Genomic DNA, 144,179 nt, shown 5'->3' with positions numbered 1-144,179 from the left:
GTGGCTCTTAAGGAGCCATTCACACATTTTTTGAATTGCCAAAATGGGCCCCCATCTACAGAAGGTTGGGAACGGCTGCTCTAAATACTAACATGGTGAGTTTAAAACTTACCTTTCTGCCCCCGCTCCCAGCAGGTGCATAGATCTGACTAATCCATTGTTTGACTTAAATATTAACAAAGAAGCAAAATCCCAATTTTTTTAAATTTAAAAAATAGAACCAGTCTAAAAAAAATCCCATAATAAAGCAAGAATGAAGTGATATAACCCCTCCACCCCAGTAGGTATCAGTGGTGTGTTTTTAAACACAATACACCTGAGATATTTAATATAAACCAAGCCATGAAGGTGTAACAGATATCGCATATATGCAGACAACTACCTATTTTGGCTCTACACTGTTTGCATCACGTTGTGCTTACAGCTCTTAATTTTCATCTTCTAAGTGACATGTTTGCAACAGTAGATATATAGATTCTGTGAAGTCTGCAGCGGGTGGGATGCCTTTGCTGCAGAAATTATTGCTCTTAGCAACTTAATTGAAATAACAGAGCAGAAGAGATTTGCCTGCCTTGCTAAACTCAAACTTTATCCTTGCCCCAAATTGCTAGCTCCAGCCAAGTAATAATCAGGCTGTGGTCACTTCTGCAAAATAACCTTTTGGTGTCAACTGAAGTGCACACTGTTACTCTAGCCTTTGTACATGATTTTCCTCCTACTGGCACTGCTGTAAATTAGGTCTAACTACCTGGAAATCAATGAAGCCACACCAGTTTAAAAAAAAACAAACCAAAACCAAAAGCAGTGCAAATGAGTAGAACCCAGTGCCTATGCAAAATTTTTATCCACATCTGCGGCTGTATCTGCAAAAATGAGCCACAGATGTCCTCATCCATATCGGTGGATGCAGACACAGATCCACGGATTTTCAGGGTTCTACAAATGAGATGAGAATTGGACCCAACATTTTTACAAAGCACATCACAAGTCACTAAGGGAAGTGCAACAAATTTAGAAAATCTGCAAGTTCTGAGATGTACAGAATGCATATGCTTTTAGATCTGTTTCAGAAATTATTCACATGGATGTAATGAAGGCACTTTATACAGTAGGATAGTAACTTTCTTCTAAAATGTGGAAAACAGTGACATTTCAATCTGCAGGCTGGCAGATGGGAAAGGGTCATGTACTGCAACATTGGACTTGCTGGCACTTTAGCTACAAATGAATGGTCTGGCTACAGCAAAACTCAAAGAACTAATCTTTGTGCTAGCACATGAAAACCAATTACAGTCCATTTACTCATCAAGAAACTGCTGCTGAAAAACAAACATTATGTGAAAATACTTGGTGCACAGAATGATGAGCCAGATGAATACTTCCATCAGCAGAGGTGACTCAGTTCCAGTGGGGCACACATCTTATAAAAGATTGGGGCCAAAATCCTTGAAGATACTTAAGCACCTAACTCCAATTAATGGTATTTAGGCATCTAAATACCTCTGTGGATCTATCAGCAACATTTAAATAGTAGCTGCAAAGAAGTGTTTTTATCCGTTTATTATAGGAGGATTGAGAAACGCTCCACAGTAAATGAACTAATCCACTTTGCTAATAATGTTTCTTTAATAAAAACAGGCTTGGCAAGCCAAGTGATCTGACTGGCTTGTGCTTGCCATGCTATAAGAGCTTGTTAGTGCAAGTTCTGTATGATAAACCCCTATTTAAGGCTGCCATGGAATGCCTTCTGCAGCCATTCATCTCCCAGTCTGCCTTTTCAGCAGAAGTTTTCTATTCTTTGACTCAGGCCATGTGGGAAAATGGATCATTTCTTTATATATTTGGAAAGTTTGAAAACATTATTTTTGGCCACTGTTTGGTAACCATATTGCTGGGTGGGGAGGAAGCGGAGCTATACTTACTTTGCTTGAGAAGTGTTAAGGCTTTTATGCATGAACAACTAACCCTCCCTTGTTTGCAAAGCAAACCAAAAAAAACACTGACTACATTTTAAAACTCCACCTGGGAGTGACTTGACCAGGAGTACAGAAGGATTGGAATGTCTTACTTTGAGGTCTATGCCCAACTCATTAGACCAGTGGTCACCAACCAATAGATTAGGATGTACCAGTAGATCTTGGAGCCTCTGACTAGTTTGGCCAGGAAGCTATCAAGCACTGGCACTTCAGTTGCCACTCCACACATTGTCATGCTGCTGCCTTGGAGCTGCCCCCCTGGGAGCCTCCTGCTTGCTATGCAAGGTGTGGGAAGGAGAAGGGAGGGTGCTGATGTCAGGGTGTCCCTTCTCCCTCCACACCTGTGCCCTATCTCCACACAGAATGGGATGGAGGGAGTTTGGCAATGCAAATCTCTGTTACTATCACACATGCACAAGTAGCAGCTTGGTCTAGTTGCCTGTGTACAAACTCAATTGGACTCTTCTCCCCCCCACCCCACACACACACTGGTTCTTACTCGGACAATTAGCCTAGACACAGCCATGCTATGTCCTGCTACATTTGCTCCTATTAGTGCATTAGCTCTGCTCCAGCACACTCACAACTGCAGTATAGACATATCCTCAGGGTATGTCTAGACTACATCCCTCTGTCTCCAGAGGGATGTAAATTAGACATGCCGACATTGCAAATGAAGCAGGGATTTAAATCTCCCTCGCTTCATTTGATTAAAAATGACTCCCACGTTTTGCAGAGTCAGCAGTTTGTCGGCAAAAAGATGCTGTCAAGATGGGGATCGGGCGACAAAGAAAGCCTTTGTCACCCGATCCTGTAAACCTCGTTTTACAAGGCATAAGGGATCGTCCGACAAAGTCTTTCTTTGTCGCCCGATCCCCATCTTGACAACCACTTTTTATCGACAAACTGCTGACTCGGAAAAACACGGTGGCCATTTTTATTCAAATGAAGCGAGGGAGATTTAAATCCCCTCTTCATTTGCAATGTCGGCATGTCTAATTTACATCTCTCTGGTGACAGAGGGATGTAGTCTAGACATACCCTAAGGGTACGTCTATACTGCAGTTGTGAGTATGCTGGAGCTGAGCTAATGCACTAATAGGAGCAAATGTAGCAGGACATAGCATGGCTGTGTCTAGGCTAATTGTCCGAGTAAGAACCAGTGTGTGTGTGGGGTGGGGAAGAGTCCAATTGGGTTTGTACACAGGCAACTAGACCAAGCTGCTACTTCATAGAATCATAGAATCATAGAATAATAGGACTGGAAGGGACCTCAAGAGGTCATCGAGTCCAGCCCCCCGCCCTCAAGGCAGGACCAAGCTCCACCTACACCATCCCTGACAGATGTCTATCTAACCTGTTCTTAAATATCTCCAGAGAGGGAGATTCCACCACCTCCCTTGGCAATTTATTCCAATATTTGACCACCCTGACAGTTAGGAATTTTTTCCTAATGTCCAATCTAAACCTCCCCTGCTGCACTTTAAGCCCATTACTCCTTGTCCTGTCCTCAGAAACCAAGAGGAACAAATTTTCTCCTTCCTCCTTGTGACACCCTTTTAGATATTTGAAAACCGCTATCATGTCCCCCCTTAATCTTCTTTTTTCCAAACTAAACAAGCCCAGTTCATGAAGCCTGGCTTCATAGGTCATGAATACTTGTACTATTCCCAGCTACATTGCTACTTTGAGTGTGCAAGTGCCACCCGTACTAGTGCCTTTCTGCCTACACACACTGGGAAGTATGTGCCCCACTGCACTGTGTAGTGGTACTTTTAAGAGAGGCTTGTGTGGCAATAAGAACTCACTTGAATTCTCCCAGGTTAACCCCTTTGAGGGAAACCACTGTACAGTCAGAGATAGATTCAAACAAACTGAGACCTTGATGGCTAAATTCTCTACCCTGCTAGAATGATCTGATTCTTGACTCTGGAATTATGTTTCTGTCAGGGGCCAAGAAAGTGCCTCAAACTAGCATCTGGTCCAGAGCAGTGAAAAGGTTCAACCATTCTACACTGGACTATGCCATCTCCCTGTTTGGTACCAAAGAGGTTGCATCTAGAATACTGCCAACAGCTCAGTGCACCTTTTGAAAACAAGGTTCTTCTGGGAAGAATCTATTTTAGCAAAAGTGTCAATGGCCCCAGAAACCTTACAAATGCGGAAAATGGAAAGAACCATGTTCATCCATGTTTAAGGGTTTCTCCCTCTTCAAATGGCTTTTCCATCATGCCTGAATCCCTGTTTTCAATCATCCCAACCATTTCAGTTCCTGAGTCGTTCACTTTAGGACTCTTTCTCGCATAGTCCATTGGTTTGTTCATGCTCTCTCTGTGAGAGAGAGAGAGAGAGAGAGAGAGAGAGATGCAGGATTGACGTGTGTGTGAAGTGGATTAAAATGAAAGCATTGTTGAACTGGGAGAAACCCATTGCTGAAGCTTAGTCCAGTAGAACAATGACTGTGACGACTGGAGGCTTCTTTAGCTGCAGTGGATAGCCATGACCTCTACAGTGCCCTGTCATACCTTCTGCATTCCACAATGCATTGCTGCACTGCTTTTCAAGCTGTTGGACCACTCTACAGTTTCTTCTGCCTTGGCTACCAGAACAGTCTTCTTTGTGATGTTATTTGATTAAAATACGACCATACAGATCATGGTAGCAACCACTGTTATCTTGTACAAAAGTTGTTGAGTAAGGTGTTTATGGAAAGGTTACAATTTGCTGAGTATTATGCTATTTGTATGCATATATTCCGTTTTGTATTTGAAATTTTGAGCATTGGCGCTAGATCTATATTTCAAATGTTTGTTTCTGGAGTAAGATCTGAGTTATATTTTGACCTGGGTGTGTCGTAGGTCCTTTGGATTCAGAAGAACACTTTTATTTGAGGAAATTAGTTTTAAAGAACCACGTATGTCTAAATCTAGTGTTTTTTGTAGGTAATACAAGGACTGGTATGCCTAAGGAAACTGCTTTTATGACTTCTTGATAGCCAATGTGGTGAAACAGAAGTTTACTTTTGTTGCTGGTTTAATATATCTCATGGGAGAATAACCTCCAGTTTTGAGATGTGTCTGCCCTAGTTCTCAGAAGTTTATCCTGAATTTGGTATTTTCAGTTGTGACACATGAAAGCAGGGTTACATGCTTGGGAGGACAAATCCAAATCACCATCAGTGTCCATGCTTCCGGTTACCCTCGCTTGGTTTAGCCTGCTGTCGTAATAGTTTACCAGGGTGAGGCTGCTGTTGCAAATGTACAGCTACTTGAAGCTACCTAGGAGAGCTGAGTAAATAGTGAGGGCCAGAGAGAAAAAGCAAAGAAAAGAATCTGTCAAGGAGTGCAGCAGTTTGAATCACTGAAAGGCACTACCTCTCAAGTACACTCCAGATACTCCATGACTGCTTACTGCAAGATTAAAAGGAGGGGAAAGGACCGAAGTAGCAAGCAGCCTTCTCCACCATACACTCACAAGCAGGGAGAGTAAATGCAACCCCTGAATGCCTCAACAAACTATACATGCTATGACAAGTTTCTGACCTCTCATTTCTTAATCCTCTTTCCCTCATTCCATCTGTCATTTTATGCAACAGCAGCAATGACTGTGCAACCTGAACCAAGAGATGTCTGGACTCCGCACTCTCTGTATCTCTCCCATCAGGAAGCTCTTCAAAAGCTCCATGCTAATTTTGTACAGGTTGTATGTTTGATGGAAATACGTGCCATCAGTTTACTGCAGGGAACAAAGGCCAGGAGTTCTAGCGGGACAGCAGATGGGACAATGGGGAAGTTTACTAACTGGATTGTACTCTGGAGCACAGACTAGAGTGCAGGGTGAGTTTTCTTTGTATGGATCGTACTGGGTTCACAAGCTATACACTGCAAAGAAAAGCCATTCCACTTTCTAAACCTTTCCCTGCCTGGGCACGGTTAACACTGCTCTCTCTTGTTGTAATGACACTTTTGCAAGAGAGCGAAGACCACATCTCTCTCTCCTGCTTTTTATACCCTGCTCAGCAATGTGAACTGTGAGAATTTGACACAGCTAGAGCCAGAGTAAATGGGAAAAGGCCTCAATTGATGCTGGAGTGACTGCTTCTCAATACATTGGAAGCCACTCTGCTCTGTGTGCTTATTTGCACCTTATCCTGCAAACACTTCTGAAGTGCTTAAGTTATGCATCCAGCTTTATTTACTGGAAGAATAATGGTTTTAGGATTAACAGTTAGGACTAGGAATAGGAAAATCTAGATTTGCCACTAATTTCCAGTGAGACCTTGGGAAAGGCATTTGAATGCGCCTTAGTTTTCTTATATGTAAAATAGGAGTAATAATACAATAGAACTTCAGAATTACGAACACCAGAGTTACACATGTTGCATTGCCTCAGACCTGCTGAGCAACAAATGTGGACAAAGAGAGGACAGGAGCAGTATTGCTTTTGGGGTTGTTTATTGTGTTGGTGCCGTCTCCTGAATTGGCACCGATTCCAGTGCCACGGTTGAAGTGGCTGGAATTGGTATGGAATGGCACACATAGGCGTGCGCAGGGGGTACGCCGGGTGTGCCCAGGCACACCCTAATGTCTCAAAAAAAAGTGGCTTTGCGTTTTAATTTAGTCGCATGAGATGCTCTTTTAAGTAAAGTTTAGTTGTTAATTTAAAAAAAAATTAAGTTTAGTTAAGTTTTAGTTTCTTTAGTTTGTTTGATGAATAAAAATAATGTCCTTTATGATTGAGTATTCAATAAATGTTTGCCTTTAAAAAAAAATTCCCTGGGTGCACACCCTAATGAAATGTGCTGCACTTGCCTATGATGGCACAGTTTTGCTTGAGTGTCCTTAGAGTGGAGAGGAGCAGTGCCGGATTTGCCAGGTTTATCACCAGTGTTTACCCAGCTGGGAGGTAAAGACCCTGCCAGAGAGGCCCTTCTCTTAACTGATGCACAGGGGCTGGAAGAAGCAGCTCTGTGTTTTTCGGTCCTGACAGGGTCCAAACAAGACAGTAAGAACTCTGGCTGTGAAGGCTGAAGTGCCTTGTCAAAAAGGAACATGCGGAGCCTCATTTCCCTGTCGCTCTAGCAGTTAGCTTAGAGCAATGGGGGCACTTTTGAGGGATGTGCCTTTTGCCAAAGTAGAGGATACATTGGGAGAGCCTGTCTGAGGCAGACATAGGCTCCCGGCAGGCATCACATTTTTTAAACCCAGACGAGCCTGGCATCATATATTCAAATCTTCTTCTATTCTCCTCTTTTTTTTCTTTTTAAGGCTGCAAGCTGTGAAAAGCCAGAGCGGCAGTTTTCTTGGGTTTTTTAACTATATAACAAATGAGAAAAAAACTGAACTACTACTACTACAATTACTAACTAAGGGTATGTCTACACTACCCCGCTAGTTCGAACTAGGAGGGTAATGTAGGCATACCGCACTTGCAAATGAAGCCCGGGATTTGAATTTCCCGGGCTTCATTTGCATAAGCGGGGCGCCGCCATTTTTAAAACCCCGCTCGTTCGAACCCCGTGCAGCGCAGCTACACGGGGCACGAACTAGGTAGTTCGGACTAGGATTCCTAGTTCGAACTACCGTTACTCCTCATTCCACGAGGAGTAACGGTAGTTCGAACTAGGAAGCCTAGTTCGAACTACCTAGCTCGTGCCCCGTGTAGCCGCGCTGCACGGGGTTCGAACGAGCGGGGTTTAAAAAATGGCGGCGCCCCGCTTATGCAAATGAAGCCCGGGAAATTCAAATCCCGGGCTTCATTTGCAAGTGCGGTATGCCTACATTACCCTCCTAGTTCGAACTAGGAGGGTAGTGTAGACATACCCTGTCTGACAAATTATATAATTTCTTTGTCTGACAGGATGGAAAGAGAGAAACTCACTCCATCTGTGACCGAGGGTGGTTAGGAGGAACTGGTCAGAGCCAGACAGTGTGCACGAAGAAATGGTGCGAATGGCACAAGGCGTCTAATGCGCATGTGTGGTCCGGCAGACTACTGCTAATAAATCTCCTGTCTCTGGCACCAGCTTTACTTTCTCTGGGCCAGTCCCAGGTTTCTGCTGTGATATTACATCTTGCCTGCGAGAGGGAGAGATTTTCTGGCCACTTTTCAGTTAATTTATTTGCTTGCAGGGTCTTTATTTGACTCCAAAGGTCACAGATTCTAAACTGCCTTGGATTGAGTATATCTCCTTCACACCTCACACACATTCCATAGGTTAGATACATATAAGCTGGGTTCGACAATTAAGGCAATCTACTCGCCTGTGACAAGTAGATTTTAGCCCGGTGCGGTCTGCACGTGCGTAGCAGGGCTCACTGCCGCTTGGCAAGCCCTATTCATAAGCAATATGATTGCTAGGCTAAGTTGGGCCTCATGGCCTTGAGTAACAAGAAATTGCAGTTTTTACATACTAAAGATACCATACCAAAAGTATGATAAAAAGATTAACATAAATTGTAACTCAGAGAGCCAGTGTCAGGGAAAAGGGGAAAAGCAGAGGAGTATGTCTAGTCAGCTAGATGCCAGTGGAGAGGAGGGAGAGGGGCCATGTCTGACTGGTTACAACACAGAGACCAGTTAACCATACACCTCATTTGAAACCTGGAAGTACACAAGAAGGCAGTAGCAGAGAAAAAAGAGAATACAGTTAAAGATAAACTACTAAAAAAGAGAGAATAACATTTTTCTTCTGCATAGTAAAGTTTCAAAGCTATATTAAATCAGTGTTCAGTTATAAACTTTTGAAAGAACAACCATATCATTTTGCTCAGTATTATGAACAGCCTGCATTCCTGAGCTCGTAACTCTAAGGTTCAATTGTACTTCCCTATCGCAAGGGGGTGTTGTGAGAATAAATTCACTAATGCCTATGTGATGCTGTGAAACTCCAGTGATGAGCAACATGGGAATGGCTGAAAATAAATTTCTTGCTAAGTCATCCCGTACGTACTGGAGTTAAGAAAGGAAGAACATGTGTGGGAGCTACAAGAGGGTATCTCACATTGGGTGAATATTGTCTTTATCTCAGATAATGGGGGATAGGAGGCTCAAGCCCTTAAACAACAGAACTTATTTGCAGATTACCAACTTGACATGTATTGTTCATCTGTTTTGTCAGCTACACTAGTACAGGAAAAAAAATGAGTAACACAAAGCCATTAATGGTGGGTAGAAGGTCAATGGGAGACACATACAGGACCCTTAGTAAAGGGAATTTTCAAAAATAGCTATTGCCTTTATGTATACATGGCACTTTTTCTGAAGAACTTCCCATCTCTGTAACATTGGCACAGAACAATGAGCTTTAACAAGGTAGCTGGTCAAACAAAAGCCTAATTCCCACACACACACACACCCTAGCCTGTGTTGAAGTCTATGCGGGGGTTTCAGAATGTGTTAACCAGCATGTGCACACTACTACAGCCTGATCCCAGGCACCCTTAAATCCTGGGCTAGCCAAAGCCACACTCTTGATTAGAAACCCTGCGAAATATTTCAGATATAAACCTCCTGCAGGAACCAGTTCAGTAGAGTCCAGTGGAAAACCCGCATTCTATCATGGCACTCAAGAGGTCTCTGGCTTTTTTGTTCCATAGTCTCTTGTACCATCAGAGCAGCAGCTTTGGTCAGAATTGCTTAAACTGCCCTAGGATTGAGTAATTGTACATCTCAGTCTCTATGTCTGGGGGTTACTTGTAACATTTCTAACAGCTTTTCAAGAATGTGGCTGTTTTCTCTTATGGCTGGGAGTGAGGGTGTGGAGTGAGGGTGTGTGTGTGTGTGTGTGTGTGTATAAAATAACAAATGGAAGTTCCAATTCTGGCTGGTAACTCCCAGGCCAGTCACACCATACTAGCACAATATTCAATTCTGACTGCAGGAGTGACTGTAGCATATAGAAAGCGAGGGTGGAATTTGGCCTAGAGAATTTCTGGACTTATAGCAGCAGCCTTTTTATTATAGGGAGAAGCCAATTTCTTTATCCCTCAGGTACTGCAGTGGGTGTTTGTGAGATTTTTGGAAGCTAGCTTTGGGTAAAGCAGTATATTGCACATGGCTTGTAGAGGTTATAATGAATCCTGCTCAAAAAATCAATCAAAACACCTGGAAAATTAGGTTTTTTACAAAAACCAAGTTTTTCTGCAGAAATTATTTTGTCAAAAAAGCAACTGTCAAGCCCCCAACTATTGTGAATCTGAAATGCTGCCACAGTGGCTTATGGTGGTTGTAGATTGTTTTCCTCAGATCCCCATTCTTCTCTATGGACAGGGCTCCCCAACTAAATTACATCATGTGCCATGGCCAGGGACTTCAATGATGCCTGGACCAAGAGGGAACACCCTGAGCATCTATGTAGATATATTAGGACCATGGAGCCTGGCCTGTAGAGGGAACAGGTGCATGAGGCTCCATGGCAGCAGTTCTGAACCTAAGTCTTTCAGCTTCTGGATGAAATATTTCAGTTTTTTTGTCAAAGTATTTTGGTTTTTTGGATTTTTAAAATTTTTTGCTTAAAATGTAAAATTTTCTGTCAGGGAAAAATATCCTGATCATCTCTAGTTATTTTTATGGGTGACATTTAATTTCACAAAGCTCTTTGCAAGAAAAATGTTCAGAAGGTTATTTCTAATTTATACTTACTTGGGCATAGGAGGGACTATTAGATTAAAAAACAGGAAGTGTAAAAATAATTATTTCTGTCTTGCATGTGCAGGGCATTGAAAAATTCAAATGAATTACAGATTACAACAGCCTCAAGGAGACCTTCATCTTAACAGTTTAAGTTTTGTGGACATGTCCAGACATTGTCATCTATTGAAACTAATGTTATAGACCTGGGCTACATCTACATTGGCCCCTTTTCCGGAAGGGGCATGCTAATTTTTCAGATCGTAATAGGGAAATCCGCGGGGGATTTAAATATCCCCCGCGGCATTTAAATAAAAATGTCCGCCACTTTTTTCCGGCTTTTAGAAAAGCCGGAAAAGAGCGTCTACACTAGCCCCGATCCAGCCCGATCCTCCGGAAAAAAGCCCTTTTCCGGAGGATCTCTTATTTGAAGTAGGACTTTGAAGTAGGAATAAGAGATCCTCCGGAAAAGGGCTTTTTTCCGGAGGATCGGGCTGGATCGGGGCCAGTGTAGACGCTCTTTTCCGGCTTTTCTAAAAGCCGGAAAAAAGCGGCTGACATTTTTATTTAAATGCCGCGGGGGATATTTAAATCCCCCGCGGATTTCCCTATTAAGATCTGAAAAATTAGCATGCCCCTTCCAGAAAAGGGGCCAATGTAGACGAGCCCTTAGGGTATATCTACACTACAGAGTTTTTTCAGAAAAACTAGTTTTTCCGAAAAAACTTCAATTATTTCCACACTGCAATCACGTTCTTCTGAAAGAAAATCTAAAGAACAGAGGGGTTTTTCAGACATTGGTAATCCTCACTCTATGAGGAAGAAGCCTTTTTCTGAAAGAGCTCTTTAGGAAAAAGGCATGTGTGGATGGGGAAGAGGGAGTTCTTTCGATTTTCTTTCAGAAGAATGTGATTGCAGTATGGACAAGAGGAAAAAGCACGGGTGCCTTGATGGCCACTCCGTCCATAGTAATCACAGCTGAAATGTGAGATAGTGTCCATTCAGTGTAGATGCTATCTTTCGAAAAACAGATTGCTTTTTCAATGCACTTCTGCAATGTGGACACTCTCTTTCGGAAGAAGTTTTTCCAGAAGATCTTTTCTGGAAAAGCTTCTTCCAAAAGAAGCCTGCAGTCTAGACATAGCCTAATCATTCATTATGGATCCAAGTGTTTGTATCTTGTCAACAGCAATGGACAAAAGAAGAGATCATAACAAAACGCTAACAATGTGTTGTGTATTGGTCTCAGACATTATTCCTGAGAGCCCTGTATAGCAAGTGATACTGAGACTGTAGCAGCCACTGTATGCTTGACAGACAACTTTCTTGTGGTGCATGGATCTTTCTCCTTTTATAAATCCCAGCCAAAAATGTTTGTTCTGTTGGGAGTTAAAGTTGCAAATGTCTATCAGTTATGTCAAGTAAGTTTTACTGACACCCCCCCAAAACTATTGCTATTTTGATGCAATGATGTTAGTGACAGAAAGGTTTTATATGCTTTGGATACTTCATAAGCTTAGTAGCTGTCTTGGCTCAGCCAAGCTATGTCAGTGGTTCTCAAACTTTTTGGCCCATGGCCCATCTGGCTCAATGTAAACCTTTCCATGGACCACTAGTTGCTAATGGAAACTCAACATTAATTACAGAATTACGCCTGAGCCATTTTGCTAGTGCTGTAGCTAGGGAGAATGGTTTAAATTTGAATTATTACACAGATTAAACATTTGAACTTTCTATTCTTAGTTTATCACACTTCATTTTAAATAATGTAAAATATTAATTTATGTCCAATACAAAAGGTTTCCATGTTTTCTCTATGAATGGCAAGGGTGGAGAACCTTTTTGGGTCAGGGCTACCGACCCACAGAAAAATCAGTTGGGGACCAGTGATTTGAATGAGAAGCAAAAAAAAACCTCCTCCAAAACACTCCCACCCTCACTGATGTGGCCCCCACCTGAGACACCTCATTCCCCTGGTGCTCCAGACCCATCGGGCAAGGGGAAGGGACAGGAAGGACTGAGGTTCAGGGCTTCCCATAGGCCAGATTTACTCTTCTGGGGTTCTGGAGTTAGTGGATTTTGTGGACCCCCTTAGGCTCTGGGGTGGGGACAAAAATGAAGGGTTCAGTGTGCAGGACAGAGCTGCCAGTGAATGGAATACAGATTGGGGGCAGGACCTGGGCAGGATGTGGGGTGCATAAAGGGGTGAGGGTGCATGTCATGATCATAAGGGAAAGCCAGCAGCCTAGGGACTAAGGGGTTAATTAGGTCCCTTACCTAACCAGGTAGCAGGCATCCAATAGAAATGTACGTAGGAATTTCAAACTGGGACAAAGGAATTTTTGGTTTTTCCTTCCTTTGTCCCAGGGAGTTTCTCTTCAGATACTGAGGGAGACAGGCATCATGTCTCTCTCCAGGAAAAGACTCTTCACTATCTGTGAGTAGGGTAAAGTTTAGTTAAATCAGTTAAGTTTTATTGTTTTATGGTTTGGGAATGAGAATCTGATGTCTGTGCATTTAAAAATAGGGTTTCCTCTCCTTTGTAACTAAGCTTTTGGCCCATGGAGGTCCCCCATGAGTATATTAATTGGTGACGTTTACATCTAGTCATTATACTTATAACAGAAGTATTGTGGTGATAATAAACATTCTTTCTCTTTTTAAAAAAATTATCCTGGTATTGGTTAATTTTTGTGTCCTGGCTTTACTTTAGGGCTGAGATTTCCCAAGTGATCTCTTCCCTGGTTTTCTTACCATACTTGGGTGGTGGCAGCGGATTTTTATATCCAAAATCTAGGTTTTTAAGATTTTAGAGGGAAGTTTTATACCAAAGCCTGGAAAGATAAGGTTTTGAGGTACTTTTGTGGGCCCCCACTCCTGCGTTTATCGTGCCAGAGTGGGGATTTGGCCTTGACAGTATGAGGTCTCAGTGGGAAGTAGGGTGCAGATGGAGGCTGGGAGCAGGATGTCTGGCCAGGGAAGAGAAGGCAGAAGCAAGGGAGGGTGCAGAGTCTGGCCAGGAGGGAGGGTGTCTGTCAAGGAGGAAGGGTACAGGAGCAAGGGGGAGTGCAGAATGTGGCCAGGAGGGAGGGTACAGGAGTAGGCTGAGCGTAGGGTGTCTGGCCAGGGAAAAGGAGGCAGGAGCAAGGAAGTGTGCAGAATCTGGGCTGGAGGGAGGGAGCAGGAGCAAGGGAGGGTACAGTGCATGGCCAGGAAGAAGGGCGCAGGAGCAACTGTGGATGCAGGAGTAGAGTGGAGGAAGGGTGTCTGACTAGGGGGGAGGGTGCAAGAGCAGGTGGTGGTAGGGTGTCCAGCCAGGGGAGAGGGTGCAGAAGCAAGCTGAGAGTATAGTGTCTGGCCAGGGGAAAGGAGGCAGGAGCAAGGCAGGGGGCAGAGTCTGGCCAGGAGGGAGGGTATCTGGCAAGGAGAAAAGGTGCAGGAGCAAGCTGGGGATGCAGGGTCTTGGTGGGGGTGGTAACTGAGGGGGATTGGGGTGTGGGGTTCTGGACATGAGGAGGGCCGCTTACCTGGCTTCACACCCCCATTGCTCCCACGCACAGCCTCCTACTGCTTCTATTGGCTGGCCAATGGGAGAAGCGGGGAAAGCCTCCAGACAGTAAGTCATTGCACTGCTGTTCCCCCAGTGGGGTGGGGAGGAGGGAAGCGGCAGTGCATGGAAACGCTTGCGCTGTCTCTCTACTGGAGCTGGTCTGGTGTGGAAGGTTGGGGCTTTCTTCACCCCCTGGGGCATCCTCCAGGTGGGAAGCTGTTGCTGGTGCTCCAACCTCGTGGCTGCGTGGGCTCCCTGCTGCAGGGGCAGGGGGAGGGGAAGAGGGGCTGAGCTCAAGCTGTAGACTACATGTAAGGCAGACTGCACTTTGAGAACCACTGGGCTATATATACTCTACAGTCACAAGGTATGATGGAAGTTCATGAACCCAATATAGCTAGCATGGTACTAGACTAGTGAGACCTTAGCAGTAGAGGTGCAGCTTGGGCTAACTATCCTCGTAGCTAGCCCAGGATTCAGGAGGGCTGGTATAGCCCATGCTGAAACCTGTGCAGTCACAGCTTCACTCTCAGGCACCTGAGCTAGCTAGATTAACTATAACTCATGTGTGTCTATATGAGCTGCAGTCACACTCTGGAACTACAGACATACCCTCAGAAAAAATGTGTTGGCAGCTAGTCCATCATGTCAGTCATCAACAGAACTGTTCCCCAGTTTTCAATGCTAGGACCAACAGAACACTGTCCACCTTTGCCACCTCCACTGAAGATAAAGGCGGAGGCATCGTGTGAAGGAAAAGGGGTTGCCCAGCTGTGAGGCAGAACAGCATTTGGCTTGCAGAACACTGCTTGGCAGTAAAGATGCATGAGCCAAGAAGAATACAGCTGGGCTTTCAGATCCAAGGGTGAACTTGCAATTAGAAAAAAACAAAACGCCCCCTCGCACATACACATTTTTTTTTTACCAGTACTCTGAACAATTTGATCTGGAGTCAGACACAGTCACCATGGAAACCCACAAGGCCATTTCTACATCAGAGTACAGATTTACTTCTTAAGGGCGAAATCCTCCAGATAGACACAAGCGTGAGAAAGCCTAGACTCTGCGAGTTAAGGTTACACTTGAGAAACCCAGCTCAAAGATCAGAAAGTATGAAAGTGAAAATATCACCTCACCAACCTCAACTCTTCCCAGTATCATTGCCAGCCTGCCAAAGCTGTCCGAAGGGGGCCATGGATCCTGGGGCAACCCTCTCCCAAAGCCCTAGGCATGGCGCTTGGTGAAAACCCTCCCTGCTGCAGGCCCCACCCTCACTCCAACATGGGGCTGGAGTGCTCTGCTTCTTGCTGCTGCTGAGGAGTTGCATGCGGCAGGCTGGGAGAGATGCAGGGAGAGGCAGAGTGGAGCAAAGCGGGTTGCTGGGTATTCCAGCCACATGGTGAGTGATGGGGGAGTGACTCCTGCTGTCGCCCTGGATCCCTCCCATCCATAGGATGGTTGGGGTAGCCCCCACATGGCCCTCAAAAACATGGGGCCTAGGGCAGCTGCCCCAATTTGTCCTATGACTGCCCTGCTTCTACGTCCCTGGATATTTAGGGGCTTCCAGGTTGGAGATCATTCTCTGAGGTCTGCACAGCTACAGCTCTCAAGGGGATGAAAAAGGTGTGATTGAGCTTGGCTGGTGTAGGCAGTGCTATGTGGCCAGAAGAATTCTTCCCTTGACTTAGCTATTGCTTCTTGGGGAGTTAGATTGCCTACAGTGCCAGGAGAACCACCCACCTCTCCCTGACGCACCCATCACTATGCTATATGGATACCAACAGCACCTTGCCAGTAGCACCTCGTACTAACCACGACTTGTGCATGTGATAGAGGCATGCTGATGAAGGGAGAATTAGAAAGTCTTGGTATGTTTGCACAGTATAGTCAGGCAGAATCTGAACAAAGCACTCAAACGCACGCTCTTGGGTGGCAGCCAAAAGCCAGTTCTTCGTGTATACATTCCCTTTCAATCAAAGCTGCACTGCAGAATTCTCACATGGTATTAAAAATTGCTCCCACAGGTAGTTAGCTGTGGGATTGTGCTGGCACAAAGGCTCTGTCCCTGAGTACCGCCCCATGAAGAGGTGGATTTATGTGGATTTTCTTTCAGCCCTTAATCCCCAAATCATTGTTACTTTTCTTCTCTTTCCTCCCCTTTAAACTGGTTTGGTTGGAAGGAGGCCCCAGCTCAAATCCAGTCACTGCATTTCACTGTAAGAGGCAAATTGATAATACGTTTGATTGGAAAGATCAGAAATCACACTTAGTGAGAGACAGATAGTACTGATGATAAATCTCCTACACTATTTGCATCCAGAGAGTAGACAGGGAAATATGTCATGGCTGGTGTATGGAAAGTGATCTCGTGATGCTTCCTCATGACGGTAAACTCTTTTCAGGAGTACGTGTTTAAAAAATGCAAAACCGCAGGGCTGAGCCAGTTTACTGTATGCACCAGCATGTACTTCACAGGGTATGAAAAGGGCACTGAAACTTTGTCTGTAGCTGGGGTTTGCTCTGGTGCAGCTATGTGGGCTGCTAGACACCAAAGGCTGACAATCTTTTTAATTTGTACCTGTTGAGCTTTCCTAGTAGCTGTAGTCTGGATCCTTCCATCACGTCACTGACTTATCAACTGTGTTCGCTTTTCCTTTGCCATCCACTCACTCCGCTTCAAATTAGCATCCAATTCTGCCATGCAACGAGGAAACCATATCCCAGCTTGTGTATGGGAGCTGCTGCAGAGCTTTGCGATGTTATTTTAACAGTTCCATATCTTAATGTAAAATAAGCAAGTAGATTATTTAGATATGGTACCTCAGGCATCATGCCCATGGCTTGCAGACCGTGACCTCTTCAGGGCAAAGACTTTATCTTCTATATGAAAACTCACCATACACACCTACAACACAGCAGAAATAACAATAGTTTTGTTGATTGTAACCACAAAATCATTACAAAGATCAGATTTCTGCTCTCGGCCCATTCTGGACTTGAAAGAGTTAAAGTACACTAACTAGCCAAGACAGTACTTAGATACCTAGCTCTTAACTGTCCCCATAAGTAATGTGGTATATTTGTGCTGCTCTTCTCTGAATACTTTCCCATTTGCCAATATATTCCGCAGGACCTAGAACTGAGCTCATTTTTGCAGACACTCCTGACTTGTGCACAGTGAGAAGGGGTGATTAGCATATTACCACAAACACCAGAACACACACAACTCCCCTGTTTATCCTTTCATTGCACAGAACAATCCAGTGAATCGTTCAAGGGACTGCAGAATAGTTGGTGAATACAACAGCTTTCACTGAGATTTGGTTGGAAACGCATCTGGACCCCAAAGCAAAATTTGGTGATTTGGCTGAGGTTGCATGGCCACAGTGGCAATAGGTATGCTGACCATACGGCCTGGAAAATCCGGGACAGTCCAGAATTTTAATGTCCTATCCCAGTGCCCCATGCACCTCTGAAATGTCCCGGAAAGTCCCCAGGCTCTAACCGCAGCTGGAAGTGGCTGTGCAGCTGATTCTCCTCCCCCTCCACTGACTGGGGGAATGTAAGAGTCAGGGACACTTCCCAGGCTTTCCCTGTGGCTGGGGATCCAGTCAATAGCCACAGCAGGAGGCATTGCCTGTTGGGAGCACATGGAAAACAAGTAAGTGGTTGGGCTGGGGGTCAGGGTGGACAAACAGTGCATGGCTGGGCGGGGGAGCTGAAGAGCAGACTGGTGGCCTGGCTGGGCCAGGGGTGGGGGGCAGAACGGGAGGGCATAGAGCGGCCCAGCTGGGCTGGGAGGGAGGCTGAAGAGTGGCCCACAGCCTGGCTGGGGTTTGGAGGAAAGGGGATGCCAGGAAGCCCAGTATGGCAGGCAGCAGCAGGGGGCCTGAAATGACTCCCCTTATCCAGAAAAATTTCTCATCTGGGACCAGTCAGGTCCAGAGGGTTGCCAGACCAGGGAAGTCCAACCCCTATCCCCCAAGTCTGCTCCTGCACCTTCCCTCTTGGCCAGACCCCCTACCCCCAGTCTGTTCCTGCCACCCTCCCTCTTGGCCAGACACCCTACCCCCAGTCCGTTCCTGCCACCCTCCCTCTTGGCCAGACACCCTACCCCCAGTCTGCTCCTGCATACTGCCGCTTGGCCAGACACCCTCACTCCTGGTCAGGCATCCTATCCCCAATCTGCTCCTGCATCTACCGTTGCTACTGCACCCTCCCTCCTAGCCATACACTGCATCCTACCTTGCTCTTGCTCCCTCCCCCTGGCCAGACACCCCACTCCTAGCCTGCTTCTGCACCCTACCTGCCATCCAGACTTCGCAACCTCTCCCTCTTCTGCTCCCTCCCAGATTTTGCACCCCATCCCTATCCCACTCTCTGGCAGCCCTGTCACACACTGAACCCCTCATTTTTGTCCCCACCTCAGAACCTAAGGGGGCTCCATAAAATCCACCAGAAAAGTAAATCTCACCTATAGGAAGACTTGAACCTCAGTCCTCCCTGTCCCTTCCCCTTTCCTCTTGGGACTAGAATGACAGAAGAGTGAGGGTACGTCTACACTACAGCGCTAGTTCGAACTAAGCTAGTTCGAACTAACGCATCTAGAACTAAAAACTAGTTCGAACTAGCGTTTTGCTAGTTCGAACTAGTAAGTCCACATTGAGTGGACTCTGAACAGGCCTTAAGGATGGCCTGAAGCAGTGCCGGCAGGGCATAAAAGGAGGACTTAGAGCATGGAGATGCTGTCTCAGGCTAGCCGAGGGCTGCGCTTAAAGGGTCCCGACCCCCACCCCGGACACACAGTTCTAAGGGGTGCCCCGCCTGCAAAGAAGTTCTGGCTTGGAGTGCCCTGAGTGCCCACACTGGGCACATCACACCACTCGGCCATCAGCCCGGCTGCACTTGCCGCAGGCTGCCATCTGGGGAGAGGGAGTAATTGGGGGGCTGCAGGAGAGCTTCCACCCCCAGAAGCCCGCAGAGCCAGCCCAGTCCTCCCCATTGGGGGCTCGTACCCCATTCCTCCCTCACCTCCTTCCACTTACCCTTCCTTAGCCCCCCTTCTTATTGATGTACAAAATAAAGATAACGTTTCTTCCAACATTGACTCTGTCTTAATTGAAAAAAAACTGGGGGAGACTGGGAAAAGGAGGTGGGAGAGGGGAAGAGAAAGGCTGGGAGAGGGGAGGGCAACTAACATGATCAGGGGTTGGGAACAGGTCCCAGATGAAGAAAGGCTACAGAGACTGGGACTGTTCAGCTTAGAAAAGAGGAGACGGAGGGGGGACAGGATAGAGGTCTCTAAAAGCAGGGGTTGGGTGGAGAGGGTGCATTCAGAAGAGTTCTTCATTAGTTCCCATAAAGAAGGACTAGAGGACACCAAAGGAAAGGAATGGGTAGCAGGCTTCAAACTAGTAAGAGACAGTTGTTCTTCTTGACAAAGCAAATAGTTAACCTGTGGAACTCCTTGCTGCAGGAGCCTGTGAAGGCTACAACTAGAACAGAGTTTAAAGGGAAGTGAGATCAAGTCATGGAGGTTGGGTCCATGGAGTCCTATTAGCCAGAGGGTAGGAGTGGTGTCCCTGCCCAAAGTTTGTGGAAGGCTGGAGAGGGATGGCACGAGACAAATGGCTTGGTCATTGTCTTCGGTCCATCCCCTCCAGGGTCCCTAGGGTTGGCCGCTGTTGGCAGACAGGCTACTGGGCTAGATGGACCTTTGGTCTGACCCAGGACGGCCATTGTAAGCTCAGGGCTCAGTGTCGGGGGTCTCAGTGGACCCCCTTGATTTTCATGCACACCTGGTCCTGGGTGGCCAGGCTGGCAGCTCTCCTGCCCTAGACGGCCACTTTCCTGTGCCTAGTGCGGAGATCGTGGACGAGGTCCACGATGTCCGCACTAGCCCAGGAAGGTGCCCGCCTCTTGCGGTCCAGGGCAAGCTCCCGGGAGCCACCAGCCTGGTCCCGGCAAGAGGGGGTGGGCTGGGGGGCATCGGGTGGGTGGCTCTGTGCCGTGCCAGGTGCAGGGTCTGCTAGCTGGGTGCTGGCAGGCTTGCACCTGGCACGGGCACCGTAGCCAGCCCGTGCCCCTTTAAGGGGTCCGGGGCCGGGAGGGGGGCATAGAGTTTCCCTGGTGTTGGCCAGAGTGGCCACCAGGGAAACCTGGGGAGGGCTAGCCTCCCACTAGTTCGAACTAAAGGGCTACACAGCCCTTAGTTCGAACTAGCTAGTTCGAACTAGGCATTAGTCCTCGTAAAATGAGGTTTACCTAGTTCGAACTAAGCGCTCCGCTAGTTCGATTCAAATTCGAACTAGCGGAGCGCTAGTGTAGCACCTATTAAAGTTAGTTCGAACTAACGTCCGTTAGTTCGAACTAACTTTGTAGTGTAGACATACCCTGAGATATCTCAGCTGAGGGCCACATCAGTGAGGGCTGGGGGTTGGGGGAGTTCTTTTGCTGCTCACTTGTGTGGTCCCCAACTGATTTTTCTGTGGTCCTGACCCAAAAAATGTTCCCCACCCCTGACATAAATAAAGAAAATATTGAAACCTTTTGTGTTGGACATAAACTAATATTTTATTTTATTTTAATTAAAATGAAGTTTGATAAACTAACATGAGAAAGTTAAAATGTTTAATCTGTTTAGTAATTTAAATTAAACCACTCTCCCTAGCTGCAGCACTAGAAAAATGGCTCAGGTGTAATTATGTAATTAACTGTGTGTTTCCATTAGCAACTGGTGGTCCACGGAAAGGCTTACATTGAGCCAGATGGTCCACAGGCCAACAACATTGAGAATCACTGAAACAGAAGCACCCCATGCCTCTTCCCACAAGAGACCGCCCCAGGCTCTCTTCCCTTCTTCCAGAAGAGCCCAGGGTATGTCTACACTTGCACCCTAATTTGAACTAGAGATGCAAATGCGGGCATTCGAAATAGTCAATGAAGCGGGGATTTAAATATCCCCTGCTTCATTAGCATGATTTCGCCGGCGCGTTACTCTGAATGCCAGCTGTTTCAAAAGTGAAAGTGCACGCCGTGACACGTTAGTTCGAACAACACCTCTTGGTTCGAACTAACGTTATTCTTTGAGGAGTAACATTAGTTCAAACCAAGGGATTTGGTTCAAACTAATGCGTCCCAGCATGCACTTTCACTTTCGAAACAGCTGGCATTCAGAGTAACGCGCCGGCGAGATCATGTTAATGAAGCACAGGATATTTAAATCCCTGCTTCACTGACTATTTCAAATGCCTGCATTTGCATCCCTAGTTCGAAGTAGGGTGCAAGTGTAGACATACCCCCACAGAGAGATCCGTCTGTTAGCATAGTGGTGAAATCACTGTGTCACTGCAGTATGGATGATGGACAGACTTTTTGTGAGTTTTCCTCATCCAAGTAGTTGATGATTCAAACAACGTGTTAAGATGCCACATGGAAACAGTGCATCCAGAAAGGCAGGATGTATTGTCTCTCTCCAGAGAGGGTTGTGTCTAGGTGAACAAGCCCTTTGCGAGCTCTTGGGCTACAGGTTACCTAGACTTGAATGGAGTTAGCGGTGACAACACATTTCTGAGTTATTCTGACAGACAAAGTGAAACCTGTGCTAAAGACCCCACAACCAGAGAGAGAAAGCACTGCTGTCAGAAAAAGTAAATTCAAAGTCTCACCAATTTTCTTCAAAGGTCACCTCTATCAGGCAGTGGGACTTTTACTGATTGGTCCCTTATATTTTTGAAGGGTGACTAAATATTAACTGGATCTTCTTGGGTAATATCAACAGATTGCTTTGGGCCCAATCCTAGCTTAAAATTTAAATTGGATTAGGCGCTTTGTAAGCAGGTTGGAAAGTGGTCTCATTTGGCAATTATTATTAGGTATTATTTATATAATATAGGCAATGCCGTCATGGTATTGATGTATACGTTTCTCAGTCACTTTACATTTAAAATAGCCCAACCCCATTGATCTTCATAAGAAATATACCTTGCAAGCAGTGGTGGCGAACATTAGTGGCATGATCTTCTCCACCTTATAATGGTCATGGTTAGTTCAGTATTGTCATTCTGACTTGTGGAAATGGAGGACACTTGATATTTTGCAGGAACTTCAAAAAATGCAGTTGCAATATATCTCATTAAGCATGTAAATTCCCATTCGCATTAATTGGTTAATGTTAGGTCACACATGGGCTGCCACCAGCTCCTGGCCCACTACGGACCAGCCCCTGTTCACAGACACTGGCACAGTCCCTGCCTGTGGGGCCCCCGGGTTCCCCAGAGAAAGGGACAAGAGCAACCCCTGTCTGTAGCGAGCCCTCTGCGGGGCTGGAGCAGGCCCCTTCCTGTAGCAGGTGGGGAATTGCTCCAGCCTCCTCTGGTTATCAGTTAATTGGAACTGGGAAGCATCATCCATTAAGAGGACTAAGGAAGTTGTTCCAAGAAATTGTGGGATAGTTCTGGATGATTCCCAGGCCCTGAGTCAAATGGGGCTGCATCTACACTGCAAAGTAATAGGGTCTTGGATACTGGATTTCATCTTGAATCGAGGTTGGACCATTAGCACTGCAGAGTCATAGGACTCTAGGTCTGGACCCTGGGTTAATGCAATTGCAGTATAGCTGCATGTGGGGGCTCCTATGGGGCCCAAACCCATCCCTATTGCTAGAGGATAGTGGGAAGAGTTCTTAAAGGGTCACATGACACCTTTTACTTCCAGCATGTGTTCATCTTGACCCCGCTTCCAGTGGGGCTTCCTGTGGCAGGCGTGTGGGACCTAAGGGATTAGGGGCATGGCTAGCGGTTTCTGGGGGCGTGGCTAAGGTGTCCCTATTTTTTATTCAGAAAATATGGCCACCATAGCAGTAAGTCAGAATGTTGCCCAGTGCCCACACAAGCCTAGGGCAGAGTGAGATATATACTCACACCGATCCTTTCGGGGCTTAAGGGAAGATCCCTGTTCCCTGCTGCATGCACTTATCTCAAAAATTACCATGGCAGCAGTCAGCTAACTGTGGACTCAGGTACATAACACAGGTTACCTTTACCCTGTCTCCAACATTGTAAATGATTACTCTTTTCCTAGAATGTTCCTACAGGCCTACTCCCCTTTCCTTTTTACCAAGGTTAGAGTGAAAGTGAAAGCAGCTCTCTGCACCCAGGCAAGTGAAGCAAATTGCAGAAGGGGATTTTTGCCTGGGAGACACCACTTTCTTCCTCATACAGGTTGTGTTCAGTTTCTGGAAATGCAGAGATGAAGAGGGGGAGACCCTCATCCTAGGGAAAGGAATCAGCTGCCGGGCTCTGAGGAGAGCAAGGAGCTGCTGCTGCCAGCTGAACCAGGTGAGTTTCTCTGGGAACCACTGCCAAACACCCTATGCCCTGAAGGGATCCTGACAGCAGTGAGAGCTGCCATGTTCAGTCCCCTACCTACAGAGCCCAGGAGCCATCAGATTTGCTATGCAGAGGGCCTGCTCAGACAGGTATCGCTCCTCTGGCTTTTCCTGTGCCCATTGCTGTTCTGTAGGGATTAGGGTTACCAGGTAGTCTTAAAAAAAATACTGGACACGCTTCATGGGAGAAGGGGAGGGAAGGACCGGCCGGGAGGGGAGCAGTGCTGGCCAGGGGGGGGAGGGGCAACAGGGCTGGCCAGAGAAGATGGGAGGGCTGACGGGAAGCAGGGCTGGTTGGGGGGGGGGGGGGGAGTTGGGCGGAACGGGGCTGGCCACAGGATATCGGAGTGGGAGGAGAAGCTGGCAGGGGTGGAGCTGGCCGGGGGAGCTCAGGAGGAGGAGGAGGAGGAGGAGAAGGGGAGAACTGGCTGCCAGAAACAGGGCTGGCGGGGGGTGCAGCGGGGCTGGCCGGGGAAGTTCCAGAGCAGGAACCAGCCAGCAGGAGGCAGAGCTGGCGGCAGGGGGGGGGGGGAGGGGGACTGGCCAGGGAAGACCGGGAGAAGAAGAGAAATCAACCAACCAGGTAGCTAGGAGGGGTCAGGGGAACGAATCAGCTGGCGGGGAGCAGGACTGACCCAGGCTGTGCAGATCTCAGGGCGCTCCTGTCCCGCATGAGTCAGTACAGCTGCGGCTCCACCACGTGCTTGACCAGCGCGCAGGAGCATGGACCAGGCTGCCCCTCCTTCTCCTCCTCACATGCAACCCAGGCTCCCAGTGCCGATTGCACCCCACCTCCCAGTCACTCCCCCCGCCCCCGCCAGGCTTTTGTCCAGCGCCTAGCCAGAAAACCAGGAAATACCAGACATTACATGTCTGGTATTTTCTGGATTTTTTTTACTGGGCAGAAGACCCAAAAACCGAACTGTCTGGTAGAAAACCGGACACCTGGCAACCCTAGAAGGGACTAGTCCCACTACTCTGAAATACCTTGTGAACATTTAGCCTAGTCTCCTGCATATAGCACAAGGCACTGCAATTCTCCTTAGAAATCCTGCACCACGCAGATTGCTCCAGCTTTCACTCACTGCAGCTGATCTCTTGCACTGAATAGTGGTTTGCACCAGGGATATCGTAGGGGGAGGGTCTCATCCCTTCATCTCTCCTCCCAGTCAAAAGGTCTCAAATTCTCCCTTCCATGCTGTACTTCGCCCTATCAGTCCCTGCTTCCTTCCCCAATTAAGATAGGCAGACAGCCTCAGACCTCCACACTGCTTTGGTAAGCTTGAACCTAAACAGCAAATCACACCCACATGCACCCTGTGAGGGGGTCACTCACCACCATAGCAGGGGTCTGTCATCTGTCCCCCGGAATCAGTCCATTCCACCCACACCGGCCTCCGCTTACGTGGCATTTCCCCTCTGGAATCTTCCGGTCGCATTGCTCTCTTTGCCACACTGCCCTCCGGCAGTGCCCAAGTCACTCGCTCTGAGCCCCCCTTCCGGGGGTTTGGTGTCTCTCCATCAGACCTGTCCGCAGGCCAGGCAGGCAGGCAGGCAGGCAGGCAGGCTGGCTGGCTGGCTGGCTGGCTCAGGCAGGCAGGCAGGCAGGCAGGCAGGCAGGCTGGCTGGCTGGCTGGCTGGCTGGCTGGCTGGCTGGCTGGCTGTCCGAGCGCCCTGCCCTAGCTCCAGAGAGCATCCTGCTCCCTCAGCAGCCAGGCTCACCCTGCCTTGGCTGAAGCAGCCCTTCCCTTTTATAGCCCCCAGCTGGGCCTTAATTGGCCAACGCCGCCCAGCTGTGCTGAACTCCCCGGGCCTGCTCCAGGCTGGGGTTTGACTCTTAAGGGGCCAGTACAGGGCAGCTGCCCTGTTACACACCCCTCCTATACATGCAGGGCAGGATTAAGGGGGGGCTAGCTGAGCAGCTGCCCGGGGCACCAACCTATGGGGGGGTGCTTGACGGCAGTTGTAAGGAGCGCTGCATGCCGGGGGGTGGGGCCACGCATGCGCTGTGCGCCTGGGGCAGAGCTGCACATTCGTTGCGCACCTGTTGCCCAGGGCACAGGAATGGTTCGAGCCGGCCTGTGACTCCAGGATTCCCCATCAACATGGGTTACATTCAGGTGGCTTTGAAAACATTAGAAATCTAAGCAAAGCCTGGGGACAGTTGTTATTCAGTGTTTATACTGCAGTGGCTCTCAGCCATCCTAATAAGGAATCAGATCCCCACTGTGCTAGAGACTTTACAAACATATCGGAAGGCCCAGTCCCTGCACCGAAGGACGCAATATTTACAATCTATCTAATAATGTTGTGCAAGAGGGTGAAAATGTAGCTAAACTCTGCAGTGAGGCACCAGAATAAAATAGCAGTGTTTTACTTGCAGTTTGAAGGTAAATCCAGATCACAGCATTAAAGTTACAATAAAAAAAAGAGAAGAGGTGAGATGCTATTTTTTTATTTAAAAGGAATGCTAACGGAAATAAAAGCTTTCGGATGATTTGGAATCACCAAGTTGGGCAGCAGTTTAGCTGAAGAACCATTACATCTCCCTTATATTGCAATAGCATCTATTCGCACCAGTCATGGACTCCACTATGCTAAACACTATGGCTATGACTATGTGATGGACCGGGCCGGGTCTGGGCACAGCTGAGGGCATCTGCTCGGCGTGAATTGTTCAAATTTGGGGCTCTCTCTAGCCCCCAGAGTGAAGACTTTCCCAAACAGGCCACAAACCAGTCCCACAGAGCGCTTTAGCTACCTGCCTGAAGCCTCACGAGCAAAACCCCTCCGACACCCCAGCAATATCCGTGCCCCAGATGGCCTGGGTATCATACACAGGTGGGGGGTCTTAGAACCCAATCCCACCTATCTCGAACAAGTTCTGTCCGGTTCCAAGAAACCAGCTACAGATTCCAGGCTAATTGACTCTCTGGATCTTACCCACAAACCACGCTGAGCCAATCCTTTAGAATCTACAATCTAAAGGTTTATTACTACAAGAAAGAAAAGCGTGAGAGTAAGGTTGTTAAAGAAAATACATTACATGCATAGAATCTCCCAGTTCTCGATGCAGGCTCTAGCAGAGATATTATAACTGCTGGCTTAAAAGTCCTTGTTGCACACCCTATGTCTGGATAGATCCACAGTTTTTCCCGGCTCATGATTCCCTGCGAGGCTGCATCTGGGGTCAGAAGTAGATCTGAAGACACACATGGCGTCGGCCACATGGCATATTTATACCCTCCTTCTAGGTTTCTTCCAAGCTGGCTAGAGTCACATGGCCAGTGGCCAGGTGTGTCTTTGGCTTCCAGAGATCCATTGTTCCCTGGAGACTTGCTCATTAGCATGTCAATAGGCAAACATTCCTGGCCCATTACTCAACCACATATAGAGAAATATTCAGTACTCATATAAAGTACATGCTTATAACTTCACACACAGACATTATACAATCGCATGAATAGCATATAGAGAATCAGAAGAAAGTAAGCTTCAATTTGACACCTCTCATGGCCCCCTTTGTGCCACTTTTGGGGCCAACACCTCCCCCATGGGTGCAGCAGTGATCTGGCTGCTTCTCTAAAATTCAGTAACGTGACAGTCTACACTGCTCCCTCTTGTGCAAAAAAATAAGCAAATGAGGTGAAGCATGGAATATCGCTATGCTTCATTTGTATAAATAATGAGGCTCCCTTTTTTGTGCAAAAACCCCCTCTTGCACAAGAGCTGTTCTTCCTGAAAAAACGGAAAAAGGAGCCATGTAGATGTCTCCTTTTTGCACAAAAGCCTCTTGCGCAAAAATGGAGCCTCATTAATTATGCAAATGAGATGGGGCAATATTCCACGCTTCGCCTCATTTGCAGGTTTTTTTGCACAAGAGGGGGCAGTGTAGACATAGCCTATAGGAACACAGAATAAAAAGCAGGCCCTGCCCTAAAGAGATTAACATTTAAGTATAAAATAGGAAACCATCACTGGATACAGAAAGAGGGGAAGCACAAGGGGTTTCACGTACCATGTACCGGGCAGTATATGACAGAACTCTATTGTTGTAAAATTAAACTGGCTCTTAATATATACAGAAGTGCTGTAATGCAGCTGATATTTCAGCCATAGAGATGCCAACCCTCCTAGTTTTTCCGGGAGCCTCTCAGAATCAGGCTCTATTTCCTAGAGGCTACTGAAGCCAAACGAGAGAGATTTTAGGCCACCAAAGGTGCGTTTATTCAGCAGTGTTATTTCAGAATAACTTAATCCACATCTACACAGCAGGCAGCTATTTCGAAATAATGTCAAAATAATTGAGCTGGAGGACTTCTTACGCCGACTCCTATAACCCTCAGGCTATGTCTACACTCGCGGCTTCTTGCACGAGAAATATGCAAATGAGGCTAAGCATGGAATATCGCTGCACCTCATTTGCCTACCTAATGAGCCGCCATTTTTGCAGAAGAGGCTCTTGCACCAGAAGGAGCTGTCTATACTGCCCCTTCTTGTGCAACAAAAACCTTCTTGCGTAATGCCACTACATTGATTATTTTCAGGAATAACGGCATTGAGCAAGAGGGTTTTTGTTGTGAAAGAAGGGGCAGTGTAGACAGCTCCTTCTGGCGCAAGAGCCTCTTCTGCAAAAATGGCAGCTCATTAGGTATGCAAATGAGGCTCGGCGACATTCGACACTTAGCCTCGTTTGCATATTTCTCGTGCAAGAAGCTGCGAGTGTAGACATAGCGTCATTGTATGAGGAGTAAGGGAAGTTGGAGGAAGTGTGCTCTATTTCAAAATAAGTGCTGTGTAGATGCTCCCTATTTCGAAATAAGCTATGCTAATTACATAGCTTAGTTCGAAAAAGCTTATTTCGAAATAGGCTATGCAATTAGCATAGCTCAATTTGCGTAGTTTATTTTGAGTTAAGCCCTTCTGTGTAGATGCACCTTAGAAGTCCAGTAGTGCAGCAGGGCTAAGGCAGGCTCCCTGCCTGCCCTGGCTCTTCACTACTTCCATAAATGGTTGTCACGTCCCTGCAGCCTGTGGTGAGGGTCGGGATCTCCACTCACTGTCCCACTCCCAGCACTGACTCCACAGCTCCCATTGACCTTCTCCCATTGACCTGAAACTGCAGCCAATGAGAGCTGCAGGATGCTGCCTGCAGGACGGGACAGTGTATAGAGACCTTCTGCCCCGCACCACAGGGATATGCCAGCTGTTTCTGGAAGTGGTGCAGGACCAGGGCAGGTGGGGTCCCTGCCTTAGCTTTTCTGAGCTTTTCCAAGCCACTAACCAGGAGCCACCCAAGCCACCCAGCTGGAACCCAAGTCCCCTGTGCAGCCCTGAGCCCTGGTCCAGAGCCAGCCCTGCCTACCCTCTTCCATATCACAATCTCGTGCCCCAGCTCTGAGCCCCCTTCCACAGCCAGCACCCTGCTCCTGCATCCCAAATCTATGCCCCACCCCTGAGTTCCCTTCAGCACCCAAACTTCCTCCCAGAGCATGCACCCCAACTCCTTGGCCCCAGGCTCAGCACAGAGCCTCCTCCAAACCTCTCAGCCCCAGCCCAGAGCTTGCCCCCCTCCTATACCCCAACCCCCTGCCTCTGCCTAGTGTAAGTGAGGGTGGGAGCGAGGGAGGGGGGATAAAGTGAGTGGGACCTCAGGAACAGGGTGGGGCTTGGGCAAGGGTGTTTGAGTTTGGCTAGTTGGTAACCCTGTGTTCTCACATACGAGCATCTAGGGCCTGCTCTGTACTCTTCTTTGCCCCCCGCACCTCCCCACCCACACACCTGTGCTCCTCCCCCAGGTTCCATGCAGGTTGTTATATGGGATCATCCTGCCACCTTTCACTTTCTTTCCTGCTGGACCAGTGACCCAAGCAAGAGGAACAGGCCAGGGAAGGAAACGTGATTCAGAGTTACCATTTCTCCCTGGCTCCAGAGGAGATACGATCTGCAACAGCCCTTTAATGGACACCAATAACTTACCCCTGTCCATGCCTTGGGAAAGAGCAGACTATTGGCTCTGTCTACGTGTCCATGGCAGGGAGCAGTCGCCATGCTGAGCCTGCACTCCAGCCCTGAGAACACTACGTTTGGGTTTTTTGAAGTGGAAGCTGTGAAGCTGGTGAATGAAATAACTGCCTCCTTGCAGAAAAGTGCCAGGTCCCTGAGATGGTGCAATCCAGCCCAATTCTGGCTGGCCAACGGGGCATTCATAGTATTAAATGGGTGTTGATAATCATCCAGCTACAGAAATCAAATCTCCCTTGAGAAAGCTGGCAAGGCCTTGTGCCTCTAGGGGGCATCCCTGGGACACAGTGCCCCAGGGCTTGCTCAGCACAGGACTTAACAATCACGTTGGGGCCCTTTACCATGAAGAGAAATGAGATGAAGTGGCAATGAAAAAGATGTCAGCAGCTGGCTCAATGTCTCCACTTGGGCTCCTAACATATTAGCTATGGTAGGCAACTGCTTTTAAGTGCTCCTAGTGTAGAAAAGTCCTGTGAGCCCTCCTTTCTGCCCCCACCCCCCAAAAACCCCAACAATCTGCAGACTATTCCCAGACTGGCCTTGGTTTGTTTGATTTTTAAGTGTTTTCTGACCATGTGTACTCTATAAAAGTTCATTGCATTCTGTAGCCTCTGCAGAACTGTAACCATGGCAATTCAGAGCACAGAAAATATTATGCTTTGATTTCTTATTTAAGGCACTAGAGAAAACTGAGCTTTTCAGGGTGCTGCTGGGTGCTGCATTGGGTGGCAGTGTGCTGGTGCCAGGAACAGTGTGGTTCTGGGGTGGGTGGCAGGGTGTTGGGGCCAGGGACAGGATGGTGCTGGGTGCTAGGGTGGATGGCTGGGGCTGGGGAAAGGGTCCTGGGGTGGGCAGCAGAGTGCTGGGGCCGGGGACAGGGTGCTGCTGGGTGCTGGAGACAGTGCTGGTGGGGGCAGGGGACAGGGTACTCATGGGGGGTCTGGGCAAGGGACAGGGGCAACTGGGACCAGTACCTGGCAATCCTGCAGCACCTCTGGGTTCTGGGAAGTGTGCGACTGCACTTCCCCTCCCCAAACAGCTGGTGTGCACGCTGCCTGAGCAGCAGGGGCTCTTGCACTCCAGCAACTTACTTCCACATCCTGTGGGATGGGGGAGGGGCACGGTGAGTCCCAGGGCAGAGCCTGTACAGTTGGAGCTGTGCAGACCCGGGTCTCCTGACCTACCCCCCCTACCCCTGCACTGCAGAAAGGCGGCGGAACTAAGTTGCCGGGAGCCACAGCCCCAGCTGTTCAGGCAGCGCACACTGGCTCCTTTGGGGAGGGAAAGTGCTTCCTTCCCCGCTGTGGGTCACGTGGAGTCACCCCTGTCTGGCACCTTCCTAGTGTGCCGGCCGGGGGCAACTGTTCCCCTCTGCCCCTGCCTCACTATGCCTCTGTGTCACCAGGGAGGAAACAAGCGAGCCAGCTCTCTCTCTTTCAGACAGGGCGGGGAAGTGCCAGCTCTTCACGGAAGCCCTACTTTTACTTTGAGGAGCCGCAGGGTTCTGCAGAGCACCAACTGGGAAACCCACTTCGTCAGATTTGTGAATTTGTCATGCGGGGGATACGAGTTGCTGACTAAGGGTAGCTCATGAGACACAACAATATCCCAGCAGTACATAGATCCCAGTGCTTAATTCTGCTCCTGTCTGTTTCTTTTGTTTGACCAGTTACTCCTCTTCTTTCTGAAAACCAGTTAATGCAAAGGTGAGATACCTGAGCTCTATGAGAAAATGGCATCCCCATCAGAATCAACATCCCCAGTGAAAAACATCAAGGATGAAGAAACCGATTCTGTTTCTGAACTAAACCGCTCATCTTCGAACAATCAGAGGGCAAAGAGCCTTGAAAGTTCTTTCAAAAGAATGTTAAGCTTCAAGACAAGTAAGCGGAGCTTAACCAAAGACAAAGATGAAAATAAGGAGATACCTGAGCCCAGGGAAAAAATGGCATCTCCATCGGAACTGGCATCTCCAGTAAAAAGCACTGAGGATGAAGTAACTGATTCTGTTTCTGAACTAAATAGCTCACCCTTGAATAATCAGACGGCAGAGAGCCCCGAAAATGTTCTGAAAAGAATGTTAAGTATCAGGAAAAGTAAACAAAGTTTCACCAAAGACAAAGATGAAAATAAGGCAATACCTGAACCCTGTGAGAAAATGGTGTCCCCAGCAGAATCAACATCCCCAGTGAAAAACATCCACGATGAAGAAGCCGATTCTGTTTCTGAACTAAATAGCTCACCATCGAACAATCAGGAGGCAAAGAGCCTTGAAAGTTCTTTCAAAAGAATGTTAAGCTTCAGGACAAGTAAGCGGAGCTTAACCAAAGACAAAGATGAAAATAAGGAGATACCTGAGCCCAGGGAAAAAATGGCATCTCCATCGGAACTGGCATCTCCAGTAAAAAGCATTGAGGATGAAGTAACTGATTCTGTTTCTGAACTAAATAGCTCACCCTTGAATAATCAGACGGCAGAGAGCCCCGAAAATGTTCTGAAAAGAATGTTAAGTATCAGGAAAAGTAAACAAAGTTTCACCAAAGACAAAGATGAAAATAAGGCAATACCTGAACCCTGTGAGAAAATGGTGTCCCCAGCAGAATCAACATCCCCAGTGAAAAACATCCACGATGAAGAAGCCGATTCTGTTTCTGAACTAAATAGCTCACCATCGAACAATCAGGAGGCAAAGAGCCTTGAAAGTTCTTTCAAAAGAATGTTAAGCTTCAGGACAAGTAAGCGGAGCTTAACCAAAGACAAAGATGAAAATAAGGAGATACCTGAGCCCAGGGAAAAAATGGCATCTCCATCGGAACTGGCATCTCCAGTAAAAAGCATTGAGGATGAAGTAACTGATTCTGTTTCTGAACTAAATAGCTCACCCTTGAATAATCAGGAGGCAAAGAGCCCCGAAAATACTCTGAAAAGAATGTTAAGTATCAGGAAAAGTAAACAAAGTTTCACCAAAGACAAAGATGAAAATAAGGCAATACCTGAACCCGGTGAGAAAATGGTGTCCCCAGCAGAATCAACATCCCCAGTGAAAAACATCAAGGATGAAGAAGCCAATTCTGTTTCTGAACTAAATAGTTCACCATCGAACAATCAGGAGGCAACGAGCCCTGAAAATGCTCTGAAAAGAATGTTAAGCATGAAGAAACCCAAAGACAAAGCAGGTGATGACTCTGGTACCCTGAGAAGAAGCAAACGTTTTTCACTGAGAAACTTAAAAAAAAATGAAGAGGGCAGCAGTGCTAAGAACATGACTAACACCAGTGTGACCAAGAGCGGGGAGAATATAGGGTCCATTAAAGAAGAACCTCTCTCAGGTAAGAGGTGAAAATAAAATCCACTGTAAAAACACTTGCTAGGCTTCTAATAATATTCAGACTAGACACTGCAGGGTCCCTCACACAATACAACATTGCATGAAGTGCATTTTCCTGGGTAGAGAATAACCTGATCCCTTTCCAGATCTTGGAGTCTTTAAAGGCTGAGCATGGAAGACAGGGCACCCAGACGCCAAGAGAGAGACCCATGAACAGGATGTTCTGTGATCCCCACAGATGATGTTTTATTAGCCTTGAAGGGTTTTAAGAGGGATGCTTGTCTTGAGGCAACCCTTTAATTTGCTATTTCTTACGGTAATGCTGCTGCACCTTTTTTTTTTTTTTTTTTTTTTTTTCCAGGCCAAATCACAAGGATGCTCATTCATATGGGCTTTGTCTACACTAAAAAAATGAGTCTCTGTCAACTGGCCTCTACCTAACCATATCTCTTTCCTAGAGTGGACACACTGCAATGCCTTTCAGCCTGACTGAGCCTCACTTCTAACTGCTTAGCCGAGGTAAAAGGCATCACAGTGTGTCCATACTAGGAAAAAGGTTGAGATTAATTAATACACCCTGACCTAACCTTAACCCACATTTCTAATGTAGGTGGGGCCCAAAGGCCATTGTTGATGTCATTAGATGGACTGCTTAGAAGGGCTGTGTCACAAATGAAGATCTATATCAGTGAAGATGCTTAAACTGCTTCACATTGTTACAGTGAGAGCTTTGTACAATGGATCTGAGCCCACTTGTCAGCTTTGCATACTGAGTGGCCTAAATTCACAGATCATGGCCAGAAAGCACCATTATGATAATCTGGGTCAGGGCTGGGCAAGATGTGGCCCAGGGGCTGGCCCACGGATTGCATCTGGCCGCTTTCTATTTATATCCTGCTGCCCATGCCACCGAATTTCTAGGCGGTGGCTCAGACAGCAGGATCCTACTTAAATAGCTCACGGCTCATGGTTGTGGGGCTAATCTGGCAGGGCCAGAGTTGCGAGCCTTTTAAATGGCTGCATCAACCTTGACTGGCTGCCAAGCAATGCTGCAGCAGCGGGGCCGGAAGCTGTGAGCCTTTGCTATGTTTTTAATTCAAAGCCTCCAGCCTCAGACAACTAGTTCTAGTCTGAACTAGAGCATCTCTTCTAGAAAGACAGTCCATCTTGATTTAATGATTGCAAGTGATAGAGAATATCCCACAGTCAGTGGTCAGTTGTTCCAATGGTTAATCACCCTCGTTGTTTTTAAAAAGGGGTGTTTTATTTCCAGTTTGAATTTGTCAGCCTTCTGTTTTTTCCAGCCCTTTCTCTGCTAGATTAACCAGCCATTTAGTATCAGATCTCTCTTTCTTGTGTAGGTACTTAAAATGATCAGATTGCCTCAGATTTTCTCTTTGATAACTGACTAGACTGAATTCCTTAGTGTCTCATTGTAAAGACTTGTCTGTACCAGTTTAAACAGATATAGATAAACTGAAAGTGGTATACTCCTAAATTGCATGCAGTTATATTACTATAATGGTGTCTATATCAGGATAACTACATGCACCAAAATAAGCTAAGATCGCAGAAAAAACTTGTGGACAAGCCTGGCCAGCATCTTCCAGTCCACAAATCATTCTTTTTGTTATTCCTTGAATGCTTCAATTTCTCAATATCCTTTTTAAAGGGTAGACACATAACAGGACTCCCATCTCCCTGCTTGATAGTTCCATTTCTGCATTATGCTAGCCCATAGCCACATTACCATGCCCAGAGAACCTGGTTAGAGGGCTAAAGTTCCCAGTGATCTCTAGGAGCCTGAAGGTGCCCAGGATTGAAGTCTAGCACCAGGGATGTTCTTAGGGAGATGCGGAGCACAGAGCAAATACATCACTTCCAGCACCCCCATGCTGGCCAGTTTCGCTGGACTGCAGGCCTCCCAAAAGGTCAGGGCCCAACGTGGTTGCCCCAGTTTGCCGTACCTGAGGGACGGCTCTGTCTCTCACGCAGTAGCAAAGATTTCTGTTGTCACACCGCTGCTGCATCCAGAAAGGCAGCTTTGTGCACACTCTGTTTCTGGTTAGCAAGTGAAGTAAGACTAATTAATGCAATTCTTGCCCCAAGGATGGGAAAGGAAAATTTAATAGCAGAGCTCGGGTCCAATCCTAACTCGTAGGCTACGTCTACACTGCCCCCTCTTGCGCAAAAAAATATGCAAATGAGGCAAAGTGTGGAACATCGCTGCGCCTCATTTGCATAATTAATCAGGCTCTGTTTTTGTACAAGAGGCTTCTGTGCAAAAACCCTCTCTTGTACAAGAGCCGTTCTTCCTGAAAAAAAGACGTTTAGACGGCTCCTTTTTGCGCAAAAGCCTCTTGCACAAAAACGGAGCCTCGTTAATTATGCAAATGAAGCACAGCGATATTCTACACTTTGCCTCATTTGCATATTTTTTTGCGCAAGTGGGGGCAGTAGAGACATAGCCCTAGGCTACGTCTACACTGGCACCCTTTTCTGGAAATGCTTAAAACGGAACAGTTTTCCTTTATAAGTATTTCTGGAAAAAGCGCGTCTACATTGGCAGGACGCTTTTCCGGAAAAGCACTTTTTCCGGAAAAGCGTCCATGGCCAATGTAAACGCGCTTTTCTGGAAAAAAGCCCTGATCGTCATTTTCGCGATCAGGGCTTTTTTGCAGAAAAGACTATTGTGCTGTCTACACTGGCCCTTTCCGGAACAGTTTTACGGAAAAGGACTTTTGCCCAAATGGGAGCAGCATAGTTTTTCCGGAAAAACACTGACAATTTTACAGTAGATCGTCATTGCTTTTCTGGAAAAGCAAGCGGCCAATGTAGACAGCTGGCAAGTTATTCCGGAAAAGTGACAGCTTTTCCGGAATAAGTGGCCCAGTGTAGACACAGCCCTACTAGAGTATAAGGTTCTAGGAAATCTTGCCTCTTCTGATGACTTGCTGCACTGGTTTTGTTTTCAATGTGAAACCTATGCAGACAGTCTGGTTTACAGTGAACTTTGTAAGAACAATACCATATGACATATTTGCTTTGAGATGCATGGTACAAGTTAGACATAGTTTACAACTATGGTAGGGACTTTGGAAGAAATTTGTTCTTTATTTTGGGTGAAATTCACATCACTGGCACAAAGCCCAAGACAACAGGTACATGCAGGCAAAGTGCTAGGATGATGGACAGGTGCAATCATCCCCCAGCTCAGAGCTGCACTGCAGCCTTCTCGCCACCATTGTACACCACTAAACTAGGGGGCTGGGACCATGTGATCATATCCCATTGGCATACCTCATTGCTGCTCTATGTGCTAGTCAATGGTGGGCTGGCCTGGTTGGCTCTAGGGCTTCAGCACAGCTGCCACGCCAAGACTATTATGTGGCGGTAGGAGCAGAGGGGCAGAGCCTTGGGGAGACTCATGTCATGCTGTGACCCAGACTGAGGCAATGCTTGAACATTCCTATAAGCATGCTAATTAATATGGCACATGTTTCTTGTCTCTGGTGTAAGGTGTTACTTCAAAAACCAGCTCCTTATGGTATGGCCAAGGACGAAAACCATGCAACTCTGCCTCTCAGAGTCCAGCTCTGAGTGGGAAGGTCTCAAAGCCCCGGCTCCAGCCAAACAGCTATCGTGCACTTTTGTAGTCCCAAGCCTGAGCCACTTGACCCAGGCTAGTTGTGGGCCTTTCATTGCAGTGTAGACACCCTCAGAGACACAGCTCTGATAGCTCAGGGATTTCATTTGAACAGTAGTTCTCTGTGCAGGGCTGTCTCTAGAGGGACATGGGGCCTGTGGCAATTGCCCCCGCCCTCCGGAACAGGCCCCGCCCTCACTTCTGCTCCATCCCCATTCCACCCTGCTCCATCCCTTCCCCAAGCCCACCCCTTGCTCCACCCCCCACCGTGCCCCTTTCCAACCTTGCTCCATCCCGTCACCTCCTCCCACGTGCTATGCAAGCCTGGGGATAGCTGGGGGCCTGATGCAGGATGGCAACAGGGGTCATCCCCCTCCCGCACACTTATTGTAGCAGCAGAACCTGGAGTGGTCCAGCAGCTGGCTTGCCGCATCACTCTCTCCCGGCCGGCTTTGCCTCTGTATAAAGCAGTGGTTACAGAGAGTGCCAATCTTCACACAGTAGAAAGTCAAGGGCAACTCTGCAATATTTACTCCGACACTGCTCTTTCCTGTGATCTTTGTTGGTGTTGCCAACTTTCTGACCAAACAAAACTGAACACCCTTGCCCCGCCCCTTCTCCACCCCCACCCCCAACTCACTTCCTCCCCTCTCCCTCTGTTGTGTGTCTCCCCCACCCTCACTCATTTGCTCATATTCACTAGGCTGGGGAGGGCTGAGGAGGATCCCTTTTTGCCTGCGTGTTCCATCAGAAACGGGCATCTAGTTATCATATATCTATTGTTAAAACAGGCACATTAAATAGCTTAAAGTCAGCTCATAATCTCTCTCCCTTGCCCATGTTCTCTCTGCAGTAATGCAAATAAGTGACCTTATTAAGGAGAAGCAACTTTTGAAGGCATTTGAATACATCATGTATTTGGAAAACGAAGTTATAACTGAAAAAGAGGTCAAGAAAGGTGAAGCCAATCCTACAGAATATGCACGAAAAGTCAAGGATGTGGATTTGCTCTATATCTCGCTGGCTGACTCGATCACATCCATTGTGAAGGAAATACTTGATCAGCCCAGTATAAATGAAAGTTTGTTGATGTCTATGGTGACCTTAATTTCTGAAGAAGAAGAAGCTCATGCTGATGTACAGGGCCCTGACTCTTCAGAATCAGACTGCATTGGCAGACCCAGAAAGTGGCGAGATGTGTGGAAGGAAGCTGTCAGACAGAGTGCTCAATGGAGAGTCCAGAGAGTGCCTATTTCGTTGAAGGAGGACAATGATTCTTGGCTTGCTATCCATTTAGGGTTCCTCAGAAAATACGTTAGTGAAGATTTATTGAAAATTAAGCACTCGGTGCAAAAGTGTTACCCAGATGACTATAAAGTATGTGAGACATATGTGGAGTCATTTCACAATGCCATTTCTTCACACCTTGAAGCTCTCTTGCAGAGACCCTTGGAATTCAATGAATTTTATGCATTACTTGATTGGATTGTTAACACATACTCTAGGTAAGCTACTATTCCCCATGCCAACTCTCTCCTCCACATAATAATTTGGCTCTGCAGGGCACTTCAATGCACTTCGTTATTCTTTTGTTCCCATATGAGTAAGACTGATGCACCCACTTGAACTATAAGAGAACATGTCAAATTGATAACAAATGGAGGTAAAACTTGTCTGTAAAATGCTTATCACATGAATCCACTGTACATTTGAATTGCCTTATTTCTCTTAGGCCTTGTCTACACTATGCAGTGGATCGATGCTACAGTGATCAATCCACTGGCTATCAATTTATTGCATCTATGTAGATCTATGTAGATGCAATAAATCAATTTCTAAGTGTGCTTCCGTCAATGCCTATTCTCCACCAGGATGAGAAGAGTAGCTGGCATTGACGTGAAAGCAGTCCCCACCAGCCTTACCACACACAAGACGCCGCGGTCAGTATGTCAACTTCAGCTACACTATTCGTGTAGCTGAAGTAGATCAAAGATGCTGTTAAGAGTAGACAAGGCCTAAGTCACGGACTTGCTGTGGCCACGATACCGATAAGTTCCATTTTCCAATGTTCTATTTCAGCTCAGTTTCCCTCTCCCCTCACTACTCCCCAGCCCATGGAAACATTTTGCAAAGCACAGCCTCTAAAAGGAGATCTTTGTAGAAGCAATGCATGGTGTATGGAGGAGCCCCAGGCTGCGCCTGTTTAAGTTGTGATGCAGATTGTCAGGAATCCACATTGCCACCTGTGGGCCACCACTTGAATATGGCTATGTGGAACACCTGTAGATGTCATTAGCCCAAAGAGAAGAGGAATTGGTTCAAACAAGTCACTTTGGAGTCTCAGCCAATAAGATAAGAGGCCTCTAGATAAGCAACCTCTAAAAATGTTTTCAAATACAGTAGTAACCAAAATGTGCTTCATGGTATATAGAGTACAGACATGTAAGAAAACATAGTCCCAGCCCTAAACAGCTTACTGACTCTAAAGGCTTGTCCACATGGTGCAGCAGCACACATTAGATGGGTGCAATATATAAAACTAGCCAATTAGCCCGTCATAAGACGGGATTTTCAGGTCTTCTCTCCTGAGCTCTCTCGCTCTGTCTCTCTCTCTCTCCTCCTACTGCCTCCCCCCCCCTCAGCTCTCCTCCGCCTCCTGCCTCTCTCTCCATCTTTCTTTCTCTTTTCCCCCTCCTGCCTCTCACTCTCCCTTTCTCTTCTCCTCCTCCTCCTGCATCTCTCTCCCCTTCAACTCTCCCCTTCTCCTTCCCCTTCCCCCCTGCCATGGCGCTTGGCTGAGTGTTGCCTGCTCAGCGGGCTGCCACGAGGGAAGGGGGCGGGGCGGTGAGGTACACAGCCAGAGTCTAGAAACATTCACCGCCCCCCCTTGCAGCGGCCCAGCTGAGGGGCGCACCACTCAGCACCATGGCGGGAGTAGGAAGGAGGGGCAGTGACGTACACGGCCCCGCTCCCTGGCTGTGTACATCACCGCCCTGCCCCCCTTCCTGTCCCACCGGGGCTCAGCTTAGCGGAGGGGTGCAGCACCAGCGACACTCAGCTGGGCCGCGGCCGGGGAGCAAGCGGCAGCAAGCGGCCATTTGGGGTCCAGCTGCCCCCCCCACCAGGTCTGCTTCCTGCCCCCCTCCTCCCGTCCAGCCCCACGCCCCCCGACCCACCCACCCCCAGCTCTGCTTCCCGCCGACCAGCCTCATGGCCCCCCGGAAACCTTCCTCCTCCCCTTTCTGCCAGCGCTGCTTCCCTCTCCCCTTCCTCCCGACCCCCCCATCCTCCCCTCCAGCCCCACAGCCCCCGATCCCCCCCAGCTCTGCTTCCTGTCCCCCTTCTGGCAAGCTCCACCCTTTCCTCTCCCTGCACGGCGCCTCGCCCCCCTTCCCCTCACTCTGTGGCACGTTGCCCGGGCCCAGCTGAGCGGCAGCGCTCCCACCGGGCCCAGCTGAGCAGCAGCCGCTTGCCCCCCCCCCGGGCCCAGCTGAGCGGAGGGAGGGGAAGGAGGGCGGGGCGCCACGCAGGGAGGGGAAGGGGGGCCATTCAGCTGGGCCCCGGCCAGCAAGCAGCCATTTGGGGTCCACGCTTCCCACGCGTGGGGCCCAGCTGAGTGGCGTAGCGCTTGGCCGAACCGCTATGGAGGGAGGGGAAGGGGGGGGCACTGACGTACATGGCCAGGGGGCATGGCCGTGTACATCAGCGTTACAGAGTCACAGACAATGGGCTACTATATATAGGATGCGCCAAAATGTGCAGCAAACTGGCCCACATGGACCCGGGTGGTGCATACTAAAAAACTCTCTCTCAATGTTAACATGCACCAGGGAATTTTTTGTGTGCCCCAGCAGGGTCCCTATGTCTAGTTAGCGCACACCACATTGGTGTAAGTCACACCTTTATAGTGTGCATTGCGGATCCTTATAGATAACCCTAGAAAGATCATAGAAATACATAAAGAGTGGACTTGTTTGTGGTATGCTTGTTTACACTGATTACCTACCTACACACTAGTGGCTGGTTAATTTCACAGAGGCATCACTGAAGATGTGGGTGGGTGGGTCTTAAGGGGAGGGACCTGAATGAGAAGAAGCCAGTAGACTCTGACTACCACATGCAGGGTGCTCCAAGTAAACACAAAGGCAGTTGCAAAAGAAGTGGATAGATTGGGCTACTATTAATTGAGGTGCTTTATCCATCTACCTTTGAAAACACAGATTTTGTTTACTTGAACAGATGCCATCCATTTGAAATCTAACCATAAGTCTAGAGCAGTTTCAGATACTACATCTGCCCTGGAGTCCCATTGCCAGTTTTTGTGATTTTACAATTACATTTTCTTTATTTTAAGAAATATTTTCTCTCACCATACTGTGTGTAAAACCCACGTAAACAGAGGAAACTGATTATACAAAAGTGAGATTGAAGCTGATTATACCAAACATCCTGTTAAACTAAAGCAAACAAACAGCAAAATGATTCTATTTTATGTACAGTCATCTGAGTCTTTACTTGCAACAGCACTGATAAAAAAAATCAGACAGAAAGGCACTAACTTGGGTATAGTTTTAAATGAATGACTCATTCATGCAGCACGCTGCAGTACACAGTATTTGTATAGCTAATGACATCTTCTACATTCCCATCCAACAAATCCGGCCACATGACAGAACACCAACAGCAACCCTTTCATCATAAACTCTTCTGCATTAGCCTGCCAGAATCCAGAGCTGACACTGTGTAATTTTCATTCACCTTAGATCTGATCTTGCATTTCCTACTCAGACCTAACTGGAATCTGTGGGAATTTTGAGACCAAATAAGACTCCCTATACGATGTGGTGTTTCAGATATAGCTCTAGTGAACAGTTAGCTATTTGTGTTCCACATTCCAGGAAGTTACAAACATTTTTTCTTCTTTCTTGCCCAGCATTCAGAAAACAGAGTCGTAAATTAATCATGCTTGTGCGGAGTATGGATGGATGGGTTGCGTAGCACATATGAATACCATGCAGTATTGAATCATAATGGCAACTAATAATGGAGTTTTTGCTATTGAGTAAGCAACACATCTGTTTCTACTCTAGAATGGTACTCTACCTTCCCACTAATCAGCTGTCATGTACTGTATGGGAACTCAAGGGAAAAATGAGTGGTAATTAATTCCCTTTAAAGTCAGCCTCTAGTTCCGCATCCACCCACTTCTTCCGTATGAGAGGAAATGTTCCTCATCCCCTTGTTTTCACCTTTGCACAATTTCCAGACACTGGCCTTCAGAATATCACCCAGATGAACCGAGCGGTGAGTTTTCATTGTTATCTTCACAAGGAAACAGACACTCAGTATGACCACCTAACACTAAAGTAAACAAAACTCATGTTACTGGAACAAGCTTCAGAAAAATTCCAACAATTCATTGTTAATGAATAAGCTTCATGGTTTTTGTTTAGTTTATTTTTTGAAAGTAACTTTTCGTGTCTAATCAACACAGGAGGTTCAGGCTTTCTAAACTGGACTGAAACCTACAAAAACCATTTCAATTTTGAAGAACTAGGATTTTAAATAGCGAGGAATGGTTTTCTCATAAAAGCCTGAAAGTATGCCACATAATTTAAGCTTTAAGTAAATTACATACAGTATGATAATTATGTAGCTCGTGTAATATGAATATTCCATTTACTAACTCGCCTCCAAAGCAAGCTAATGTGTTCATTTGGATTTTGTAGTGACATGCTCCTGGGACATCCTGATCTCCAAGCTGAGGTAAAGACTCTGAACCTCCCTCTGTTGTTATCATCAGAAGCTTGGACCAAACTAAAAAATGACTATGTGGATTCTCTAGCGGTAAGACTTTGGATTCCGTTGTCTGGCTTAGATAGGAGAAAATAATTCCAGACTCCTACATAGAAAATTCAGGCATCTCCAAAGGGGAAAACTCACCCCCAAGGCTGCCTAGTGGTCAAGGGGGAGTGCAGAGCCCCATTTCAGGTTATAGATCTCTCGCATGAGGCCTGTCCTTCCAGCCAGGTTATATGTCTCAGTCCAGCCCTTTCAGGGTATACCCAAAGAAAGTATGATCATAGAGAACTCTTTCAGCACCTGCATGGACTTCAGGATTTTCACCTTAGCCTGGGGACTAAGGTCTAGAAACATTCAGGGGCTTTTCTCACTGGACTTTCCACCAAAGTAAAGGCTCCTATTGTCCTCGTTTTTGGAGTTGGTAGGGGCTACCTGCAGGATGAGGCCTCTTTGCCAGCATGGGGTTTGCATCTCCGCACCATAGTCTCTCTTAAAGGGTTTGATCCTGCAATATGCTGAGTGCCCTCAACTCCTATTGACATGGGGCACTTTGCAATAGGCAAAACCTGGCCAGAAATGAACAGAAATCAACATGATTCCAATTCCTTTATCTAAGGGTGTGTCCAGACAACAGGGTTTTTTCGAAAAAAACTTCCCCTGCATCTAGACTGCGACCGTTTTCTTTGGCAAATAAATTGAAAGAACACAGCGGTTTTTTGACCGCGATAAACCTCATTTTATGAGGAAGAACGCCTTTTTTCGAAAGTGCTCTTTTGAAAAAAGGCGTTCTTGAATGCAAACAGGGCTTTTTCGAAAGAGAGCATCCAGACTGCCTGGGTGCTCTCTTTCGAAAAAGCATCTTGCTTTTTCGATAGAAGTGATTGCAGCCTAGATGCTCTCTTTCAAAAGAGGCTTGTAGTCTAGATGTACCCTAAATGTGGTGCTTCATTCCAATCTGTTATCCATACACAATTTTAGAGAACCCCATTAGACAGTATAATACAGTAGACTTCCAATAATCAGGAATCTTTGGGACCTAGGTAGTGCCGGATTATTGGATGTGCCGGACTATCAGGAGGTACTATAAACTGGTTATATATATTCTGTATACAGTACAGTAAAACTCCGATGGTCCGGCATCTGATGGTCCGGCACTCCTAATGGTCCGGCACCATCAGGAACCCGGAAGTGCTCCGGGCAGCCAGACCATTGGAGCTGCTCTGCCCCCAGCTTCCCAGATTCAGCCGCTGCTAAAGCTGATCAGGGGCTGAATCGGGGAAGCCGGGGGCAGAGCAGCTGGAGTGCTGCTGGGTAGGTCCCGTAGCGCTGCCCCCGGGGCTGCGGGACCAACCCGGCAGCACCCCAGGTGTCCCCAATTCAACCGCTGCTGAAACTGACAAGCGGCTGACTCCAGGAAGCCCGAGGCAGAGCAGCTCTGCCCTGGCTTCCTGGAATCAGCCCCTGGTCAGTTTCAGCAGCGGTTGACTTGGGGACACCTGGGGCAGAGCAGCAGGGGTGCTGCCGGGTTGGTCCAGTAGCGCAGAGGAGCGGGTCTACACTAGCCCCACTAAATCAAACACTAACAGAGCGACTTCCAGAGGGTCAATCTTCTCCGTAATGTAGACAAATCCTTCTAGTGTAGGCTAGCCCGAACGTGGAAATTCTTGAGAAGGATGCACCCATTTTGCTCAGAAAGGTATCAGGGCTGTTAGTGCTTAGGGCTCCTCAGCTGGTCAGAATGTGAAATGCTTTAGAAACTAACTTTTAAGGACCAGATTCTGGTGCCCTTACACTGAACAGGATCTCAATTGACCAGTGGGCCCCATGGACTTCCATAGGACTCGTTACAGAACAAGGCATTATACAATGCAAGTCAAGGCATTAGAATGTGACTTTTTATTATTAAAATCAGGATTTCCAACCTTTTCTCCTACAGACTGTTTTGTTTCACCACCAGCAGCAGGACATAATTACTGTTTAGGAAGCACCATCCTGGGAAGGAGCACTCACCCCGATGAGCAAAAGTGGCAAAGTCCAGTCCCCCCTCAATCATCTACTGCAGAGCTCTTCCTGAGCTTTTCCAAGCTTTCCTTGCATGAAAGCCTGTGCTTTCCCAGGATGTGCACTGTCCAGTGTGTGTTTATTCATCTTTGTTTATTTTATTAATGCTGAACCATAGATTTCCATCCCTCTCACCTCCCTCCCCTTTAACATTTAGAAGACAATAAAGTTCTATTTGGAAAACATTCTGAAGCTGGAGATCACAACCAAGTGGAAGGAGGAAAGTCAGCCAGAAAACTCACAAACCCAGTACCACTCATCGTTGTCCTTCGATATTCAAGAGGTATTTGATTGGCTTTTATAAAGTACATTGTTAAATATTACATTCTGGTACGTAGGTGCTGCCTCCTGTGATAATTTATGTTAGTCACACACTCACCGAATACATGGGGGGGGGCACACCGTTTATTACGCCTTTTAGTTCTACCACTCGCCTTTTAGCTGCAAATTAAACCTGCTGTCAATTGTGTCACAGACATAATAGGCAACTGATTTTTAAAAGTCTTTAAGTCTCTTTGATTAGAATTTTTTTTAATGCTTTGTTAGAAAAACCTCTTCGTTGAAAGAGCTACTTTGTCCCAGGGCTGCTGCAACCTGAGAAATGCTGCTGGTAGAGCGACAGCCACTTCAATTTAAGCAGTATGAAAAAACAAAAGCTCCTACTAGCTTGTGAGGGGCTGCAGAATAATAAAGCCAGGAGGGTTTTGGATTCATTTTCATGACTTTCAAAGGGTTGAATCATTTCAATTAAATAAGACCGGGGGGGGGGGGGGAGGCAGAGCAAAGATTTCTATTCTCCTGCCATGACTCATTTTCCATAGACGAATATCGCACATTTCCTATAACCAGAAAGGCCAATTTGAACTGGATTAGCAGATTTGGGTAGGATGTTAGGGAAGGCATTTGAGCAAGACAGTATCTTGTCTAACTTTTGAGACATAGCTTGGAAGTTGTGTGATTTGGAATTAGGAGGGAGCAGAGACAGATTTACAATAGTCAGTACAGGAAGCGAGTCACGTCCAAATAAGGATTCTGGAGTTAAAGGCATGGACATGGCTGGCTGATGAAGCTTCCATTTGGGGAGGCAGTAGCTTCCCAGCCTAGGCCCCACCTTCTTCCCAGCCCAGGCCGCACCCCTTTCCCACTGTCTCCTTCCTCTCTTTCCTGTGCATCCTGTATCCCTGCTCACTGCAAGCTTGTCCCTTTCCAGCAAAATTCCTGAATTCAAGCAAATTATTTTTGAAAACATCCTGCATTTTCCTGCAATTTCTTTCTCAACAGAACCAAGAAGGTAATATCCCCAGGGGTGAAGGAACCAAATCCCCACCAGGGAAACATAATCCTCCAACCACTGAAAAGAATTGAGACCTATCCTATCAATTACCTTCTCTCTTCCTTGCCACCATGTCCCTCCTTCCTCTGCCCCCCATTTCTTCCCTCCACATCCTTCTCTCCCCAGACTCCCACTGATCAAGATCACTGCCCTCCCCAACCAAGAGCTCTCCCTGCCCTGACCATCACAGAATTTGAACAGGCTAAAAAAACTCAAATTGCCCTGTCTCAGGCCACTGCTTACCTGTGGGAAAGCTCTGAAGGGCTCCTGTGGCCCAGGGAGATCCATACCTCCTGGCCCTTTATTGTTCTGCCCAGTTCCACTTAGCAAGCCAGCACAGGGTACGTGCTGCCACAAACTCTGCAGCACACACACTTACTGCAAAAGCAGCATACGGATAGCTGGCATACGTGCATTTTTTACTAGCCTTTCGAAAAGTGATGATGGGGGAAGCCAGGTGGAGCCCTGCTCTCACTACCACTGCCTCTTCTAGCAAATTGCTCCAGCATCACACAAGGGGAGGATTAGTCCTCCCATAAAGTCCCCAGTTGAAATTCTCCTGTAATCCAGGAGCAGTGGCTACTGCATGAATAATGCAGCAAGATTCTTAAATTGTAAAAAACACTTTGCAAAACTGTACTTCTCAGCACTTTCCTCCTCATGACATCAAAACACCCAACGAAAACCAAGGAATTTACACAAACTCCTGAGAGGCAGACAAGTATTACCATCTTCATCCCGTTTTTTTTTTAAATGGAGAAACTGAGGCACAGGGTAATTAAGTTCCTTATCCACTATTGGTTTGGTTTTTCTTAAATCAGTGGAAAAACTCCCCATGAGACCAAGCCTTAAATGATGGTCCCGTATGGTCCCCTGGAAGTCTATGACAGGAAGGCCATGGAGAAAACCCCTTATCTTCACATTTCTAGCAGAGGGGAGCACAGGCCACTGGCTGCATGGAGGTGGTGAGATCACCCTGAAATCCCAGCTTCCCCCAGCACAGGAACTCCACAGTGAGGCTGCACCTGACCCTAACATAGTGTAAGTAAGGGCTGGCCCTGCCTCTCTGTGCCAGGTGTACCAGGTGTGGCTGGGCAGGGTCAGCCCAGCATGAGCCAGATGTGGAGGGGGTTATTGTGAGGGGAATCTGGGTGTGAGAAGCTTAGTGGGAGATCTGGATGCACAGGGACTCAGTGAGGGTTTCTGGTGATGGGGCAATGGGTTGCTATTTGAGCTCAGTGGAGGAGTCGAGAGGAGATGGGGTTTGGTGTGGGGTCCAGGTGCTGAGGAAGTGGGAGCTCATAAGATAGGGGATCCAGGTGCAACTTGCTGGGGAGCTTGTTGGATGAGTCCAGGTTTAGGGGAGCAGGGCTTGTCAGAGTGAGGGTTAGATGGATCTGCTTAACCAGGGAGCCCCAGCTAGTGCTAAGGAGACACTGCATGCTGGACTCCTGCTCCCCCCCACTTCTTCATCCCCTTTTCTTCTCTATCGCCCTCTTCTCATTACCTCACTCCCCCTTCCTTTCCCACAGCCTCTTCCCCCCACTTGTCTCATTCCCACCCCTCACACCCAACTCCACTGCAAGGCACTGTGGGGAGAGGATAACAGGGGAAGGAGAGGGAATCGGCAGCTATCTCTGCAGGGCTTATTGGCCTAGGCAACCCCCCCCCCCCCCCCCCACACACACATACTCTCCACGCACCAGCAAGGGGGAGGAGGGACTGTGGGGAGAGCATGTCTGGAGAGGGCAAGGGGAGAAGAGCCAGCAGCAGGCTCAGTAGCAACTGGGCTGGAAAAGTGAACCCTCCCACCACACATATACACACTAGCAAGGGAGAGGGGAGCCAATCGAGAAAGGAGGAAGCCCACTTTGCTTACCTGGGCCAAAGTGTGTGTGTGGGGGGGGTTGGATTGGGTGAGGGGCCAAGTGTAGGGGGCGGGGTGGGGCCGAGCAGGAGCAGAAGCCAGCCAACAGAAGAGGCAGCAGCAGGAACACAGCAAGCTGGGTGGGGTGGTCTGCAGAGCAGGGCTAGCCATCTCCTGGAGCAGGTGAGATGAATGCAATTGAGGCTGCTGCTACAGCAGCAGGGAGAAGCCATGTGACTATAATTTGAGCCTTGTGCCTGTTCCATGCAGGTTCAGGGGCGGCGCTGAGGAGGCTCCCAGTTACTCTGCCTTCCCAGCTGCCCTGGAACCTGCCTGAACCACACTAAACATTCCACAGCAGCCCCAGGTGGCTGCTGGGGCCAGGGAGGGGCGGGGCCCGCACAGCCCCTGCTCTGGGTAGGCTGTGCCTTGCTGTGCCTTACAGACCAGGCACCCATGGGAGCGATTTTCAGTTTGTGTGAGTTGGGGTCAGGGCAGTGTCAAGCCACTTTTGCAGCACCCTGATCACTCCTCTGACTTAGCTCTGGGCTCCGAGCTCCATAGCTGCTCCACAGATAGGGAAAGAAGAAGACTCCCCTGCTCCTGCTTTCTCTGGTGTTCAGATCAGCTACTCACGGCTGGGTACTGGGCAGAGAGCTGGGCCTTAAATAAGGGCCCAGAAGAGAGTGATTTTCACCAAGGCAGTTCAGGGCTGTTTTGTTTCTTAGCCCACTGAAACAATTAGACGTCCATGTATTGTGTGGTAATTCAAGCCTCTGGGTCCATTCTGGATTATTGTTTTTAAAAGCACATGCCAAAATGTGTCTGGTAAATGTCACAGGGTTCTCCCCCTAGATACGCAGATCAGATCACTAACTTTACTGCTGACCCCAGTGATACCCAGGAAAATTTGTTCCTCTTGGTTTCTGAGGACAGGACAAGGAGTAATGGGCTTAAAGTGCAGCAGGGGAGGTTTAGATTGGACATTAGGAAAAAATTCCTAACTGTCAGGGTGGTCAAATATTGGAATAAACTGCCAAGGGAGGTGGTGGAATCTCCCTCTCTGGAGATATTTAAGAACAGGTTAAATAGACATCTGTCAGGGATGGTGTAGACGGAGCTTGATCCTGCCTTGAGGGCGGCGGGCTGGACTCGATGACCTCTCGAGGTCCCTTCCAGTCCTATTATTCTATGATTCTATGATTCTATGATACCAGTTTATTGGACAAAGGCTATTCCGCTGTTTCCGTTCCATTCACTGGATTCTCCTCTGACTCTTTTATAGCTCATTGGACAGCTCAAGAAGCAATCTGGAAACATTTTGAAAAGTCTGGAAACAGCAACTCTTGACATCAGCATGGGAGAACTGAGAGAATTCATACCAAGGTCACGAATGCCTTTGGCAACATATTCCTTCCAAAATGAGTATCCTAAAGCCAGTGCTCAATAGTAGTATCCATGCCATGGGCCAAACGCTAGCACTGGATTCCCATGTGCTTGCTTCTAGGAAAATTAGGATTCATGTGAATTTCTTGTAAGCCTGACAAACTTAACCGAGGCGCTGAGAGATTTCCAAAACAATCAACACACACAATAGTAAATAGACAGATGGGAGCATGAGTCTCCCATATATCTGATGTCAGCTCTATAAAAAGGGATGGATGAAAAGGCATTTTCTATCTGTCAGTATTTACTAGATGTCCAATACAGTTATCACTGTAGCATATACTGAACAATAAAACGTAGCACTGAGCATGCCCAAATAAGGACACAGGACACAATCTTGCAGTATTGAAGCCAATGAGATCTTTGCAATTAACTTGAATGGGCATGGGATCAGGCCCAAAATGCACAACTCATTTCTAGCTCAACTTCTAAATCTCTCATAAATTTAGTCAGTTTCAGCAGTGGAGAGAATTCTGCCACTTACGTGGAATGATGTACTTTCCAGTGAAATAGGTTTTGCCCACAAAAGCTCATGATTGATTCTGTATATTTTAGTTAGTCTCTAAAGTGCCACAGGACCATTCGTTCTCCTCAAGGGAGTAGCCATTGGGATTATGGGCTAAATACTTATATTTTAATATCTCTAACATTCAAGTCCCAGTGTCATCTTTAGTTGTCTAGATCATCACATAGATTTGGGATATTCCCTGGAAAGATTTGGGTTCTATAGATGAAAATGTTATTTTTCTCATCTTCGGAGAGATCAAAACCTTCTTGTACAGCCCATGATTTGTTGTATTTAAGTAGCACTCTGAAATTGAAAAAAGAGAGAGAGAGAGAGAGAGAGAGAGAGAGAGGGAGGGAGGGAGAAGGGTATTTCAGCATGAATCAACTGACAAATAAAAATAATTGTACATAAACCAGTGAAAGTTAACACCAAGGAATGAGGCAAATGGGTAGTTTGCTATTAAGTATTTTATAAAATGAACTGTAGAAGACACTGAAAATAGCTTTCCTAATATGTGAAATGGTTGCATTTTGTGATACATGACAGGTATTTTAAATATTTTAAAGGCAATAATTACTTCTCAAGTTTCATCTCTAATATCCCAGTTACTACTGGAAAATCCTAAGGAGTTCACACCAGCAGTTTGTCTGAGATTTCTTTAAAGAATAGTATCTTGTTCTCACCATTAAAAGTGATTAAAAAAAGAGAAGGAACTTTCTTTGCTTAATTTTTGTTAAGCTTCCTTCATATAAACCAAGTCCCAATGTGAGTCTCACACAAGGGAAGATAAGTACCTGAGGGTATGTCTACACTTGCACCCTTTTTTGAGGGAGGGATGAAAATGAAGACATTCGAAATTGCAAATGAAGCTGGGATTTAAATATCCCATGCTTAGTTTGCATAATCTCATTGTGGCACTATTTCGAAATAGCGCTATTTTGAAATACAAAACGCAGTGTAGATGAGGTTATTTTGGGAGAACACCCTTTTTCTGAAATAACTGTGAAACCTCATTTTATGAGGATTAAGGGTAATTTAGGAAGAAGGGTGTTCTCCTGAAATAACCGCATCTATACCGTGTTTTGTATTTTGAAATAGCGCCATAATGCAATTATGCAAATGAAGCATGGGATATTTAAATCCCGGCTTCATTTACAATTTCGAATGTCTTCATTTGCATCCCTCTCTCGAAAGAGGGTGCAAGTGTAGACATACCCTGACTGAATAACTCATTGCCTTGTGCTTCCTGACTCCGTGGCTGTGTCTACACTGGTGTGATCTCGCGCAAAAGCGGCCACTCTTGCGTAAAAACTTGCTGCCTGTCTACACTGGCTGCGTGTTCTTACGCAAATAAACTGACGTTCTAATTTATAAAATCAGGGCTTCTTGTGCCAGAACTCTGATGCTCCTGCTCAGGAATAAGCCCTTTTGCACAACTGTTCTTGCACAGGAGGCCAGTGTAGACCGGAAACATGAATTTCTTGCGCAAGAAAGTCCTATGGTTAAAATGGCCATCAGAGCTTTCTTGCGCAAGAGAGCATCTACACTGGCATGGATGCTCTCGTGCAAAAGCACATCTCTTGCGCAAAAGCACATGCCAGTGTAGACACTCTCTTCTGGAAGAGTTTTTGCAGAAGAACTCTTCCGCAAAGAGATTTTGCGTGAGAACGTGCCAGTGTAGAAGTAGCCCGTGTGTTTTCTTATACTAGCATACACAAATGGAAGTTGTCAGTGTAAATAAGGTACTTTTAGTTTTAGATTAATAAAAACAGGAAACAACAAAAGTAAAGTCTAATTTTCCTAAAGTCTCTTGGACTTAAGCGCAAAGTGGCTACTTGTTTCTGCAGACACCAGGGTCCTGAAAGGTGCATTATACAGGAAATACAGACCTGAATCCTCAGTATTTTGTCAGTATGGTGTAAATATAGAGATGTAGAGATTTTGCTCATATTTGGTTTCTGTTATAAAATAAGCCTTGAGCTAAAGCCAGAGAAATTACAGAAGTAGTTTGAGCCCACTTAGCAATGGTACATTTAATCACTCACAACTAAAGGTTGGAATTTTCACCTATACCCTTTCATGGGGGAAAAAAATCTAGAATCTATTCTAAGCTTTGTTGATTGCAGATTCAAGCAAGCCTATCCAGTGTTTATCTATGGCATATCTTCCTCTAATTCTCATGCACACCTCCTGTTAAGATGAAAAATGCACATATTTTGAGAACAGCAGGAGTAAGCAGTGAGTTTTTCTCTTGATCCCTGTGTACATGCAGCAAGGTCACTGCAGTTCTATTAGTTAAAGAGTTCATTAGGAACTTCACCCTGTTTTATTTTCAACCCGCTGTAATGATTTTTTCTGAAATTTCTGTTGCAGATTAAAGAAGGAATTTGTGGAGTGGTACAAAAAGAGAGAGGATTTGTTGTTTCTGCCATATTTGGTAGCCTACATTAACACCTTCTGTGATCTGATGTAAGTCTGTGTTTCCCTTATAACATATTTATGGTTGGGGGATGAAGGGATATCTGTTGGATCTTATTGCTCAGCAAAGAATTAAGGTAGAAACTATTCCCCACCAGAGTGAATGGATCAGAATAATCCTTGGTGTAACTGCAGGGAAACAATGGAGTTATGCCCAGGATACATTTGCATGAGTTATTCCTGATTTGTATAGCAGTGGTTATTTCCCAAAGTAGAATTTAGCTTAGAGTTAGGGACACAGATGAAAGCTCAGTTTGTCTGGGACATAGGGGTTGAGTAACAGAAATGTTTGGTGTTCGGAAGAGGAGATTAGAGTCTCACCCATTTGCAAATTTCAAACACACATGGTCATGATTTAAAATACTAGTTAAAATAGTATGTAAACTAGAGCTGCAATAGGATAACCGTTTACATGGTTAACTGATAAGCCTGGGCATATTGGTTACCATGCACGATCACACACAGGCTCCCATCCCACTCCCGGGGAATCAGCTGTCACTACACGCTGCTGGCTCTGTGTCAGAGGCAGCAGTGTGGGGTGCCAGACAGATGCTGGTTTGCGAGGGAAGCCAGTTTAAAAACCAGCTCCCCTTGCGGACTGGCTGCCTGTCACCCCACGCTGTTGCCTCTGATACAGTGACAGCTACAAGGGGCGGCAGCAGCCCTTGTCTGGGGAGAGTCTGAGCTCCCATACCCGGTGCCTGCCCTCCTGGCTCCTAATACACTTTAAATGGAGAGCTGCAGAAGGGATAGGTCATGGACCAAGCACGAGCTGGGACTGAGCCATGCTGATGGCCAGCCTGCTAAAAAATTTACTGGTGGAGGTGAGGGCAAATGCATGTGGTCTATAGCATTAACCTCTAAGCTTTTGCTTATTGGTTAATCGACTATACTATTTCATCCCTAATTACATGGCTACCTAATTATCCGCTTTTTAACAACCCTAACGCAAACAACAGTATAATCTGATAGCTGCTCGCTTTGATATTATAGAAAACATTTAGCTTGCAAATAACTCCACATAGTTACTGGCTGTGGTGATTTTTAGGGGGTTGAGTTCTCAAAGGTAGATTTAGAGCCAAGTTTTTAGATTAATAACAATACACATACAAGGCTGTATATCAGCAGATCTTAAAACACCTTTCAAAGGAAGTAATAGCCTCTGATGTGTGTGTTTGCCCATTAGCACAAGTCTAACTGCCAAATCAGCACACAGCAGTGTGGCTGAAATTCTCCCCACACATAGAAAGCCAGGGGGTTCAGGCTCTAAGTGGATGGAGTCATCAGAAGTGAACCACCCTCCTCCTCCCTCTCACAGCCCCAAGTCAGGGCTACCTCACAATCAGGGTCTGATACTCCAGTCTGAACAGGAATAACAGCTGTAGCCCCTCCCTGCTGCTTCCATGAGGCATTGGGACCAAGCAATCCAGAGCCTGTCCCACAGCTTGCCCCTGCCTATAGGCCAGTTGCACATCTGTAGACCATTTGCACCTTTGTAGGTGGTACAAAGGCTCTCCTGCCTGGCCATCCCCACCCACCCCACACAGTGCATAAGAACGTTTTGTACTGGCAGGGGTGAATTCCAAATTCTGCAAGCAGCTATATTGGGGGTCCTTTGAAATTGAAAACAAAAAACCCTTTCTTATATATTGCTGTGCTTATTATTTATCTGGGGGCTCAGAGAACTCAAATTCCAAAACTCTATAAAAGTGATGGCAGACACAGGTTACATCAAACACTGTGAAGTCAATTCCAATATCACCATTAGAAATCGACTCACGTTTTGTAATGAGTGAGGTCAGAATAGGCCTACAGATTCCACAAGCCTTTGCTGACACTAGAAGTCTGGGATTAACTTCACTGCTCTGGGTTAGTTCTCTCCATTCAGAGCACTATGTTCTGATCCTCGAACCAAAGAGCTAGTACAAGGTGTATTACCAGTAGCACGTCACATTCTGGGCACCATGAAAGGGTTTGGCACTGAATGTGGGAAGGATTTATTGTCCATTTGCATGCAGCTGTCCACATAGCTGAACTGGGTGAGCGGGCAGCTGTTTGTGGCACTTGCTTACATACAGTCCCTCTAAAATACAACTAATCTTCCTGGGATGATGTGGGCACAGTCCTTACTCAGCTATGCAAAGGAGAACAGGATGGAGGCCATTCCTTTGGCCTTGCACTTCTGGGTTGTTGGGGGAAGAGGAGAGCAGTGAGAGGATAGGGCAGAATAAGTTGGGAGAAGTACCCCTCTTCCATTGCTGGACACAAGGGGCAGTAACTACTGCATGACAAGACCTGAATAACTTACTGCTCTCCTCAGAGCAAAGAGGGAGTGGGGAAAGAACTGTGACAGAAGCGCAGCCCATGTGCTGCTCTACCTCTGAGGTCACAATGCTATGTGCTGCCCTTGACTCAGGAACAGATTGTGACATTACAGGCTAGCTGCAGATTAGTTTCTAGCCCGTCAGTTACACTGGAACCAATCCTGACTCTGGGCATCCTAGTCCTATCCTAACAGTGCTGAGTGGGTAGAGTCCAGGTCACGCCTCCATGCAGAGCTGGTGCATAAGCAAATTAAGGAATTGCTTAGGACTCTGAGCAGCTCAAGGGCTTCCCATCCCCAAATATTCCTGCTTACCATCACCCCTTGCTAGCACTGTCAGTGCCTGCATATGCCAGTCACACCAAGGCCAGGGACATTTGGCCCTGGGCCATTCATTCTGCTGTACATGGGATAAAGTTGTAGCAGCTTCCATTTTCTCTAGTGTATTTTTGTTAGACTCCATAGTAAGCACTAACATAAGAAAGCCTCTAGATGGCATGGTCTCTCCAGTAATTAGCCATACAACATGGTCTTTAAAGTACTGTCCTGGTTTCACAGTGACAGCTTTGTCAGTACTAGCTATTAAGCAATTCTGGGCTAAGGATTTCTTGCAAAAGTGAAGGGCAGCATTTCCAAAGCTGGGCCCCAATGCTGCAAGCACTTGCTTAATGTCATGTAGATTGAGGGGCATTGGAACAATCTGTATACTGGGCATGGTGAAAGCCATTGAACAAAACTATAACCCTGTCTGTGATGGGAGCCAGTTCAAGCCAGGGGGTGCTGCTGCTCCCCTATTTCCAACACACCTAGGTAGATGAGTTAAATCCAACAGGACAGTTCATGTATCAAGTTAAACGTGCACAGGTGTTTGCAGGACTGTAGAGCTGGGCTGCTGTGGAATTCAACGTCTCTAAAACCATCCAACACCAGGATGTGAGCAGCTGCAAATGTGCAGAACTTGCAAATATCAGGTCATTTGTCTGGGTGCCTTTAAATGTATATGCCCTGCTTTAGGCATCCAAGCATGAAACTTTTGGACTAATGACTCAGTTCCGCTCCCACCAAAGTCAATTGGAGTTTTGTCGTTGGCTTAGGTAGGAATCGGGTCCGCCCTTAATACTACAAAGCAAAAACAAAAATAAGAGTCTGACCATTCCACGTAGCCTGTGTCTTTACAAGCCTTTTCCCACTCCAAATACCCAGTGAATATAAAATATCCACACATATGTTTCTATATTGCACAATTTGAAACTTGCAGCAGATTAGTTAAGTAAGGTTCAATGCCTACATGAACACTGTTTCAGAGATTAGTTCAGTTTACCTTAAAGCTGTCTTAATCAGCTGAAATGCAACAAACAGAGTTAGGTTTCACACAGACTTGTGCACTAGTTAAGATGATTAAAAAAAATCACGGCAATTTAAATGGATATGGCTTTCTTGAAACACAGAGCTGAGATGACTAGCATTCGTTATACACAGCTGCAAGGGAACCACAATACTTTATTGCTGTTGCTTTGATTTGCCAAAGAGTGCTTTACACAATTGTTATTGTGCAATGTGGGAAATCTAAAGAGGACTTCCTTAACCCCAGAGCCTAGTTAAGCTGCTTAGGACTTCACCAAAATTTCCAACCTTCATTTTTCCTTAAACTTGTCACTCATTCCATTATGGTCATATTAATACTTTCCAAAGTTAACTGCTTATGTGCTTTAAGCAAAGTCATATGAGTTTTGTACTGATGCACCTCTTTTTACAATTTGTTGTTCAATTCTGCATTAATAATAGACACTCCATCTGGGAAATCAAATTGATTTCTGTATAATTTCTTTGTATTACCATAAATTGGTCATTGTTATCACTCTTTCCTGGGTGTCTGTTTATTTGTCTCCAGTGGGGCCAACAGCCTCACTGGCTCCTAGACAAGGTGGGATGTGAGGGTGAAAGGGGTCTGCTCTGTACCCCCAGAAAGGGCAGGGCTGAGGCTAGGCAGCCCTGAGCATTGCCCCGCCCCTTCCCGCCCTCAGTGCTGCCTCGAACAAGCCACGTGGTACTGGCAGCGATTTAAAGGGTCTACGTCTCCGACCACCATCATTATTGCAGTAACAGAGGCAGCAGCCAGGAGTTCTGGGCCCTTTTGTATCACCGGGCCCCAGGGCAGTTCCCTCCTTTGTTCCTCCCTCTCCTGTTGGCAGCCTGCTTGTTTAGGGTTGCCAGATAGTTTCAACAAAAATACCAGGCACACTTGACATTACATCACAATCTACATGACATCTTATTTAGAAAATACCGGACATTTATATTTTCTCATTTATATTTTCTCAATTTGTTTCCCGAAGAAAAATCTCAAATACTGGACTGTCTGGTTCAAAACAAGACACTTGGCAACCCTGTGCTTATTATACACTCCTTTGAGCAGGGACTGTCTCTGTGAGTGTTTGGGAAACATTTGGCATAAGAAATAATGGACCTGAATCAAAACCCTGGATTTGGACTTCTCTGTATTATAGAAATGCAGGTGGCCAATATCTAGATCCAGCTCAGAATTGCACATCTTTCTCTCACTCACCTCTACTAGTCATACTATTGTAGAGATGACAGCCTTGCTCTGAAGCTTTCAGGGACATTTACAACAACAGGGAGCTTGCTTGGACTTCTCTCTTCTCCCCCACCTTGCAGAATCCAGGTTCTCTCTCCCTCCATCTCCCCCTCATACTAAAACCAGGACTTTTCTCCCAACAACATCCCCAACCCTCATTGTCAAACAGGGAGAAGAGGAGGATCGGCTCTGAGGAAAGCTGCCTTGCTATGCTGCCCAGAGATCTTAATTACATAGGCCAGTTCCAGGCCGGGACCTACTTCCTGAAATGAACCTGTTTCCCGGGGTTCTTTCAACCCAAACCTCTCGGAAACTTTTACTCTCTGCAAGGTGGTGTCAGGAAATAATTTAGGGGAGACACGGTCGTCGGCCCAATAGATGGATAGTACAAACAGGACAACACAAGAGTGCTTTGACTTAAAGCTAAACTTTACTTAGTCTCAAGCACTGACACATGTCCGCAACAGGTTAGTAAACACCCCCATCCTCGATAGTTACTGAAGTTGAGTGTGGCTCTCAAGTGGCACCGGGCAGGCTTCCGATGGCCAGTCTTCTGTCTGCCGGTGTGGACGGAGATGCGTCCAGATGTGAAGAGTCCTCAAGGAGTCCTCGAGGCGTCCCTCCAAGTGTTCCCAAAATTGTCCCCCTAACTCAAACTTTCTTTCCCTATATATCCATTAGTATTACAATAACATGTCACTCAAAAACTTGTTAGGCAAGCACTTTTGAAAGGTTAAGCAAGAGGTTTTCTTCTGATCATCACTTTCAACAGATGTGTTTTTTCTTTTTCAGAGACTCCATGCCTGGGGACCCTGATATATATATGTCTTAGGGCATTTAGACAAACTTCCTGTTTTTCTAAATGTATAGCTCAGCGATTTCACTAGAGATTTGAGCCTCAGAAAGGACGCGGGGTCAAGCTGCCCTCTTTGTGGCACCCAAACTCCCCCTTCCTTCCCTGACTGTGGTCATGTGGAAGTCGCAGTCTAGGTCTAATTTGGGCCTATTAGTGTGGCTGCTAAAGTTTAAGCAGTAAGCAATTGTGGTTCAGGCACATTACTGGATTTGCAGAAATCACCCCATACAAACCTTCTCCCCTTCTTCCTCTTCCTCTGTCAGATTCCCTCTCTCTTTCTCTTCTGTCCCCATCTCTTCACCTCTTTGGTGTCTCCCCGGCAGGTGGTGCAGTGAGGGACTAGTAATAGGCAAGCAACAGGGGTCATCAGTGGGGCTTGGGGTGCATTCACTGCCAAGGCCACAGGTGGCGTGTTGTGCTCTAACTGCCTCATGTGGACTTTGCTGACTCTCTAAGTACCGAGAGAGATGAGTGCTTCTCAGCCGAGGCAGAGAGAGTTGCCAACTGTGACTGAAGCTATTCCAGGGGATTTTTTTCTTCCATTATGCTCTCATGTCGTTTTCTTAAAATAGCCTATTAAAATTTCCAGAATTGCTATCAATAGGCACTGTGAGATTGATACTGCTTTCAGCAAAATCACGTTGTCAAGGCTGTTCCCCACTCTGGCATGATAAATGCAGGAGTGGGGGCCCACAAAAGCACCCCAAAACCTGATCTCTGCAGGCTTTGGTACACAAACTTCCCCCAAAATCCTAATACCCGGATTTTGCAAAATAAAAACCATTGCCACATCCCAAGTATTCCAAGAAAACCATGGAAGAGATCACTTGGGAAATGTCTTCCCTAAAACACCTCAGGGGTACCTCAAGCTCTTTTCCTCAAAGAGCATGAAAAAGAAAAGAGAAAATGCAAGTTGCAGTCTGTGGTAGCTACCCCCTAGTCAGAGGCATGCAGATGCCCACAGACAGATTTTCCAGGACACAGAAATGAACCAATACCAGGTTAATAAAAAAAAGAAGCAAACTTTTATTATCAAAACAAAATCATAGTTGCCAACATAGTGACTAGCTGGGAAAAAGCCACCAATTAATCTAGATACTCCGGGGAATCCCCTGGGCTAAGGACTTAGTTACAAAGGAAAGGGAACAACCACTTTTAACAGCACAGACATCATTTCCACATTCCCACACCAGGAAAACAATAACGCCTGATGGTTGACTAATTTTACTCTGCTTACATATTGGGAAAATATTTTTCTTGGAGAGACAGACGGCCTCCCATCTCCCTGTTACCTGGAAGAAAACTGCTCTGATCCAGACAAAGGAGGGAAAAGTTAAACATTCCTTTGTCCCAGTTTGAAACCCTTACCTGCATTGTTATTGGCTGACCAGATACCTAGCTAGAGCAAGGAGACATAGTTAACCTTTTAATCCCCAGGTGCTGGCCAGCCCTCATGGTTATGACACAGGTCAATCCCATAAAATTGACAATTCTAGAGGCATGTGTATCCCTGTAGGTACACAAAGGTCTTCCAGGGGACATATTGCATGGTATGCACACCTTGTCTTCCTTCAGGGCAGGACAGGGATGTGATACCATGACAGTAACAGTATACCAGACTGTCCTCCAGCTGGACTGTACAGCTCAGTGGCCTGGATCAACATAACTACTCCTGGGATTGGGGCTGTATGTCCCATTGGCCAGAGTCCATATAACCACTCCTGCAGTCGGGGCAGGGCAGCCTAGCGGCCACAGTCAGAACAACAGACTGCTCTTAAGGGCAGGGACAGTCTCAGTGGGGACCTAGATCCAGCCTCTGCACTAGGTCCTAGCCTAGGACTGTGTTGAAACAGGAGTGGTCATTACCTAGTCAACAAGGAATCCCATCACAAGATGTTTGTTCAGGTGGCAGGTACCACTCACCCCACATTCCTTGTCCACTTCCTACCACAGTTTTTGAGGTGGCAGTTGATTCACCCTCAGGACCACCAGACTCCTGAGAGGGGTAACTCCCTAGAACTCCAGCTCCTGGTTGTTTACTAAGAGCAGCAGGTTCCCAATCTGGTTTCCAGATCTTCAGGTTCCTGCAGTCCATAGCTGTCATAGCTGCTGGCCTGGAGCCTCCACCAAGCAGCCTCTTTCCTTGGCAATCCACCTAGATCAGGCATGTCCAAAGTCCGGCCCGCGAGCCAATTGCGGCCCGTGTTCCAGTTTAATACGGCCCCACAGGTAATTTGGCAATATCTATCTTTTATGGCCCCCAACGAATCCCTGAGCGCTGCTCAGGACTAAGGATGAGCTCGGGCGTGTTCGCAGCTCCACGTACCTGAACCCGCCGGGAAGCTGACAGTGCGCAGCGCTAATCACAGGTACTGAGACATTTTCGGTCCGCAGCTGCAGAGATCGGGAAATGTCTCAGTACCTGTGATTGGCGCTGCGCCCTGTCAGCTTCCTGGCGGGCTCGGGCACTTGGAGCTGCGAACACGCCCGAGCTCATCCTTAGACTCCTCACCACACACAGCCACAAAAGCAAGAGAATTCTTGTTGGGCAGTGTATTAGTGCTCGGACGAACACACTTAGACCAAAACCTCTGGCACTGCGCTCACATGATCCCTTCCCCTTCTGGTCAATTTCAAAAATGGCGACTGTAAATAAGAGAAGGAAAGTTGATAGTGAGGGCCGCTGCTTCCAGGACAGGTGGAAAGTGGAATATTTCTTCACTGAAATACGGAATCACTGTGTTTGTCTGATATGCCAAGAGACTGTGGCTGTTTATAAGGAATTTAATGTCAAGAGACACTACCAGTCGAGACATAGCACATATGACAAGCTAACAGGGCGCGACCGCAGTGAAAAGTTGAAGCAACTTGAAGCAGTTTTAATGTCACAACAACAATTTTTCACAAGAGCCCGTGAGTCAAATGAAAATGCCACAAGGGCGAGCTATGAGGTGGCAACGTTAATTGCTAAAAATTGCAAATCTTTGCTGAGGGTGACTTTATCAAAGAATGCGTTATGAAAATGGTTGAGAATATCTGTCCCGAGAAGAAGCAAGAGTTTGCCAACATTTGCCTGGCTCGTAACACTGTAGCACGGAGAATTGAAGAAATTTCATCAGATATTAAGAGACAGTTGACGTCCAAAGGAGTGGATTTTGACTTCTTTTCAATAGCCAGTGATGAAAGCACGGACCTATCTGACACAGCTCAGTTGCTGATTTTTATGAGAGGGGTGGACGATGAAATGAATGTGACTGAAGAGCTACTTGACCTCCAGAGCCTTACGGACCAAACAAGAGGAAAATATTTATTTGTTTCTGTTAGTTCCGCCATAGATGACATGAAACTGCCTTGGAACAAAGTTACTGGGATTATTACTGATGGGGCACCTGCCATGGCTGGTGAACGAAGTGGATTATCAACCCTAATCTATAACAAGGTGATCGAAGAAGGAGGCAAAGCTATTAAACTCCATTGTATCATTCATCAACAAGTTCTCTGTGCTAAACATCTCAAATATGATCATGTTATGAAACCAGTGCTAAAGACTATTAATTTTATTCGCTCTAAAGCCCTGTGCCACCGCCAGTTTAAACAGTTTCTACTGGACATCCAGGCTGAATACGAAGATATTTTATATCACAACGATGTAAGATGGCTCAGTCGGGGGTCTGCACTGCAGCGTTACTACTCTCTCAGAAAGGAAATCAGAGAATTCTTGGAAACAAAGGGACAACCAATGCGAGAACTATCTGATCCTATTTGGCTGGCTGATTTGGGGTTTCTAGTTGACATAACAAAGCATCTGAATGTACTGAACACGAGCCTTCAGGGGAAAGATGCAGCGGTGAACCAGCTTTATTCAAACCTCAAAGCCTTTGGAACAAAGCTGCAACTTTTCATAAGGCAGTTGTCACAAACACAGCCCAATATCATACATTTTTCAGCGTTGCAGGAAATAATGACCAGTTTTCCACAGGACAATATCAGTGCGCAAACGAGCAGGTATGCAGCAGACATCGCATCTCTGGCTGGGGAGTTTAAACGGCACTTTCAGGATTTTGCAGCTATTGAAAAGGAGATCAGCCTTTTCTCCTCTCCATTCTCTGTTGACCCCGATGATGCTCCAGATCAGCTGCAGCTCGAGCTCATTGAGCTGCATTGTGACAGCGAGTTACGCAGTCGTCACCAACAGCTCTCTCTTGTGAACTTTTACCGACAACTGGATAAGAGCCGGTTTCAAGAGATTCGAACATTGGCTAAGAAAATGCTGAGCTTGTTTGGCTCAACATATATGTGTGAGAAGACATTCTCTGCTATGAACTTTAACAAGAACCGCGTGAGGACAAGACTAAGTGACTCTCACCTGCGTGACATTTTGCGCATCAAAACCACTGCCTTTGAACCATACCTAGCCTATGTGCTGCAGTCCAGATCTCAGTTTCACCCTTCACATTAGTGCAGGCAAGTTTTTTTTTCAATTGAGATGAATACATTGTAAAATCTCAATTAATGTCAGTTGGTCTAAATCAGTTATAAATATATTTGGACACAACATGTATACTTGGTGTTATGTTCCTGTTCATATTTTTTTAACTTAAAAGTTGACAGACAACCTTTATTACCAATAATATGTAATGTACTTTACAATGTTCCTGACATATATTTCAGCTTCCTGGATTTTTTTTTCATCTGGCCTTCAGATATGAAAGGCAGAGTGATTTAACACCTGTTTAGATTTGTCATCCATGTGACGAAATGAAAAGTATGCCATTTGCAATAAACTTTGCATAAAATAGTTAATTTGCATTTAATTTTAATGGTTCAAAGAATGTCAGGCAAAATGGTCGGCCCTCACGCATGTTCACTTCATCAAATCTGGCCCTCTTTGAAAAAAGTTTGGACACCCCTGACCTAGATTAAACCAGGCTGCTCAATTTTATAATGAGGCAGCAGATGGAGCATGCCCTGTATGGTCTGAGAGGAGGGACGTCTGCTGCCCATAGCATAGGGCTAAACCTTTCTTGCTCAGTGTAGGATATACGCACCCTGTCATAGGATAGATTAACTCCTCTAGACATTTGCCTAGATTTACAAACAGGCTACATAAAAAGCACCAGCTAAATCAGTACAAACTAGTTTCAGATGCACACAATGTAGTAGTGTGTTGTGACACTGGTATTTTTATGCCTGATTTTGTAAGCAAGCAGTTTAAGGGAGGTGTGACTTGGGGGTATTCAAGATAAATCAAACTACTGAAAGGGGTCCAAGTAGTCTGGAAAGTTTGAAAACCACTGACCCAGAGCATGTTAACATTGTCCATGTGGGGTCCACATGGGGTGGGTGCTTAGAGAGCAACATATCTCTGTGGCTTGGGCAGGGAATCCAGCAGCATCTCCTTCAAAATCCCCTCCTGAGAGTCCCTCACTGTGCTATCCTGTGCATGTCCCACAGGAGTGGTGGAGAAAAACATGGTCCTATGTGCTGAATTTGCCAGACCTGAATGGCAGTGACACACATACATTTTATCTGTGTGCATATAAATATGTATTTGTGCTTGCATAATTAATAGATTTAAGGCTGAATTAATCATTTTATAATTATATGTAACTCATCAGGAGGATTACTAAAAATTATAGGTGGTTGGGATCTCTGCTGTTGCAGAAAAGGAACAATGCTTTGTGACCATGAACAGGTGATGAGAAGGGAAACTATTGGAGATACAAGAGAGTCCTTTGAAAAAAATCTCAATGTTTTGGCTAAGATGTCCACAGCAGTAGTTCATGATGCAGGTCAACATTAAACCATTACTTTTATTTCTCTCTCTAGGAGAGGCTTACAAAAAACATTTAACGCCGATACTAAGGAACTGGAAGAGATCCTGACTCTTGTGATAAAGAGCTTCAGAAAGGACGCTTTAAATAAACTGGAACTAAAAACGCAGGTAAGAAGAGTTTGGAATGATCTGAAGCTGGTAGTTCAGGATTTATTGCCATTTTCCTAATACACATCCCATTTTGCGTGGATAGGAGAATGCGATCATTTCAAAGTGCATCATATCTAGTCTCGCCAACTCCATGTCAAATTTCTAGGGTTTAAGGCTTTTCATTGCAAACATTGATGCATTGGTTAAGCCTTTTATTGTAGAACCACAGGAATTAAATACATATTTGTTGGCTTTTTAGCATACTGTATCCTAAAACATCTCAAGGGAATTTCACCCCTGGTGAAATCCTAGTGATGACAATGGAGTTACAGCAGAGGTGTGTTTGTTCCTTAGATTTAAAAAATAGCTTTCTAAGGGTTCTGTTTAGACTTATTTTATTCAGGGCAAGTCTGCTGTCATCTCTTCTACAAACTTCTATCTAAAGCAGGGATGGGGAACCTAAGGCCCAGGGCCAGATGCAGCTCCCAGCTTGCCTGAGGCTCAGATCTCTTTTCACCTCTGGCTTTGGGGAGTCCGTGCTGGTGCTGCACACACCCCACCAAAGGGCTGGAGCACACAAAATCTACTAGCCTGGGCTCCCCGAGGCTCTGGTGTGCGAAGGGAATGTGGGGAGAGTCTTTCTCTTTCTTAGTCAGGGGCCACGTCAGTGAGGATTTGTTTGGGGTGGGGGGGTTTCGCTTCTCACTTGTGTGGAGCTTCCAAATGATTTTGCTGAGTCAGTGGCCCAAACCAAACTCCCCACTTCCCCCAAAGGCGAATCTCAGGACAGTGAAAATGAAATGAGTTTATTCTGCCTCAGGGCTCTGTTCAGGTATGTTATAGCAAAACCTAAGAGCTCTTTCACCATTGGAAGGGCAAAATCCTCCCATCAGCAGTACAGGGGAAGCTATTTCCGATGCAATGAAGCTTTTCCAGATGCTTTGATAGGGATTTCTGAATCCTGCATGCTATGTGCACACTGACTCCAGGTGATCTCTTCCAAGAAGGCAGAAGGTGGCTGAAACAGAAAGACTGTGCAGTGATACCCTACAGAGGGGTTTATGGATTGAACCTGCAAGGGCTGTGCAGGGATATGAGGGGCATAAGGGAGCAGAGTTGTATGAGGAACATGTAAGGAAAGTTTGGGACTTGTGCACCTATAGTTTGTCAGATCAGAGTTTTACTTTGTAAGTTAAAATGAATAAACTGACAGGAAACGGGTGCAAAGATTCGTCATGGCACAGGAACTGAAGCATTTGGACACAGCCCAGCTCTAACGTGATCCAAACCTCACTGGAGTCAGTGGGAGTCTTTCCACTGGCTGCAGTAGGCTTTGGATCAGGCCTGTTGCATATTCGCAGGGATGGGACAGAGCCAAGAGCCAGAGCAAAGGAGAAGTCAGCATGTTTTAAGATGGAATTTGAAAGGAATGGAGTTGGCATGGCATAGATACATGGGAAGAGTGTTCCAGGTAGCAAGGCATGCAGAGGAAGGGATTTTTGGACTAAGTGAAGAAGAATTAGATGGTCGGGAATTTGGAGAGAAGCAGAAAGATTGAAAGCCAGGCTTGGGCAAGTCTCAAAAGAACCTTCAGAAGGAGGGCAATTGAACTTGAACCTCAAATGAATACCCACCTGAAGTCAGTGGCAGAACATAAGCTATGATGAAGCATCTCTTAGTAGAACTCTCCATAGGCAGCCTAATTCTGGAGATGCTGATGACTAGAGGGCCTGGGCAAACCACAGGGAAGAGATCTGCAATGGTCCAAGAGAGAAAGTCAGAGCAGAAGCCTTCTGTACCTAGACCGAGTTGTGAAAGAGTTGATGAGCAGGCTGGGTCACTACTGGTTTAACCTTTACTATGAACAGGTGGCGTGTACATGTGGGATCTCTTCCCCCAGGCAGATATGTCACACCCAGATCAGGGACAAACAGAGGAGGATTCAGTATGAGAGCCATAGAATAGTGGGGACTGCCTCCCTGACAGTAGGGATTTTCCTTTATGTAACCCTGAGTGGGCTAGACTTCACTTCATTGCCCTTCTCCAGAGCCTGAAAAACCGCACCTCCAAGGCTATGTCTAAACTGCAGGCTTCTTTCCGAAGAAGCTTTTCCAGAAGGGATATTCTGGAAAAACTTCTTTTGAAAGAGAGCGTCTACACAGCAAAAAAAGCTCTCAGAAAAAGCAATGTGCTTTTTCGAAAGATAGTGTCCACATTGATTGGACACTCTCTCGCATTTCAGTTGTGATCACTGTGGATGGAGTGGCCACCAGGACACCTGTGCTTTTGCCTAGAGTTCTCTTCTTTCGAAAAAATACTCTCTTCCACATCCATACATGCCTTTTTCTGAAAAACCTATCTCCAAACCCCTCAATGATATTGCACCACCATTTGGTGCCCCATTTAACTTGGCGTCCTAGGCAACCGCCTAGTTCGCCTATATGGACGCCCCTGCTTTTGAAGATCCCACTATGTACCTATCTGCATGTTAGGTGTCTAAATCCCTTGAACACTCTGAAAAAGCTTTTTCGGAAAATGGCTTCTTCCCCATAGAATGAGATTTACTGGCTGTGGGTGATATTCTTAAATGCGCCTAAGGGACTTAGAAACATATGGGTAATGTTTTCAAAAGTAACCAGCACGTAGGAGCTTGAGTCTCATTAAAGTTCAGTGGGATTTAGAGTCTAAGGATGAGATTGCTTAAAGATACTTAGGTACCTAGTAAGATTTTTCAAAAGCACCTACACACCTAGCATTTGTGGAAATCAATGGGAGTTAAGCACTTAGATACTTTTACAAGGGCGGCCCTAGACTAGCTGTCAGCAACTGGCGCCCAAGGTGAACTATGCAATCGGTGCCCCCACCTCCAAACCCCTCAATGATATTGCACCACCATTTGGTGCCCCATTTAACTTGGCACCCTAGGCAACCGCCTAGTTCACCTATATGGATGGGCCGCCCCTGCTTTTGAAGATCCCACTATGTACCTACCTGCATGTTAGGTGTCTAAATCCCTTGAACACTCTGGCCCTTGGAGCATGTCTATACACACTGGAAGATTGACACTCTGGAGGTTGATCTTCTAGCATTCAATTTAGCAGGTCTCATATAGACCCATAAATTGAACGCTGAAGGGCAACTCCCACCAGTGTTCAGTACTCCTCCTTTTGCAAGGAGTAAGGGAAGCAGATAAGAGCGTTTACTCCCATCGGCCTCATGCAGTGTGGACACCACCATAGCGTGGTTTAAGGTAAGCTGACTCAAGCTATGCATTTGGCATAGCTGGAATTGCGTACGTTAAGCCGATCATCCAAGTCCAGTGTAGAGCTGGCCTTAGTGTGTGAGGGTATGTCTACACTACCCCGCTAGTTCGAACTAGTGGGGTAATGTATGCATACCGAACTTGCTAATGAAGCCCGGGATTTGAATTTCCCGGGCTTCATTAGCATAAAGCCGGCGCCGCCATTTTTAAAAGCCAGCTAGTGCGAACCCCGTGCCGCGCGGCTACACGCGACATGGGCTAGATAGTTCGAACTAGCTAGCTATTCTGAACTATCTCTACGCCTCGTGGAACGAGGTTTACAGATAGTTCGGAATAGCTAACTAGTTCGAACTATCTAGCCCGTGCCGCGCGTAGTCGCGCGGCACGGGGTTCGCACTAGCCGGCTTTTAAAAATGGCGGCGCCGGCTTTATGCTAATGAAGCCCGGGAAATTCAAATCCCGGGCTTCATTAGCAAGTTCGGTATGCATACATTACCCCGCTAGTTCGAACTAGCGGGGTAGTGTAGACATACCCTAAGATATTACTGAACCTGTTAGCCTGTGTCTTCCTGTATGTTGAATACAAGGTCCAGCACTGTGAGTTTGCTCAATAATTTGAATTTGGAGAGGGTTACTATAATAACACTGGCAAACTGGTCTTTTTCCAGACACTCTTTAAGAAAATTCTGACTGACACGTGGATGTTAAATAGTGATATACTGGATTCAATAATGTCAATAACTGAACAAATTTGCCAACACCTAAAACATTTAGAGGAGCCTATTGACAAGGTATGTATCCTTTTCCTATGCATTACAATTGGCATGAGGTTCCAGCGGTATAGCTGGTGATCTTATTTCCAGACCAGGGGCTGACCTGCAAAGGTCACTCCCTTGCCTTCAGTAAGGCAATTAATATAACCTGGGACATTTGCAAGGTCTGTCCTTTATTTTCTCAAGGAACTAAACTTTTAACTTACATCATTATTGCTTCCCTTCTATGACTGAAATAGGGGAATTGGCCTCTTAAAGAGGAACAAAAAGCATTGGTTAGTATTATCGTTTAATTGCAATACACTGGCTGACCATACTGGTGTATATTGTTCCTCTCTCCATTTACCATGATGCTGCAGCCCTCTGGGAAGTCCAGTGAACTGATGAAAGCAAGGAACTTGATAACATTTCCCATCTTAGCTTGAAGTGACACGAACCCTTCAGACTCACATGATTAACCTTTAACAGTGTCATGTGAACCCACAAGAAATCACAAACAAATACCTTATGAAAGACCCAATGCAAGAAATCCTTGGCTTTGATCTTCCAGAAGGGTCATGAGCAACCCTAAGCCACATCCACACAAACCATGGCAGATGTGGGTACATGTGGCACAAATAGAAAATGAAAAAAAAAAACCTTTAGTGTGCAACTGTGGTCACCCAGAACAGGTCAAGGAACATAGAATGACTCAATGCCTGATTCACAGGTGCAAAGGAGGCATCATAGTCAGGCTGTGTCTACATTGGCATGATTTTGCGCAAAAGCAGTTGCTTTTGCGCAAAAACGTGCTGCTTGTCTACACTGGCGGGGAGTTCTTGTGCGAGAACACTGATGTTCTAATGTAGGAAATCAGTGCTTCTTGCACAAGAACTCTGATGTTCCCACTCAGGGATAAGCCCTCTTGTGCAACTGTTCTTGCGCAAGAGGCCAGTGTAGACAGGCAACGTTAATTTCTTGCACAAGAAAGCCCGATGGCTAAAATGGCCATCGGAGCATTCTTGTGCAAGAGAGCGTCTACACTGGCATGGATCCTTTTGTACAAAAGCACATCTCTTGCACAAAGGCACGTGCCAGTGTAGACGCTCTCTTGCGCAAATACTTTAACGCAAAAACTCTTGTGTTAAAAGCATTTGCGCAAAATCTTGCTAATGTAGACGTAGCCTCAGTGTTCCTTGTATGCTGAGTTCTTGGGCAGCCACCCCGGGGAGAGTCAAATACCACAGCTGGTAGCATGTGTTTCTACTGATGGTGCACATCTGTACCTGCCTTGGTGCATGTAACAAAATTTATTCTGTGCATGTATGGAAAAAAATTAGAGGGAACACTGATCACAGTGATACACTCTGCTACTGTTGATGCAATGATTGGCATGAGGTTCCAGCGGTATAGCTGGTGATCTTATTTCCAGACCAGGGGCTGACCTGCAAAGGTCACTCCCTTGCCTTCAGTAAGGCAATTAATATAACCTGGGACATTTGCAAGGTCTGTCCTTTATTTTCTAAAGGAACTAAACTTTTAACTTACATCATTATTGCTTCCCTTCTATGTCTGAAATAGGGGAATTGGCCTCTGAACAAAAAGCACTGGTTAGTATTCTAGTTTAATTGCAATACACTGGCTGCCCATGCTGGTGTATATTGTTCCTCTTCCATTTACCATGATGCTGCAGCCCTCTGGGAAGTCCAGTGAATTGATTAAAGCAATTCACCTACTTCTAGAATTATAGTAGTTGCTTTACATCTATATCTACCATATGAAGGAGATTACAGCAGTTACTTTAACATGCTACCATCATACACTCTCTGTACAGTCGGGAGATACAAGGATAGGTACCAATAAGTCTAAATTTAAAATCTGCAAGCAGCATCCAAACATGTTGCTAGACAGTCCCATCTGTCCCCATTAGTTACTGAAGGGCCAAAATCACCAACATATAATCAGGGATCAATTTTGGTTACAGTGAGCATACAGCTTCTTTTTGTTCACTGTCTTTACTTCATATATGGAGCTATACCTATCTCATAGGGCTGGAAGGGACCTTGAAAAATCATCAAGTCCAGTCCCTTGCCCTCACAGCAGGGCCAAGTACCATCCCTGACAGATTTGCCCTAGATCCCAAAATGGCACCCTGAGGGATTGAGCTCACAACCCCACATTTAGCAGACCAATGCTCAAACCACTGAGTTATCCCTCCCCTGTTTATGTAGATAATGGATGGAAGGGAACATGAGTTGTATGTCCTGTTCAGCTGCGTCCACACACTCACTGAGTGCTCTGCGGAAGTGGCATTCAGAGCAGAATCCTGGTCTGGCATTTCACAGGTTGCTGATTAGCCCAGGCTTCTCATCTACCTCTTGTGACATTGCCAAGGAGCTCAAAGGCCCCTCTGCTCTCAAACCTCATTGCCATCTTTCCTTTTAAAACAAATAGGATTTTCTAGGTGATGCGCACAAGTACGTGGTGAGAGAGTACATCGCGCAGGTCATCAAACCGAGAAGGAAAATAAAGAGAGCCAAGCGGAAAGAGGTTAGCGAAAGGATGATCCGAGAAGCCAGAGTTATAGAGGGAAGCTTCAAAGAACTGGTATGTAAAGCCTCATACTGCATCAGTGGGGCCTTTTTAGTTGCACTGCAGGAAGTGTAAGGTGAGCAGGTGGGAAACCCAACATGAGAAGCAGCTGATCATTAGGATAGTTTTCCTATCATCCCCCACTGTTGTAATTTCTGGTTCAACTCAACCAGTAGTAGAACTGCTATAGAAAAGGCTTCCGTTGTTACTAGTGGCCTAAGATCCACACGCACCTAATTTTCACCCCTCTAAGGCCTGGTCTACACTACAGCAGAAGGTCAAATTAAGATATGCAACTCCAGCTACGTTAATTATGTAGCTGGAGTTGATATATCTTAAATTGCGTTTCCATGCCGTCCACACAGCAGGAGGCCAGTGGGACCAATGAGCCTGCCAGCTTTCTTTACCCCTCACAAAAGAAGTACTGGACACCAGCCAGAGCTGCCCTTAGTGTTTGATTTACGGGTCTGAACTAGATCTGTTAAATCGAACACCAGAAGATCAACCTCTGGAGGATCGATCTTCCGCATAGTGTAGATGTGGCCTCAATGACTTCAAATTGGAATAAAGGTCAGGCCCTGTCCCACCAAACACTGCTCACCACAGGCTTATATGACAGTGATGACAATACCGATGGCTGCCTGCAGAACGTATACATTAGCACTACTACTCCCTTTGCTACAACCTATGCAGAGAAGCCAGAGTGATCAGCAGAGGAGTATTTTTAGGAACACATTGTCCAGAGGCCTGGAGAGGCAGAAGCTGGGGATTTGTGATGGGTGATATTTCAGGCGCGAGGTGGTGGTTACTGCTGACTGCACCCTTTGTAGTTCATTAATCTCTATGTTTGATGCACACAGGCTAAAAGTCTACACTGGTACCTTACAGCAGTGTAACATTCTGGCTCACAGGTGTGAAAAAGCACCACTTCCCTCCCCAAAGCACAGCAAGTTACAGTGCTATAGATTGCCAGTATGACCCAGGCTACTCCCCTCATGGAGGTGGTTTACATAGAGTGCCAAGGATGCACTTTAAACTGTTAAGTGTAGACAGAGCCACAGATGCCTTTGAATATCTCAGCTTGAGGGAGGTAGTTTTCCAAATGCCATTGAAATTCAAGGGATTTGGGCACCAAACTTTTTTTAGGTTCTTTCCAAACTTCTCAGCTTTGATCATCAGTAAGCCAAGAGTTGCACCTCTTTGGTAAGCAGGGCAGAGGAAACAGTCACTCAGGACAGTGCAGACAAATCAACTTTCTGAGAGGCTGGGTATTTATCGCTGCCATATGGGATCCAGGCACAAACCAACAAATTGATACGCATATGAGTGGGCCTTACTCATGAACTCAATCCCCTTTAGGCTTGCTCACATGACTGCAGAGTTGGATCCTTACTGAAATTGCAGTAGGACAGCCTAAACGGCTTTTTCCCACACAAAAGCCCTCTTCCCATTATTCTCAGTTCCAAGGAAAAAGCCTGAAAGCCTTTTAAAACCCCTTGTGAATGACTGTGACTGACTGCCTTCAAAACTCTTGATTAGGGTTGCCAGATGGTTTAACCCAAAATACCGAACACCCCCCATACCACCCCCCAAAAATGGGGAAAAAATGTTGTTGAAAAAAAGGGGGAGGACCAAAGTTTTTGAGGAAAAAAAAGACACAGAGAGTTATTAAGCAAAAAAAAAAAAAATTAAATTTAAAAACAGCATGGCCCCTTTAAGAACAGGAGGGGTTAGGTTCTGCCTCTCCTAATAGGCTGCCAGCAGCCAGTGGCTATCTTGCCTCCCTCCCTGTTCTGGGCCAGACAGCTCCCCTGCAGAACCAGGTAAGTTGTGGGGTAGGGGCTGTGCCCGATTGCTGACTCTGTGTAGGTTTGCTAGGTGTCCAGTATTGACCCAGACAGTCTGGTATTTTCGCCCCCTGACTGGGAAAAAATCAGAAAATACTGGACATTTTAAGTATCCGGTATTTTCTGAATATTTTTACCGGACAGGAGCCAAAAATACCGAACTGTCTGGGTCAATACCAGACACCTGGCAACCCTACTCTTGATATGCAAACAGAAAACTAAAACCTCTGAACACTTTCTTCCCACTTGCTGTTTGATCCTTTGTATGCAACATTGCAATATGCCCAAGACATCCTATTATTGCAGAGTTACAACCACTGCCATGTGTTATTGTTTATATTGAGAGTCCTACAGGGATGCTGCATGTAGAAGGAAGCTGAGAGTCAGGAGAAGAACACGGTTCTAGTCCAGCTACCATGAATTCATTCCATGATCTTGAGCAAGTTGGCTGACTTCTCTGTAATTCAGTTTTCCCTGGGCGACATGGGGGGAGGCCTGGCTCTATACTCCTGGATGGACAGGACCTCAGGTGGAAGAGATAAGGCCCATGCTTCCAGAAGAGGGAGGGCCTCAGGTGGAAGGAATAGGGCCAAGGCAGCTAGTCCTCTGCATTGCCCAGACTGTGTCTTCCCAGTGCTATCCAGAGCACGCTGTCTGGTGCTCTGCAGTGTCGGACACTCTGGCAGTGATTTAAGGAGTAATGGCAGTGGAAGTGGAATAGCTGGGACCTTTGCCCCACCCTGTTAGCTGGCAGGTCTGTTCCCACTACAGAATAAAGATAAAGCCCATATTTGTAAAATATCTTTGATGCTAGATGTACAGAAGTATTGTTTACTGGACATACTAAATGAATGTAAATGTATTTTCTGAATGTTGACATGTCTCATTAAAATACCAATCACAAACTACACCTCTTGATTTTTCTAACTTATTTTTAGGGTTCTAATGCTGATTGGCTTGATTCTGCTATTCAATACATTGCAAACATAATTTCAGAGAAGAACAAACCTAAAATCAAGGAAACTATTGAGGATATGTGCAAGGATTATCCAGATGTCAGGTATGTGGGGTTAATATCAGAGGGTTTCTCAATGTAAAGTGCTATGAGCGGGGTGAAGCTCAGATTTTGTTGCCCCCCAATAACTATATTATTTGATTCCAGGTTGGTAGCAGCAGAATCAGCTGAACCATTTGGTGCACAGAAGTTATTTCAAATCCCTTGTCATTTTACTGTGTTTTATTTGAAGGCTCTGTGCTAGCCAATTTGTAGGGCTCTGCTTTTGGAGGACATGGCTTTTGTCCAGGTCTTAAAATGAACACTCAAAACTGAGGCCTCCAAGGTCAGTTACTGCTTTTCAAAATTTTTAATTGGATTTTTGAAAGGACTGCATCCTATCCCCTGATTTTGCTAGCACAATCCAGTAGTTTGGCATCTAAATGCTGTCCATTGTGCCCTCTATTTATTGTGGTTCCAAAATTGAACCTGCAAAACTAGAGGCTGATTTTAAATACCCATGTGTGGAGTGACAGGTGTATAATGGGTGTCTTCTCTACGGGGGGAGGTGACTTCCTCGATGATACCATCTGTATGGAATGCAGCCCTACTGAGGGGAGTCAGAGAATATGCATTCTTCCAGGACAATGCCAACATTTAGGGTATGTCTACACTACCCCGCTAGTTCGAACTAGCGGGGTAATGTATGCATACCGAACGTGCAAATGAAGCCCGGGATTTGAATTTCCCGGGCTTCATTTGCATAAGCCGGCCGGCACCATTTTTAAATGCCGGCTTGTTCGAACCCCGTGCCGCGCGGCTATACACGGCACAGGCTAGATAGTTCGAACTAGCAAGCCATTCCGAACTATCTGTACGCCTCGTGGAACGTTGGATGGAACCGGGGTTGGATGGAACCGGGGCTGCAATAACGTGGTCTAATGTCAGTTGTTGGACTTGGTGTTAGAGTGGTGGGTTGCACTAGTTTCCTATGATAAAAGATCAAACAGGAATCTATTGGTCTCTTCTGGTCCTAAACACAGTGGGTGCATCTAGGCTGGCAAGATTTTGCGCAAAAGCAGACACTTTTGCGCAAAAACTAGCCAGCTGTCTATACTGGGCCGCTTGAATTTGCGCTAGAGCACTGACTTTGTAATGTACAAAATCAGTGCTTCTTGCGCAAATACTTTCATGCTCTCGCTTGGGAAAAAGCCCTCTTGCACAAGAATACTTGCACAAGAGGGCCAGTGTAGACAGGGAAGAACTGTTTTGCGCAAAAAAGCCCCAATGGCTAAAATGGCGATCGGGGCTTTCTTGCGCAAAATCGCGTCTAGACTGGCCATGGATGCTTTTGCGCAAAAGCACCTTTTGCGCAAAAGCATCCATGTCAATCTAGACATGCTTTTGCGGAAATACTTTTAACGGAAAAACTTTTCTGTTAAAAGTATTTCCGCAAAATCATGCCAGTCTAGACGCAGCCTATGGCTGTGATAGAGTGTTAAGTGCAGAATGATCCCACCTCTAGTTCCCCAGTTTGCTGCAGAATTTAGTCTTTTGTTTTTAAAAAGCAAAGTTATAGTTAAGCTTTCCAAACCTGGCCAGGAACTGTAAGGTTACAATCCAGCCTTCAGCAATTATTGTGGCAATGCTACACCAGACAGAGGAGAAAACTGATACACATCTTCAGCTACTGTGGGCTTTCAAGCCATCCTTTTACACCTAAGTGAATGGGAAGCACTGTGTTCGTCCATGTTACCTACAAGTCAGGTGTGAGAACATATCCTTAGTCCTCTGTATCAATTGGTTTTCCATGACTCAGTAAGGAGTCTGCTACATGTAAGGCTATTGTTTCTCTAAAACGATAACTTTGGTTGTATCATCATACTTCAAAGAGAACTGAGTTTAACAACATCAACATAGCAACCAAACAGCAAAGTTTCCAAGATGTTTTACAAAAGTTCATTTATAAGGCATACACAGCTGATGGCACAATGTTGCACAATTACCACTGGGTAATTACCACTGCTTACTGATTAATTGAAAAGTGCAGTTTGGTAGATTGCTCAGAACCCAGAAACTGGTTGACTATTTTGGATTCAATCTGAAATCTAACCCTAAAAAGAAGATATAAACATGCCTCTGCACATACTTAACTTTAAAGCATGTGACATGCTTATATCGTCCAGATTGGGGTCTATAACAATTTTCACAATTAGCCTTCAACTCAGACTACAGGTAGATTTCAAAGTTCATTAACTGGATTTCCTGTTTCTTAGTTAGCACTCGATCTATTATTGAGTCATAATCTTTGGACAAGCAAGTTTTGAAAACCAGACAAAGCCTCTTAGCCCTACTTTATGAGTCTAGCTGTCATGATTCAGTTAATTCTTTCCCTTGAGCTGATACAGAATCCTATCTGAAAATCTATCTGTAGCCAGTGTTTCTGGAATAGTGCCCACGACTTAAATATTCTTTACTAGATCTAATTTAATTAGTGCCTGCCAACTTCTTGAGTATTATTGCCCACATCATTTAACGATCAAATCCTCATTACATAGAAAGCCTCCTGCTTCTCAGGAAAGCTTAGTGTGATGAGGGTAATACCATATGAATGTATAGAACATCCAGGGGGAAGATTTTCAAGGCATGAAGACCAGGTAAGCATCCAATGTCTATTGGCTTCCAATAGGAGATGGCCAGTTAATTCCCATTTTGTCTTTGCAAAGTGCTGCCAGCCTTACTCCTTATTATGACTAGCCTACCTGGCCAGTGGCCTTGTTGTAGAGCAATGAGTCTCCTCACAGAATAAGGGATTAATTAACATAAAGGTTGCAGAATTTGACTCTACACTGAACTGGCACTTACATTGTAACATGACCTTGCAGTTCTTACACGGCGAAGCCTCCCAGTTGTCTATGAAATAGACACTCCTGGGCATTTGCAATTCTGTTCTATTTATCCACAACTGCTTTTGTCATTGACCATTAAGCTACCCCATTGTCAACATCACTGATTGTCCCAAAATTTGTATACCTCCACCCCCACAATGTGTACTGTTGGCCAGTGGAGAACCCTGACATCCTAATGGATGGAATCCTGTCTGTTTCAGATAAACCTTATTTTAGGGTGTGGCTTTGCTCTTTATTTGCAGTGTTTGGGCTCCCTAAGAGTGACCCTGGTTTTGCTTTTCACAGAAAGAAACATATTGCAGCTGTTCTCGCCCTCCGAGGATTGTGCCGCAACAAGAGAGGGTCCATTATTCAGCAAATAGAAGCTCTCCAAGAAAATGCAGAAAGCCTGCCTGAGAGAGCACTCTTTGCTGAGATAGATGTTCCAGCTATTGTCAGTTGTTTTTAAAAACCACCTAGACAACAGAAACAAGATCTGCCAAAGATATTACAGTGTGTCTAGGCCATGCTCCTAAACATGACTCTTGCTCCTCTGTGCCCATAGGTCAAAGCATTGTAATGGATGTACAGAAATTGACTCTGTTCCAGAAGATAAGGGCAATGGAGAAGCCAATATATTGCACAAAGACACTCCCTATGTAAACACTGATAATTACCTAGAGAATAGTTATCAATGATTCACAATTGAGCTGGAAGGGCATATCAGGCAGTGTCCTGCAGGGATCTGTCCTGGGTCCTATTCTATTCAATATCTTCAGAAATTGTTTGGATCATAACACAGAAAATGCACTTATAAAGTTTTTCACATTACACCAAGTTGGAGGCACCTATTCAAGCCCGTTGGAAGTCAGGATTAGAATTCAACATGATGTGGACAAGCTGGAGAAATGGACTGAAATAAACAAGATGACATTCAATAAGGATGAATACAAAAGTACTCTATTGAGGAAAGAAGAAACAATTGCCCAAAACGGGAAATAACTGCCTGGGAAGGAGTACTGCAGAAAGAATCTGGAGATTATAGTGGATCAACAACTAAATATGAGTCAACGAGGTAATATTGTTGCAAAAAAAGCAAACATCATTCTGGGCTGTATTAGCAACAGTGTTGTAAGCAAGGCACAAAAAGTAATTCCCCTGCTCTACTCAGCACTGATAAGGGCTCAAGTGCAGTATTGTGTCTAGTTCTGGGCCCCACACTTTGGGAAAGATGTGGACAAATTAGAGAAAGTCCAGAGGAGAGCAACACAAATGATTAAAGGTCTAGAAAACATGACGTATAAGGGAAGATTGAACCAAATTGGACTTGTGTAGCCTGGAAAAAAGAAGACAAGACAGAGCGGAGTGGGAGGCATGATAGTTGTCTTCAAAAACATATAAGATTGTTAAAAGAAGAGTGTGATAAATTCTTAACCACTGAGGACAGAAAAAGTAGCACAAGATTTAAACTGCAGTAAGGGAAACTAGAGAGGTTGTGGAATCTCTGTCAGAGGAGGTTTTAAGGAAAGGCTGACAAACACCAGTCAAGGATGGTCTAGGCTTAGTTGGTCCTGCCTCAGTGCTGGGTACTGGACTAGAATGATACTTTCTACTCCTACATTTCTAATGTTCTAACCCTATCCATTAAAGCAGTGGTTCTCACGGTGTGATCCACAGACCACTGACTTGCAGATGGTCCACGGTGTTACCTAGGGGCAAAGGCAACTAAGAAAATAGAAATTAATATCTGGGGGTGGGGGGCTATTTCAGAGGATGCAGGCCCCTTTTCCCACATCTATCAACGGTCAGAGTAACCCCTCATTGAGTCGTCCCAGTGTGATGTATAAATCAAGAAGGACACTCTAAAATAAGATAACAAATGTATTAGGGAATTAAATTACAATAACTAGGGAAAATGGGGATTTCATATAAGAACTAAAACAATAACACAAATGATAGTAAGCTTCCTTACTCAACTGTGACTAAATAACAGTACATAGGAGTGTAGGGATTTCATCAGGGCGGCATGAAGCCTGGGCCCAAATGTTCCCATTGGTTGGGAGGAAAAGAAGAGAAGACGGGAAAGAACCCCAAGATGCCGGTAGTATTAGGCTGGATGCTGCCATGCTGCCAAGGCCTGGGACCGACTACCCTCGAGCCAATTGAAAGCTCTCAGGGACGAGCTCCAGGGAAATCCCTGTGAAGAACTTCTGTAATGGTGATGGATCACTGATCATTGATGGTAACTCTTCTCCCGTCCTCGTCACAGCTGTGGTGGTCTGATGCTGATAGGAGCATAGATGGAAGAAGCCCCCCCCCCCCTCAGCAGCTGCGCAGGGCCTTAAAATCACTTCAGTGGGACGCAACCCTGAGGTGATGGAACGTTCTGAAAACCTGAGCTAGCTCTTACCAGCCAGAACTGTTCAGAGTCTCCAGCTGCTGACAGGCATTCTGATCAAAGTGGAGTCCTTGGGTCAAAAGTTCACTGCCTCCATTTTGAATAGTTTTAACTGAACAGTTTTCATCCCAACAACGGGCTCAGGACTCCCGCCACATACGCACAGAGCAGGGAGCCTGCACTGGCACTCTAGCCCTATCTCTCCTCTTTCCTCCCTCCCCCGCACAAGGTTGGCACCCCAGCAATGGCTTCCCACTGCAGGTTGTGGGGAGCTTCATAGGGGAAGGAAGTGGCTGGGGGGACAGCAACACAGGAAACAGCTCAACTGGAGGCTTTCCCCGCTGCTCCCATTGGCTCAGCCTGCTCTTGCATCCCCTTCCCCTCCCCTTATGGTCAGTCCACTCCTGTACCCAACACCATGATCAGATTCTCACCCTCAGCCTGCTCCTACACCCAATTTCCCACCCAGACTCCACACCTCCACCCCCTCCTACACCCATTTTGTCATCATGGATGGTTGGCTGGTGCTCTGCAGGAAGGTCTGCATTGAACGGGGTGGGCCATGGGCCAAAAAGTTTGAGAACCACTGCACTAAAGACACCACATGTTGCAAACTCATATTGAATCATTAAAAGGCTGGTATATTTACTGAACTGCTGCTTACATCCTTCTAAGTGTGTGCATTGTTTCTGATGACTGGAGTGGGACAGAAGAAACTCACTTTTAGCTGAATTGCAACAAGAACTATTCATCTGAGCAGATGTTTAAGGGAAGGCAAGAATCTCCTTCACTGCTATTCCCTCTGCTCCCTTCGCATGGCAGATAGGTAGGGAACCAACCAGTGCAGCTGAGCAGACACAGGGGGGATATGTAATTTGCAAAGGCAAAGCCAGGAGGGAACTGAAAGTCAAAGAGGTGCCTCAGAAGCATAATACCTCCCAGGGCCACAGCAGAGATGGGATCTACTGGCCTTTAAATTAAGGTTGTAAGCAAGTAGTTGAATAGTCAACTACCTGATAAGAAGGAGCTCATCAGTTAGCATTATCGACTAATTGCTCATCCACCCATCGCTCCCCTGGCTGGGGCTCCACACTATTAAAGAGACAAGGAAGCCAATACGAGAAGATGCTGGCTCAATGACAGCTCCTTTAACAGTGCAGAGCCCCAGCAGCAGGGTTATGGTGAGACCAGCGGGACCAGGGACTGAGCTGGTGAAAATTTGTCGAGCAAAAAAAAAAGGGGGGGGGTCGGGGAGTAACCAGGGAAACCTGGGGGGAGGATTTGGGAGATTGAGCCAAAATGCAGTCGTGGCCCACCCCTAAGACTGGCTCTGGCGGTGGCCCCTTGAAAATGGCGGCCCTGGGCAACCGCCCAGCTCACCCACCCCTAAGACCAGCTTTGAGAACAGCAGTGGGAGGGGTTATGCAGAGACCTGATGTGAGCTGGGACTGAGCGCTCGCTGTAACTGCCCTTCCTTATCAACTAACCAAGTATTGGATGGAAGTTCCATTGACTACTCAGTTAGCCAATTAACCGCTACTGAACATCCTGACTTTACATTTTCTGGTGCCTCAGTAGATTTCTCCACAAATTTATTCCCTTGTTGGACCTGAGCTCCCCTCTCACATGCATCCTGCTCTTTATATGTAGGCTAGCTCACATTACATGGGCACAAGGCGTTCCACACTAGTGGGGTGAGACAAATGGTGAGAGGCTACAGAGGAGGAGAAGTTCTTCATACCCCTCCTGGTGCTATTGTGGGGAACTCCATCTGCTATGGGTGGGAAGGATGGTGATTCAAAGGGGAACAGCTGAATCATAGAACACTAGAACTGGAAGGGACCTCGAGAGATCATCAAGTCCAGTCCCCTGTCCTCATGGCAGGACCAAGCACTGTCTATATCATCCCTGATAGATGTCTCTCTAACTGGCTCTTAAATATCTCCAGTGATGGAGATTCTAGAACCTCACTAGGCAATTTATTCTAGTGTTTAACCATCCTGACAGGAAGTTTTCCCTAGTGTCCAACCTCAATCTCCCTTAGACTACTTGAATCTATCCCAGAATCTTAGCTACCTCTGAACAGGAGAAATCTTTCTACAATCCTGGCAGGATCTATAGGACTACAGTCCTGTGACATAGCCAAGAAGCAAGGCATTCACACTCAGACTGTGCAGGAGGATAGCAAAGCATGGCCCCTGGCACTTACATGGTAAGGCCATAAGAGCATAAAACTATTTGTATATTGGAGCAGATGGTGAGGGTTTTACTTAATATTCACCCTCTCCCTGGCCTTCTTGCAAAGCCCTTACCATCTGCCAGCAGGGTCAGAATGCAAATGCAAGGCAGACACCAGCAGTAACATTGGAACAGATCGTCAGGTGGATTCAATCAGTGGAGCGCCATTGCCTTAAACAGGGAGGATCTGGCTTGTTACAGCCAAATTATGAATATAGAGTTCACACAAAAGGAACTTATTGTCACTTTGCCTCTCCCCTTTCTGTTTGCCTCAGTGATAAGCCCTGGACTTCTGCTTTTCCAGGGGGAGCCCTGCAACTCCAAGGCCAGTCTCTGATGTCAGCATATCTTTCTCATTATGGTTGAAACTTGGCCTTTCCCTCTTGGGAACTGTCTAAACAGCAGGTGTCTGCCGTGCGAGAGGACAGCCTTTGCAAAACAAGCCAGTCGATTGACCCACATAGTTCTAGGAATACTTCCTCAAGCTCTGCTGGGACTCCATGCTGCTAGACTTGAACTAGCCCCAACCTTCTGTATTAAAGGTCAGGCATTGGTGTATATAAAGCAGCTGGTATTGATGAGGGCAGGGGACTGGACTCGATGACCTCTCAAGGTCCCTTCCAGTTCTAGTATTCTATGTTTCTATGATTCGACATCAGGAATACGGTGGCTAGGTACATCAGGCTCGAAATGCAAAGCCAGTCTAAATACAGAGGTCTTGCCTCTAGTTTGGAAGGTGGCCTCCCCCTCCGGCTCCTGTTCCAGCCTGTCAGCTTTTCACTGACACTCTCACCCGACTTATTCTGGGCCCTGGGGTGGCCAGATAACAGTTCAACCTGGGCGGGGACTGCCCCTTTCTGGGGCTCATTTCTGATCTCTCTCATGCCAGGTGGTGCTAGTGACCCCTTTCTTCTTGGTCAGTGAGTGACTCAGTGCAGTCCCTCTTCCCCCATCACCTTCCACTTGCTTCTTGCACTTCCAGGCTGGCAGCAGTGGAAATTTTACTCCTTCTGCACCAAGGAGCATAGCTGCCCCAGGGCTCACTTTTAAGCTTCACTACTGCACAAGTCCTGGATCAGGGTGAGACTGACTTCTCACGGGGCTCACAGAGGGGAGGGACAGAGTGGGCTATAAGGAGAATGAGCTCCAAACAGTAAAGGAGGCAGGGTGAGTGGGCAGTGAGCTGGAGAGGGGACGGTGTGGGCACTAGGGTATGGAAAGTGGGGAGAAATGATTTGGATATGGTACAGAGACTCTTCTAGCCTCGTTGATTACTGATTTCTCCCTTGCAGTGGACAAAGATCAGATGTCTGACAGCTTTCTAACATGACTCATCAGCCTTTGCTACCTAAGTGGGAGCAGGATCTGAAGGAATGTGTCCCTTACAATTAGCTGGGAGTGGGGAGAGACGCTGGGTGTATCTATGTAAATACGGTTTGCTCCTGCTTTGTTTAGGTGTGTTAAATATTCAGCTGATGCAGTTCTGTTTACTCACTGCAATCATCTTGGCTGGTGTTGGGTCATACATTGTGTTAAGACTAAATGCAGGAATTGAAATATGAAATATGATCAGCAATGCTTGAAATTATTGTGGATCAGCAGAAAAGTCAGATTTTAACCCAATTCGAAAGGCGAGAGACACTGTCAATGTAAAGATTCTTGGATGGACAAGGACTCCACTGCCAGAGCTCCTTGAGGTGAAGCAGGGAGGGTAGAGCTCTGAATCAGTGGGCTTCAGGTCCCCCTGGGGCTACATTCGACAGCGGGGCTATTTCGGGATACAGGCAGTCCCCGGATTACGTACAAGATAGGGACTGTAGGTTTGTTCTTAAGTTGAATTTGTATGTAAGTCGGAACTGGTGTCCAGATTCAGCCTGCGGTTGAAACTGACCAGCGGCTGACTACAGGAAGCCCGAGGCAGAGCTGAAATATCCTGAAGTATCCTGAAATAGCAATTCCATGTCTTTAAAAGTGCCTATTATTTTGAAAACAGGCGTGCTATTCTGGCGTCCTTGTAACCTTCATTCCATGAGGGTTAAGGGACTTGTCAGAATAGTGCTATATTTTGAAATTACCTTGAAATAAGCTTATTTTGAGGTAAAAGTGGTGTGTAAAAGCACCCCAGTGGTGAGCTGTAAGACTGGCTTACCCTGTGAGTGAGTAAGATGCTTCTTTACCTTCCCCCATTCAGAATGGGGGATGAACTCTGTGGATGCACTTCTTAACTCTGGGGCTACGTCTAGACTGGCCACATAAGACGGAATAGGCATGCAAAGCAGGCAAGTCAGAATAGGGAAATCCGCGGGGGATTTAAATATCCCCCGCGGGATTTAAATAAACATGGCCGCCGCTTTTTTCCCGGCTTGGGGAAAAGCCGGAAAAGAGCGTCTAGACTGGCGCGATCCTCCGGAATAAAGCCCTTTTCCGGAGAATCTCTTCTTCCTACTTGCAAGGATTTATGTAGGACTTGCAAGTAGGAATAAGAGATCCTCTGGAAAAAGGCTTTATTCCGGAGGATCGCGCCAGTCTAGACGCTCTTTTCCGGCTTTTCCCCAAGCCGGAAAAAAAGCGGCAGCCATGTTTATTTAAATCCCGCGGGGGATATTTAAATCCCCCGCGGATTTCCCTATTCTGACCTGCCTGCTTTGCATGCCTATTCCGTCTTATGTGGCCAGTCTAGACGTAGCCTGGGTCTGCCCTGACTAAGGGCAGCAACAGTGATTGGGGAGCAGAAAAGGGCTGGGCATGTAAAGGGGACATTCGGGTTGCTGGACTTAAAGGCTGTGTCTACACTGGCATCCCTTCCGGAAAAGGGATGCAGATTAGACGCTTTGGAATAGCCAAATCCGCAGGGGATTTAAATATCCCCCACGGAATTTGCATTAACATGGCTGCCGCTTTTTTCCGGTTTGGGGATAAGCCGGAGAAAAGCGCCAGTCTAGACGTGATTCTCCAGAAAATAAAGCCTTTTCCGGAGGATCTTTTATTCCTACTTTCAAATAGGAATAAGAGATCCTCTGGAAAAGGCTTTATTTTCCGGAGAATCACGTCTAGACTGGCGCTTTTCTCCGGCTTATCTCCAAGCCGGAAAAAGCGGCAGCCATGTTAATGCAAATACTGCGGGGGATATTTAAATCCCCCACGGATTTGCTATTCCAAAGTGTCTAATCTGCATCCCTTTTCTGGAAAAGGGGTGCAGTGTAGACACAGCCAAAGTGTCTGAGAGGAAAAGGACACTGCCCTACCTACTTCGGGTGGGACTTTTACTTGTGGGGTTTTTTATGAACCCTGTTTGTAGTGTTCTCTCAAATTAATGCTGAGTTACTTCCCTCCTTTTAAGTTTCTTTTGTTCACTCAGACTCTGTGCTTGCGGTTGGGGAAGCATTGCCTCTCAGAGGTTCACAGAGGTGGTGTGTGAATTTCCCAGATTACTGGGTTGGGTCTTGAGCCAGGTCTGTATTGGTTAGAGGGAGAGGAACCTCTAGAGGTTCCACCAGGCAGAAGGGTTACATAAGCAACATAGCTCTTGCTGGAGTGGTTTTCTTCTTTCCTCTACAAATGCCAAAATCTGTTACCATTGAACTCCATAGCAAAACTCCTTCTGATTTCAATGAAAACAGGATTTTGCCCCAACAAGAGATCAGAGAATGTGATATTGATCAATTGCTTATCTGTCTAGAGACAGTTCTCATGCCTGCTGTTCTTCCAGACTGATTTTGATTGCCCCTCCTGTATGTCAGGCTGAAGAAAATTATAAAACAATTGATGCACGTGAGGTACACAGTTCCATGCCTCTTGCTCTTTTTGCATGTTTTAAGATAGAAGTATGGCCAGAAATGCTAAAAGCCACAACAGTAAGAAATTAAGAGGATTCTACCAAGAGGACACAGAAGATGAAGTGAAACATTTCATTCATTTTACCAAAGCAAGGTCTGTGCTTTGAAGTCACCAGTTGATTTGTATAGACTTGTACATGATGGTTTGCAGGTAACCTTTGAAAATGTAGAAACCATTCTGAAAATATTTGTAGCAATATTTGTTACAACTGCTGCCACTTGAACATTCTTTTTCTGTATTGAAATGAGTTAAAATTATTTGTGAAACCTGATGACTCAGGAATATTTGATAAATTTGGCAATATTGACAAATGAATATTATTTTGTGATGACTTAATTGACAGTTTTGTAAAAAAAAAGTGTAGAGAATATCCTATCTGAATAAATATATTTTTTCCACATTGAATAAGTTTCTTCAGAGGAAGTTAACTTTTATTTTCCCATTAATGCGTCATCTGTATTTTTTCATTGTACACATTTTTCACATTAGCATAATGCAAATACAAGCTTTCATCTACATAAGAAGTTCTCAAACTCAGGTACAAGAACTCCCTTCAGGTGTACTGAGGAAAGGTTATTAATTTTTTAAATAAAGCACTCTTATCCAAAGCACTTTATAATCCTTATCTAAAGGTACAAAGAAAGTTTGGAAAGATCATCAAGTGGCTGACCAAGGCACTCAGCAATTTTCAGGTAGTCTGTGGGAAAAAAAAGTTGAACTATAAAAAAAAATCAAGGTACCTCATTTTATTTTCACTTACTTCCTATTACTTATTTATAGAGGGAGGATAAAGGGGGAAAGGAATGAAAATGGAGGGGAGGAAAAGGAAAGGAATGAGGAAGGATTTTTTTCTTGGCAGGGTCACCAGGCGAGAGAACAACAATAAAGCTGAGCACAGGGGCCATTAATTCTGTATTCCCCCTGTGGCAACACACTTAAATTAATGGGTGCTGTGAATGACTTTTTATGTAGTCTGATTTTATGTTTGTGACTCCCAAGTACACAATATTTCAGCAAAAAATCCAGGATGCTTTTCAGGGACACCTTCAGGTTTTGCAGTCAAGGTATAAGTGTGGATGCAATGCTGCTACCCTTGTTTATTTTTCTGCTACCACTCATGCCAGTGCAGGCACTGACAATGATACTTTTTCATTCTCTTTTACTCAAGTTGTCCCTCACCCAGTACCCATGCACAGAACCCTTTTTTGAAAGAACTCGTACTTCCCATTTTTTCAGGAGTACAGATTATTTTGAAAAATACAAACCCTTTTTCGAGAGAACTTCTAGATTGCGGTTTCACTTTCAAAATACCCTTTTTCAAAACAGCGATAGGATGCGAATATGCAAATGAAGCACGGGACATTTAAATTGCCCTTCATTTGCACTTTCGATGTGCCTTATTTACATTTCTCTTTCGAAAGAAGAATGTAGTATAGACATTGCCTGTGTGTAATTAACCACTGAGGGATGAGGCAGATTCTCCATCCGTTGACCTCTTTTGATGAGAATTGCATGTCATGTGCTCTAAACCAATCACCAGATAATTCCTGCATCAGGTACTTGTTGGATGAAACTTGATGGGCTTGGGTTATGCAGAGAGCAGACTAGATAATAATCCTTCTTGGGTCTCAAATGTGAGAGCCTACATGCCTGTTGAGGTGGGAGAGAAGCAATAGTCCATCTGCATTTAGCTTTGGGGAGCACAGAGCTGGGTGCTACCCACCCCTCGCACCACCATGGGAAAAAATCCCTGAAAAGTGTCCTGGATTTTTTGCTGAAATATTGTGTACTTGGGAGTCACAAACATAAAATCAGACTACATAAAAAGTCATTCACAGCACCCATTAATTTAAGTGTGTTGCCACAGGGTGACGGAAAACTGTTTAACTTACAGAGTTTTCTAACTAGTGTTCCCAGGGTTGCTATTGGGGGACAGGACAGCAAAGGGGGCAGTTGCTTCCAAGGCCTAGCAATTTAAAAGAGGCAGGGACTCTATGCCGCCACTTCTTTTACAGATGGCAATGGATGTAGAGAAATCTAGTGATTTGTACAACACCACACAGCAGCAGGTAGCAGAGCTGGAAATAAACTTTCTAATAAATACATATTATACCGGTGCATAAACAGCTGAACGTTAAATTTACACACCGAGGCTACGTCTACATTGGCATCCCTTTCCGGAAAAGGGATGCTAATGAGACGAGTCACAATTGCAAATCCGCGGGGGATTTAAATATCCCCTGCGGCATTTGCATTTACATGGCTGCCGCTTTTTTCCGGCTTGGGGATAAGCCGGAGAAAAGCGCCAGTCTAGACGCGATTCTCCGGAAAATAAGCCCTTTTCCGGAAGATTTGTTATTCCTACTCGTGGATTTCTTATCCCCAAGCCGGAAAAAAGCGGCAGCCATGTAAATGCAAATGCCGCGGGGGATATTTAAATCCCCCGCGGATTTGCAATTGCGACTCGTCTCATTAGCATCCCTTTTCCGGAAAGGGATGCCAATGTAGACACAGCCCAAGGCTGCCCAAGGCTGTTACCTGCCCAAGGCTGTGTCTACACTGGCACCTTTTTCCGGAAATGCTTAAAACGGAACAGTTTTCCGTTATAAGTATTTCTGGAAAAAGAGCGTCTACATTTGCAGGATGCTTTTCCGGAAAAGCCCTTTTTCCGGAAAAGCGTCCATGGCCAATGTAGACGCGCTTTTCCGGAAAAAAGCCCCGATCGTCATTTTCGTGATCAGGGCTTTTTTCCGGAAAAGACTACTATGCTGTCTACACTGGCCCTTTTCCAGAATAGTTTTCCCGAAAAAGGACTTTTGCCCGAGCGGGAGCAGCATAGTTTTTCCGGAAAAGCAGCTGATTTCTTACAGTAAATCATCACTGCTTTTCTGGAAATTCAAGAGGCCAGTGTAGACAGCTCGCAGCTTATTCCGGAAAAGCGGCTGCTTTTCCGGAATAAGTGGCCCACTGTAGACACAGCCACAGAGAATATACTGTGATTCAGGGGCTATATAGTCCCTACATGCTGCTGTCTTCATGCCAATGTAGACGTCATCTGAGGTAAAAACTTTAAAATTGTTGCTCTAGTTCTCCTTGAAGGGGTTTCGTTGAACTGGAGACATGTTAATTACAGTGGTTTTCTCCTTGGCTGTCTCATTGATAGAGAAACTGAGGCAGCCCTCAGCACAGCCGTACTTGTTCAGAAAGTGGCCTTATAGTACAGCTGGGAGTGTGGGGGGAGGAGTCAGGGCAGAGGGCTGTCACCTCTGGCTGACAGTGTTTACACTGTTTTTTAGCGACATGGCTGTGTCAACACAGTCATGTCACTAATAGCTGTGTATTGTAGACATACAATAAGTTAGTGAATATGATGCAACAACAAATTGGTGAATCTGCTGCTGGTAACACCTACCTATCCTTTATGCAGCACTTAGAATTTTCAGAGCACTATACAAACATAGCTAACCACTCCTCCCATCACCCATGGGGAAGATCAGCAGAATTGTCCCCATTCCATATAGGTTGAAACTCATACATGGTGGTTAAGTGACCTGTCCAAAGCCACACGGTGCGTTAGTGGCAGAAAAAAGGATCAGAAAAAGGATTTGAATTTAGGATTTTAGCTCTCAGGCTTAGTCCAAAGAAGCATTCAGTTTGCCCTCCTTGCATTGTTATACATGTCATCATATTTTAAACATTGATATCTTGAGCAACTGTACATGACATTCTGCATGGCTCATTGGTTGCATTAAGGGGAATTTCACATCTTGAAATCTATTTGCTTTTCAGTGCAAGAAGGCTGTGATATATGCATAACATTATGCCATTTGTTGGGCATTCAGTGGATAATGTGTAATTATGGGATTATCCATAAGAAGTTCATTAGACATTTGGAAGGCCAAAATGTCAGTGGATAAGTGACATTTCTTTGCCACAGAGGAAGTGAAACTTTCACACACTAATATCACAGCAGTCAGCTTCTTTTGGAACATGTTGATTGCTGTGGAGGAATGCAATACACAGGCTTACCTCATAAGACTCCCTATAACTGAATGGCTTGTAAGTATTTTACACCGCCAGAGAGGGTCCATAAGTGAATTTCCTCTTGGTATCTCCAGGCTATATCCAGACTGTATGTGTTCTTGCTGAACAGCTGGTTGGCTCTAGTGACTCACACATTCTGACATAAAACCATTTCAGAGAAACGACACACGTAATCTATTAACTGAGTTGCACAAACAGGCATATTTCTGAAAGAATGTACTGGATTTATAGACAAGTTAGAGTTAGTCCACGATCTCCCCTAGGAACAATTATTTGTGAATCATTTAACAGAGCAGGGAGTTGAAAACTAACGGAGTGAATTTCTCTGACCTTTGATGACTGGGGTGAGCAGAATTGTTGATCACTGTGGGGCAAGGTGCTCTTTGTGTTGCTTAATCTGTGCTTCTCCTATTGCTGATGTAGCTGAATGGCCCAACCCTTTTCTTGCTGCTGCCCTTACTCAGAAATCTGACGGAGCAATGTCATTCTGAACACCAGTCTGAGGATTTTAGGGTTTCAATAGCTCCCCTGGATCCCAGGCCTGGAAGTGCTTCAATTTTGAGCCTTTGCAGCATTGTATGTGAAGCTCTTTTCTACAAGTGCATAGGGCAATTATTCCTTTGGTTTCTTAATTTATTCTTCTGTTCATTTATTGCACAGCAAGATTCATGGAGCCAACTTCAGCACTGGGATAAGCAGGCACAATTCCATTGACTTTCAGGAATTACACTTGCTGGTTTGGCCCAAGGCGCCTCAGTCATTGTAAAACAAAAGGAAAAAATATGTAGCACTTTAAAGACTAACAAGATAGTTTATTAGGTGATGAGCTTTCATGGGCCAGACCCACTTCTTCAGATCATATTCTGAAAGAGAATTGGCATGTCCATATGTAACAAAGGAATACAATGAAGAAAGTGAACACATTATAAACTAACAAATCAGATCTGTATGGTCATGCCAAGACTAACACGGCTACCTCTCTCTTACTGTTCAGTCATTGTAAAGGTTTCAGAGGTAACTGTGTTAGTCTTTTTCAGCAAAAAAAAAAAAACCAAGGAGTCCGGTAGCACCTTAAAGATTAACACTTGTATTATGGCATAAGCTTTTGTGAGTTACAATACACTTCATCAGCTGCATGAAGAAACAGATACCAGGGGTACAGAGTTGGGAGTGTAACATCAAAGCTAATTCAATCAGGGTGGACATGGACAAGAAAGTGAGGATACCGAAAGTGGACAATTACTTATGGTAATTTTACTTATCTCTATTCAGACCCATTCTGATGGTGTCAAATTTGCATATGAATTCCAGCTCAGCAGTTTTATGTTACAGCCTGCTTTTGATGTTGTCAAAGGCAAATTGATCTTTAAACTCAACTGGATTATCACATGAGGCTAAATCTACACTGACACTTTACTGCACTGTAATTTTGTGGCTCAGGGATGTGAAAACAGCTCCCCCTTTCCTCCCCGCTGAGCGCAGTAAGTTACAGCATTGGTAGTTACTCCCCTCGTGGAGGTGGTTTACATACAGTACTCAGAGAGAGCACTCCCAGGGTACGTCTACATTGACAGCTACCGCTGTCAATCTTCCAGAGTTTGCATTAGTGGGTTCTACTAAGCCAGATAAGTCGAACTGAGAGGGTCACTCCGGTCAATGCCAGTAACCCTTCTTTCATGAGGAGTAAGGGAAGTCAAAGGGAGAGTGTTCTCCCTTCAACTTCCTGCAGTGTAGACAGCGCCAAAAGCCAAGTTCAGCTACGCAATTAACTACTTCAGCTATGCGATTAACATAGCTGAAATTGTGTATCTTAAGTTGACTTAATACTCCCAGGCTACATCTACACAGGCAACTTCTTGCAGAAGAACAGCCAAAAATGGCAAAAGCTTGCCGGCTGTCTACACTGCACGAGCATTCTTCCTGAAGTAAATTTACAGTACAGCGTTGTAAAACCATGGCTTCTTCTGGAAGGGTACGTCTACACTAGCCTCCTAGTTCGAACTAGGGAGGCTAATGTGGGTGACCGAAGATGCAAATGAAGCCCGGGATTTAAATAGCCCATGCTTCATTAGCATGTTCCCCGGCGGTCGCCATTTTAGAAAGTGACTAGCCTGGAATAACTGCCCACGTCTACACGAAACAGGAGTTCGAAGTAAACCCCTTAACTCGAATTAGCTGTTACTCCTCATTGAATGAGGTTTAACAGCTAATTCGAGTTAAGGGCTTTACTTCGAACTCCTGTTTCACTGCCACGTGTAGACGCGGGCAGTTATTCTGGACTAGTCAGTTTCCAAAATGGCGACCGCCTGGGAACATGCTAATGAAGTGCAGGATATTTGCAATTTCAGTCACCCTCATTAGCCTCTCTAGTTCAAACTAGGGGACTAGTGTAGATGTACCGGAAGAGTTATTCCTCTCCCCACGAGGAATAAGCTCTCTTGTGCAAGAGCTCTTCCAGAAGAGGGCACTGTAGACAGGCAACATGAATTTCTTGTGCAAGAAGCCCCTATGGTTAAAATGGCCATCAGAGCTTTCTTACGGAAGGGAGCGTCTACACTGCCATGGATGCTCTTGCACAAAAGCACATCTCTTGTGCAAAAGCACATGGCAGTGTAGACACTCTCTTCTGGAAGAGTTTTTGCACAAGGACTCTTCCGCAAAAGAGTTCTTGCGCAAGAAGCTGCCAGTGTAGACATACCCCCAGTGCTCCTGCTGAGGCCACATTTTTAGTATAACTCGCTGCCGTAGTTGCACTTTAAACTTTTAAGTTAGACAATGCCTAACAGTCTGTACCTATGCTCCCCTCAGCTGGAGCACTGTGTGACAGTGTCAGAGTCAATGTGTAATTGTTGGTAGTGCAGGGTTCGGCGGGGAGAGGTAGGACGGGCAGACAGACGACCTTTCCACGCAGCGCCTCTGGATCTATTATAAAGGTTTCAAACTGGTGCAGAGAGGGAAGGGCAAGCGGTGACACCAGGAGGCTTGTGGCGGAAGCACCACCTCTACCCTAGCCTGTCTGGGATGTGTGGAAGCCGAGGTGGGAGAGGGAAGCTGCAATGAAAAATTGTAATTCAAAGGGGTGAGGCTCAGCTCAAAAACTGTGAAAAACACTCTTTTGGTTGCACACACTCAGGGGCGCCAACAACCTCCACAGGCCCCTGGGCAAGGTGGGGGCCCTTCCCCTATGCTCCCAGATGGAGTGAGGCCTGGGTAGCCAGCCCTGAGTGCTGCCCAGAGCACACCATACCAGCCTCCAGGCAGCCCTCAGCAGCACCCAGAGCACAGCACACCCCCTCAGCCTTTCGCATTGCGTGGAGTGCACAGTGTGGTCCTCCGGTGATGACTGGGAGCCCCGGAGTCCTTTGAATTGTGAGGCTCCAGGGCTATTGTCCCCCTTGTCTTGCTGATCAGCAGGCCTGCACACACCCATCCTCACCCCAGACAGTCTGCTGAGGTGAGTTCAGGGTGCAGATGATGCTCCCTTCCTGAACCTCGCCACACAGGGCTGGAGGAAGGTGTCCCCCCCCAGTTTGAAAACCTCTTATAAAGCTGTTGCTAAATGAGAGGCAGAAATCAGGGGTGGGGGAGATAAACCACCAGTGAAGAAAGTCTGAGACTGCTACCCAGACCCCCCTGTGAGATTTAAACCTGCAGCTCAAGACCACTGAGCTAACTCCCGAATTCAGAGCCAGGCCCCAGGTGTGCAGCTGAGGAAGCCTGACCGCTACACTGAGACCAGGCAAACAATGATTGATTAAGGATGTCTGGAGCCGTCGCATTTGAAGTCACACGATCTACTGAAGTCTCCCTGACATACTGTCTTTGGGGGCGCAGCCAGCAGCTCGCACCGGTGAGATGTGGTAGAGGTAGGAATCACACTTCTGCTCTTCTTGGGATCCTTACAGTGCACAGCACATGATGTTTTGAATTGATAGCACAGAGCTTTACTCCACAGAACAGAGTTGTCGGTTTGTCTATTGCCTGCCTCCCGCTTCCAAGCAGAAATGGAGCATTTCTACAGCACTAGGCCCAGCAGTGCCTGGCTCCCCAGGATTCAGCCTGAGCAGTATTTTCTGTTTCCTCTGACAGTCTCTCTTGGCAACCATTTAAACAAGCCTCTGGTTGTACATTTCTTCTGCTAGACTGACATTAGGAAGTCCCTATTGTTTGTAGGAATATAGGTTCATTTTCAGCAAGTGCATGTTATTGCTTGTGCACCCAGCACAGAGACAACAGGAAGGCTAATGGAACAGCTGCGTGCTGGCTGTGAGCGGAAACTATCATGTGTTACAGTTTCAGAGAGTTATTTATTCTCTTGTAGCTTCAAACAAGAGCTACGGCTTTTTACCCTTCCTGTTTAAACTGCTCAGTAGGTAGGTTTATAGACATTGTTGCCATTTGTAAATTCCTCCGTTAGCCTCATTGTCCCAGCAAGGCTAATTTATTTTATGTAAATTTGTTGCATGAGAATCACAAGAGCCAAAAGTAGCAGGGGAGTTTCCCAACATGTTTTCCAGCTCCAGGAACTTAAACAAAAGCAAATAGAGTAAGTATTTAGAAAGACATTAATGCTGTGTAAGCCAAACAAAGCTTATTCTAGGAAGCCCTTCTTTACACTAGTAGGTACAAGTGCATGCAAAACCATTGGTCACTACAAATATTTTCATTTTGCCTTTGATGACTAGATAATGTTCCAATAATGTCACTGTATAGCCCACGCTTACAATAGGGAATGCTGCCAGCAATGTGGTAATGCTATTACAGGCAGAGATGCTTTAAGAACGGTCTCCGTATTTCTTTGGCATTAATGGAACAGCTCACATGAGTGCTGGCAGGGGTCCATGTATGTGAATCAACTCACCTATTACTGCAATTTGACCATCTCTGGGGTTGAACATAGCAACAGTGAATAAGAGGACAGGGTAGGAAATGAAGGAAATTTTAACAAACTAACTAAGCAATTTTAGGAAGGCAGGATTAAGTTACTGTACTCTAATCTGGTCAGGACATTAGAGCCATTATTTTCTCTGAAATGATTCATGGGAATGTTAATGATCACAGAAGGTCAGGGCCTTTGCGTTTAAATCTCATCTAAAACATCTTGTGTCATGATAGGAAATTAAGGGCTCTCTCTCTCTCCTCTCTCTCTCTCTCTGTAGTTAATGGTAAAATCCCCACTGACTTCACTATTGAATCCACACCCCTGATAACGTTTTCTCTGGAAGATTTGATAAAAGTATCAACAATGCCCACTTGGTTTAGAATATGTGATGACCTCACAGCTGGAAGAGAAAAGCCTGTCTAAATGCCAAATGTGAAATCTGGAAGAAATAAAGACGTAACACTTTTGATTTCTCTCTTGTGGCTGCAGTTTTGAAACCTTCCACGGTGCTTAACAGAATGGGGTCACATACAATGACTGTGTCTCCTCCTCTACCAATAATAAATATAATTCCTTCAATTTTTCTAGCCTGGAAATCTCAACAAGCTAGTTTAACTAATGCAAACAAATTGGGTTCCTTTCCTCTAGAAGGCTGTGTCTAAACTACTCCCTCTTTCAACAGAGGGATGTAAATTAGACACTTTGAAATTACAAATGAAGCAGGGATTTAAATATTCTGCACTTTTAATGGCGCTCTTTCGAAAAAGCACCATTTCGAAAGTAAAGCCGTGGTCTAAAAATGAGGAGTACAGGACCTTTTGAAAAAACCTGCCATTTTCGAAAGAACCATGTCTAGACCACGGTTTTACTTTCCAAATAGCACTTTTTTGAAAGAGCGCCATTACGCGATTATGCAAATGAAGTGCGGGATATTTAAATCCCTGCTTCATTTGCAATTTTGAAGGGTCTAATTTAGATCCCTCTGCCAACAGAGGGGTGTAGTCTAGACGTAGCCGAAGTGTATTCACTGAACGGACATCATGGTGTTGTACTGATAAGCCCGAAGCCTCGGGCTACTGTCGCCCTCTCCCACTGCACAGTGAGAAACAACTGTACTTTTTAAAGCCAGTGATCCATTTCAGAAGAATCCTGGATTGAAGGGGGAAGTATGATAGATATTTTTCTCTGACACATTTAACGATGAGAAGCTATTAATCTTGCAGCAAAATTCTTGCTAAGAACTCAGAGAAGGTCTCTGATTGTGTCTCAAATCAAATATGCCACAATTGTAAAATGCAACATGGAAAGGACCTCCAGCCATGACAGGAGCATTCAATTGAAGAGATACCCTGATCACCCACAGTGAGTCTAAATATTACATTGTGATCACACATCATCACTGTATCCACATACTTAAGTCCAGTTGCTTCATTTCCATCAGGTAAATAGGACATAAGATTGAAAGTCCTAATGAAGTCCTAAAGTCCTAAAGAAATGACCTTCTGGGTTATTCAGTCCAGTTTCCTGCTGTTACGGGCAACCCTGTCAAATAGTCCCAGGATTATTCAAATTAGCTGTTGAAAAAAAAATCCTGTCCCAGTTTTTCTCTTGGAGATTCCACATTCCGCATATTATATTATAGAACAAACTAAGAATTCACAGTACAATTAACTGTGTTCAGATAATGACACTGATTCAGCCTCATTAGTAACTATTCCCAGACCTATTGCCTTCTTGTTGTTTGGAAAGTCTCTTTCATTATGAGCTCAGTGCTTGCAATTGTTTGTGTTGAAACATGTACCGTAAGCATGCAGCTCCAAAGGAGTGTCTTTTGCTGCATTCTAAAGTCACAATAACACAGAATAATCATCCCAGAGCGCTTCCTCCTGGCAAGACCTGACATTGCAGCCCCTTTGCCTCACCCTCCTCCTTTGAACTATGGTGGTCCATCCAGTGACTTAGCCCTCTGGAAATGTCCCACTATAGGTAAAACCACGCTGTTGTGCATACTCCTGTTGTGGATTATGTATGTCCATGAAGCCATAAACCAGGCAAAGCTGCTGCAAGAGTCCACCTTTCCTGTGTTTATTATGCACCAAACCTTGTGTGCTGTGTCCACACTGCTGCTCCAGATATGCAATTCTGGGGCTTTGATTTCAGGGGAGGCATATCCCAGAATTCTTTGTGTCAGGTGGAGCCTCCCTAGGAAATGGTTTGTGGAGTGTCGTTGGTAGCATATTCCTGTGCTTTCTGAACTTTTGTGCAGAAGAAAGACTTTCCCATCTTCATGTTGACCAGTGACTCCTCCAGATCAGTTCTGTTCATTCAAAACTGGGTCAAAGCCAAAGCTGAATAAGCAGATCCTGCTCTTTCTTGCAGGTGAAATGTCTGTGCAGCGAAGAATGAATATGGCGAGACACTGGATTGCATTTCAAGAGCATTTCAGTCCTGGCCTGGCTCTTCTTGGTATCTGGGGAAGCCAGGCTGCTGAGCTGCAGCCCCATCCCTCCTGAGTGGCTGGAGGAAGCCAGACTGCCATGCAGCAGCCCGATGCCTCCCTGGAAGCTGGGGAAAGCTGGGCTGCCACGTAGTGGCCCGATGCCTCCTCGGTGGCTAGGTGGAGCAGGGCTGCCACACAGTGGCTCATTGCTCCCAGGTGGCCGGGCTGCTGAACTGGGCTGCCTTCCCTGGTGGCTGGATGGAGCCAAACTGCTACACCACAGCCTCAGCCTTCCCCGGCGGCTGCCTCAGCCTTAGGCGGTTGGTCATGTAGACAATTTTGGGAAGGTTCTAGGGCAGTATTTCCCATATGGTGTTCTGCAGGTTCCGCAAAGTGAAAATAAGGATTCCGTGAGAACATTTCATTAGAATTCCATTAGAATAACATTTAAAAAATAATAAATATTTAAGCATTCATGAATTTTATTGAAAACTATTTTAATTTGTGTTTACTGTTATAAGTGTCCCGGTGTAATGCCAGCTAAATTGGGGACAATGATATTACTACTCAGTGCTCCACGCGCAGTCACACAGTGGTGCAATTGCCTGTTATATACCATCATAAATCCCTGTACTCACTCTCAGGGAGCGTGGATCATGTGGGTGACTGAATATGAATATACTAGTGCCGCGTCGGACAAAGTTTATTATTATCCTTACTTATTTGTGGTCTACTTTTTCAGCTCCGTATTTGAGACTATTATTAGGGGTCCTGCAAAATTATTTCAAGTTTAAAAGGGTTCTGTGGCCAAATAAAATTGGGAAACACTGTTTTAGGGGGCTGTTAAGAGCTAGTAAGTTCCAACCTGCCACCCAGTGACTTGCTAACAATTGTCAGACATGGAGTTGAATTCTGACAAGGATTGGTCCTGCCTTGGACAGAGGGCTGGACTTGATGACCTCCTGTGGTCTTTTCCAGCTCTATGATTCTATGATCCCAATCCTGGGAGCCGATTGGTGGAGCACAGGGGGTCCTGATTGGTTCACAGCTTCTACTGAAACTAATCACAGGAACAGGATATAGTCCACACAAATAGGTTCCATCTACTTAGGACTGCTTCTCCTGCAATAGCTACTTCTACTGCCTGTCTCTTGGTAACCTGATTCTGCCTGACATGTGACACTCAGGATTTCCCCCAGCCCACCTCAAACTCTGACCTCCTGTTATCTGACCCAGCCTGACTCCAGAGCCCAGTACCCACCACTAAGTTAGCCTGCCCATGTCCTGGTTATGATAATAATGTAGCACTTAGGTGTTGGAAAGTTCACTTTTGGTAGTGAAAGTCTGTGAGGCAATTAACCCTGTGCTTAACACCCAAAAGGTCGGCATGAGAAATGTGACTGAAATGTTCACTGGCTTTCAGAGGATCGGTTCTCAGACTGCACTGCAGTCATAGTTTGATGGTCAGAACAGGCAAGTGAGTTTGTGAACAGCAAAGATACAGTCCCATCAGTGTTCAGGACAGGCTAACCACACAGGCAGGTTCCTAAACACAGAGGTGGGACACACAGGACGGTTCATGATGCCAAGGTTCTGAGGAGGTCTGCTGTGTAAGTAAAGTAGGAAGCAGGGACCTTATTTCCCAACAAATGTCCTGCTGAAGATCTGCTACCATCTTCTCAGAGACTAGAGGAGCAGTGCACCTGTTCTGCAAGATGCATGTGAGCCCCATTCCACTGAACTTCCTGGGTGCAATGAGATAAAAATATGATAGATCTTAAGGTGGCCAGCTGTGCAAAGAATGGAAGAAGTGGGACAGAGACAGCCTATGCTTGTTTGCTTTCTATATCTAAAAGAAAGAGTGAACTCAGTAATACTCCTTCCCTATACAGATTAAAGCCCTGATGCTGCTGCAGAGCACTTAAGAATGAACTGAGTTCTAACCATAGAAGTATCCCCATTGGGATCACCTGACTGGTTAGAGCTAAGCACATGCTTAAGTATTTTGTTGACTCAGGGCCTAAGATGGACAATTTATAATGTTTGACATAATTTGTGGTCCTTACGAGTCTCCCTTGAGTCTTCTTCCCATCACTAACAACATTCTAATCTTTGCCCAGCCTCTTTTGCTTCTTTTAAAAACCCTCTCCTACACTCCTATGCCTTTGTTCATTATTCGGGATCACAGTCAACAGGGCATACTCCTATATATACCAGCAACCTGCTACCATCAGATAGGAGTCCCTATTGTAAGCTGTAGCCCAGGAAAGCTCTGACGACCTTTTGAATCACCACTGCATTCCTTCTGATCTAAATTTAGTCCACTTGTCTTCAATATAGAAGCTACACTATGACACTTACATAATGGCCTGCATTTGAGAGACTGTTTCAGGGTGATCAAAGACAAATTTGAACTCTAATGAGGCCAGAAATCCCCATACATACTGATTATTAAGGACATACACATTTCTGCCTACACAGAGGAGGTGAGCTATAAAAGCAGTCCACTGACAGTTCCACGACTGTTTTCATGAACCAAAGGGTTTCAGATAACAGCCGTGCTGCCTGCTGGCAGCCAGTGTGCAGCAGGGTAAGCTTGTTTTTTTAGAAGGCTGTTGAAAACTACTTGACTTGCAACCTTGCAGAAGCCATTTTAAATATCTGACCTTGGAAACTGTTTCAGAAGATGTTCAATTGCTTGGTCCATGAGCCCCTGAGTGGAAGCAGTTACCTATCCACACTCAAGTTAGGGCACCAACCAGGAGACACCTGAGTCGGAAGAGGAAGGATAAATCTGAAATACTGAGGAATGAGTGAGTAACATGCAGTTTTGCTGAGTGATATTTGGAACACTGGGATTCTCTGAATAGCATTGGTAGCTGAAGTATTTGACAAAAATATACATCTGACACATCCCCACCGCATTTTGGGTTGTATAAAGTTAACTGCTGCATGTTTATGGCAATGCCACAATAGGTGTGTGCTGTCAGAAGACATTAGCAATCTCAATTTTAAATAAATAAAGAGCATGAAAAGCATGAAGGTGGAGTCATAAGACAACTATAGTGCATTGTTTTCATATAGCTTTTGGTTCCAGAATCTCAATGTACTTGTATAATTATGCCTCACGTCCTTCTTGTGATATAGGTAATTATTGCTGCTGCCATCCCAGTAGAGACAGGGAAAACAAAGCACAGCTGTTAAGTGGTGAATTGCTCAAGATCCCACAGAGGATGGAAGAGCCAAGGATAGAATTCACCTTTCCTGATGGTCTTCTGCTCTAACCACTAATCAATGTTCCCTCCCTATTGAAAAGGCAGCACTGGGAATAGAAAGTGCTGGGACACATTTAGGCTGCGTCTAGACTGGCATGATTTAGCGCAAATATTTTTAACTGAAAAGTTTTTCCATTAAAACTATTTGCGCAAGAGAGTGTCTATATTGGCAAGTGCCTTTTCTCAAAATATTTGCTTTTGCGCAAAAGCATCCATGCCCAGTATAGATGCGCTTTTGCACAAGAAAGCTCCGATGGCCATTTTAGACATCGGGCTTTCTTGCACAAGAAATTAAGGTGCCTGTCTACACTGGCCCTCTTGCGCAAGTATTCTTGCGCAAGAGGGCTTATCCCTGAGCAGGAGCAGCAACATATTTGCGCAAGAAGCACTGATTTCTTACATTAGAACATCAGTGCTCTTGCACAAATTCTCATGGCGAGTATAGACAGGTGGCAAGCTTTTGCACAAAAGCATTCGCTTTTGCGCAAAATCTTGCCAGTCTAGACGCATCCATACATTTTAAGTCAGGTGTGCTCCAGTGGAATAACCTCATTTCTGCCTTCTGAGAGCCTGTTAGCACCTGAACAGAGGAGAAAGCTAATCTTTTTCTTGGCAAATCTCCAGACATGGATTTCTCAAGCTCCATTCAGTTCCTGGCAAAAGACGTTTCTGCCAAAAACCTTTTTCAGATGGGAAGTGAGAATATTTCCTGTACTCAATAGCACTATTTATATTACTTTCTCCACGGACTCTGCTAAAGTAATACCTAAGATAGCCATAAGAATAATGGAAATAAATGAAAATCCCCCTATTGTTGGACTTCTTGACTAAAGGGTCACAATAGAATCATCGTGTTCTCATATATTACTCTGTAATATTCACCATTACGTGTATTTGACAATAATACTACGTAGAGCTCACATAATATTTGACAAAAAATATCACAGTCCCCATTCTGTAGATGGGGAAACAGATACAAAGCACTAAGTGATTTGCCCAAGGTCATAAAACAATTCTTTTAGAACCAGGACTAGCTCACAAGTTCCCTGACTCCTGGTCCTGTGCCCTCGCTGCTGGATCACACTGCCAACATTACTAACTCCTGTACATTTAAAACATATCTGTGACAGCTGGACCCAAACTGAAACCTCAAATATGGACCCTCCTCTAGTAAGTATCAGGATAACGGTGTCAGACCAGCCACAAAAATGAATCCCTCCTATAACCTACATTTCAGAGTGCTGCTGTCAGATTTGAATTCCTGGTCCCAAACCCATCTTTCAGTTTTGACATTGGGTTAGGTCAAAACCAGATGGGCCCTACACTGATAGTTCAGTACAAATGTGGCTCAAGATGGCACAAATATCTGAACAGCTGATCATGAGAGATTTATGAAGCCAAGATCTCCAAAGAGCTGCTCAAGATCTTAGAATTTTCAAGCCACTTCCCTGGCCCAGTTTAGTCCATTAACCCAAACGCCCAACCCCAACCTAAATGTAACAGAGCTGGCTATAAACCCTGCCTTTTCTGTTGTCCCTGTTGCTCTTTGGGAGTGCGGGAAAGATCATAAAAGAGCCACAATAAACTGGGGAATCCAAGCTAACATATCACAGAAACAAGCTGCTTCCAAAGCTCTCTTAGGGCACAACTATACTATGCACTTAAGTTGACCTAGGTTAGGTCAACTTACAGATACCACAGCTGCTACTGCTTCATGTCCACACCACCCTCCTTCTGCTGGAGGTGCATGTTTTCACTAGGAGCACTTCCACCCATTTCAAAAGGACAATGAAAGTGACCTGACAGCCACGGTTCTCAGCTCAATGCACAGCTCCCCATTGGGACCTGGTATACCCCCCACATCACTGGTGCCCCGCTGGGAACAGGGCAGCCACAATAGGCTGGGTAATGGAGCAACTAGATCAGACACTGGGCAAGGATCCTCCCTGCTAGGAGTCTGGCTTCCCACCTCTCCTTCCTGGCTCTCAGCTCCTTGCTCCCCACCTGAGGCACAGCAGCCAACCAAACTCTGGGCACAGAGCCATTGAGTGAGCTCAGCCATGTTCTCAGTAGGGAGCAGGGGGCCAAGACACTGGGTCGGCCAGCCTCACGGTGGGGAGAGCCACAAATCCAAGAGGGCAGCTGGGTTCCCAGTAGGAAATCTGTACCCAGAGGCCAGTTACCTGCTGTGCTGTTGGTGGGGAGTGGACAGTCGAGAGCCTGGGTGGGAGTGGATGCTGGAAGCAGCCCAACTGAGGAGCTGGGGGCCAGGTTTCTTGTTAATTTCTCCAGTGGAGCGACAAGAACAATAGCCAATAGATCTGAGAAATGCAGGAGCAATTAGGACTTGGTCTTGCCCTAAATACACCAACATTAGCCTTATGTCTCTTGTGGAGGTGGAGTTCTGATGTTAGTGTAGTACAGCACTGATATCAGTGGGAACAAGGTTATAGTGTAGACACTGACAGAATTAGGCTGACATCAACAGCTTGTGCAGTATCGGGAGAGGGCATGGACACATTCTGTTACCAGAGGAAAGGACTGAAAAAGTTTGAGCACCCCTAGGTCCAAGGGAAAGACACCCTGATTAAAGTTCAATATTTAGGCACTCCATTGCGAAAGAAGAGCAAAAGCTGGGTGCTTTGACTCATTTGTAGATAAAATGCAAAGCAGTTTCAAGAACTGGTTCCCTCATCCCCTTATCTTAAAGTGGGAGATCACATTCCCTCAATCACTCATCTCACAAAGTTCCCTGTCGGCAAAGGTGAAAGTGATCAACTTTCCCCTTCTCCTACCCCCAGCCCCCCAACCTTGTCAGCAACCCTGCCAGAAGGGTCCAAAAGCTCTTTTATGTTGCTACCTCTTTTGCCCCCTTGATAAGGATGCCAGGCCTGGTACAGTTCTGGTCTCAACTTTTACCCCTGCCTTTGAGCTATCAGCTGCTTTCTTTGCTTTCTTTCACGCCATGCTGTCATTTATTTTGGTTCAAACTTCCCAGCCTTCTCCTGCAGGCACCACTACCATCTCCTGAGCAATGTACCCCTTTTTCACACAGGTAGCACTGGCTGATTGGCTAATTCCCCTCACAATGTGGGTTCCACCAATTAGACTTACTGAAACTGAAATGCCATCAGCTAATGCTACACCCCTTACACCGCTATACTTCTGGGCCAAATATACCAACATATGGCCATAAGGTCTCATGGCACACCTATCTCAATATATTCACCAGGGTGCTCCATTTTCTGTTGCTCTTGTCTGCTCCCACTCTACCTTAGCCAATGTTCTCCACCCTGAGTGGAAACCTTTTCTCCTAGGATCTCTAAAGCAATGACCAACTCAGCATCTGTGAACAATGGGGTTCTTTAGCTATTGGCCAAGTGCCCCATGTTAATGTATCCAGCTCATCAACAGAATTTCTTTGGGGGGCGGGGCAATGGAAATGTTCAGAAGGGGACACAACAACTGACATCTCCTGTTGTATCTGTTTGGCTGTAGGATTCCATAGTTAAAACTGATTATGGGGTGCGGAAAATTGATGCTGGTGGGAGAGTGTTCCATAGAGAGTTTAATGGATGGATGGTGGTTGTTGAAGTTTTGGAATCTATGAAGAAGTTAAAGCCATCTGTCCAGAAAATAAAAGTATCATTTAGGTATCTTATGTATTTCAGTAGTTTTGTGATGCATTTGCCCAGAAATTCTTCTTCAAGACTGCTGGGGGGCTCTCTGAACACTCCACCCCCACCATCCCGTCCCACTGTCCATTGTTTACTCGCTCTTCTCCCCTTATTGGCAGCACTTAGGGGAACTCTGCCAGGGCCATGTATAGGCAGATGGTATCCACTCCTCAACTCTTCCCCTTACAAGAGAGGACAATCTGGCTGGCATTAGGACCAGTGTCTTAGGCAGCCCAAAGAGATTCAATGCTAGGGACTTAGTCTCTCAGTCTATTGCCTCTTCACAGGCTTTATCTTTTACTCCTCTTCCTAGGACGTATTGCTTAGTTGTTAGTCAGGTCAACTGTGGGAGCAATGTGTTTCACTGCTTTCTCTTCCTCGGCTGGACTCCTCTGTTATGAGCAGTCTCTGGGTGCAGCAGCCATCTTCCTGTTCACTGCCCCTTCCTGTGGTCAATTTTAAGCTCCTCCTTTTCCCTTGCAAGGGCATCTCATTAGTGTGACACAGGTCCTGCGGAGCTCATTAGCCTCTTCCATACCATTGTGAGGGTGTGGCCCGTGAAGAGGAGGGCAAAATAGGGGAACCATCAGAGTATTTATGGCTGTTCCCATGGTTTGGACGAATGGTTACTGAATGTAAAATTATTATGGGAAGGATGAAATGGATGAATTTTGCAATGTATCTGGGGTGAAGTTCTGAGGGTTGTACATAGTCTTATAAGCATTTGAGGCAGGCAGTGGTGCCATCATTGTAATGGATGTTGGTATACAGAGACATGGGGAAGGGAACACTGTGGTGGAGAGAAGTCGTTAATATTGTGGTGTTTGTGGAGGAAGTCACTTATGCCCTGGAGGAAGCTGGCCCTTTGTGTGGGGAGCAGTTTGTGGGTAGTTTCTATGAGTAAGATATTCCTTTAGTGCCATGGCCAGATATGATGGGTCTGTCTGGGTTCCCTTGTTTGTGAGTCTTGAGAAGCATGTAGAAGGTGCATGGGATAGGTTTGTGGGGAATACATTTGTAGAATTTTTCTTAAATTTTGGGGGTTGTTTGGAGTTGTGTGGGGAAGGAACTGATAACATCCTTAAGTTCCTGGGTGAACTGTCAGGCAGGGCCTTCTTTGAGTTCTTCATAGTAGGTGGTGTCTGAGTGTTGGTAGTTAGCTTCATTAAAATAGCTGTCAGAGTTGAGGACTACAGTGATGCACCCCCTTTGACTGCTGTTTTGAGCACTATCTGGGGGTTAGATTTCAGGGTCTGTATGACTGTCCTCTTGGCAGTGAAGATATTATGGTGGATGTTAGCTGACATTCCAAATCTTCTAAGGAAACAGGTATCTTGCTGAATTTCTGTGAACCCACCAAGTAACCTAATCACCCTTTCTTAGCAGATTGAGCAACTGTGGGATGGGTTTGGTCACACAAACAAATTCCTGCATGGGCTAAATTGATTCCATGCTTCTTTTTGTAGTGAAATAGGATAAAAATAATCCATGTATCCAGAGGAAAAAAACTACTGCATTAACTCAGCCCCCTAAGCCCTCTATAGGAAAACTGGTTTAGTGTGTAGTAGTTTTTCCAGTTCAGCCTGCTTTTTGGAACTATTTCATAGACTCAACTACAGGGCTGCACTAACATTGCTTTTATGCAGTTTAACCCTTCAGTTATTTAAGGCAGAAAGTGAGTCTGTTTCCAAATCAGATTCTAAGATCTCTGAAACAGAGAGTATGGTTAGAGCAGGGTTTTAGTCTGTAATCAAAAAGCCATATGATTATACATGTATTGGCAGCCCAGAATTTATTCGTGGGCAGCTGGATTTAAACTAGCTCAGCACTTGGAAAATCCCAACGAGGAAATAAAATCACCCATCACTAGTTAATTAAACATGCTTAATCAGAGAGCTCAGACACATCCCAATGATTAAGTGTGTTCAAATAAGAAAACATTTATTCTTTTATAATTAGCTCATTGACTCTGGAATGTCACCAACAGAACTTCATAAAACATCTGTACCAGTTTCTTGCCTACAGTAGAGTGGGTGTAAAAAGATGATTGGTTATAAAGATAGCGTGGTTATCATGCATTTTCCTTATTTTTGAAGGAGAAATGATTCATCCTCTTGCACAAAATGCAAAAATCAGTCAATCATGCATTCATTACAGGACGTACCACATTTGTATGATCTTGGCCATCAGATCCTATATAAATCTACCTGTCTATTTATTCGCTCATGAAACAGTGAAGAGTATTAGTTCGGGTATGTCTGTGCCAGAGGTCCCCAATATGTGGGGCAAAACCCTGTGATGAAAATCCAGACAGGCATGAAAGGGTGAGCAGGGAGCACCACCCTGGACCTTTCCTATCCCCAGCTCTGCTCTGCTCCTACCTGAGCCACATTCCAGGCTCCGGCTCTCATCTGGGCCCACTCCCAACTACCGTTGCCCCCTACTCATCTGTGCTCCCCACCCCAAGCTACAGCCTTGCTCCTGGCTTAGGAGGAGGGGCACAGACAGGAGTAAGGGGGAGCATGACCCCCTAAAGCAGTGGTGGGGAACCTTTTTGGGTGAGGGGTCAGGTGCGAATGAGAAGCAAAATAAATAAATTAATTAAATAAATAAAAAGGAAAAACAAACCCTCACTGACATGGCTCCCAAATGAGAAGAAGAAAGACACTCCCCACATTCCCCTCACACACCAGAGCCTAGGAAGTCTCAGGTTACTAGATTTTGTGTTCCAACCCTGTGAGAGAGCAGCAGAGGCTGGAGCACCAGTACTGGCTCCCCAGTGCTGGGAGGAGAGGGGGGCTTGGAGGCCAGATCCAGGCAAGATGGGGGTTGCATCCCCTACTCTAAAGTTTGGAAGCTGCTGGTCTATGCCTCCTTTGCACCAACTGAAGCTCAGGCTCTCCCTCTCTTCAGTTCTTCTGAAGCATCTATCACTTTAGTATCTAAATCAGTGTTCCCTGTAAGCTGAGCGCTTGCGTAGCCACCCAAGAGAGATTCAAATGCCACCCAGCTGATTAGCAGAGTACCCAGAGCAGATCGCATGTTTCTACTGGTGTTGCACATCCTCACATGTCTCAGTGCACACAACAACATTTATTCTTCATGTGTCTGGAAAAAATTAGAGGGAACATTGATCTAAACCCTTTGCCAGAAACAGAAAAAATTACTGCAGCAGCTGCCTGTCTCCTGATCTTGTGATGCTGGTGGAGGTGCTCTCGCTTGGTACTCAAATGGTGAGAACGCTCTGAATTCAACAGAGCTTTAAAAAAGGCGCAGGGCGGTTGGATCTGGAGAGAGTGTCCATTTCACATTCCTGAGACAGTGTTTTCCACCTCTTTATCTGCACAAGCCCCAAGTGGGACTACACTTCTCATCTTGTGCATATGCTCCTGCATGGAAAGCATTATCCAGGGGGTAGGCACTTGACACTGGAGAGTGACAGGGGGAAAACTGGCAGAAATGGCAAGAATAGCATATCTGGCTGCTCACCCCACATCCAAGTTCCTCCACTGTAAGCAGTAGTCTACCTGCAATTTAACTCTCAAAACTGGGGCCTTTAAGGCTATGTCCATACTTGCGGGTTCTTGTGCAAGAACAGCTGTTCTTGTGCAATAACCCGCAGAGCGTCCACATGGCCCACCAGCTCTTGCACAAGACAATTTACAGTAAAGAATGGGAAGAGAGAGCATGCGGCAGGGGTTTCTTGCGCAAGAAAGCCCTATGGCTAAAATGACCATCAGAGCTTTCTTGCACAAGAGAGCGTCCATACTGCCATGGATGCTCTTGTGCAAAAGCATATCTGTTGTGCAAAAGCACATGGCTGTGTGGATGTGTTCTTGTGAAAGAGTTCTTGCACAGGAACTCTTACACAAGATGTTCTTGCACAAGCACCTGCCAGTGTAGACGTAGCCTAAGGCTACGTCTACACTGGCACGTTCTCACACAAAAACTCTTTTTCGGAAGAGTTCTTCTGCAAAAACTCTTCCAGAAAAGAGTGTCTACACTGGCATGTGCTTTTGCGCAAGAGATGTGCTTTTGCACAAGAGCATCCATGCCAGTGTAGACGCTCTCTTGTGCAAGAAAGCTCTGATGGTCATTTTAACCATAGGGCTTTCTTGCGCAAGAAATTCATGTTGCCTGTGTAAGCGAGGGAATGGTCCCACTATTGTAGGGAACTTTCCTGGCTTCTATATCACCCTGGTGAAATGGACCAGCGAAAGGATCTGAGTCCCCGCTCCCACTTCCTTTACCCCACGGCTTCCCTGATTCTGAGAGCTCCCCTTCCACTCTCCTGAGTAACAGAGTCCCCAAAACCCCAACAAGGCTGGGCCCAGGTTTCCTGGGGCTTAATCCCCAACCTTGTAGTCACTTGGGGCAGGGGTTAGGGTGTCCCCACTCCCAGGTGCTCTCTTCACACTGCATGCTTTCTTGGCCCAGTGATCATTTCATAAGGTTCAAAGCAAATACAATTTATTAAACATCAAGGCTGTGTCTACACTGGCACCCATTTCCGGAAAAGGGATGCAGATGAGACACTTCGGAATTGCAAATCCGCAGGGGATTTAAATATCCCCCGTGGCATTTGCATTTACATGGCTGCCGCTTTTTTCCGGCTTGGGGATAAGCCGGAGAAAAGCGCCAGTCTAGACGTGATTCTCTGGAAAATAAGCCCTTTTCCGGAGGATTTCTTATTCCTACTTATTCCTGCTTTTTTGCGCAAAACAGTTTTTAGCTCTCTATACTTGCGCAAATACATTTGAGCAAGAGGGCTTTTTCCCGAGCGGGAACAGCATAGTATTTGCAGAAGAACACTGACAATCTTATATTAGATCGTCAGTGTTCTTGCGCAAATTCAAGCGGCCAGTGTAGATAGCTGACAAGTTTTTCCGCAAAAGCGTATGCTTTTGCGAAAAAACTTGCCAGTCTAGATGCAGCCCCTAATGTGATTAAGCACTGGAATAAATTGCCAAGAGAGGCTGTGGAATTTCCATCATTGGAAATATTTAAGAACAGGTTAGACAAACATCTGTAAGGGATGAGCTGACCTATTCTTATGTTCATATGTACAAATTTGGTACCACCTACTGACATTTATCCCAACAATGCAGAATCCTGAGACAGAGGCAGTGGGGAGACCTTTATGTGGGTGGGAAGGGGGGGCAAGAGGGATGATTCCAAATGCTTCAGTTTCCTACATGGATGGGTTATTTTTAGCCCAGTGTTGCACTAGAATGTTAATCCCAAGGAAGATGTCTTATGTATGAAACCTTCAGTGTGAGTTTTACATGGAATGGGATGAACACCAAACTTCCATTTGTTTTGAAATGTTTTCAGTGACTACTTTGGTGGAGATGGCAGGCAGCAGAGAGCTCCAGAAGACCACCAGCCCAGCCACTGTGGTCCTGGGTTATTGTGTGCAATCAGCATTTCCCAAGAGAAAGTACAGAATGTCATGAGCCCAGCCCGTGGGTGGGGACCACATGCTTCTAGATCGTTCCTTTTTGGAGAATTTATTTTATTTTAAGTTACTATGCTAATGTAACCACCACCATGTAATTTGAACTTGGGACCTCTGGAGCTGAGTATAGGAGCATCTACCCTCTGAGCTAAAAGCCAGCTGGCTCCCAGCCTGTGCTGTAAAGGTGTCCTGGTCTTAACTGTTGCTGTGGTCTAGGTACCTCTTGCATTGCTCAATAACCACACTAGGGCTATGTCTACAGTGGCAGGTTGTTGCACCAGAAGTATGCAAATGAGGCTAAGCGTGGAATATCGCCGAGCCTCATCTGCATACCTAATGAGCAGCCATTTTTGTAGAAGAGGCTCTTGCGCTAGGAGTTGTCTACACTGCCCCTTCTTGCACAAGAAAAACCGTCTTGCACAATGCCGCTATGCTGAATATTTTCGGGAATAACGGCATTGCGCAAGAGGGTTTTTCTTGCGCAAGAAGTGGCAGTGTAGACAGCTCCTTCTAGCGCAAGAGCCTCTTCTGCAAAAATGGTGGCTCATTAGGTATGCAAATGAGGCTCAGTGATATTCCACGCTTAGCCTCATTTGCATACTTCTGGCACAACAACCCCCCAGTGGAGACATAGCCTAGGTGTGTGGGTTACACTAATATTTGTAAGGAAGGTGCAGGACATTCTTCCAAAATCCTGGAGATAAAGGCTGTGCTTCTAACAAGCACCTAGCAGGGCAAGAACCAAGGAGCCTGCCAACATGGGCTCACCCATCTTAAGGGTCTTGGGGGGGAATTTTCACCGGGCTATGACATCACTGTAGCTATGACATCACACTAAATTGCCCAGCCGGCCAATCAGAATCCCGCTTTGGACAATCCCTGGCGCCCCAGGGATTATTGTCCAATCAGTTGTGCCAGATCCCCTGCATTATGCTCGGTTGCCTCCGACTGAGGATGAGCCCTTCGGGCAGTCGGAGTCCAGCCCCTCTCTCCTGCCATGGGGGCAGCTGCTGTGTCCTAGCCCCGCCTCCTGGCCTCTGCCCCGCGAGCCCCCGCTCCCCGGCGCCGGGGAATTCCGGGCGCCCCTTCCCGCACCCCTCTCTAGCTCCGTCGCGGGCGGAGTTTCCCCGTGGCCCGAGCCCGCCCGCTCTGCTGGTTTATAGAGCCGCAGTGCGGAGCTCCCCAGTCACAGTGGAGCTGACTCACCTCTCAGCAGGACGCATCAGACAGAGCCCCGCGAGCCAGGCTGGGACACAGCACAGAGTAAGTCACCCAAGGCTCCTTGTGCCTTCCAGCTAATCTAGTTCCCCCTGCCCCAGGGGGTGGGTGTCTTTTCCCTCCTGCCCCTGCTAAAGGGCTTATCTGTGACAGGCTACCCCGGCATCAGAAGGGGATTCCACCTCAGCCAAAGGCTAAAACCTGACTCAACCTTGTGAATCCTGGGTCTGGCCGCTGAACGCTGCTGGATTCTTTCAGATTTTGGCCCTGCCAGCCTCCACATTTTAAAGCTTAAGGAGTATAGCTGTCCCTGGGCCACTGAAAAAGCAAGACCCTGCCCCAGTGAATCCCTCTGCAGCAGCACCGTGCCAACCCAGCCAGTTCTGGCCCCTGGATCTTGCTAGATCCATCCTATTTAGTATTCACTCTCTGAATTCCGTGGCACAGAGAACAGGTGGAGCTGCTCCTCCGGCATCAAAAACTCCAGACTTTAATACTCAAAAGTGCTGCCAAAACAGGCATCCAGCATGGGGGGGGGGGGGTCCAGCTGGATTTTAACAGCTGGAGTTTTGGTCCCAGCTCCCATATCATGCTGAGGAGAAAAGAATTCCTCCTATTTCACTGCAATAACCGGACCCTGATGCATTCCAGCCCAATAACATTGGAAAGACATCTGGAGCCTGGATTCTGCCAGTTATTAACTGCAGTGGTCAGTTATCTATTTGCTACTGGACATACAGCAACACCTTGAACCTACCACCAGATGAGATAGCCCCCTTTTTTGCTGGTTCCCATAACAGCATAACTTGATGGTGCCGTCCCAGCCATTCTGGAATCTCTAATTGGAGAGCCCACCTCACCCCAGAACATTTTGTACCTTTCACTATACACCTAGGAAGTTGATTCCTGTATTCCTTGTAATGGCTTATCAGGGCTGTAAGTGAATGATATTTTTGACTCCAGTTAATGCTCTTCATTGGTTAATGTTTGCATAAAGGGCTTCTGTTGCAGAGAGGAAAATGATCTTGTGATTAATTAATATGACCAAAGGGTCAGATCTGGTTCTATTTCCATCGTGCTCATGTAGAAATGGAGCACTCATTTTATGGGCAAATGTTAAGAAATATTCATCAGCCTGCAGCTCTTATGTGATTCTCAATGAAAAGAATGAAGAGCTCTTTTGAAAGTCTGGCCTCTATATAAATGACCAACTGGAAGTTGAGCCCTTTTGAAAATTTTCCCCCTTAATTTCTCCGTGCTTCATTCTCAGCAGTAAAACAGGGATAATAGCTGTTTCACAGGGGCTTTGCAGAACTAAATGTGTTGCTACAGGCTGAGCGATCCTGGACAGGAACATGCTGTGTAAGTACAAAGAATTGTTAGAACTCTAAGTCTATAGTGGAAGTTGCCTGAATCCTTCTCCCATTCTCTTGTTTGTACCTTTTAATAAGTTGAGGCAATGTTTCTAACCATAGGTTTCAGAGAGGTAGCTGGTTAGTCTGTTTCAGCAAAAACAACAAGGAGTCTGGTGGCACCTTTCAGGCTTATGCCACAATAAAATTGTTAGTCTGTAGGTACCACTGGACTCCTTATTTTCTTCTAGCCACAGTACTGAAGGAATAGTCATGCAGATGTAGTAAGGAAGTTGTGCGGGGAAAATAAATGAACTTTCCGTGTACATATGCAGACATTTATTTATATATCCCGGAGAGAGTTTTGGCAAAGCACGAAGTAAATCCATTACAGAAACCAGTTTTTAAATAGCTAGCCAGGTCTCCAATATCCTGGGGCCAGATTGTACTTAGTGCTAGGGTTTTTTTGGGGGGGGGGTCAGAAAGTTTACTACTTACTGAAAAAGAAGTCATTTAGCTGTAGGTCAGCAGTGAGGGGGAACCTGTAACACACACTCTCCAGGGGGTTACATAGAGGCAAACAGACCTCTATTCGGCTATGTCTAAACTACAAGGTTTTATCGGAAAAAGATACGCAAATTGCGCTCCACAATTTTTTCAGAAGAGGCATCTACACTGGGCCAAATTTTGGAAAAAACTATGCTTTCGGAAGAGCCCTCCTTCCTCGTGGAAGGAGGAAGGCAGGACTTCTGAAAGAGTGCATCTGCTCTTCCACAAAAAAAGCGGAAGAGGAGACACGTTCCCTGGATGTGGCGAAGTTTTTCTGGGATACCTCTGGTATCCCGGAAAAAACCCATAGTGTACACATAGCCTCTGTAGAGCCCCATTGAAAGTCGATAGAAATTATCGCATGTTACAACTTACATGTGTAAGTGTTTATGGAATCAGGGCTTGTCTGTACTCCCAGCACAGGTAGACAAACACACGCTAGCTGGACTTCAGCTAGCACGGTAAAAGTATCTGTGCAGATGTTGCGGTTTAGGCAGCAGCTCAGGTTCTGAAGTCTACCTGCACCCGTGGCTCTGAACATGGGGGGCCTAGCCTGAATCTCTGCCAGAACCACAACAGCCACATTACTATTTTGAGTGCGCTAGCACTAGCCCGGCTCCCATGAGTGCAGATCTGTCTGCCAGGGTTGGGAGTCTTGCTCCCACCTGCAGTGTAGACAATGCCATAAAGTAGCTAGACAGGTAACAGAGGAAACTGACTTGCCACAAAATGCCAGCATGCACAAAAGAAGCAGACACATTGGATGGGATTTTTTTCTATTCCTGCTAAAATTCATGGCAAAACTGATGGAGTTCAGGGGAAGCAAAGTTGAGCCAATGTGGAGTATTTTTGAAAATCCAACATTTATTGGCCCTGCAATGGAAAGTTGGTGAACAGCTTTTCAAAAGAGCTCAGTACCCAACATAAATCTCATTAGCCAGTACCCTCAGAAAACTGGAAGGAAACAAGAAATTGACAAGTTTCTGATAATTATTGCAAGCTGTAATGTGGGGAGGGAAGAGGGAAAAGCCAGTGAAGAGCCTCATAAGAAAACAAATCTAGTAGGCTTATTTTCCTGCTTACTAAGGCCTTTCTCTGGCTCGCCTAGGCTCATCCTAAATAAATGTTCTCAAATACATGTGTGGTAGGAGACAAATTACTAGATCTCTGAAGGTTCTGGTTTTGGCTTTGGAGTTTTTTGGGGGGTAAGATAAAAATGGCAAGTCTGAGGAACACAAAGCTATTTGCATGATGCAGAGAATCCAGCCATTTTGTGTGATGATCATTTGATGGTGCTCCTCAGCAGCTAATCTCAGTCAATAGCAATATTGATCGTAACCGTATTGTTACTAAATATGGAATGACAGAGGGCTCCATGCACACTCCCAATTGTGATTCTGGCTATGATGAAAGCAGTCAGAAATAATTGTGCCCATCAAAGTTTTCATGCTCCACTTTTAAAATGGTATCACTTAGGGTGTGTCTAGACTACATGCCTCCTTCGACGGAGGCATGTAGATTAGCCAGATCGGAAGAGGGAAATGAAGCCGCGATTAAAATAATCGCGGCTTCATTTAAATTTAAATGGCTGCCCCGATCTGCCGATCAGCTGTTTGTCGGCAGATCGGGGGAGTCTGGACGCGATGCCCCGACAAAGAAGCCTTTCTTCATCGACACAGGTAAGCCTGGTTTCACGAGGCTTACCTGTGTCGATGAAGAAAGGCTTCTTTGTCGGGGCATCGCGTCCAGACTCCCCCGATCTGCCGACAAACAGCTGATCGGCAGATCGGGGCAGCCATTTAAATTTAAATGAAGCCGCGATTATTTTAATCGCGGCTTCATTTCCCTCTTCCGATCTGGCTAATCTACATGCCTCCGTTGAAGGAGGCATGTAGTCTAGACACACCCTTAGTGTCCACTTCATTAGTAGCAGAGATCAAGACTGAATGCTTCCAAGGGAAGTTACATTAACTGCTAACTCCTGGGATGGGAGAAGGGTTTGGTTCATTTCAGGGAAATGATTCAGTACTGCAGAACTTTTATAGTTCACTGGCTTTAACCAGGAGAAGCTTTAGTGACAGTACCACCTAGCTGTTATACAGCTGCTTTGCTAAAGGGAAATGGAGGCATGGGAGTCAAACAGACTGGCCTTAGATAAGCCACAAACCAGCAGCAGAGCCATGAACAGAATCTTAAGTTTCTTGATGCATGGTATAGTGATATAGCCTTTAATCCACACTGTTTCCTTTTGGGTAAGCACAAAGTGGAGATGTACCTGGGGTTCAGTATCTACTGCACAGGGAGAACCAAACTACAAAGAAAAAAGAGGTGAGTTCAGAGGCCTGGGATTGTCTATTTAGTCTGGGATAGGAGAGAGTGGTGGAGTGGTCTACATTTACAGGTTGCTGAGATACCTGGGGGATTCCTGCAGCATAAATGAATGCAAAACCACTAAAAGCTGCAATTAAGTTAAGATAAATAGTGGGACAAGCAAAAGAGTCAGACATAATTGACTGTGTCCCCTAGCACAGAGCAGTATTTACAAGTTTAAGGTAATTCAAGTTTTTGCTATTTAATTACTTTTGCCATAATCACTTAGCATTTTACAATCTTTACAGAATAAACCATGTAAATACAGAGACTGTCACCCTATGCTGAAATGCAACCTTCTGGGCTAGAAGGCTGGGCCCATAGGACTTAGAATCATAGAATACTCGAGCTGGAAGGGACCTGGAGAGGTCACTGAGTCCAGCCCCCTGCTCTCATGGCAGGACCAAGCACTGTCTAGACCGTCCCTGATAGATGTCTATCTAACCTGCTCTTAAATGTCTCCAGTGATGGAGATTCCACAACCTCTCTAGGCAATTTATTCCAGTGTATAACCACCCTGACGAAGTTTTCCCTAATGTCCAACCTAAAACTCCCTTGCTGCAGTTCATTGTTTTGGTTTTTAACTTGGACTTGTGCTGTTTTATGTTTATTAGGTGTCAATTGGGATTTTTAACCTTGTTATTTCTTAACCCACACCATAAACTAGGTATTTTTGTGCCCAAGGCAAAATATGAATTATGTCCCCCTTCTCCTTAGGTTAGCATCATCACAGTTTACTTTTGCAGCTTATTATTTTTACTTATGGTGTATTTGCACCCCAGGCATTGATGCACCTATGGCCAGCACCGTACTTACCCTCCGCCCCTTGTTACCGCCCTGTTCCTAACCTTAGAAATGCCAGGACTGTCAAGTCTGATTCTCTCTGGAGGATTTGCTGAGTAATTTGACTATAAATATATTAGACCAAGCCCTCCTACTGAAGGGGTGGAGATGTGCTAAGTGTTTTCACAATCTCATCCTTTATCCAAAATGCTGATTTGTCATTGACATGAAATATGTTAAAGCAAAGCTTGTCATTCTTATTACAACAAACCCCTCTCTCAGGGTATGTCTACACTACAGCACTAATTCGAACTAACTTAGTTCGAATTAGTTAATTCGAACTAAGCTAATTCGAATTAGTGCATCTAGACTTAAAAACTAGTTCGAATTAGCGTTTTGCTAATTCGAACTAGCATGTCCACACTGAGTGGACCCTGAACTGAGGTTAAGGATGGCCGGAAGCAGTGCCGGCAGGGCATCAGATTAGGACTTAGAGTGTGGAGATGCTGCCTCAGGCTAGCCGAGGACTGTGCTTTAAGGGACCCGACCCCCACCCCGGACAGACAGTTCTCAGGGGTTCCCCGCTTGCAAAGCAGTCCTGGCTTGGAGTGCCCTGAGTGCCCACACTCGGCACATCACAGCACTCGGCCATCAGCCCGGCTGCACTTGCCGCAGGCTGCCATCCGGAGGGGGGGTCAATCAAGGGGCTTCAGGAGAGCTTCCACCCCGAGGAGCCCACAGAGCCAGCCCAGTCCTTCCCATCGGGGGCTCGTGCCCCATTCCTCCCTCACCTCCGTCCACTTACCCCTCCCTAGCCCCCCTTCCTGATGTACAAAATAAAGGACACGTGTGGTCAAAAATAGAAACTCTCTTTATTGAACAAAACTTGGGGAGACTGGGAAAAGGAGGTGAGAGAGGGGAAGAGAGACGGTGGGAGAGGGAAGGGCAACTAAAATGATCAGGGGTTTGGAACAGGTCCCATATGAAGAGAGGCTAAAGAGACTGGGACTTTTCAGCTTAGAAGAGGAGGAGACTGAGGGGGGATATGATAGAGGTCTATAAAAGCATGAGTGGTGTTGAAAGGGTGCATAAAGAAAAGTTCTTCATTAGTTCCCATAATAGAAGGACTAGAGGACACCAAATGAAATGAATGGGTAGCAGGCTTCAAACTAATAACAGAAAGTTCTTCTTCACAAAGCAAATAGTCAACCTGTGGAACTCCTTGCTGCAGGAGGCTGTGAAGGCTACAACTAGAACAGAGTTTATCTAACTTCTCTTTAAAGTCATGGAAGTTGGGTCCATGGAGTGGTATTAGCCAGGGGGTAGAAATGGTGTCCCTGGCCTCTGTTTGTGGAAGGCTGGAGATGGATGGCACGAGACAAATAGCTTGGTCATTGTCTTTGGTCCATCCCCTCCAGGATACCTAGTGTTGGCCGCTGTCGGCAGACAGGCTACTGGGCTAGATGGACCTTTGGTCTGACCCAGTACGGCCATTCTAAGCTCAGGGCTCAGGTTCGGGGGTCTCACTGGACCACCTTGATTTTCATGCAAACCTGCTCCTGGGTGGCCAGGCTGGCAGCTCTCCTGCCCTAGACGGCCACTTTCCTGTGCCTAGTGCGGAGGTCGTGGATGAGGTCCACGATGTCCGCACTAGACCAGGTGGGCGCCTGCCTTTTGCGGACCTGGGCAGGCTCCCGGGAGCCGCCAGCCTGGTCCCGGGAAGAGGCAGAGGACTGGGTGGCATCGGGTGGCCGGCTCAAGCTGTGCCAGGTGCAGGGTCTGCTGGCTGGGTGCTGGCAGGCTTGCACCTGGCACGGGCACCATAGCCAGCCCGTGCCCCTTTAAGGGCTCCGGGGCCGGGAGGGGGCAGAAGAGTTTCCCTGGTGGTGCCCAGAGTGGCCACCAGGGAAAGCTAGGGAGGGCTAGCCTCCCACTAGTTCGAATTAAGTGGCTACACAGCCCTTAATTCCAACTAGTTAATTCGAACTAGGTGTTAGTCCTCGTGGAATGAGGTTTACCTAGTTCGAATTAAGCGCTCCACTAGTTCGAATTAAGTTCGAACTAGCGGTTTGCATGTGTAGCGCCTATTAAAGTTAATTTGAACTAATGTCTGTTAGTTCAAATTAACTTTGTAGTGTAGACATACCCTCATTTCCCTCTCTTGCCTTTGTAGTATCAACTTTGCTAGTTCTCCAGTCCTCAGAGTTTTTCACTAGGCAAACAAAAGCAAGATCTACTGTTGTCAAAACTAGCAAAATTCTCTTTAAAACCTATCTTTCAAGCCTTCCTCAAAACAATAAATGCATAAGCCCAATTTTTTTCTTTACATGCCACCTTTGATGACAGCAAATGGAGACATTTTTTATCCATTTAAAATAAGAGGACAGAGTGTTAGATAGTTGTGCAGTTGAACAAACAGGAAAGTGTGTGTGTGTGTGTGTTTATTTATATAGATATAGATTAGATAGATATAATAATACACAGGACATGTGTATCTTTATTCCATATCTCATAAGGAAGTATTAATTTGGCCCAGCAGATCTAGTCTTTATTAGGGAAAACAGAATAAAGGGTAGTAGCCTTGCGATAATATAACCACTAGGCATCTCTAGTACAATAACGTCCTTTGAAACTAAGTACAAATAAAAAGGGAAGATTGATGACATCATGAGAAAAGTCAGCTCAAATATTATCTATCTTATTGAGTCTTGCAATATTGAACTGCAATGGTTATTTACCCATAAGAGTCCTCAAATTTCTTTTGTAAGATTCCAGAAGGGGAAATTATATCCATTGTGTAACGTCATAATTCATATTAGATTAGAGATAACAACAACATCCTTCAGAGCCGGAGCATTAGGTTTCCCATTTTCTTTTCTTGTGGGAGCGATGCCACAACTGACACGAGAATGGTTTGAAAGACTGGCTTTGGGGTGACATCCCTTCTGGCAGAGGCATCAGCACTAGGATTTCCCAGCATGATCCACGTATTCCTCTTCATTTGGAATGTCACTCACAGAGTTAAGCTTTTAGCAAACCTCTGTGGCCATTTGCAAATGAATGAACCTGTTAAACAAGGCATGCCTGGCAAGTTTCATAAGCAAATTATCTTAGGTTGATATTTGCTTGTGTAGACTGGCAGAGGCACTGAATAGAGCACACAGGTTTTTTCATGAATAAAATGTCACTCTCATTCCCACAAAGCTGCCTGCCTGACTTTCTTTCTAATTCTGAATCTCAACACCTACGTCAAAGCAGGGAAAGAATAATTTCCATGTAAAACAGAACGATGTAAAGCTGCCCAAGTATCTGTGAGTCACATGCTTGTGTCATATAGTCACAACAATCAACTTGACATGCTGGCTTAGTGCTTTTTGGATGATGACAATGCCAGTAATCTCAATCAAAACAAAGAGCCATATTCTTCCAATTGCTGTTCCTCTGCGTCAATGCTTGTATGAATGGAAGCTGCACATGGAGGGGTGACCAATCATGTATCCCTGTACCTTGCCCTAAATCTTACAGCATAAAGTGAAAAAGAGTATTTGGAGTGTTTCATATTCTAAGCTCCTTTGTTAAGGGAGTGCTCATAGCCAAATTCTTCCCCCACTTCTGACCAGGCAGCTGCTCTGTTCTGAAGCTGCTGTTTCACAACAGATGCTGAAGAGTGGCCTGTATGCCGAGAACGATGTATTAAATGACACCTGCTCAAGAGCCAGAGTTGTTGGCAGCAAGGATTAATAACTTAGCATTGGTTTGGTTTAAAAATCATTAGTAGCGCAGTAGTGTCTAAGAGCACCAGTCAGAGACAAGGACCTTATTGTGCTAGGTGCTGTACAAAAAGCTTGTGGTTTGGCCCTTCATTCACCAGAGAACAACTCCTACTCGCTAGGAGGGAGTGGATCTTTCAAGTGATATTCGATAGTATGGGACGTTGTACTGATGATTCCAGTACTAATGGATAGGGTTGCCAAGTGTCTGATATTGACCCGGACAGTCCGGTATTTTCGCCTCCTGTCCCGTAAAAAAATTCAGTAAATACCATAGACCAGTATTTTCTGATTTTTTTTTCCTGGCCAGGAGGCAAAAATATTTGGTGCTTATCTGGTTCCACAGGGGAGCTGTCTGGCCCAGAGCAGGGCGACAAGATGGCGGATCGCCACCAGCAGCCTGTTAGAGGCAAAAAGCCTCAAAGGCATTTTTTTTAATTAATTTCTTTTTTTGGGGGGGGGGGGAGGGTAAACCATCTGGCAACCCTACTAATGGACATTCCTATATGCAGGGCTCAACAAGCGGCGGCGAGCCCCTCTTGCCAGCCACGCAGTTTGGCATGCTGCGTATGCGCAGACCACACTACGCGGCTGTGCCGTCTTGTAATCTGCTCACCACGGACGAGTAGATTACTCTAATTGTCGAGCCCTGCCTATATGAGTAGGGACCTGCCTATCTCAAAAAACCAAAACACCTCTTTTCCCTGCTATAAGAGGGTGCTTTCACTGTGGAAAATATGAGTTGAATTTGCTTCCCATGTTATTTCAGACTAGTGCCTGGAAGGTCAACATTTGTGCTATGTAAGGCTCCTTTCTTCTGAGTGGGTAGGAGCTGGTAAGTTGGTTTATTAGTATGGGAATTTGACAGCAGCCACGCTGTATCTTTTTAGATACTGTAGCTGCACTAACAGACTTTCTGGAATGGAGGTCTCTTACATTCCACAATACATGTTAAAGGAACCAAACAGTGTACAATGCACCAACCATGTCAGGGATGAATCCTCTTTGCCTTGGACAACATGGAGTTCAAAGGACCCTAACTGGGGTCTTTGACGTTTCAAAAAACAGGACTATGTAGCACTTTAAAGACTTAACAAGAGTCCTGTTTTTTGTTTCAGCTACACCAGACTAACACGGCTACATTTCTATCACTATTTGATGTTTCTTTATGCTAATGCAGGAGAATTCATGCCCTGAAGGCTTTAATATCACATTCTATTACATGAACCAGTGTTTCATTCACCTGCACATCTACCAATGTAATATACACCATCATGTGCCAGCAATGCCCCTCTGCCAAACTGAACAGTCCCTACGGAAAAGAATAAATGGACACAAATCAGATATTAGGAATGGCAATATACAAAAACCTGTAGGAGAACACTTCAATCTCCCAGGACACACAGTAGCAGATTTAAAGGTAGTCATCCTGCAGCAAAAAACCTTCAAGATCAGACTTCAAAGAGAAACTGCTGAGCTATTGTTCATCTGCAAATTTGACACCATCAGTTTAGGATTAAACAAAGACTGTGAATGGCTAGCCAACTACAAAAGCAGTTTCTCCTCTCTTGGTGTTCACACCTCCACATCAGCTACTAGAAGTGAGCCTCACCCTCCCTGACTGAATTAACCGCCTTATCACTAGCCTTATTCCTGCCTGCATATTTATACCTTCCTCTGACGAAGTGAGTCTTTGCCCTCGAAAGCTTATGCTCCAATACATCTGTTAGTCTATAAGGTGCCACAGGACTCCTTGTCACTTTTGCAGATCCAGACTAACACGGCTACCCCTCTGATACCTGACCTTCCTAAACATTCTAAATATGATTTTCAAAAACCTCTCAGTATTGGCTGAAGTCAGAGTTTTATTATTGACTGCATTGGGAGCATAATTAAACGCATCCCTTACTTCCCCCCAACAACTGCATTTGCACACCTAACTGGTCTGATTTTTATGATTGTGTGCCTACAAATCAGGCAATTGCATGTGCCAGCTACCAGTGGCAACTGGCGTGTAACATCAAGTTCAGTTGTGCATTAATTTCTCTGCTCACAGAGACAAGAAGCAGGCCCAGGTTAGGTGCTGGACTGGGCCCTGGGTGGCCATATATTACAGACTGTAGGCACTCACCTCAATGAGTTCTTTGTTCCCACCATACTCTGGTGGAAATACATGTACAAACGCCTGAAGATTTCCAGTAAAGCAGTGCTGATCCATCCCTTTCAGGTTCCACAGGAGTATCTCTACCCACCTGAGCGTTATTCATATCCATTAAGTGTGGTCTTGGGCCCCGTCTAATGTTCTGCAGATCACTTGGTTTGAATACTTCCCTATAAGGGTGCATCTACACAGCAGGGCTTAACTCGACATAAGCTACGCAAATTGAGCAACGCCAATTGCGTATCTTATATCAGAACAGCTTATTACACAGCACTTATCGAAATAGAGCACTCTTCCTCTGACGTCCCTTACTCCTCTTACAATTAGGGTTACAGGAGTCGAATTAAAAAGTCCTCCAGCTTGACAGTATTTTGACATTATTTTGAAATAATATTGCTGTGAAGACATACCCTTAGTGACTCATATTCTTGGGTCTTGTGCTCTAATTCTCTCAGTGCAGCCCTCACATGGATGCACTCAGAGAACTTGTAGGTAAGGTCCCATGGGAAGCAAGACTGAAGGGAAAAACAAATGAGGAGAGTTGGAAGTATTTCAAAGGGACATTGTTAAGGGCCCAAAAGCAAACAATTCCGCTGTGTAGGAAAGATAGAAAATACAGCAAAAGACCAGCTTGGCTTAACAAGGAGATCTTGCATGATCTCAAAATAAAAAAGGAGTCCTATAAAAAATGGAAACTAGGACAAATAACAAAGGATGAATATAGGCAAGCAACACGGGAATGCAGGGGCAAGATTAGAAAGGCAAAGGCACAAAATGAGATCAAACAAGCTACAGGCATAAAGGGAAACAAGAAGACCTTTTATAAATACATTAAAAGCAAGAGGAAGACCAAGGACAGGGTAGGCCCACTGCTCAGTGAGGAGGGAGAAGCAGTAACAGGAAACTTGGAAATGGCGGAGATGCTCAATGACTTCTTTGTTTCGGTCTTCACTGAGAAGTCTGGAGGTGTGCCTAACGTAGTGAATACAAGCAGAGAGAGGGTAAGTTTAGAAGATAGGATACACAAAGAACAAGTTAAAAATCACTTAGGAAAGTTAGATGTCAGCAAGTCACCAGGTCCTGATGAAATGCATCCCAGGATACTCAAGGAGCTGATAGAGGAGGTATCTGAGCCTTTAGCTATGATCTTTGAAAAATCATGGAAGACAGGGGAGATTCCAGAAGACTGGAAAAGGGCAAATATTGTGCCCATCTATAAAAAGGGGAATAAGAACAACCCAGGAAACTACAGACCGGTCAGTTTAACGTCTGTCCCAGGGAAGATAATGGAGCAGGTAATTAAGGAAATCATATGCAAACACTTGGAAGGTAATAAAGTGATAGGGAATAGCCAGCATGGGTTTGTGAAGAACAAGTCATGCCAAACTAATCTGATAGCTTTCTTTGATAGGATAACGAGCCTTGTGGATAAGGGAGAAGCGGTGGATGTCATATACCTAGACTTTAGTAAGGCATTTGATACGGTCTCGCATGATATTCTTATTGATAAACTAGGCAAATATAACTTAGATAGGGCCACGATAAGGTGGGTGCATAATTGGCTGGATAACCGTAGTCAGAGAGTTGTTGTTAACGGTGCTAAATCCTGCTGGAAAGGGATAACAAGTGGAGTTCCGCAAGGGTCTGTTTTGGGACCCGTACTGTTCAATATCTTCATCAATGATGTAGATATTGGGATAGAGAGTACGCTTATTAAGTTTGCAGATGATAGCAAACTGGGTGGGGTTGCAACTTCTTTGGAGGATAGGGACATAATTCAAAATGACCTTTAGCAAGTTAGAGAAATGGTCAGAGGTAAACAGGATGAAGTTTAATAAAGAGAAATGCAAAGTGCTCCACTTACGAAGGAACAATCAGTTCCAAACATACAAGATGGGAAGCGACTGTCTAGGAAGGAGCATGGCGGAAAGGGATCTAGGGGTCATAGTGGACCACAAGTTGAATATGAGTCAACAGTGTGATGCTGCTGCAAAAAAAGCAAATATGATTCTAGGTTGTATCAACAGGTGTGTTGTAAGCAAAATTCGTGAAGTCATTCTGCCGCCTACTCTGCACTAGTTAGGCCTCAGCTGGAGTACTGTGTCCAGTTCTGGGCGCCACATTTCAAGAAAGATGTGGAGAAATTGGAAAGGGTACAGAGAAGAGCGACAAGAATGATTAAAGGTCTAGAGAACATGACCTTTGAAGCCAGGCTTCATGAACTGGGCTTGTTTAGTTTGGAAAAAAGAAGATTAAGGGGGGACATGATAGCGGTTTTCAAATATCTAAAAGGGTGTCACAAGGAGGAAGGAGAAAATTTGTTCCTCTTGGTTTCTGAGGACAGGACAAGGAGTAATGGGCTTAAAGTGCAGCAGGGGAGGTTTAGATTGGACATTAGGAAAAAATTCCTAACTGTCAGGGTGGTCAAATATTGGAATAAATTGCCAAGGGAGGTGGTGGAATCTCCCTCTCTGGAGATATTTAAGAACAGATTAGATAGACATCTGTCAGGGATGGTGTAGACAGAGCTTGGTCCTGTCTTGAGGACAGGGGGCTGGACTCGATGACCTCTCGAGGTCCTTTCCAGTCCTATGATTCTATGATTCTATGAACAGGCGATTACAGTAGCAATTTGCATTTACAGGAATAGGTCTTCAACTTTCTGCCACAGACTGAGTTTTGTTTGTTTTTAAATGCAAACATTTGGGCCTGACAACTTCTCACTGTAATTTACAGGTTTAAAAGAAAGAAGATGATAAAAATGATGTCCATTTTCAACAACAGTCCTTTTGGGACAGATAAGATTTCTGATCACTGTGTCACTGGAGACAAGTCACCTGGAAAACCTTCTATATCATCAGAATCTGAGCCAGATACAGTGTCCATTGAATCCACTGCAGAAGAGATGCAGCCAAAAGACCAGATGAAAACTGAAAGCCCAGGACAAGATTATGATCTCAGAGACTCACATGTACCTTCTACTGAAGCCAATGGGAACTGTTCTCATTCATCTGACAAAGACAGTCCCAAAAAGAAAGGAATAAGGAAAAAACTAAAATACGTCTTTTCCAATTTTCCGGGTGGTAAGAAGAAAGTGAATCCAATAGAAAAGAATGGAGCAGTGACAGAAAACAAGCCACTGACAGGTACAGTAAATCAGTTCTATCTGCCTACATGTATTATCACCCCACAATTATTAATGGATTTTATCCCCACAGTGTTCCTTGGGGTGGAGAAGTATTATCCCCATTTTATAGGTGAGGAATGGAGACATAGGTTAGATTAAATTACTTCCACTAGATTTCCTGTGAAATGAGGCAGGATTTAGACCAAAGTCTTCCCTAATCCACTAGACTAAACTATCCTTCCTCTTTCTAAGCCATTAGAGTGTTGTGTAGTCTGTGTCCAATGTAAACATTTAACCCTGGAACTGATAACAAGCAGGCATGGCAAAATGTTTGTGTGTCTGACCACCAGGATATTATGTATCTGGAGGCAGAGCAGGTAGGCTGACCATTCCAGCATCCATGCTACTTTGAAGCTAGCTGGAAACTGTTGTCAGTTCCTTGAAGCCACACGATCCCCAGTGCCAACCCTCAGTAATGGATGGTGTAATTGACCTTTACTGGGAGTGGTATCCTAACATAGCAGCCTCTCTAATCGATAGTGCCTGCAGGGAGGATTGGACATTTTGTTGCTTCCCTACTAGCATCAAGTACTTATATTCTGGCCAATCTCTCAGTATTAGTCTGTATGAAATCTTAGTTTGTAGCAAGCAGGGATATAAATCCACCCCACCAAGTCCTGCCATGCACAAAGTGCCTGTCTGTGTGGACCTTGTTAGTGTGCACTGTAAATTCCGTAATGTGCATGTGTTTTGACTTATCCTGCTTTGAAATAAGTGTTGATTAAAGCATATAATGGAATTTTTAGTGTGTGGCAGCAGGACCCACATGTATACTCAATACATGGCAGACTAGCTCAGAAGAGATTTATACCTCAGCTTGCTGCACACTAAGTACTCTTGTAGACCAGTCTTCAGACATGGCATAGGTTGACAAATTAGTTTTTCCCCAAGGTTTTTGTTCTAGTCTCCAGCTCTTAGTACTACGGCCTCCTAGCTTGTGGTTTATCAAGACTTACTCACTTTTCCCTTCATTCTGTTCCACGGTGCTAGGAAAAATCAAAGTTCGGGAGCAACATCAGTTTGACTTTTTCTCTAATATTGGAGTTTCATGTGCCAGGTTTTTAGTTCCTGATGTATGCTGTTTGCTTAGGCTCGTTTTTCAGTGTCTCAGTACACTCTTGATCCATGTGTCCAATTCCTAGTGGTGCCATTGCGTGTGATGTGACTGGCATGAGCAGATTGTCTTCATGGGAGTTCAGTAGTCTTTGATTTGTAGTCATTCTGGTGAAAACCTTAGTCACATATGTTCCCTAACCCTAACAGTGTGATTTTTTTAGGTATAAGTGAGACCTGAGGATGTATTGTCTCATTTCCACTCCTCCCCATCATTTTCACACACTTTACAATGAAGAGCACAACTGGCTAGTTTGGCTGTGTGCACTTTCTTGTAAGTAACCCTCAATGTTCCTGCTATAAAGATTCAGGTACTGCTCAGTTGCTGAGAAAAAATTATAGGTTGAACCCCTCTAGTCCAGCACCCTTGGGATCTGACCAATGCAGAAACAGAATTTGCCAAACCACAGGAGGTTAATATTGTGTAGCAGTATTACCAACACTTACTGGATTGTTAAAAGACATTTAGAGGTAAATTAGAGCTACATAATAGCACAGAACACTGAGAGTCAGGACTGGTGGCTGTAAACAAACTTTATGTGACTGCAGGACTTGGCCACATCTATAAGTGAACATCCGGCTAACTAAAATCATGTCAGACCATGGATGTTGCTAAACTAGAGAGTGCCAAATTAGAAAGGTTCAGCCTGCACCTGGGTAGCCTGGATCTTTTCTACTGGATGGCAGAGGATAACAACAGCTTCAGAACTCAAGTGGCACTACCTGAGTCACAGTCATATCTAGTGAGAGAGATAACAGGAATATTCAGGTCTCGAAAAGTGTCATAACTGAATGCTCTGTATTATCACGGGGACATTTTTGTAGAGAAGATGGGAGCCTAAATCCTGTAAAGCAGTGGGGTATGAAAGTTGTTCTTCTTTTGACAGTTGAACAAATCAAAAAGCACCTGGAAGGTGACCAGTTCTTCAGTGCCATTCAACACTTAATTGCTCTGGAGAGGGCCCTCTACACCAGCTTGGATGATAAGAGTGACGAGGAAATGTCACAGGAGCAAAGCAAAGTGGAATCGCTCTATGAAATCCTGAAAAATAAAGTCTTTGGCATCATAAAGAATTCTATAGCCCTTGCACCAGCTAATCCAAAGTTACTGTTCCATGCTGTGTATGCAATAGTGGAGCAAGAGGCAGAGGATGAGAAGTACAATTCAGAGAAACCACCTGACAAGATTGTGAGTCACAGACCCAGAAAATGGAGGGAGATTTGGATGGATACGGTGAAGCAGTCTGTCGCTGATCGGATGAAAGACACTGAGCGCACCAGCTCTTCTGAGAACCTCTCTGCAGCTGCTCTTTGCTTCCTGCACATGGGAAGAACAATGAAAGAAGATATGATAATAGTGGTGGAACATATTAAGCAGCTTTACCCTGCGCAGTTTAATGTGTGCAGAACATATGCAGAATGTTACCACCACTATTTCTCTTCTGAACTGCAGCTGATTGCTGAGTTTGACCTGGGAGATAAGGACACATATCTCCTCCTCACCTGGGTGCAGAACCTGTATCCAAAGTAAGTGGTGATTTTTATCTGCATGTTTCCCAGTAGAGTTGACTGATCTGTATTGGTGTACATGGATAAGGGTTATCATCACTTAGTTTGATGGTTCTCTTTGGTTTTGCCAATCCCAGATTTTGGGTAGTAGACTCCAGAAACAATCAGTATTGGTGATTTCTCTCTCTGAACATTCAGAGCTCGCATCTGAGTAAAGTGTATCCAAATAAGATGGCCCTTGAAGTAGGGCTAGAAGGGAGTGATTTCCCTGCTGCCACTCTTTAATCAGATACATCGCTGCATCAGGCTGGCCCCGGCAGGTTCCCTGCGCTGATCTCCCCTCCAGCTATGTGACAGAACTCTTCTGAATTCTCCTTCTCTAGCCTAGTCTCCAGTGTTCCCTGTAAGCTGAGCACTTGGGTGGCCACCTAGGAGAGATTTTGGTGCTGTCCAGATGATTAGCAGAGCATCCAGAGCCATTCACAGCCAGCAGCGTGTGGGTTTTACTGGTGGTGCACATCTGTGCATGCTTCAGTGCATATGACAAAATTTATCCCGCACACGGCTGGAAAAAAATTAGAAGGAACATTGGGACAGTTAAGGACCTTTCTTTCCTCATTCAGCTTCAGGCCTATGCTCCTTAGAAACATGATGGTCAGGGAGCAGGGAGGGTGGAGCATGTTACTTAGGCATTACTCACAGTTCCTGTGTGTCTCCGAGGGTATATCTATGCAGCAGTGGTAGGTATAATTCCAAGCTTGGGTAGACATACATGGGCTAGCTCTGCTCAAGCTAGCACGAGGGTCCAATTTTCAACCAGGCCATCAAGTCAAAAAGGGACCCTGGTGGCTCCAATCAGCATCACTGACTAGGCCATTAAAAGTAGCAATTGAAGGGGCTGGAGCTGGCACCCATCATAATTCTACTCACTAGGTTGTTGCTCCGCTCACAAAACAGGTTTATGTTAATTGCCTGCAGCCCTAAGGGGCCATTTCACCTGTCAGAAACAGCAAAGTGGAGAGAATCCTTGGCCAGACCTCCTGCAACAGGCAGCAAAGTAGAGCAGCTGTATATGGGCCACAGCAGTGATTCATGTTGCTTGAGTTCCCCTGGCACTGGGTTGGTCCTCTTACAGCTGGCTACACAAGTTTTAGGGCAGCTTTGCACCTGGGCAGCAGCACAGCTCTAGTCCCTAGACATTTAAGGGTGCAGCACACAGGGGAAAAACAATGACATAGATACACATACCATGCCAGCCTACCTGAGCGTATTGCATTCAGAAAAGTTCTGACATAAGCCAAAATATTGAAAACTCATTGGGTAGTTTCAGGGGTAAATTTGGGGAGGCAAGAATCAGCAAATGTTGTTTCAACACTCTAGACCACTAGATCAGGGTAGAATTATCTACAACAGTGTTTCTCAACCTTTTTTTTTTTATAAAATACCTCCTTTAAAAAAAATTATAAGTATCCCCAATACTTACAGTTTTCAGACACACACATTTTTTTTCTACCATTGCAACACATTTGTTTAAAGTCGGGCAGGCAATGAAATTTTGGGGTGTAAAAAGTACAAAAATAATGAAGCGCTGTAAAACTTAAAACAAAAATTCATTTTTTCCTCCAGATTTTAGTTGTGTTGATGTACCCCCCCAGACTTCTCTCAAGTATGCCTAAGGGTACTCATATAGCATTGGTTGAGAAACACTGATCTAGAACACTGGCTAGTTTTGTATCCCAACACTATATGAAGGATAAACGATAGAGCTGAGTGGTTTTGACTGATTTTTTTTTCATCATAAAATGGTGGTTCTGCCCGTTTGCCCTCTTTTCCTCCACTCTCCCCTTCTCCACCCTCTTCAATAGGTCTGTCTCAGAAACAATAGCAGGAGGATATGAGACACCAAAAGCAGCCATTTAGGCACTAAAATTTTAAAAACAACATTCAACATCCCTTTAGTTACGAAATCTCAGTGTCTGATCACATAATTCGCTATTGCAGGAGGAAGGGTTTCCTTTAATTTTAAATGCTTTGAATTTCCTCAGTTCCAACTGAATTCAGCTGTTGGCACAAAACTAAACTCCGATTAGAACACTTCTGCACTCTGAGAGTATCCACAGCAAGTTGTGCCCATATCAGCTATTGTTTATTGGCACGACAATAAGCTATAAAAGATTTGGTCTGCAAGGCCTGGCTGCTGTCTTCTTTCTCCAAGGCCTTCCTGGGTTTAAGGGCAACACACATTTTTACATCTGGTTTTCACTGGTTGCTTTGGCAATGTGAGATTCGTGTAAGCCAACTGTCTTCAATTATGCTGACCCTAGGAAATGTGATTGCTTGGCTTTTTCGTTCCAGTGACATACAAAGAAATTCCATTTTAGTGAAAGAATTGGATGAAGCCAAGTTGGGCAGCCTTTTGCCACCTAAAATGATCAAACAGCTTGAAGCAAAATACCTGTGTAATGAAGCCGTGAGTGTCTCTTCATTCCTTTCTTACCTTGATTTCTTTAACATGCCTTATTGAAGCTTTATGTTGTCCGGGGCACAGTTACTGCACAATTGCTGTGCTCCCTGTGTACTTTTACAATCCCTTCAAGATCAGACATGTTAGCTCAGCCTCTCAAAGCCAGAGGGAAATGAATCATGTTCCCTCTTGCACAGTGACCTACAGAATAAAATGCTGTCGTCTTCCTGCTCAGTCAAACCAACTAGCCTTGAGGGCCCAGATTCATGGCTATTTACACAGTAAAACTATTATCCTGTCCCTGGAAGTCTTGTCCTAAGAGGGAATAAAGAGAGAGAGATTTTTATGGGCCTGATTTTAAATAAAGCATGCAGAGGGGACTCAGTTTCTCACCGGGTAGTTCCAGTGGCATGACGCGCTGTTGCCAGAGAAGACTCATACCCAAAGCATTTGTGAAAGCAGGTTGGGTGCATGCAAAGGTGCACAACTGTGCATGCCTGAGTTGTTTAAAATCTAGCTCTTTACTGTATTGGAGTTTGCAGAAATGGCAGAGAGGCTGTTTGTTCTTGGGTTGCCTCCCCTAACCCAAAGGCCACAGGTGGTGACCATTCTTGTATTCACACTCAGTGTTTCAAAGGCATCAGGCTAGAATTCTTGGAGACGTCTAAGCAGAAAGGAAGTTCAGTCTTGGGTTCTAGTCCCTTCCAGATGTGAGCTTAAGTGGGGCAAGTTTTGGAGCCAACAGAATGCAGCAACAGCCTCTTGGTGTTAATTACTGTGTGGGCAGTTGGGGCTTTGCAGTTATGTCAGGAGCAGGAAGTGTCAGTGCGAAGAAGTAGCCATTACATGCAGCATGCTTCTTCTCCTGACCTGGCCACTACTTGTCTTGCGGAGATGTGCCCAGGAGACCATGCAGCTCTTTGTAGCGTTAACTTCCACACTCTGGGTGGCAGAAGAACATTCGTGGAGTCTGAACAGGATCCACAGAGCCAGAGCTTCCATTTTCCACTCCACTGTGAATTGGAGGCAACATCAAGTAAACCCTTCAAGCCTCTTCCTGAGGAAACATTACTCAGGAGTGCTGAAGTGAGCTTTGGTTTCTAGCATACTTAGTTGGATCTCCCTGCCCCCTCCCGAGCTCTGTGCAGAAGGGCACAATATGGTCTTGAATAAAAGGCTGCAGGATTCTGCCCTAGGGGGACTTAGCTTTCACATTAGTGTTTCAGACTGCAGCATGTAACCGGCATAGAGCAGAGTTCAAGTTCCAAGCAGGGGCTTGATGTAATGTTCTGATTGGTCTGTAAAATGTAGCCCCCAATGGCAAGCACAAAAACCTGTGTTCATGGATTGTGATAAACGTTGTTTCTTTTCCTTCACTGTGGCAAGGCTTCTGTCAAGAACTGGCTGGCCAAGAGTTTAGAAATGGAAGTAAAGAGGTGGACAGAAGAGAAAGAGCCAGAGAAACTGGATGGACGTTTTCACAGTGAATTAGCCATAGATGTCATCCAGGTAACAAAAACACACAAATGTGCATTGTTTTACTTGATTCAGAATGTAGTTTAAAAATAAATGCCATGCTGATGCAATGCCAACTGGCAGAACCAAACCATGGACCTCTGGAGTTTAGTATATGAGCCGCTATAGCTCTGCCAGCTGCCTCTCAGCTAAGGCTGTAGAGCAAACTCACTCTTTCTCTTTGTAAGTGGTCTAAGTGCCACTATATGGGACAGCGGTCAGTGTGCGGGTTACATACTTCCTCTTCCTCAGGAAACACGATAGAGGGATGCAAAGGAAGACATTTGAAATTGCAAACGAAGCTGGGATTTAAATATCTCGTGCTTCATGTTCATATTCACATTATGGTGCTATTTTGAAATAACAGACGCTGTTAAGACGCGGTTATTTTGAGGAAAAACCCTTCTCTCGAAATAACCGGTAAATCTCATTGTATGAGGAATACAGGTTATTTCAAGAGAAGGGTTATCTCTTGAAATAACCGCATCTTAACAGCATCTGTTATTTCAAAATAGCGCTATACCGAAATAGCGCCATAACGTGAATATGCAAATGAAGTGTGGGATATTTAAATCCTGCGCTTCATTTGCAATTTTGAATGTCTTCATTTGCATCCCACTCTCGAAAGAGGGTGCAAGTGTAAACATACCTTCTGAGTGCCACTACATGGGACAGTGAACCACACTCAATAGGTGTGTGGTTTATATGGACGTTTGGGTTTGAAAGCAAGTACAGTCTATTCAAGAAGCTCCAGATATCCATGTAAAGGGATGACAATGTAATGCTATGGAAAGATCTCTCTAGGTATTTATGACCTCACCAAATACCTCAGCAGCTCCTAACTATCAATGGATTTTATGATCAATACCCCTGTGTGGTAGGGCGGTGCTGTTATCCCTAGTGACAAGAGGGAATGGAGGTACAGAGAGACTAAGTGAGTTTTCCAGTGTCTCACAGGGAGCTGAACCCAGCTTTCCCATTGCTCAGGCCAATGTCTTATCTACTAGGCCTGCTTCAGTAAGAAGCTGAGACTAGCAGGCCCCACTGCTCTGCAGTCCCTCCCTCTCTCCCTACCCCCAGCCAATAAATTTTTATGTGCACCAAGGCGTGTGCAAATTGCACCACCAATAGAAACACAAAACCTAGCTGTGGGCACTCTGCTAATCAAATGGGCAGCATTTGCATTTCTCCTGAGCATAGCTGACAGGAAACACTGTCCCCAGCCCAAACCTGTTCACAGCTTGTTCAGGGGAATTTTATCCTTGTTTGACATGACAGAAGGGAATGCACGTGTGTAACTGACCCCTTGTACACAAATGAGCAAACTAGCAGTTATTTCTTGAGGGGCTTTGCTGAGTTTCAGGGCCTTTTAGAGAAGTCATCTCTGGTCCCCCATTGCCTTTTCTCAGGCAGGGTTCTCTTTCATCCCATCTGGAGATGATTAGAAGATGTTTTTCAAAAAGTGTGTATTCAAATCATTCACCACTTGGCAAAACATATGTGCCATGTGTTTACACTTTTCTTCTTTCTCTGAATTCCTGTTTATTGTTTCCTTTGTCTTGAGCTATGTTCCTGATTGAAATCAGAGAGTGAAAAAAATTGTGGTAGTGTCCAAAATAAGTACAGATTCCATTGCTTATTCCCAGGACAGGCTGTGTGATGCAGCAGTTAGGTCCTTAATGGTGGGATTTAGGAGACCTGCGTTCTGTTCCAAGCACTGTTGTGTGACTTTGAACACTCTCCCATTTCTCCACCATTTTTAGTTATAGGGCAGCTGAAGCAGGCAGCTGCCACTGGCTATTGCTGTGTGTTTGTGCAGGGCCTAGCACATTAAGCCCTAATCTCTGCTAACACTAAGGAAACAGCCTCGGCCATTTTAATAACTCTCTTGTGGGCAGTGGTGGTTGTTTTGGAGGGAGGGCTATAGAAAGTTTAAATTGATAATTGTTCAATTTTATGTCTTAGACTATTCATGGAGGACAAAAACGAGCTGCAGAAATTGCATCTGAACTGGGCAAAGAACTGTCAGTCGTACTGTTGGTGGAGCTGATGACATTTTTGAAAAGGTGCAGTATCAAGGCTGTTGCAGGAAACCGCTTCTTAAGCACAATGTTGACATCCCATTGTAAAGTTGCTGATGATGATTTCTTCTTTCAATCTCCCCTTTTAGCTACAAGAAGGCCTTAGAAGAGTTTAAAGAGAAAAACAAGCAACATAGCTATTTCAAGGCTGTGATCATTGCAAATATTAACAACTGCATGAGTTTTAGGTAAGAGTCACTATGAAAATGCTTAATTTACTGCTTTGTAATCAATCTGGGTGACCGTAGCTTGTGGAGATATGGAGCATTACAGCAGCAAAGACTGAAATAGTACTACTTTCATAGAAGTTAATATTCTGCATACAGATTTAGAGAGATGAGCTACAGTGTAACTTTCAGTATCTAATATCCAAGATGTTTAGTGCCATTTTTACATTACAGTAGAGTCCAGATTATCCGACCTCTGGTAATCCGACATTCCGCTTTATCCGACCCTGCAGCTCCTGGGGACAAAGAGGCGCTGGCAGGAGTGGCATCAAGGGTTCCAGGGCGCGGGCCGGGAGAATGGCCCGCTCGCTGACCTGTTGCTCTCCTGGAGCCACTGATGCCGCTCCTGCCGGCGCTGCTTCCTCCCGGGGAGCTGCAGGGCTGGATAAAGCGTGGGCTGGGAGAATGGCTCCACTCACTGCCCCGTGGCTCTCCTGGAGCTGCTGATGCCGCTCCTGCTGGCTCTGCTTCGTCCCCAGGAGCTGCCGGCATCAGCAGCTCCAGGAGAGCGACGGGGCAGCGAGCAGGGCCATTCCCCCTGCACGTGCCTGGGAGCTGCAGGGAGGGAAGGAGCCAGGGCCAGGCAGGGATGGGGACCAAGCGGTGCTGGCTACAGTAGAGTCCCTGTCATCTAACATTTTCTGTAATCCGACCACCTGTCGGTCCCGTTTAGGTCAGATAATCGGGGCTCTACTGTATATATTTGTAACCATAAGTTCTTCTGCTCCTGTAAATCAGCATAGCACCAGGAAAGTCATTCATCTGGCATTTTGGAGCAGCTGACAACCCCATCCAAAGATTTTCAGCTATTAAGAGAATCCTCTTACTCCAGATTTCAGCTGTTCATCCTAAGTGCAAGTTCTGGAAACACAGAGGAAGGTTATGGAATCAGGATTGTAGGTTTTCCTTCATTATTCTTAGACTGATGGAGACAACGTAACTTGTCCGTGATCAAAGTACCTGTCATAGAACAGATAAGCACTTGGGTGAAAAGAAAAGTGCCATGTGAGAATTTAGGGAACAGCAGTTTCATGCCACTAGACTAGTTTCCACAACTACATTTTTCTTTATCCAAATTGTGCATCATGAGCAGCCCCTGTCCATGACGGATCCCGCCAGCCTGGAACAGTCTCCTGCCAGTGGTGGGCAGGGAGCTGCGCCGGCTCCCATCGATCAACCTTTCACATCCCTCCTTCATTCCTGCCCCAAGAACTGCCCCCAAGCTGGCAATGATCTATGGAGTTCCTGCAGCAGTTGGCTCCCCTATCACAGAGGATGCCATTTTCATTGCACTTTGGTCTTTAAAGGGGTAGTGGTAAAGCTGGTTGGATCTGCCCTTGTGCCATTCATATATGCAGTAATAAATTACATGTTCCTTTACTAATTACAGAACAATTACCAGAAAGACAAATTAAGAAGTCACCATCATGTGATCAGTATCCCTTCCACTAACACCAACCATCACTTCTATTCTAAGACATAGAAGCTACTCAAAATTCTAGTTTGCTTTTTGGATAATGACCAAAACTTGATGCCCTGGTGCTAAGTTTCATTTACTGACGTATTAAAATGTTTCTCCCACTACTGTTCCGATTTTGTGTAACAAAATCTATTTCTGCCTTGTGTTTCAGAGACCACACCAAGAAAACCACAACCTCAGCACAGGACAGTATGAGAGGGAAAATACTTACTACACTTAGGGAAATAGAGAACAGTGGCTATGATGTACTGCTTCAAGCTTTGGTTCTAGAGTTAAAGGTAACATATATGTATTACAGTTATGTCCCTATATTCTTGGTATTTTTGAATTTATTGTAGACAAAATATTTCTGTAGAGGAAAAGTCTACTATGTTACTGATTTGATTTGGGACAAAAATTAGGGTTCAACATAATCCCCACAAAAAAATAATAATCTGGGAACAGATGGCAATCAACGTTCACATAATAGAATCTGATTACATTACTTCACTGAGGTTGTTGTCATCATATTGTCTTTATCAAAGCAACAAATATACATGTCAGGTTGACTGATTTAACTGAATGGCAAGATTACAATCTAAAGAAAAATCTGATCTTTTCTCATCTATTAGCGAGGATCTCCAAGATAAACCCCTAAGCCAGCCATACCCAAACTATAGAAAGGATCAGATTTGAACTTAAAATATCAGCCTCTACCTCCATTATTTATAACTCAATTGGTTCCCATTGATTTAAGCCAATGTGCTCTCCTCCCATGTGCAAAACACTCTCTCTCTCTCTCTCTCTCTCTCTCTCTCTCTCTCTCTCTCTCTCTCTTTTGCAGCAGAGCCTTTGTCTGGAAGCTTCTGTGATCTGTAAAACATTTCGAACTGGGCTCATGTACTTTTTGGCTGCTTCTGGGCTTTTCCTTTCTTTGGGCTTTTTCCCCATTCCTTGTTTTTAAATAATCAAGATCGTCAGATATGATCTTCCCTGCTTTTCCTCCAGGACCTCTTGACAGGTCTCAAAGATGTTTGTTGTTTCAGAGCTTGGTGGCCCTTTCAGAATCTTAACTGAAAGGGCCAGCAAGGGGGTAGAATCTTATTAAGGAAGACAGCCTCTGTCCAGTGTCATTATTCTTTGTTTGTAAGCATCTATTTAGCTTCCAACAAAAGACAGTCTCTGATTAAAATCTCTTCCTTCAGTTTCCATTGCCTTGGAATGCAATGCCACTTGTCCTTGTCGGACCCAATAGACTAGACTTGACAAAGTTCTAATTTAATAAACAGAAGCAGAAAGATCATTTTTCATTTAAAGTTTTCAGGGCCTCTATCCTGTTCATCAAAAAGACACAAAGAAGGGCATAACCCCGATTCATCCTTCCCCACTTTACAAGACCATCTTTAATTTCTCTGTACAGCATCAGGCATGCCTGTTGTACACAGAGATTTAACACCTTATACACATTTGCATTTAGATTTTGCTTTGCAGATGCTGAATAGTGTGTTCTTTCCTCAGCCTATTTTTAGAAAGCTCACACAAAACAAATGGCTTTCCTGCAGCGAAACAATGAATGAAATCCTCCAGGCCACCAGCAACCACATTTCAGAATTCAAGACTCTCCATGACCCCCTCTACCAGGTAAGCCAAACAGAGATATTGAAAGAACTCTAGGAAATCCAAATGTTTTTCAACTGGGAACCATTGTAATGCTCAGCTACATGTACTGTCTGTTTGGCAAAGGGACTGGGTACATAGCAGGTGCCAGCTTAACCCTAGTGAGTTTCCACAATTGCAAAGGACGGGTTTGTATTACCATGCAGATTATCTAAATCATCCTATTGCAGCCATGACCAACACTATCTCCTGTCCATCAAAACCAGATTCACATAGCTCATTCTTACCCTTGTTTCTTCAGCATGATGGCAAAATGCACTGGAGAGGTTTTTGTGTTCTGGCAGCTTTTCAGAATAAGCCCTTGTCTGCACTAAGGATCTGGGTTGTAGGTCTTCCAGCCCCAGCATGGCTGTGCATGTGCATATTACTTTATAGTGGCTTTGCTAAGCCTAAATATTTTCAGGGGTAGTTTCAACACAAGCAAATTCCTGGAATAGACCTAAATGTGATTTGCATGGCAAACTCCTGTCCTCAGCCACATCCAACGTGATTTAAGTGTCCAAATCCATATTTGTTGTGGTTATGTGGCAAGTTTAATTCAGATAGGCAATGTACAGTCCTCGTGTAAGAATTCTGTTTCTTGTGTTTGTCTCTTCAATAAGCTGAACAAACTCAGTAACATGTGACCAAATAGGGGACCGGGAGTTGCTGAAGCAGATTCCTATTTACCTGTGATATTTCTACCCCTCATGTATAATTTTTCAGGCATCTCTCATTCCATGTAGGAAATGTCCATTCAGGGAAAGGAGCCAATTCTCATATATCATTTGCTTTGCTTACAAGGGTCTGGGAGGCTTTGTGCTATGGGTAGAACAGGACTCCAGATCAGCAAATACTTCTGAACTAATGAAAATCCAGCCTCGCCATCCAGGTGTAACCACTGGTGGGAATTTGGCACATTGTGTTTTAATGCTGCAACGGACCATGTTGCCCTCAATCCACATGCACAAATGGACTAAATGTGATTCAACTGTGTCCCAAAGAAAAATTTGAAGCAGACCTCCCTCCTTTCCCTGAGCTCACCTATACTAAGCCCATGCCACCCTCTCGTCCCCAGGGGATGAGAATCACCTCTAGTCCCTTTCTTTCCTGCCCAACTCACCCAGCTCCAAGTCTCCTCTCCAAGGTGGCTGGCTTTGAAAAGAGACTGCACATCAGCTAGTCCCCTGGGTGAGTGGGCAGGAGCTGTCATCTTCTCTAGGTGTTCTCCTGCACCAGCTCTACCAGGGGCCACTTGGGGCTAGGAGCAGATGAAAAGAAATTCCCCAGGGTGGTCCGCTTCATAACAGCAGTGGGAGCAAACCTGTTAGAGATATGGGGGATGATTGTTCCCTTGTTGCTACTCATCTCTGGAACCATCTGAAGCTCTCTGTTCCCTACCCATTCCTCCTATCAAATCAAAGGCGAGTGTTGGAGCCTTATTGTAACTCCACTTCTTCCTCAATTGCAAGGCTCAGTCCCTGTGTCCCCACCTCTCACCACCACTGGACTTAGCAGCAGGAGCCTATACGGGTCTGTACACAAGAGCCATTGAGATAAGTGCCAACTCTATATCAGGTGTCAGGGCAATCTGTAGCCTTTGCAGTGGGTTCCATACATATGATCGTACTGAATTAACTCCTATTTCCCCTCCCCAACAGGACATTGTGGAGAAGATTCATGGTCACTTGGTGAGAGAATACATTGTGAGGCTAATGAAGAAGAAAGTCAGCTTGAAAACCCCAGAACTACAGCAAAACTTGTCAAAGCTCATTTCAGCTCATGCCTCCCTCTTGCAAAACTTCTGCAAAGAGAAGGTTAGTGATGGTTCACCATGTCCATCATAGAACTTAGTCCTGTGAACTTCTGGAAAGAGTTTTCTTCAGCCTCTGGCTTTAATTCTTCAAATGCTATTTAGTTTTTAAGTGTGTGTTAGACAGAAGGAGAGTCTTCCAAGTTTAGGGCTGGAGTAAATTGGAATATATGCCTGGGGATTGAAGGTTACACAGTTTACAAGCCTAACACCCTAGTAGCAGCAAATGGCCTGTTGATTACAATGTGTATTTCCTACTTCCTTCAGGTTACATGCAATTGATTCCTTTTCTGTTATGCTCAGTTTACATGCATTTAATTTTCTTTATCTAATAATTATCTATTGTATATCAGGAGCTGCAGTTCTGTGGGATAAATACATGCACTGGATATGCCCCTTGTCCCTTGATTTCCCTCACTTTTGCTGCTCTTACTCTAGGCTGGTTCTGAAAATGCCAGTTTTTGTTTTCAGAAGAGTGGTTTTGGTCAAGAAAATTAATAACCAACTCACACTTGTTTGATTTCAATCCTATCCCTTCTCTTATGACTCTATGCTGAACTACAGTGAATCCAGCTGGCAGGAAGTACAGACTATGAAAAGCAGATGGTGTGGAAGGGATGTCAGGGAAAGTTTTCCAGTAGGGATGTCAATGTGTAGTCAACTATATGATTAACTGATAAGCTTAGGCTTATTGGTTAATCTTGTCGACTACATGAATTCTCACCCTCCCCTTTACTGCCTAAGCTGAGCAGCAGGAAACAGTGCTGGGGGGAGCCAGCTTAAAACATGCCAACTGCCCTCCTGTGCTACTGCCTCTATCAGAGGCAGCAGTGCAGTGGGTGTAGGGAACAGGCAGGGGAGGTGCCAAAAAGCAACCTGTGTCTGCATGGGCCCAAGCTCCCATGGAGAGAGGCTGCTCTACCTCCCCTGCACCACCACAGACAGAGGCTGTTTTGCAGCAGCCTTCTCCTCCCCCATCTCCCAACACCTGCCCCCCAGCGACCTCTGCAGGCAGCTTGGACCCCCATGCTGCTGCCTCTGTATCAGAGGCAATAGCACAGGGTGAGGCAGCCTGTCTGTGCAGGGTGCTGGTTTTTAAACTGGCTCCCCCCACAGACCGGCTCCCACCTGGCACTGCACTCTGCTGCCTCTGATACAGAGGCAGCAGCACAGGGTGACAGAGGGCTACCTGGGAGTGGTACTGGAGTGCACTGGCGGACAGCCTCACCCCTGGAGACTATAGAATAGTTGAGTAACCGATAAGTATTCATGTGATTACTCAACTAGTCAATTACCTGATATCTAACATTCCTAGTTTCTGGCAGGTCTGCTTGGGGCTCTGTTCCAGCGGAATAGGAAGGGGTTTAGCAGATAGTTGATAAGTCAAAGATCAGGCACAAATCCAGTGATACAACATGCATCTGCCATGTTGGTTAGAGGTCTCAGAAGGTTAGCCATGTTAGTCTGTATCTGCCAAAACAACGAGGAGTCCTGCAGCTAGAGATGTTAAATGGTGTTTAATCAGCTAATCGACTAGTTGATGGAATTTCAGCTGATTCCTGGCTTGCGCCTGGTCCCCCGCTACACCTCTGCCTCCTCCCACTGTCCTCCACAGAGATGGTACTGGGGGGAACCAGCTTATCGGATAGTCGACTAGTCACTAACATCCCTACCTGTGGCATCTTAAAGACTAACAGATTTATTTGGGCATAAACTTTTGTGGGTAAAAACCAGTTAATCTGACAAAGTGTTTTTTACCCATGAAAGTTTATGCCCAAATAAATCTGTTAGTCTTTAATGTGCCAGAGGACTCCCCAGTGTTCTTGTAGATTAGATCATTACATATATCCAGAGGTAACAAACCTTAAGTAGCTGAGAAGCGAACTGTGTACAGCTGAGAGCACAAAAGCCACTTTAAAACAAATGTCCAGCTAAACTTCTCAAAGTCTGGTCAGGGTTAAAACTAGTTTAGGACAAAGCCTCTTAAAACTATAGGGCCTTGTTTCTACTCACTGCTCAGTTCCTTACTTGCTGGCCAACCCATCGCGTCAGAAACTGGCTTATCTGGAAGTAGTCATAAACAATGTTCCTTAATCATGTCTCCACCCCATTCAGACAGGTTTTGTAATCCCAATGGATCTATATTACAGACTGTTTACTCTGATTATGTTTCTGATAGGGGTCCAAAGCCATGTGGTTGGATTCTGCACTCCCACAACTGGCTGAAATAATCAGACTTCAGGATTCAAGTGCCATTAAAATAGAAGTTGCTACATTGGCTAATAAATATCCAGATATCAGGTAAGAGATACTGAAAAATATTTGTGAACATTGTTGGAATGTCCACAGTACTTTCATGACAACAGTTGAGTATTAGAAGCAGCTAGTTTGTGAACCTCAGCTTTCTAGGTCAGGTTCAGGCACTTCAAGGCCTGCTACAAATAGAGTAGAGATTTCATCGTGCATGCCAAGCACCTAATAACACTGCTGAATGTTGGGTAACAATTCCTCTTTTAGCAAAGAACAGTTCAGAAAGCTGGATAATTTTATTTTATTTCCTAAATATTCCCAACCTCTTTTCCAAAGGACATATAGATCCAAGTTCCACCATTCAGCTGTGCCACCACCCACCACTGATTTTTATAGTTCAGGTTCAGAGTTTCCCACCTCCCCCGACATATCCATTTTTTGTGACCATTTTGGAATTGGCACATTCTGAGCCAGTTTTCTTCTCTTTCTGTCAATTGAGGCCAGAGTACAGTGCCCAGGGTACTTGCATGAGATTTGGGAAACCTGGATTATAGTCCATGCTCTGCCACAGACTTCCTGTGTAACTTTGAGCAAGTTATTTAGCCTCTCGTGGCCCAGTTGCAATCTATGGAATTGAGATATTATTTGTATTACCATGGTGATTAGGAGTCTCGCTCTTGGACCAGAACTCCATTCTGCTAAGTGCTATATATACACACAACAAAAAGACAGGCCAGCACATCCCCTGCCTCACAGGGGTATTAGGAGGACAAGGGAATTAAAGACCTGTAGGTGCTCAAATCATGGGGTCACATAATCACCTAAGATACATACATAGAGAGGCACTAACATTTGATCTTTTCTGTTCTCTAGCAAAAAGCACCTTGCTGCCATCTTGTACATCAAGGGAAACTTGCCCAGCAATGAAGTCAAAAGCATCCTGAGCATCCTGGATGTCAGTGCCAAGCCCACCACTTCCAATGAAGCTCTGTTTTCAGCCATGAGGGTTTCGTAGTCTTGACCCCAGCACTCGCACTGTATGGGACTGTTTGCAATGCTAGTAAAAGTCACAGTCTGGGCCCAGGTTCAGCAGGGCTCATGCATAATCTGTGCAGCTAAGAGGTGCAGCAGCATTTCTCTACTGAAGTCTTTTTTTTGTCATTGCGAGATTTGCTCTGTGTCTAGCTACGAAGGGATGGAATCTGATGGAGAGGTTGTGGCCACATTCTCTGAACAGCAAACAGAGCTCTCCAATCAGACACAGACACTCTTTGACATCTCGGGCATATCCCACTCTGCCTCAGTTTCCCTGTGGGAACAATAGTACTCCACTTATTTGTCAGAGATGTTGCAAGTATTACCTAGCTAACTAATTATTTAGGTAAGAGCTGAAAAGCATGGCTTGTCCTCTATGGAGGAAGATGCTCTTTGCTACACTTCTGGAAGAAAAAAAATAAAAATGTGAAGTGCTTGAAAAAATCATTTTGGAGCATGCTTATTAGGCATCTGCTAGGTTTTCTTTTTAATCAGAGGCTAAAAAGCTGCTTTTTCTGTTACATCAGTAAGATGTGGTGAAGGGGTCAGGAAGGAACAAAGTCTGCCCTCAGGCTGGCTTGCAAGAGCAATTTGGATAAGGCAAGTTCTAAAGGGTCTCATTGTGACTGTGTTTCAGAATCTTATTATCATGGACAAGAAGAAAAGTCACAGCACAGGAAACTGCAGATCTTTGGATTTCAGGAGCTTTCTGTATTTTGTAAATTCTAAATGTTAATGTTTTTAAAAATCTAAGTCTCTGCACCTTCCTGTTGTGAGGCTACAGCCCGCACAGTGTAAACTGACTGCTGCTGCCCAGCTAAACCAGCCTTGTGTTCCCTGGCCACAGCCTTGCAGTCAGACAAAAGGTGGGAATTTACCACTTCTGGACCTCATTCACCTCCATGAGGTGGGAATTGCTAAGCCTGCTTGGCAAATTAGGACCCAGTCCTGCAGGTGCTTTGCACAAAGAGCTCCCATTAGAGTTCTGTGTGGGACTGGGATTTTAGGTGCTCACATTTCTGACTTCATCCTATTTATATTCAGTGTTTTCCACCACAATAGGTTAAGGGTTTGTATTGCTAATTATGTGTTATAATAGCTGTTGTAGTCTGAGGCCCCAGTTCAGCAAAGCATTAACTGAGCTTAACATCTATAGCATTCAGCAAAGCATGCATTTCAATTGGACTTGAACATGTGCTTTAAGTGTTCAGGGGAGCCTAAATGCATAAATCCAACACACATTCTGTGCTATCCTTTTGTATAAAATCTTTCTCTTTAGTTGCCTTTTATCTTGCTGCTGTTGGGCTAGACTTTATTCGGCTTTGGTGAGGCCACATCTGGAGCATTGTGTCCAGTTCTGGGCCCCCCACTATAGAAAGGATGTGGACGCATTGGAGAGGGTCCAGCAGAGGGCTACCAAAATGATTAGGGGGTTGGAGCACATGATCTCTGAGGAGAGGCTGAGGAATTTGTGTTTGTTTAGTCTGCAGAAGAGAAGAGTGAGGGGGGATTTGATAGCAGCCTTCAACTTCCTGAAGGGAGGTTCCAAAGAGGATGGAGAAAGGCTGTTCTCAGTAGTGACGGATGGCAGTACAAGGAGCAATGGGCTCAAGTTACTGTGGGGGAGGTCTAGGTTGGATATTAGGAAAAAGTATTTCACTAAGAGGGGGGTGAAGTACTGGGATGGGTTACCTAAGGAGGTGGTGGAATCTCCATCCCTAGAGGTTTTTAAGTCTCAGCTTGACAAAGCCCTGGCTGGGTTGATTTAGTTGGGATTGGTCCTGCTTTGGACAGGGGGCTGGACTTGATGACCTCCTGAGGTCTCTTCCAGCTCTATGATCCTATGACAGACTGGAGCTGGAAATGGTGATCTTGTTTTGGATGTTAAACTAATGTTTTGAAAGCAAACTTTTATTTTCAAGACCTCATCTTTTAGTTACAGAATTAATGACCAAAATATCCAGTTTGTTGAATTCAAGACCTCTGTAAAACCTCTTTAAAAGTGACTACATCTTATGCATATTGCATGTGAATTTCTGCTTTCTAACGCTGAGGTTGTATTTCTCCAGGTACTTGTAGGTCACTAGTGTGTTTATAGAATACAGTTTTATTTTCTATAATTAGTTATCTCTGTATGCAATATTTATATTTAAATAGTATTAAAATGATGCTGGAAATGTAGCTGACTTACGTGTGTGTGCTGTATGTACTGTACATGTGGGTAATCCTATAATGTTCCTTCAAAGAAATGATTCACCTAGTACTTCTTCCATGATGACTGTGAGGCGTAGGGTTGCAACTTCCAAACTGCAGAAAACCCCACCCCTTTGAGGCCCTGTTCTCTACTTACTCCCTTCCTCCTTCCTATGTCGCTCGCTCTCCCCTGCTCTCTCTCACTCTTTTTCACCAGACTGGAGCAGGGGTTGAGGTTCCAGCTGGGGGCCACGGGCTCTGGGGGTACAGCCAGAGATGAGGGGTTTCAGGTACAGGAGGTGGCTTCAGGCTGGGGCCCAGAGGTTAGAATTTGGAAGGGGGCTCTGAGCTGGGGCAGAGTTTATTCATTAGATGTGAGGGCTCTATCTGGGATGTGTGGGATCGGGGTTGGGGCTGGAGCTGAGGGGATTGGGATGAAGGAGGAGGCTTCAGGATGGAGCTGAGGGGTTCACAGTGTGAGAGGGGGCGTGAGGTGTGGGCTTCAGCTGGCAGTGACCTCACATGGCCCCATCATTTCCCAGGGACAGAGGAAGTCCATGTGGCTCCTAGGAATAGGCAGCATGGCCCTCGGTCTCCTAGATGGAGGGATGGCCAAGGAGGTTCTGTATGTTGCCACCCCCCCACAGGCCCCGAGCACTGACTCCTCAGCTCCCATTGGCCATGGCTGTGGCATTTCTGGCCAAAGGGAGCTGTGGAGCTAGCTCTTGGGACAGCACTAGGTGGGTGGGACAACACGTGGAGCTTCTCTAGCCACCCCTTTGCCTAGGAGCTGGGGGGATATCTTGATCTCTTCCTGGGAGCCAGGCAGAGCAGGGCATGGATCCTGCCTACCCCGCTGGAGACAGCCAATCACACTTTCAGTCAAGTCCCTAGTACACTGAGGGCACCACTGGAATACAAATAAAGAGAAGCTGGTACTGCAGGGGCACATGCTATGTGGGTGTTGTGAGGGCATATCCTGCCATATTCAACTGATCCTATAGCCTGGCATCCTATGGTTTTGGGAGCAGGGATTTTTAATGTGCTATTGCAGGGGTCAGCAACCCACGGCAGGCGCAGCAGGAGCTCAGCTCTCCCCCTCCCCCAGTGCAGCGGCTGGAGCTCTGCGGTTGCCACACAGCTGCAGGGTG

The 144,179-nt window shown here is 45.6% G+C and overlaps 2 protein-coding genes across 7 annotated transcripts; both read left to right on the top strand.

Moving 5' to 3' along the window:
- Nucleotides 1-23,268: 23,268 nt before the first annotated feature.
- Nucleotides 23,269-81,767, top strand: EXOC3L4 (exocyst complex component 3 like 4). Of its 2 annotated transcripts, none has more exons than XM_075926508.2 (12): nt 23,269-23,495; nt 31,265-32,898; nt 37,397-38,048; nt 42,273-42,390; nt 44,564-44,689; nt 48,892-48,992; nt 51,934-52,029; nt 63,643-63,757; nt 67,670-67,792; nt 70,208-70,360; nt 73,131-73,252; nt 76,381-81,767. In XM_075926508.2, exons 2-12 carry the CDS (start codon nt 31,302-31,304, stop codon nt 76,541-76,543), a joined length of 3,366 nt encoding a protein of 1,121 aa, XP_075782623.2. In that variant the 5' UTR covers nt 23,269-23,495; nt 31,265-31,301; the 3' UTR covers nt 76,544-81,767. The 2 variants fall into 2 exon arrangements, with proteins under 2 accessions (XP_075782623.2, XP_025038845.3); XM_025183060.3 differs by having other exon boundaries at nt 31,239-32,898.
- A 16,812-nt stretch (nt 81,768-98,579) lies between these two features.
- TNFAIP2 (TNF alpha induced protein 2) lies at nt 98,580-143,016 on the top strand. 5 transcript variants are annotated; one of them, XM_014571973.4, is made up of 13 exons: nt 109,296-109,586; nt 113,700-113,770; nt 123,263-123,672; nt 125,714-126,353; nt 128,691-128,805; nt 130,186-130,308; nt 132,280-132,380; nt 132,485-132,583; nt 134,254-134,380; nt 135,600-135,722; nt 137,399-137,554; nt 139,730-139,851; nt 140,674-143,016. In XM_014571973.4, the coding sequence occupies exons 2-13, from the start codon at nt 113,712-113,714 to the stop codon at nt 140,813-140,815; spliced, it is 2,217 nt and encodes a 738-aa protein (XP_014427459.4). In that variant the 5' UTR covers nt 109,296-109,586; nt 113,700-113,711; the 3' UTR covers nt 140,816-143,016. The 5 variants fall into 5 exon arrangements, with proteins under 5 accessions (XP_075782618.2, XP_014427459.4, XP_025038844.3 ...); XM_025183057.3 differs by lacking the exon at nt 113,700-113,770 and adding an exon at nt 110,812-110,903 and having other exon boundaries at nt 109,462-109,586; XM_025183056.3 differs by lacking the exon at nt 109,296-109,586 and adding an exon at nt 110,812-110,903.
- The last annotated feature ends 1,163 nt before the right edge of the window (nt 143,017-144,179 follow it).

This window comes from Pelodiscus sinensis, chromosome 5 (assembly GCF_052426305.1).
Source record: "Pelodiscus sinensis isolate ZL-2025 chromosome 5, ASM5242630v1, whole genome shotgun sequence".
Lineage (NCBI taxonomy): Eukaryota > Metazoa > Chordata > Testudines > Trionychidae > Pelodiscus > Pelodiscus sinensis.
This window is presented reverse-complemented; position numbering and strand designations above follow the sequence as displayed.

Coding starts and splice junctions, on each gene's coding strand:
- EXOC3L4 (XM_075926508.2), top strand. CDS start 31,302: ATGGCATCCCCATCAGAATCAACATCCCCAGTGAAAAACATCAAGGAT. Junction 32,899..37,396: donor TAAAGAAGAACCTCTCTCAG/GTAAGAGGTGAA, acceptor TTCTCTCTGCAG/TAATGCAAATAAGTGACCTT. Junction 52,030..63,642: donor AACACCTTCTGTGATCTGAT/GTAAGTCTGTGT, acceptor TTCTCTCTCTAG/GAGAGGCTTACAAAAAACAT.
- TNFAIP2 (XM_014571973.4), top strand. CDS start 113,712: ATGTACCTGGGGTTCAGTATCTACTGCACAGGGAGAACCAAACTACAA. Junction 132,381..132,484: donor CTGATGACATTTTTGAAAAG/GTGCAGTATCAA, acceptor CTCCCCTTTTAG/CTACAAGAAGGCCTTAGAAG. Junction 137,555..139,729: donor AAAACTTCTGCAAAGAGAAG/GTTAGTGATGGT, acceptor TGTTTCTGATAG/GGGTCCAAAGCCATGTGGTT.